Here is a 121,896-nt window from a genome sequence, read left to right on the forward strand (position 1 = left end):
TATTTTTTTGTTTTTTCCTTCCTTTTATCCTAAGAACTGTCGAATTATGACTTAGCTGGATTAAGTACATTGCATAAGAAATAATCCAGCTGGTCTTGCTACCTAATAGTATTGAATACTTAGTCTATCTTTCTCCTTCTACTGCTCCTGCCGCTGTTGTTGCTGCAGTAGCAACTGCTGCTGTCGTTTCTGGGCTTTCCTTTCCCAGTCAATGCGGTTGGGCCTCGTCACGACTGTAGCCGCGAACGTTTTTGCGGCGTCCCATTTAGTGATGGTCGAGCACATATCCTGGGCAAATCTTGCGTGGGATGGCGGGTGTTCGAATGCCTTCGCCAGCATTACTCGTTCTTCACTGAAACGTCTGCAGTGAAAGACCACATGTTCTGCGCTCTCGGCTGTATTCGAGCAACTCGAGCAAAAAGGGCTGTCGGCCAGCTGGAAATGGTGTAGATATTCAAGGAAGCAGCCGTGTCCGGTGAGTTAGGTAGTAGTCAAAGACTTACATACCTATACTTACCTTACCTTAAAAGGGATAAATGCAATAGAACTTTCATAAGAATGGGTATCTAGACCAACCAGATCCAGGAAGAAGTGGATCCTCAATGAACAATCATCGGAAAGCTAGACATTTGCGCAGCAAGTTCTTTTTACCTGTATATTTTTTGATGGAGAATTGATACGGAGCTGAAATCGGTTATTTCTGTCATATTTGAAAGTCTAGGCACATTTTTTGTATGAAAAACTTCTTCAATCTGTCAGTTCCATTATTTGTAGGCCTGAACAAAGTATTTTCGATGAATAACTGATAATGAAGGACTGAAATCATTTCTGCATTTTTGTTTGCCTACACAAAATATATTTTTTTAATGAAGAACTGATGATAAGAACCGAAATCAGTTATTTCAGTTTTTTCAGAAAGCCTGATAAAATATTTATTTTGAATGAACTTATTTCTGTCATTTTTGAAGGTCCGGGCAAAATATATATGTTTTTATGTTATGATTAACTTTATGAAAGATTTCAGAAGTGTATTAGGGTTGAATTTGGCGGCCGCACACCACAAACATTAGGAGGAGCTCAGCTCAACACCCAATAAAGGATGTACATAAGTGCCAATTATATATGTATTGGGAACAATCAGCCGAGGTAGCCGAACGGGTTTGTTCTGGTCTATCAGTAAGTAAGGTCTGAGTTCGAAAGCCGCCATGGACATGAAACACCAAATAAAAAAAAACGTTTACTAAAGCGGTCACTTCTCGTCAGGCCAAAGCGAACGTCTGAGTGTATTTCTGTCAAGGAAAAACTCATAATAAATAACTATCTGCCATTTGGAGCGGCATAAAGGTGTACGCCCCTCCAATTGTGGAACAACATTAGGGCGCACACCACAAATTGGAGGAGGGACTCGACAAAACTTCAAACATATATAAAGTGTGGTTAAATTTTAAGGCCCGATGTTGAATGGGAACCACACCTTAACGTCGAGTTTTTTCTGCATTTCATTTAACATTTTTCAATTCCAGACTAACTCAATTTAAACCATGGAAAGATACACAATCGAGCAACGCGTTAAAGTTATTCTGGCTTATTATGAAAACGGGCGTTCAAATCAAAATGCATCTTCAGTAATGAGGCCCATTTTCACCTCAGTGGATTCGTCAATAAGCAGAATTTCCGCATTTGGGCGAACGATAATCGAAGAGTGATTGCCGAAAAACCAATGCCGAAAAATTTGATGGCCGAATAATCACGTCGCGGCAATGTCATTTGGCCGCCAAGATCATGTGATTTGACACCGTTGGACTTCTTTCCTTGGGATTATTTGAAAGAAAAGGTGTACGTCGATAAGCCAGCAACAATTCAAAAGCTAAAGGGGGAGATTATTCGGCACCTTAACGGCATAGAACCTCAATTACGCCTCAGCGTCATCGAAAATTTGGACCATCGGATGGAGGTGTGCCGCCGAGGCCGCAATGGCCATTTGGCCGATATTTTATTCCATACGTAATTGATCCATACCAATATTATCATAATAAAGAGAAATGACAATAACACTGTGCGACAGTGATATTATACTTTTATGGAGACCTAGTGCAACTTGTAGGTATAGAAAAACTAAGAAACATGGTATAGGAGAAATTTCCAATGCCCCCCAAAATCTCATTTTATGGCCATAAAACCTTTTTTCAGGAGGTTGATGTGAAGAATCATTCCTTCGCCAATTTCCATCCGATTTCGAATTTGTTTTTTAGTTCGAATGAACAAAAACAAGACTTTTTAACAATGTGTTGACAATTTTTCTGAAATGACAACTGACGAGACTGCAGACCGAAGTATTTGGAATTTTTTTTATTTTTTCTCTATATTTTCAACTTTGACATAATTTTTACGATATTATCCGTTATTGAGGATTTTTTTAGTACACTACTGTTATAATAAATTCAATTTTGCGACGAATGAGCTATATTTGACTGTAATTTAATTAAAATTAATGGAGTTGTGTGAGTTTTAAGATTTTATTTTTTTTCGGGCGCGTTTCGAAGCATGAAAATGATAACAAGTGTCATTATAAACACATAATATTTATTGGAGTATTGTGCAGTGCAGCACTGTACGGTATGGCACGGTGCGGTACGGTGCAGTACACAACGGAACTGGTTCCAAACTTAAAAATGCATTGGAAACGGCCCTTTGGAGTTTAGTATGGTGCAGTACATTTGTCATTCTCTTCATCAGTTTTGAATACTTCTCTGTAAGAAATTCGATCATCATCATTCATCTGAAGCCGTCATCAACTAAATTCCATTGTCTAAATCGAGAAGCGAGCGTTTCAGATTGTCTTCCCGATAGAAGTAAATCACGAGAAAGATCCTGAAAATCGACACATTGTATCGTTCTGAAGACTTAGAACCAGACGGAAAGTACTCTTCATCATAAGGTTTATTGTTATCAGTTTGATCATTATCAGCAATGAGTTGAACTTCCTTCAGTTCATGACCTGTAGTTGAGTCAATCATATCGTCCAAGACTACGGGGTTCTTAACAGTTGCAACATCTTTATGTGCTTTCGAGTTTTATAATGATGACCGTTTCGTCCGTTTTACAAAAATAACATTCATCTATCTGGAGAATATAAAGAAATTCTACTTTTCTGGCAAAGTTTTGATTTATATCTCTTGAATTTCAATGAAAACTCAGTACAAGCAAATTCCGGTTCATACCAGCGATCCGAAGTATTATATGTAAGCTTAAAGAAATCGTTGTTGCCATCAACCAGAGCTTTATTACTCTGTAACTTCAAGCAATGCTCTTGATCCACAAACCACATATGAAACAAAACTTATTGCGATTATCGCATCTGAAAAATTGAAGCAAAACAATAGAACTTTGACGTTTTAATAAGGTTAAACTATAATAACAAACTTCTTTTGTTAATCAATGTACAGTGTGAACTTTGATACACTTGGGAGCTTTTCATATTTCTATTGAAAAAAAAAAATGTGTGATAATATGTCAGATATTTTCGTAAGTTCTAACCAGTTCTGTTGTATGCAGTACAGTTTACTCTTATGTATACATATATACTCCAATAAATATTACGTATCTATAATAACGCATCAAAACACAAACCTACATACCAAATTAGTAAAAAAAAAATAAAATCTTAAAATTCACACAACTCTATTAATTTTAATTCAATTACAGTCAAATATAGCTCATTCGACGCAAAATTAAATTTTCTATAACAGTAGTGTACTAAAAAAATTCTCAACGTCGGATAATATTGGAATAATTATGTCAAAGTTGAAAAAATAGAGAAAAAATAAAAAGGGTCCAAATACTTCCGTCTTATGTCTCGTCAGTTGTCATTTCAGAAAAATTGGCAACACACTGTTAAAAAGTCTTGTTTTTGTTCTTTCGAACTAAAAAAAAAAATTCGAAATCGGATGGAAATTGGCGAAGTTAGGAATGATTCTTCACATCAACCTACGGAAAAACGGTTTTATGGCCATAAAATGAGATTTTGGGGGTGTATTGGAAATTTCTCCTATACCATTGTTTTTAGTTTTTCTATACCCACAAGTTGTGCTAGGTCTCCATAAAAGTATATATAATTTTTTTTTTTTTTGTCACACAGTGTAATTTATTAAAAAAATTATATTTAATTCAAAATCAACACCGGCCTTTGAAACTTAACCACCCTTTATATATGTACATATGTTGAGAAACAAAGATCGCAGGCACAGTGTACCTCACCAACCCGCTGGTCGGCCAGTACTATGGAGTGGTCAGAGTACATTTAAAAAGTGGAATGTGCAGAGTTTAGTAGCCTGCCAGTATTCTGGTGAAGAGTTGTATGATCGAGTTTGAAAACTTCGGTAGGTTCCCTAATCATTTTTTTACCGAGCGCAATCATAGTCTTAGTTGCTTTGTAATTTTTGCTGGTAGCTTCTTCTTCTTGATTGGCGTGATAACTGCTTAAGAGATTTTGGCCGGATGTAACAAAGTGCGCCAGTCGTTTCTTTCTCGTGCTAACCGGCGGCAGTTGGACATCCCAAGTGAAGCCAAGTCGTTCTCCACTTCATCTTTCCAACACCCGAGGAGGCCTTCCTTTTCCTCTGCTACCACCAGCTGGTACCGCATCGAATCGAATTCTCTCAGAGACGGAGCGTTTGTTTACATTCGGACGACATGACCCAGCCAACGTAGCCGCTGGATGTTTATTCGCTGCACTCGTCGTAAAGCTCATACAGCTCATTGTTCCATCGTCTGCTATACTCGCCGTCGCCAACGTACAAAGGCCCAAAAGTCTTCCGCAGAATCTTTCTCTCAAACACTCCAAGCGACGCTTCATCGGATATTGTCATCATCCAAGCTTCTGCGCCATACGATAGGACGGGCCTGATCAGAAATTGCAAAAATCTCCGCCTGTAAACCATCATGAGATTTTGCTCCCTTCCTAAAACTTCAACTCTCTAGCAAATTTGGAAAATATTTGCTTGTATACACAGGGCGATCCAATCTAACTACAATGGGCGTACGATTTGCATGCACTTCGAAATCTTCATCCAGCCACAAAGATAGATTTTCCTAAGCGCTTTGATGATTCGGAATTGCTAAGTGTTGGCTTCGGACTGCAAATGTTCTGAAGGCAAACGGATTTGCATTTGTTGACTGTGGTTACGACTGTGCGACTGAAAGAAAATGTCTCTTTTTTGTGTAACGATGTATTAGGTGTGTTTTTAAGAGCTTGAGAACTTTAAATGATTATATATTTAATACAAAACAGAAATCTCGTTGGAATCAGTTTTTTTTTCCGCAAAGTCAATTTCCACATTTTGGAAGCGTTGTTCTGGCGTTGAACGATTCATGATAACTTGCAGGAAGTGGACCTGTACTTAGGTTAGGAAAAGTCCAGTTAACTCAAATCTGCTACCAAATTTATGCTGCTTCCACGGCTCAAATGATCGCCATACTGAAAATAGTCGACTTCAGAATGCAGGTACACACAGTAAGCCGTAATTGAATATGCAAAAAACAGCGATCCATGTCCGCATGCGCGAAACCAAAGTAGCCGATGAAATTTCAATTGAAGTATGTATACACTTCGACACTGAGGATCAACTTTGATCTCATTTCTTCTCTAAGAGGGCATTGGGTTGCAGCGAGATATACGTGCTTTTCTCTTGAGCTTGCCTTTTCGTGATGCTATTATATTCAAGGAGCAGGCGTTGTTGTTTTTGTTGTTGTTGTAGCAGTAATACAAGCCCTGTCAGGGTAGTGTATATCACCGGTCGTCTTCGTCTGACTCACCTCAAGGTAGGCCCAAGAAATACTATATGCTGTTTCGACAGGCTGGGTCCCGAAGATGTGTTAGATGAAGGGGTTTTGAGGGGCATGTGAAAAAGTGGTTAGTGTCGTGCGGGGTACCTTCACATGCAAGGCATATGTTTCGTATGTCGGGGTCAATTCTGGATAGGTAGGAGTTAACCTGCTACAATATCCAGAACGTAGTTGTTCCAAGATTACGCGGGACTATCGGGAAAGTTGGAGCTCTTCTTCTTCGATTTGTGGTGGCTGGACTAGGGCAGTGCCCTCGCAGGTGCGGTTTTGGTTGAGCCCTCGCTTTACCTGAGTGCTAATGACGGTGAGTGCAGTGGTGGTGCTGTGCACTCTTCGGGAGCCATGCTGGTGTGAGGCTGAGTCAGATGTTTCGTAAAGAGATTGGGATTAGAAGGGCTTCAAAGAGTCTTCCATACTGGGGAAAGGAGAGTTATCGGACGATAAGAATCCCCTTGGTTGGCAGGTTTTCCAGGTTTCAGTAGTGGGACCACTCTCCCCGATTTCCACTTGTCAGGAATAATGAGAGTGGACATAGGCATATTAAAGACCCTCGTGAGGTATTCTACTCCCATTGGACCCAGCCTTTTCAACATCTGCATGTTTAGTCCGTCAGGGCCAACAAACATGCTGATGTTGTCTGGCGTTGTCCCATTGTTTGCTTAAACTATAATTATTTTAACCATCTTTCCTTTTTCCTGAGTCAAGTTCGAGCAATACATTAGCTTCCTCTTTTCCGTCGATGCCCTGAACCCAATAGAGCGAATTGTATTTATGCCTTACTAGGAAATTTAATCGTACTGTGCACTGTAATACCAATGAAGAAGTTATAAAAATGACGATAGAGCTTTGAGTGCCTGGTTGCAGTCACTTAAGATGATTAAATGCTCATTGCAATAGTTCCAGTGTAAGCTTATCATACTGGGACTGGGACCTGCTGGAAATCTCCGAGATTAAAATAGAAATTCTAAGCTTTCTGAACTATTAGAATTGAAAAAGGTGGTAGAGGCCGCTGATATTATAACTTTACTCACCTACTTAAAAGCTTTTGTACCAGAATCACCACAAGTAAGAAAATACTTGCACTAACCTATTAAAATTACTAATTCGTTCGTACCTCTACCATTTTTTTTTTTTCATATACACCTCGTTGCAAAATTATAAACAAACCACCATTTTTTTATACAAAAAAAATAATTAATGCTTCTACAAGTATATAACGGAACAAAACCCAAGTTTTTTACTCAAAATCTTATCAAAACTTTCCACTTTTTAACTAAAATTTTTAAAATTTTTCTCGGTATGGAATTGCCAAAAATCAAGTGCACGATCGTCGTTTGAAAAGACCGTGCAAAAATAAAAACTACTTAGTTGTTTGGGGTAAACTTTTTTTATTTTTCGACATAGTCTCCTTTTAGACTTATACACCACTTCAACTAACGCTGTTCTACTTTGTTGACCCCCTCGGAATAATAGGATTTGTCCAAGTCTGGAAAATAGCCATTCGTTTCTGCAACCCCCTACTTTCAATAAAATATTTTCCCCCCATCCATTTCTTCTAGTCCGAGGGAGCCAAGTCTATTTCCATTCATTTTGTTGTTGTTGTTTTAACAGCATCGGTAGCCCTGTCAGTGTAGGCATATCATCGTTCGTCTTCGTCTAGCTCATCTAGGGGTAGGCCCAGGAAACATGCTGTTTCGACAGGTTGGGTCCAGAGGGAGAGGGGGGTTCCCATAGCAGCCGGTTCTACGTACCAGAATGACTCGGGTTTTTCCCGACCAAGGGCTGCCGCCCCAGTATACTAGCCCTGTCTAGTGAAACACATATCATCCATTCACTTTGTGACCACAACTGCTGAGCTGATGCTTTGGCGTTGATTTTTTAAAAATCACTCTACTTTCATTCACCCTACGAATGCCAAACACAAAGAAATAGACCGACCTGGCTGAAACCTGGTGTGCGTTTTCCAAGAGATGCTACTAACTAAACATATCTCTGAAATGATACTTTTTTTCAATTTCAAACGTTTATTAACAAAAACTGGTTACAAATTTAATCTTCAAAATAATAGCCATCGCTAGCGACACATTTTTCCCATCTCTCAGGCAATTTGTGGATGCGGCGCCGAAAAAAGTTGCCGTCTTTGGCCGCAAACTAATCATCGAGCCATTTTTTGGCTTCTTCGTGAGAATTGAAGCGCTGCTCGGAAAGTGCGTGTCCCATCGACGCAAACAAATGATAATCGGAAGGCGCCAAATGTGGTGAGTAAGCCGCATGCAACAGCGGTTCCCAATCGTACGTCTCCATCAATTCCCGGGTCGCTCTTGTTCGATGTGGCGGTGCATTGTCATCAAGAAAAATTACTTTGTGACACCGATCGGCATATTCTGGGCGTTTTCGGTGTATATATATGTTCAAATCGGCCAATTGTCGTTGGTAGCGCGCACCGTCAATTGTTACACCTGGTTTTAACAGCTCGTACCTAATCATACCACGCTGATCCCAGAAAACACACAGCATTGCCTTGCGGCCGAAGCGATTTGGTCGGGTGGACCATACGATCATTTACGCTTGGAATTGGAGAAATACACCCATTTTTCATCACCCGTAACGATTCGATGCAAAACAGACTTCCTTTTGAACCGGGAGAACAGCATTTCACAAGTGGTTTCACGATGTCCGCAAATCGTAGTGTGAAGGCACGAAATTCGACGTTTTTTTTTTTTTATTCCCCATTTACTTTATACATCTGTCCTTTGACATTAAGTATGTTGTTTAACAATTTGGTCAGGATTTATATACATCGGCCAATGTCAAAAGCGATAAAATTAAAATAAACGAAATAATAGCAATTAAATAATATACAATAATACAATACAAGTTTCACTCGTTCAAGTTTCGAAGTTTTTAAGAGCGACAAAAATGCATTGTTGTATGAAATGTAACAAACAATGAACTGAATATTGTTGATAGACGGCAGACGAAAAAAACAAGACAATTTGGGAAGAAAATACTTCTAGCGACATCTGTGGACTAAAAGCTGAAAGTTTCATTTCATAGGTATATACCTCTAGACATACCAGTAGTGCCATCTCCCTGCGTTTGCACGGACTTTTCAAAGGACCCACGTATTTGGTAGTCACTTGAAACTTGCACTTTGTTATACTAAAATTTATAATCTACAAAACTGTATAAAAACTTGAAAATTTCGATTAAATTTTAAAAATGTTTGAAAAATTGGTTAAGGGGGAGCCTGCTTTAGAAGCTTCAAAAAATCGAGTTTTGTTTTCGGGAAGGAAAGAAATATGCGATTAAAACGAAACTTTCAGGTTTTATTGTTATATATTTCAACAGTCTTCTCAAATTCTTTTCATTAAAATATATGTCATATTATGCCTGGTACAAGCATTTTGCCGAGGCGCCTCGAGTGTGCATGTGTCGTGCGGCGGGAAAGATGCAGGTCGCAATTTTCATCTGAAACCAGAAACCAAAAAAAGTTTTTATTTTAGTATAGTATAGCTTCTAGTTAAACTAAGAAAATTAAACAAAAAGTGAGAAATTCAACAATTTTTCGCTAATTAAAAAAAAAAATTCATTTTTTTGGAAAAACAAATTCACTTTAGATTGTTTAAAAAGTGGGCTAATCATAACTTTCTTAAGGTTTTTTGGGTTCAACTAGAAAATAATTTAATTCCGAATACAATCAATGTTATCTCGTTTCGATACGACGTTTAACTTTTTCCCTATCTTTCCCGCCAATTAGGAAAAGTCGTAAAAATAAAAAACCGAGAAATCGCACTTCGAGCGATCCGGCCGCTCGTATACCTGCTCGACACTTGCTCACAATTTCTTCAGTAACTCCGAAAATATTTTGAATTTGCTTCTGAAATTTTGAGGACACATTCTTGGATAGTTTGGGAAGACATTTATGCATAAAAAATCGATTTTTTGAAGCCTCTAAAGCAGGCTCCCCCCTTAACTTTGCACTATATGGGTTTTGTTGTAATATGAACCATATTTTTATAAAAAAAAATTGGTCATGTGTTTATATGATAATTATCGCAGCACCAAGCATCTGAGCCCAAGTCTAGAACTCAATTTTATGCAAAACAAAAAACCAATTAAAAATATTAGGCTCATCATTGAACCATTGATACTTGAATTGAAGAAAATTGTTTGATTGTTCGACTTTATTATAATTACTCATTATACGTAGTTTAAATTACAGTAAACTTAAAATACGAAAATTAAATTAAAATAACATCATGCAATTATTTAAAAAATACATATAATAGCAAAAAATACTTGAAACATAAAATGACAATAATAAACTTTGTCATTCTAGCATTACTAATAGTGTTGTTTGTTGCATTTGTATGATAGTATCGTAATAGTGGTAGCAGCAGCGGTACAGTGAACAAGAAGTCGTATGCGTTCATATTTATTAGTAAACATAAATAAATAAATGCTAATGTTACAGTATTTTCAAGTAACAATTCGTATAGAAGACTTTAGCGAAAAAAATTTACACACACAGACACAATCATCCAACGCTAAATGTAGCCATCATCTATTCTACATATATTTTTTGAACTTTTCTGGCAGTGCATACGAACAAAATGCGTTCATATTTGTGCAACTAGAGTTCAAAAGTGACCAATCGCAATTAACTGTTAAATTTGTTAAATTATTTTCTATTTAGTTTACAGAAGTGCTCGATTTGCATGTTGAAAATGTGTAGGGAAATTGAAAAATTAGTGCAGACACGGCCAGCCCAATAGACAATAAAGGCCACCAAAGCAACTGCTTAAGCATTCTAGCTTAATACTTAGGGATATCATAACATATCCGTTATTTTTATTATAGACATTGTCTAAAATTTTCCCCACACACACACACATTTCTTATGCTTTGCAGTTGTTCGTGCGCTATTGTCAACTGGAACTGTGTGCATATCTGCTCTTTGCGAGTTACAGATGTAAGCGTTGTTTCTATTCAATACTCAATTGGGTTGGGTTCACGAGGTTTCCGCGAGTATTTTAAGCCTAATGTATCACTTATCTCGTCGATGACGTCAAGTGCATAGTCTAATTGTTCTTTGGTATGTGCGGCCGACAGACAATAACGTATACGCCCCTCCATAATGGGTGTCGCTGGGAAGCCGACACCTACAACAGCTATGTGGCGTGTGGTCAATGTGCGTACAACGGCGCTGTAATGAGAGTTACAAAATTTCAAATTATATTAACAGTTAATGACGACACAAACAAATGTGCGCGGCTGCATACCCGATTTTCGAAAACAAGTACACCAACATGGGCACCACAGGCGAGTCCTCGTGCCCATAGGTGATTACACCCATTTGTGCTAAGCGACGACGGAAATAGCGTGTATTACGCGCCAATTGATTGATCTTCTGCCGACCAGTATCGGTGCCATCCAGTCCCATTATAATGCTCATCGAAGTGTAAACCTGCTGAGCAATAGGCGGCGACATGCTACTAGCATAGCAATGTGCGTGACTGTTTGTGCGCAAAAAGTTAATGAGTTGCTGCAAAAAATATCGCAAAAGCACGGATTCAGCAAACACGAAACTCTCTCAATGGCACGCAAAACTAAGCTGTGCTTACCTTCGAACCGGCTATATAGCCACCAGAACTGCCAAAACTCTTCGTGAAGGTGCCCATCAAGATATCAACATCCTTGGGATCCACGCCAAAGTAATCCACAGCACCACCACCATTCGGACCCATTGCGCCAATACTGTGTGCTTCATCTAAATACAAATAAGCTTTGTATTTTTTCTTCAAAGCAATAATCTCCGGCAAACGCACAATGGAGCCCTCCATACTAAAAACACCTTCCACCAAAATCATTATCTTCTTCCATGGTTTGCCACCCGCTTTCGTATTGCCATTGACTACATTGTAGCGCAGCAAACGCTCCAAATCGCGCATATTATTGTGCTTGAACACCTTCGTTATGGCTCCCGACAACCGTAGACCCAAAATAATCGATGCATGATTCTTTTCATCGCTCAACACAAGGCACCCGGGCGATATCAGTGATGGCAAATTGAGGGCGTTCGTGGCGAAACCCATACCAAACACAATTGCATCTTCTACACCCAAATAGCGTGCGGTTAAACGTTCCAAATCCAAGTGCAGCTGTGTTGTGCCCAACTCTACACGTGATGAAGTCATAGCTAGGCCCATTTCGCGCGCAGTCTTTTCGGAATTCTCAGCGCAAGCACCCTTCGCATCAGCGAAACCCAAATAATTATATGAACCCAAATTCAAACAACGGGTCTCTGTGCCGGTAAACTGAAAACTCCAGCCATAATCCTTGGTCACGCGATCCTTCAGAGTGACCTCTGCACCAGGTACACTGCAGATCGGGCGATTCCAGCAATCTCGCACGCGTCGGTAAACATAGCGCGAGTAGAAGCTCTCAAAGGCATCATAGAGTGTCACATAGCCATCACGATTCTCCTCCTTAGCGACCTTCGGCACAAAGAGCAATTGATTTATATAGCCAAGTATCATAAGCAAGTAGAATCCCAAATATGTAAGGCAGGCGGTGTGGAGTGGCACTTCCTCGAACGATGTCTTGCGTATGTGCTCCGCGGCAAACTCTGAAAGTTTCTGTGCTGGTGTGATCACAGGCTCATTGCCGCTGCTACATCCTTTGCCATTCGTCTTGGGACACTGCAGGGTGTTACACTTCTGAAAAGAAGAAGGAATGAATTAAAAAGTGTTGAAATTTGTGATGAATGTGTATGCACATTTAGCAAACCCTATTTAATCGAGTTCAGTTATAAATTAAAAAAAACAAAAAAACATTTTTAATCAAATTTTTAATAACATTGTTTTTAATTAAAAAAAATTCATAAAAATTAAAAAAAAATTTAAAAAAAAAATGTTATTTCACTTATAAAAACAAATGTTAATTTAGAAAAAAGTTAAATTTTTTATACATTTAAAAATTTAATAAAATAAAAAAATTAATAATAAAAATCGTAAATAAAAAAATTATAAAAATTTTAAATAGTATTATTTTATAAAAATTTAAAGAACTAATAAAAAAATCTTTTTTTAGTTTTTAAATAAAGATTAAAAAAAATGTAAAATAAGTGTAAAAATGTAAATATGTAGTTTTTTTTTTAGTTTTTGCATTAAAAATTAGCAAAAATCAACAAGAATTTAGAGGCACTACTCAAATTTAATGGGCTATAAGTTAAAAAAATAAAATATAAAACATTCTTAAATTTAAAAAAATATTAATTTTTTTAAACTTTGCTTTAAATTAAGAATTAAAAAAAGAATTATACTTTTTAAACTTTGTTGTAAGTAAACATTAAGAAAATGTAAACTTTGTTTTAAATTAAAAATTAAAAGAAAATGTAAACTTTGTTTTAAATAAAAACATTGTTTAATGTAAACATTAAAAAAAGAAAATTTATTTAAAACAAAGTTTACATTTTTTTTTATTTAAAACAAAGATAAAAAAATTATTATTTTTTGTTTTAATGTAAACTTTGTTATATATAAAAAATTTGTTTAATGTAAAAAAAATGTAAACTTGTTTTAATGTAAAAAAATGTAAACTTTGTTTTAGATAAAAAAAGTTTTATGTGAAAACAAAAAAAAAAAACAAATATTTAAAACAAAGTTTCGATTTTTTTTAATTAAAAAATTTATTTAATTTGTTTTTATTACACATTAAAAAAATGTATTTAATTTTTTTTTGTAATGTTAAATTAAAAACTAAGTTTAAAAAGAATACTTTTGTTTTAATTTTTCATTTAAAACAAAGTTAAAAAACATTTTTTTTTTTTATTTAAGAATATTTTAGTTTAATTTTTTTAACTTAAAAAAAAATTGGGTGCATAGTTTCATAGCCCATTCAATTTTAGTAGTGCCTCTAAATTCTTGTCGTTTTTTGATATTTTTTCCCTGACGGTGTTGCGCATTTTCTCCATACAAAAACAAAAATATATACCGTTCATTCATTATATGTTTAAAAATGTTGCACAAAGTTTGAAACTTATATTTACATGGTTTTTGTTATAGAAAAAATATATTTTTATAAAAGATAATAATCAAAATTAACGTAAAAAAGATGTATAATCAAAACTTATCAATATATGTCGACTTTATAATGAAATCACTGACTTTAATTTTCCCATTTCATAGGTTAACTAAACTATTTACAGAAAATTATGCCAAGTTAGGTGTAGTTGAATGCCGCTCTGATACACTTTTCTATGCACACCTAAAAACATGTGCGCCGTTTCGTACATACATACATGCATGCATGATATCAAAATAAAATTATGCAAACACTAGAAGCGATTGTCCATATCTACACAGTTGTACAACTCTCGAAGGACAGCCCAATCAATTGCCACGCCGATCTGTTTATTCATATACGAGTACACTGAGTACAGTAGTACAATGGAGCGGTAGAAATGGAAATAACTTTCAAAAAGAAAAAACATTTGCATTATTTATGCAATATGATAACTTGCAAATGGTGCCTGGGCTATCATTTCGTCAGTCCTATTTTCCAAAATTTCGTTAACCCTCCATATTCAACTTATGGGTCTGTATCATTTCTGAATTTCCCGCATAAACATCGATTTTTAACGACAAGCCTCAATAAGCCTCCGCGATGGCCAGCCGGCTCTTCCAAAATACAGATTACCGAACTTAGTGCGCAAGATATCGATTATTTAAAAGACTGTGTAGCATGGTGTGGCGTCCTGCTGAAATCAAATGTCATTCAAGTTCATTTCTTCAATCCATTTCGAACCATACCTTAAACCAATTTAAAACCATATCTTCCCACCATTCAGGTTCATTTTTTAAACCAATATGAAACCAGCTTGAAACCAAATGCTGTTCAAGTTCATATCTTCAACTCCAGCCCATTGTACCACTCACCGCTGAAAGAAATGGCGTTTCCAACAGCTTACCTATCTGAGAATAAAAAATGAGTCAATGATACCTGCACTTCAAAATCCACACTAAACAGTCACTCTCTATGGATGCGATATCTACTCGGCAATCATTACAGAGTTGCCCGCCAAGATGGAAATGCGGCGAGTTCAAAACCGTCGATGTTGATAAAATGGATTTAGAGGAGCAGGCATTCATTTAAAAGGAAGAGTGTTTCTATATTTTTTAATGCTCATATTTCTTTCTCTTATATCGCATAATATAATTTAGTATATTAGTTCTCCAGCAGTTATAAAAATTTTAAATTTTTTAATTTTATGCGCAGCAGCGGTATCGCTAAATGTTTAACATTTAATTTGTCAGAAAGGAGCTGTTTAGCTACGTCACAGAAGACCTTTTTACATAATTTAGAAGACTTAGGAACGATTACACATTTATTGCTCTGCGATTTGTTCTTTATATTCAACATTAGACAGTGTACTACTCTCTCTGAAACGGACACCTAAGGGTCTGAAAAATTTGTTCGCTCATGGGAGGTATTCGCTTATAAGTGTAAAAAAGAGAGAAAAAAAATGTAAAACAATTGTTAAGGATGTGTGATATGTACTGAAAAAAGTGTTTAACAAAAGCTGAAAATATGCTTGTTAGGGTTGTAGCCACAAATTTTGGAAAATGCTGTTAAGAGTGTCAGTCCTTAGGAAACAAATTTGTTTTCCAATAAGCTATTGTTTGGCCCTTAATTGGCACTTACCGCTTCGAGTGCGCAGAATCGTTTAAATATCTGGCATCACGATACAAAACGACAATAGGTCATACGACTCAATACAAAGCAGTATTGCGACAAGAAACATAACATAAATCGTTCATACCAAACTATAATATCTACTAAAATATATACTTCTTACGAGAGATTACAAACTGCGTCCATACCAGTTAATAATACGGCCAGTTGTACCCACGACAGTCGGTTCTATGGGTCCAGAACGACCCGCATTTATATCCGGCCAAGGACTGTCACTGCAGCAGTACTCCCAGTAAATGTATGGGGAATGTTTTTGCTGCTACAACAACAACAACAACAACATCTCTAATTCCTAATTATTTTATAAAATTATATTTTTAAACTTTATTTTTTATACAGGCAAGAATTAAGCTACCTCGAATACAAATAAAAACAATTTTCAAGGCATATAGAACAGTTAGTGACAGTAGAGCAGCAACAGAGGGCCATGTATTTTGCAATTATTAGAAAACGAAATAAAATCAGCTACTCGTCTGCTACTACGAGTACCTGTTCAATGTGCTTTCGCATATTCCATACCAATCATTTAATATTTTGTGTGATCTTTTATCGTCAAGAGACAGTCCGAATTACTACTAAAGGGGAAATACATGTGTGTATTAGTAAAGGTGCAGATAAGATTGTCGTAATTTTAATGCACTATTAATTGTAATAAAGATAAGATAAGAAAAATATTCCGATAATCTACGAATTGTACAAACTGTTGGACCTTACCCGGACGGTGTGGGGCTAAAACCAATACAACGTTTATATGTAAATCCAGCATGGAAGAAGATCCACTTTACTGTATGTATATGATATTAATATTTAGTTACAGTGTCTACATTCTTAAATATCATGAATGGCTTGTGGACTTTATGCATTCATAGATTGTTAAAAGCAAAGATGACCTTCCAATTGATTGAATTTGCTTCGGTCACGAATGGATTGAAAAAATTAAAATAAAAATGCAGAAGCAGTAGTAAAAACAAAAGAATTTTAACGTCAGAGCAGCACTGCTCCGACTGATGACAGTGAAGTCTACGCTACCAGAACGACCCGATACTATATCTAACCAATGACCATAACTCAGGTTGAAGAATTAAAACAATAAAAAGTCATGCTATGTAATCGCACACTCATCACACTGCCCTATCAGCCTTGGGGTGGTCTGTTGTGATTGCAGCTTTTCGACGTCAGACTTCTATATATTGCTGATTCATAATGAGATATACATGTATGTGTGCATGTATGTAGCTACATATGTGTAAGTATTTGAACCTGAACCTTTGCTTTCATGAAAAAAAACTTTTCGATTATAAATCTCAAGTTTAACAAAAGTGATATGATAAATGCCATAAATATGCGGGACTTCACATCTAATTATTTTCATTCATGTGTAGATATAAGTGTGTACACTTTTTGCAACAACTAACACTAGATCAGATACATATGTATATGGAGTAGATAAATATTGTACTATACCAAAAGTAAATATTTGTCAAGTACTTATGACTGTACTACGTAGGTATTACGATTACGTAGTGCACTCATAATCGTCAATATATGTAGGATATCATGCAACGGTCGGAGCAGAAAATTGTAGTCTCACCAAGGTGGGTACAAAGTTAAAGGAGGGATTTTAGATGAGTCGATTTAAGCGGACAGCCGGCATGTGAAGAGGTTGTTTTTGTTTTTGTTGTTGTTACAGCAGCATACACATTCCCATACATTTACGAGGAATGCTGCTAGTGCGACAGTCCTGAACTGGATATACATTTGGCTCGTTCCGGTAACGTAGAACCGACTGCCTTGTGGCATGTGATGTACCTTCAGATGTCAGCTATATATTGATTAAATAAGGGCCAATTCTGTATAGGTAGAATTTAACCTGCTACAATATCCATAACGTTAACAAAGCTTATCGTCTGTAATGGGTAGTAGTTGGACTCCTTAGTACTAGATTTAGTACGATTGCACGATAATGGCGTCGGGCAATGACATTGATGGCCTGTGCGCCAAAGTCAACGATTACCTCAACAATCTTTCTTACTTTTTCACTGCGAGGAATCTACAACTTTCCCCCTACAAAGTCCACGGCGACCTTCTTTACCAACTGGACAAAGGAGGTCAAACTGCAACTCAAGATCAAATTCGATGACACACCAATTCCGACTGTTAACATCCCCAAAAATTTAGGTGTAAGTTTAGATAGTTTCCTGGGCCTAGGTTTTTTAGTTTCCGTTAGATGAGCTAGACGAAGAAACGTTTCCACAACAGTCGGTTCTACGTTACCGAAACGACCCGGATTTATATCCGGCCAAGGACTGTCACTCCAGTAGCATTCCCCGTATGTAAGTATGGGGAATGTTTATGCTGTTACAACAACAACAACAACTACACTAGCAAGGTTTAGTATTGTTGCTACCTCCACAACAATGGGTTGGTGCGAGTCTACCATTTTAAGTACTACCATTCGTGCATGAAACACCAAAGTGAAGAAACAGTTTTTTTTTCTAATAGGGGTCGCCCCTCGGCAGGCAATGGCAAATCTCCGAGTATATTTCTACCATGAAAAAGCTCCTCATAAAAAAATATCTGCCGTTCGGAGTCGGTTTAACACTGTAGGCCTCCCCATTTGTGGAAATACAACAAGACGCGCGCCACAAATAGAAGCAGGAGCTCGTCCAAACACCCAAAAAGGGTGTAAGCGCCAATTATATACAACCATGGTCATATAAATAGCACATTTAGACTTTGAAAGCAAAGAGTTGAATATGTTTTTAAATATATTAATTATTTTTTATTGGGAAAAAGCAACATAAAAAATAAAAAACTTATTTACTTCCACTTTAAAACAAAAAAATTGTGAAAAAGAATTCTGTTCTGATTTAATTTACGAGAACGTTAATAACTCACGAAACCTCCGGGACAGATACATAAATAGCACAAAATAAAAGCAAAAATAGTAAACAAATCAGATGGTTAAGTAATAATATTTTTTTACCAGATTAGTATTTTGTACTATATCCACCGTTTTTGATTACTTCTTCAGGCCGTCGCTCCATGCTTTCTACAAGCTTGTGGCATATTTCCTTTGGAATCGAGTACCTCCTCAACTGCCGTCCACAAATCATCAACATTTTTAAAATTTTTCTTAGCGATTTTGACCTTAACGTCATTCCACAAATTTTCTACTGTATTGAGATCAGGGCTCTGCGGCAGTCAACCCAGTACATTGATTTTTTTGCTTCTGAGCCATTGCTTCACTGTCTTTGCAGTGTGCTTTGGATCATTGTACTGCACAAATTCCAATTTAATGGCATAAACTCAAACACAAACGGCTCCATTTTATTCTGTAGTACAGCTGTCCACAAAAAAATAGGAGTGCCGATATGAAAAATATAAGTGAGTGCACAATTTTCGCAAGTGACTCCGATTCATAACGGTACACCTAACGGGTCACTAGTATTGAAATGTGAATCGAAATTTATTATTGCTTTCCCTATTTTAAAACTGTAATACATTTTGTTGTAGAATGTTGTTATTGCGCTACACAAAATAATAGGAGTGCGAACTTTGTTTCTTAAAATATCGATAAACTAGCAAACATATTTACAAAAATCGAAAAGTAAGAAGGTTACTAGTAATTTCGAAGAATTATTTTTAATATTTGGGTTGATTTACTTTCTCTTAGTGGGTAGAGGAAAGCATTGTACGGAAGAGAAGCGAGCTTTAATCAAAAGTCTCAAGAAAAGCGGAAAAACGTACAAGGAAATCAAAATATACTTGGATGTTCTGCACAAATGATAGCAAACGCCTTGTATTATAAAACAAAAGCTGAAAAACGCAGGCGAAAACAAAAACTTTCCTCTAAGGACGATCGCAACATCATACGCACCTGGAAAGGTAACCCATTGGTTTCCGTAAAGAAAATTCGCGAAGATCTTGATTTACCAGTTAGTGCTGAAACTGTACGCAGACATTTGGTCAATCATAATTTATACGCAAGAAGTCCCCGGAAAGTGCCCCTTCTAAAAAAGAAGCATGTGCAAGCCCGTATAGAGTTTGCACAGGAGCATAAATCTTGGCCGGCTAGTAAATGGCGAAATATTTTGTAGATGTGATTTCAGATGAAAATAAAATCGAGTTGTTTGGCAGTTCAGGCTCCAGGAAGTATGTTCGACGCCCACCCAATATGGAATATAATCCTCGATTCACAACAAAAACAGTGAAGCATGGTGGCGCTAAGGTCATGGTATGGGGTAGCTTTTCGTATGGCGCCGTAGGTCCAATATATTTAATCGAAGGCATTATGGATCAAAAGGTTTATGTGAGGATATTAGAAGAAGTTATGCTACCATATGCCACATGGAATATGCCACTAAAATGGATAATTCAACAGGATAATGATCCTAAGCACACGAGTAAGTCAGCGAAAGAATGGTTCAGAGTCAATGGGATTGAGCTTATGCGCTGGCCTGCTCAGTCTCCCGACCTCAACCCAATAGAAAATCTATGGACCGATATTAAAAAATGTGTTGATCAACAAAAACCCACCAAAATTCGAAAGATTTTTGGAAGGTGGTAAAAGTGGCATGGGAAGGAATCCCAATTAAGCGTTGTCAGGATCTCATCGACTCAATGCCACGAAGGTGCAAAGCAGTGTTAAGAAATCGGGGATATACCACGAAGTATTAATGTCTTTAAATAGTTTTGAAGAGCTTTAAGACCATTTAGTGTTAAAAGTTTAGAGAAACTAAGTATTTAATAATACAAATCACTCCTATTTTTATGTGGAAGCAATTTTTTATATATCTTTACCTGAATTAAATTTTAAGTTTATGTATACGTTTAATTGAAATGTTTTAACTACGAATAGATGTATATAGCTCATATGATTAATGTTACGCTAAAAGTTTTGAAATAAAACCATTTTATTCTAAAAAAATGAACTTTGAACATTTTTCATGTCGGCACTCCTATTATTTTGTGGACAGCTGTATATCCAGATACTGAAATCTATCAATTTTTTGTGAACCTAGGATTTAGCGCTTGATTTTTTGGACGACGTACAATAGTTTTCTCATCTGGTCCCATCCTACTTAGTCGCATATAAGTCGCCTTCCTACAAGCTTTCTGGACACCTGTAGACCAGATTCTTGGTTTATTTCAAGCATAATTTGCCGTGCCGTTTTTAAAAGGCATTAACATCAGTTTTTCGCGGTTTTGGTTTTCTTTCCGTTTTTTTGCGTAGATAGAATAAATCTTTCTTAATTAAATTAAGAGCATTATAAACCATTTTTCGAGAGCACATCATCATTTCAGCTATTTGTGCATAGCATTTTCCGTTTTGACTCATACGGTATATAAGAGCTCTTTTCTCCGGCGTGCAATGTTTTTCACGGCCCATTTTTAGTAATTACTATACAATTTCATGTAAGAAACAAAATGTATACTAAAAATCGCTGAAACAATATTAAAGTTTTACTCTCCGCTGCACAAGTTAAAATGTGATATTTTTGTGTCCACTTCAAAACAGCAATAAGCATACATAAAAAGAACGCAAAAAATTCCATGGAAAAAAATGGTAAATTCCTCGCATAAATATAAGCTTAATAACGGTAATGAATGTAAACAAACAAATTTATTTGATCAAACCAGAGTTCGTACTAAAAACTTAACTTAACATTTAAGGTTCACATTTGCGCTATTTATCTGTCCATGGCTGTATATGTACATATATATTTAAAATGCAGTTTTGAAGATTTTTCTAGTTTTCATTAATTGATAAAAGTGCATTTCAAATGATTTTTGATAATTTAAACTTTTCAACTAAGAATTTTGAACATCATATCAATCGTTTAATTTTAAACTTCAAAAAATATTCACTAAGCGGGTTCGATGTCTTTTGAAGAATGAGGCAGTATTTACTGTATAACTGCCAAGTCCGCGTACAGAAACCGAATTCCTTTGCTAACTCGCACACTTCGTTTCATTGCGTTATGCTTTAAGCTATTGAACATTTTTAAGGGCGAAAATTTACAATTCGCTAAGTGATCATATTTCTACACAAACAATATTCATATTTCACTAACGTCGTTCAATTCAGTTAATTAAAATAAATAAAATGACAGGGTACTGCCCATAATATTGTAGAAATTCGTATGAGTCATGGTAGTGCAATTACATAAAAAAAAGTTACTTAAAAATTTCAGTTATCGGCACAAATGGCACATTACTGATAAGAACTTGTTTCAAAGAAAATTTATAGAAATGTGGGAATATAAAATTCCTTATCTTTAATTAACACGCTTTAAGAGATATGCGGAAATATCGTACGATTCGAAAAATTTCTAACAATTTTTTTCTTCGAGCTATTTTCAAAACATTTGCGGCAAATCCTTTTGAGGCATGGGAAGCAAGCCAAAAAATCAAAAACAAAAAAGGAAAAAACTAAGTAAACGTCAAAAGACACATATTCCAATGGAAGACGCTGGAATTCGGCACTAACAAAAATTCAGTCATCAAAATTCTACTAATATGTACTAAAAATCGCGCAAAGCACATATTCTAATATTTTTATACAAAACATGAAACATTTCGAAACTCTTTAATCAGACCTTAATAAACTCCCACTTTATTTAACTTGTTCTGCCGGTTGGTATTCACTGTTTTGTTCCAACACATTGAGGGTGTGACCTATAAACATATATGGGACGAGTTTCTTTACGTTATTATTCCAGCACATGCAAAAGCGCACATATCCCTACAAATTTCGGCACCAACAAATTTTCCAGTTCTCTCCACATTGTTTTATCACTTGACTCAAATAGGCAAATAAATAAAAAAAAAAGTCACGCTTTCACTTCACATAATAAAATTACTTTGCAAATGCTCACTTAGCTACATAGAATAATTAAACTCGACGTTTTAAATAATTTAGCACATGCGAAGACTTATTAGTGGTTGTAGAAGTGCATAAAACATTCGATATTAATATTCTATTCACATTAGTACTCTACCTTCAGGCAACCATTGGCAGGTGAGGCTTCTGTTGCATTGGCCTTGAAGCCATTTTTACGTATACGAAGTTCTGCCGTTGATGTTGCACCACAGCTGCTATTGCTGCAGTTGGATACATCGGCCGTTAAATTATCTCGCATTTTGCTGCAACAATTAACAAAATCACTACTTTGCTGGTGTTCTTGATCAACTCCACCGTTGTCACCGCTATCACCATATAAATTGCCCATTCTACCAGTCGCTTAACACTAATTCTAATTTATTCCAATATTTTATTACTTCTCTTCCATTATCTCGTCTCCGTTTTTCGCCATCAAATGAAAAAGATTACTCGTGTGTATGAATGAGACAGTCATATACACATTTCCCAATAAGTGCTGACAAACTTAAAGTAGCAAATTAATAGTGCAGTTACTCACTACAGTACTCAGTGGCAATGTTTTAGTACTAAAATAGGTTTTCCACATAAAATAAATTTAAACGCCCAAGACCCGATTTACACGAGGAGACATCTGGAAGGGAGACACTGGAAATTCTCTTTTCATGTCTCATTCGCGGCCACACGGGCAAAATTGTTTTCGGCAACATTTTGACATTTAATGCTTTAGCATCGTCTGGTTCGGATGTATTCTCGCATGCGCTTACATGTAAAGCGGAAAACGTTCGTCAACAATTTCTTAAATATATGAATGAAAAATGTAAACTGGCTAAATAATAAATAATTTGCTGTTTTTTATTTAAATATATTTATAAATTATTGTACTTGAATAAAAAAAATTAAATTTAAAATCTTTCATACATAAATAATTAACTTAAAATTAACTTGAGTATCTAGAAATACGGGAAAAATTAGAATTCAACATAAAAATGCCCCATAATATATTTTAAATTATACCTACTTTACTAGCAAAAATAATCGTGCATTTCCCAAGCAGTGTTCGGATGTTTGTCATCTTTGTTATCTTCCGTTTGCTTGAAAACCAACACATAACTCAGAACCTTCTCCCACAAAAGGAGAAAACAAATGAAGCAACTGTCAAAAATTGCTTTAAGATTGGAAATACGAATAAGAAGCACAAAGCGTGTCGCCAGTACAGGAGACAAATTCCCTTCTCTCTTCCGCGGCCGTCCTTCACCACCGAACAAAATGTTTCCCTTCCAGTTGTCTCCTCGTGTAAATGGGCACCAAGTTTGCAGGCTTAGACTTAGTTTAAAAAATTCTACACAGTTAAACAAACACTGAGAGACCGTTCGAAAGATAGACAATAAACTTAAATTACAAAATTTATGTAGGAAACTTCGTAACTGTTAGTAATTCGTTTAAATGCATGTCCGTCTAATAGGACTTTCTTTGACCCGATTTACACGAGGAGACATCTGGAAGGGAGACACTGGAAATTCTCTTTTGAAGTTTCATTCGCGTTCACACGGGCAAAAATGTTTTCGCGACATTTTGACATTTAACACTTTAGCATCGTCTGGTTCGGATGTATTCTAGCACGCGCTTACATGTAAAGCAGAGAGCGTTCGACAACAGTTTCTTAAATATATGAATGAAAAATGCAAACAGGTTAAATAATAAATAATTTGTTGTTTTTTTATTGAAATATATTTATAAATTCTTAAACTTCAATAAAAAAAATTAAATTACAAATACTTCATATGTAAATAATTAACTTAAAATTAACTTGAGTATCTAGAAATACGGGAAAAATTAGAATTCAACATAAACATGCCCCATAATATATTTTAAATTATACCTACTTTACTAGCAAAAATAATCGTGCATTTCCCAAGCAGTGTTCGGATGTTTGTCATCTTTGTTATCTTCCGTTTGCTTGAAAACCAACACATAACTCAGAACCTTCTCCCACAAAAGAAAAAAACGAATGAAGCAACTGTCAAAAATTGGAAAGATTGGAAATACGAATAAGAAGAGCAAAGCGTGTCGCCGAGTACGGGAGACAAAATCCCTTCTCTCTTCCCCGACCGTCCTTCGCCACCGAACAAAATGTTTCCCTTCCAGATGTCTCCTCGTGTAAATCGGGTCTTTGTTAAAGGCGAAAATTGCACTTTTATATGTTTCTCAAGTCACTTTAAATCAATCGGAATTGATGTCTCTTTCCCAGAATTAATGTTTTATCATATACTAATGTTCTCGGCAGGCAATGGCAAACCTCCGAGTGTATTTGTGCCATGAAAAAGCTCCTCATACAAATATCTGCCGTTCGGAGTCGGCTTGAAACTGTAAGTCCCTCCATTTGTGGAACAACATCAAGACGCACACCACAAATAGGAGGAGAAGCTCTGTTACTGAATTTGTTGATTAGCGTAGTTGTATATTCGATTGTATTGTATTGTGCTCCTAAAAGCCCAATTTGACTTCAAGTAGATATTCGAAAGATTTCGAGGAACCCTAGATCAGAAAAATATTATTTAGTTCGCTCAAAACCTAAATGTCATATTTATAGTTTTTACGCTACTAGAATGGAAAGAGTGCAAAGATACATACTCCATTGGTTTTTTTTCAGTTCTCTTATATTATTTCACTTTTCTCATTGTAAGCTTATAAACTTACAAGATCTCGGATCTAGAGGAACTGTTCAGTTACTTACTTGTTTATTTTGATCGCCTAGCACATTGTTCAGAAATTCTTGATAATCTTCTTTTTAATCTCAACCGTTTTACTTGAGTGCTAAAATGAATTATTACTATAGCACCCCATCTTCGAGCTCTTCCAGAATTTAACATGTTCTCAAAGTGATATCTTCGCTGTCAAAATTTTATAATAGTGAGTCTTGTCGGGTTAAACTTGCTTTGAAAACTCACCACAGATATGTATGCGCCATCTAATCAAAAATAAGACAAAAAATTTACAACACAAATATAGGCTTCTTCTATTCGCCACTTCCTCGCTCGTTATCTCTATGCTCGATTAACTTGACGAAAAATTTGCATGCGAAAGCAACATGTAAGATTCGCCTGCCTTACCAACACATATAATTTAAGGCAGCTCATTTCCCGCGTTACCGACATATGTTCATTTGCTTCATCTATTCGCCACTTGCTAAGTCTTAGCGAAAAAAGAGACCTTATATAACTTTGTTCAAAATTAGCTACTGGTCTAAAGTTGGTTAAACTCTCAACAATTATCAATACAATAATTATAATAGTGCCACCTCGAACACTAACAAATGGGAAAAAGCTTTATCAGTAAAATGACTTTAACAACACTGTTTTTCCAAACAGCTGAGAGCCACTCACTTTCCATGAATATCGGAAACAAAACCAAAATCAACAAAAAAAAAGCTTTCAATTGCAGAAAAGTTTTGGAAAGTTTTAAAATTTTGTCAAACCAAATGCTTTCGGTTTTGTTTAAATAAAGAAATGTTTATAATTGAAAATCCTATTCAAATCAGATTCTGAGTGCTTATAACGACATCTCTTGACAAGGTAAATATTGTTTATAGTTAATTTACAAATTCATTCCAATTGACCAACTGCGCCACTGGAGAGAAGGACGCAAGCTGTTGGGGATAATAGTTGGAGCGAGAAAGCAACAGAGAGTGACATCGGCAGTGGGCCGCAAAGAGCACCCGGTTGCAAGAAATCTTGTGTATTTCCTCCACATATACGTTTCATTTGCAGTTTGTTCTTGAAATTGCAACAACGTTGGGGCGAGCTGGAGAAAAACTTTAGTACGTGAGTTCACGAGCAAAGAATTGAATTTATTTGCAGCAAAAATTTACAAAACTGATTAAAGTGGCACGCACTGAATTGTCTCAAGTGTGTCAAAAAGAAGAAAAGGCAAAGATATTTAAATAAATTTGTGATAAATTCGAACAATTTTGGAACTTAAAAGTCTGACTAATACGAAAGAAAAAGCTATTTCGATAGAAAAATCGAGTGTAAACGTATCAGCATTGAAAAGGATTGAATTATTAAAAGAGAAAACATTAAAAATTTGTGGATTGTGAAAATCAATAAGTTAACGAGAGGCTGTCAGAGCATATAATTAAAATCGAAGCATATAATCTTATAAAAAAATGGATATCAATTTTGCCGACTTGAAAAAGGAAGCAGCTGCTACCGCTGAGGACGTTTTCACTCACACCGCCGATGCAGCAAAGCAAGCAACAAATGCCACATATGACTTACTAAGTGGTGGTGGCGGGCGCGGGTCGACGGGCGCACAAGATGATAACTCGCACACAGAGCACTACTTTGCCAATGAGCAGAAGGACATTGATTTTGAACACGTAGATCCTCAAGCTTTCGTACAACGCATGTCTGCTGGTGCGAAAGAGGCGCAGGAGCAGTTGGATGCCAAATTTGCACAACATTCAAATGATTTCGATGATTTTTTTTCCAATGCATCCAAGGATGTACATTCCTTTGGCCATCAACTGCAGCATGATACCAAACAGGGTATACACGACTTCATGAAAGCTGAGCGTGGCTTTTTTACCGGCGCTGGCGATGCAAACAAACCAGCTACTGAATTGCCAGCTCGTACAGCGGAACCAGCAACAGCAACAGCACCCATTGTGCCCAGCAAAATAGCTGAGCCCACTGTAAAAGAAGATGATTTATTAAATTTCAGTGCTAGTGATGCCGCACAACAGCATGCACCACTACAACCATTCACCGAAGATTTCGACGCCAACTTCGCACCTTCTGCACCTGCAGCGCCTGCAACAAAAACAAATACTTTCTATGACGATGACCTAGTTGTTGGAAAGTCATCGCATTCCGCTTCGGCTTCCAACAAGGACTCCGATACAGATTCCCCTTCGCTGTCGTGTAACCCATCGCCGGCAAAGAAGAATCCAGTAACTGCTGCCCTCAAAGAGCAGGATAATGATAAATTTATTTCTTCTGAGGATCTACTTGGCGATTTCAAAGAAGAACGCCCTGTATCATCCGAATTTCAAACAAAAACGAATATTGTTAAACCAGTAACAGATTTGGATGCAGAAGAGGACGTCGTCCCTATCGCCTCTGCACAGGCAAAGCATTCTGAAGTTGAACAAGTTAAAGATGAAGTAGTGCCGAAAAATACGGCGCCGTTAGTTCCGACACCGGCAGCTAATGCTCCTGCTGCAGCTGCATACAATACAGCCGCAGTTAGTGAGCCCATTGCTGTTAAGCCGCTCGCTCCAACCGTAACAAACACGATCTCCTCTAAGAAGGAGGCAGTTGAAGCTGTGAAACCCAAAGCAGCGCAGGCAATCCCTGCAAGGGAGCACAAACCATCGCAACAACATGCGGATCAACCCAAAATAGTTTCCGTCGAAGAGATATTCTACAAATATGGATTGGGTGAGTGAACAAAATGCATAAATAAATAGAATTTTATAGTTTTGCCCAACAGCAAGGTCATTTAGAAATGAAGTTCACAAATATACATACATATATGTATAGTTGCGAAGAGGTCGCTTTATACCTACCTCGAATTGTGACTCACAAGTCTATTTTTGAATTTAAAAATGTGATACATTTATTTTTATATATTTTCTGATTCAAATGTATGCACTACTTTAAACGCAACTATATTTATACAGCATTTGTAAGTCATTCAATTTTATTTAAATGACCTTTGTGCAAGAATCGCCCATATGAAATCATTTCTTTTTCTGTCAATATGCTCATAACTGTTTATACATACATACTTATACGTTAATTTCACAGCATTTTAGTTAGCGATTTTTTACTCTTTCTCTTGTTACCGATTAGACCGCATACTCTATTTCAGTCATGTCTTCCTCCATTCGTACACACACAACTCGGTTCATTCTGATTGTTAACTTAAAAAAATGATGTCATATGTTTTTAACCACCTGAACCTGCTTTTATCCCTCCGGACTTAACCATGGCAATAAGTGAAAATAAGAAATGCAAAAGAAAGAATGCAATCTATTTTGCCAGTACTTGTTGTATTCGCATACTTTCAATGTGATAATGCCAAAGTCATGTGCAAGGTCCACCGGCATACGCCAACACTTGGCGGCGTAAATTTCATTTAAATATTGTTTCTCTATTATCTACTTTCTTATGTGTTGTTTTTTTATATTTTATTTATTTATTTGTTGTTGCCTTGCCAGTTAACACAGCCTGAGTGTATGCCGTTGCCGCATTACCATCAACTCTACAATTATTGCTGTCATTTGCATAGCCATGTCAATTCGCCAAAACGGTCGCCGGCGTATGACTCATTTATTTTTTCTTTTCATTGCTTATAATTGTTGTTTTTTTTTATTATTCTTCTCTCAGTCTGTTGGTAGTACCTTTCACAAGCAGTCTTCAGTGTGCTTGAAAGTGCCCGGCCGAATGTGGGCTGTTGTCTGCACGGCAACTCGCACAAACATGCCATCCATTCGGTCCAGTTGGTTTGACTTTGAGATTTTTCATATTTTCAGTTATGTGTACCACAATGTTAGTAACTAATCAGTGCACATTCATTGATTTCATCATGCTATTTAATTTCAGGCGTGTATATTTTGCGCTTTAGCATGAAATTCCAAATACGTTCATCTATTCAATGCCAGCCATGCGGGCATGAGTAAGGCCTACCTACATATGTATGTGTAAATATATAGTAAAAATACATGCATATATGTATGTATATAAGCATTTAATGAATCAGTATACTCTACCACTTCATATATTAGTATTACATATACACACATACATATACATATGCACGCACGTCAAACTGCCTCTGCTTTTGTTAACTGCTGTTAGTCCGGTGATTCCAAATTCGATCCCAACTGCTTAGAAATAAAATATCAAAAATTATATTATACCATAGATGATTAAGTACAAAGTGTTTGCCTTTGTCGGCAGGTGGTGTCAGACTTTTTGCGCATTGCTGCCATGAAAAATGTTTCATAGGGTGTTCTTTTAGGAGCTTGAAAACTTAGAATGATTGTAAAGGGTGGATAAGTTTCAAGGACCGGTGTTGATTTCGAATAAAATACAATTTTTTTAGGAAATTATTGTCATTTCTCTCACTTATGATAATATTGGTACGGTTCAACTACGTTTGGAACAAAATATCGGCCAAATGGCCGCCGCGGCCTCGGCGGCACACATCCAAAGACCACCAAATGCAAATAGTTCCTTATATAAAGGGTGGTTAAGTTTCAAGGGCCGATTTTTTTATTATTATTATCTGGTAGATAATTTCATGGCATTTATTTTTTGAATATCCGGCATACGTCTGGCGCGACTACGAGTTTGAGTTCTTGCCTACTTTTTCCAATAACTCTGACTACATAGCGCCAATGATAGCTTGGGTATTGCAATAAATCGATTGTTCAGTCCGCTGTGTGGCAAGTTGCGTCGTCTTGTTGGAACCAAATGTCATCGGTGATTAGCTGATTAATTTTTGAAAAGAAAAATTCAGTCAGCATGGCTCGTTAGGCACCTTAGGCACAATGCCGAACTGGACGACATAGTTAAGAAAGAAACTATAATAAGATTTATGAAGTCTCAACAACTTAGATGGCTGGGGCATGTGGCTAGAATGCCAAGGGAGCGATCAACGAGAAATGCACCAGATGTTCGCCCAATTGGAGAAAGAAAAGGGCGACGCCCGAGGAAAAGGTGCCTAGAAGATGTGGAAGCTGATCTTAGGAGAATGCGCGTGCAATATTGGACGGTAGTGACAGGAAGCTGTGAAGGAAGCAATGGCTCACGAAGGACTGTGAAACAACAACAACGCCAAGAAGAAGAAGAAGATGGCTCGTTAGCGCTCGCCATTCATCGTTACGGCAGCTCCTTCCCCATTTCGAAAGAAATAAGGACCGATGATGCTGCTAGTAGTGCTCTATGAACTTCACGAAAAAGATTTTTCCTTTTGCGAAGTAAATATCCACAATTTGGAAGCGTTGCTCAGGCGTTAAACGCATAGATGAGGTTTTGGAAAATTGAAAAAACTAACTTAATTTAAATTATTACGTTTCAATTGAATTTATTTTAAAATAAGTATGCAATTATAAATATTTAAATTGCGACATTTTTCCATTAATGTAAAAACGAACTGTTTTCGTCAGCTATTTTTGGGGTTGCTTCTGGCTGTCCGCCATTTCGACTATCAGCTGTGCATCAGTCCAGGCAGTGGCAACACTGTCAAGTATTGAAACGAGCTCCTGGGCGCGTCCACACAAAATTAAAGAGTTTCGCATCTTATTCTCTATGGTTTAACGATTCATGATGACCTGCTAACACTCTTACTTACTTACTTAAGTGGCCATAACAACCCGTTACCGAGTTACTGCCGACCTCACTAGCTCTCTCCAGGTGGCTCTGCTCCGCGCGCGCCGTTTCCAATTCTGTACACCAAGCGAGCATAGGGTTTCCTCCACCTGGTCTTTCCACCGGAGCAATGGTCTTCCTCTGCGTCGGCTCCCTTGGACTTCGCTCTCGAACACCTTCTTTGCTGGAGCTTCTTCATTCATACGCACGACATGCCCTAGCCAACGCAGGCGTTGGATGGCGATGCGTTGAACTACGTCAATGTCGGCGTAGAGCTCATACAGCTCGTGGTTCATTCTTGAACGGTAGTCTTCGCCAACGCGCACAGGAGCGAAGATCTTACGAACACCCCAAGAGCGGCTGCATCGCTTTGTGACACTACCCATGCCGTTGCGTCATAAAGCAACACGGGTATGATGAGCGTCTTGTAAAGTGTCAGTTTGATCATGCGAGAGAGGGCTCGACTACTCAATTGCTTACTTAGCCCATAGTAACACCTATTAGCAAGAGTGATTCTCCGTTGGATCTCCAGGCTGATATCGTTGTTGCTGTTAACGGCGGTGCCAAGATAAATAAATTCTGGCACAACTTCGAAGGTATAGTTGTCCGCAATGGCGTTCGTTCCTACACGCCGTGTGTTCCGCGTTGTAGACAGCATATACTTCGTTTTACCCAAAACTTGCCAAAACTCACTGCACAGAAATGTCAACTCAGTTAGCCATTCTCTGCTGCCAAATCGTAGTTATCGATATCGATAGTCCTCATGTAGCAAAAAAAAACACCCGCTGCTATTGTAGGAAATATTTAAGATGCACACTGCAATGGGAAGCGCAAGTTCGGCCAAAATCTGTCACGATTGTATTCGCCACATTATCATCATTTTTATGGAAGGTTCTGTGTGCTCATGGAGACTAGTATTACGCAAATAATATGTATATATGTACATAGAGTCGACTCTGGTTAATTCAAATCTGCGATATTTCGAACCTCTCATTAATTCAAAGTTATCACGAGCGCCCTACAAAATCTCTTTATATTCCGAATTATGTCCATACATTTTTATGCACTCGGTAATTTGAACGAAAAAATAATTGCTACGACGTGGTAATTCGAACTCGTATAGTCAAACACTCTACAATTTAAATTTGCAAAGTTTCTTGGTGTGTTAGTAAGAACTTTGAATTTTGGGACTCACCTGAATATACCTTTACTGTGCGTGGTTGCGTGTTACGCATAAAACATAGGCGCATTTGAGCGCACGCTTCCGCAAGAATCGCTTCGTTGGAATACCGATTAGAAATTTGTATTGAATATGCGTCCTAAAAAGTATAAATGTTTGACGATTACTTAAAAGAAGAAATTAATTGAGAAAGTAGAAGGAGGAGAGAAAGAAATGAGAAGAAAAGCGATGCCAGTTTTTCAGACTATGTTCAAGTGAATGATATGTTGCGGTCTCAGGATCACTAACCGGTGACAGATGTGTCAGTTAAGGTAGCAAGAGCCCCATTCGATAACTTACAAAGCTTTTACCTACAAAACGAAACTGATGCAACAGCATATCAGGCACTTTTTCTCCTTAAACAAATTATTGAAAAGTCTGAGCAGCAGGACGGTAGGATTGGAGGAAGAGTATTCTGCAAAGAGCTCCCCATCAAACTCAAATTCAGGTTACCGGATCACTGCAGTGTGTTCCAAGCAATGGTGGCCGCAATTAAAGAAACAGCTGATTAGCTACTTACTTGCGTAACAACTGTTAAGAAGGTAAATATTTACTCCGATAGCCAAGCGGCAATTAGGGCCCTAGGCTCTATTATGGTGCATTCGAAACTGGTCAGGGAATACCTGGTCTCTCTCTCTCTCTCTCTCTCGATTGCATCAGAATTCTTCGATATAAAGATAATTTGGGTACCTGGTCACAGTGACAAGAGACCTGTGAGGCGGTGTGCCCGCGAAAGGAGAGGATCGGGATCCCCTTAACAACCTGCGCTCTACTACTGGAAGGATGGGCTTTGCACCAACTCAGGGGGCGCTGAGCAAGTACACGAACGTGTAAGGTCGCTAAGTCCTCCTGGCCACGTTTGGATAGGAGGCGTTCGAGGGATATTCTGAGGATGACAAAATCGCATCTCTCAAATTTCGTGGGCATCCTCACGGGCACTATCTGCAGGGTATATGTACATGCCGTGAGACTCGGAATTACTTCGAGTCCTTATTGGGTCAGCTGTATGGAGGATGAGGTGGAATAATCTTAGCACCTGCTCCTTAGCTGCCAAGCTCTCGCGGGACTAAGATTTAAGCATCTTGGTTCTCACTTCTTTTCTGCGCCTGCTGATATAGCAGGTCTTGATAACAAAAATCTCATGAACTTCATCAGCAGCATAAAGAGGCTAACACAACCGCAGACTAGTCACCGTTCATAGTCCACAAACACTCAACCCTCCTCACCCCTTTCCCTTTCGTCGTATCGTCCTTTTCCTCCACCTCTTTTCTCCCTCTTGCAATGGCATAACAAAGGAGGAATCAAACTTCTGTCGCCCAAGTGGGCCCACTCTCTGGGCAACCATCACTACCTAACCTAACCTAACCGGAACAGCAGCAATGTGCTTCGAAGCAAACCCGTATAAATGAGTTATTTTCAAAGATTAATTAATCCGCATTATGAATATGTAAAACATTAGCAGTTAAATAAAAACACTTCATAATTCGAAGTTTTATTTATTTTCTCTCAATAAATAAAATTCTCTCTCGAACCATTTAGTATTTCAAACACTCGACAATTCGTAATATTTTAAGAGTCCCTCGAATTTGGAACTAACGAGAGTCGACTGCATATAGGAAATTATATTTATTTGAGATGCAATTTTTGCTGCTCTTACTGGCCATTGTATGTATGTACGAGTACGTGCTTATGTACGTAGATTAGTAAAATGGTGCATATTGAAACGTCAACGTACGTACACCTATTATGCACCTCTGTATGTGTGTATGCATGTAATAAAGTGTCATGTAGATACATACATATGTACATCTCATAACTACATTTATACATAGATATATACACACACAGTTGTATACAAATGTACATATGTATGTATGCACATTTCATTCCTACCCGCAGCGTGATGACTTCGGAAACTTTTTAGTTATTATGTGCTATTTATTCTGTACACAATTTACTGATGTATTCACCGCTTCGACTTACCTTTTAGTTGTCTGACTAATGACTGAAATTGTAGTGTACACATACATACATACATATGTATATATAAGTAGAAAAATGGCAGCAACAAAAGTTAAAATTTGCAAATACTTAATAGCCACCAAAATAGGTTCAAAAGGTAGAAGAAAATTGCAAATCATTAAACAAATGTACTTGCTTTTTGTTGGCACAGAGTTTATTGGACTTTTACAATTCGCTGATGATCTAAGCTGAGAACAGTACCCACCGATCTACAATAGCACGTTCTAAAATCATTTTTGAACAGGCTGAGCATATAAACACATAAGTGGACAATTATTATGATGTTTACTATAAAAAAATTAAATCAAATCCGATTTTGCTTTTTATAAAATACTTAAATTCTTTTATTTGTGTTATATATGTACATAAGTTTTCTATGTAGTTTTGCACCAGTGTAAATACTATGCTGTCATTAGGTAATAAGATCTCTTTTGCTGAATATCTGTATTCTAAGATAGATTGCAAATAAAGTATTTCCATTAAAAAAAAAAAATATATATATATGTACATGCACAAGTATAAGTATCAATGGGTATGTGTGGACTTTTGCCTGGGCAAGTAAAGCCACAGTTAAGCATTAATTGGTTAGATTTCAGTGCAATATTCAAAGCATTGGTCAGTTACGGTGCAGCTTAGTAATCAATAGATCAGTGAAAGACCATATTTTTTAGCAAAATGCGGCCGCCGTAGCCGAATGGGTTGGTGCGTGACTACCATTCGGAATTCACAGAGAGAACGTCGGTTCGTATCTCGGTGAAGCACCAAAATTAAGAAAAAGATTTTTCTAATAGCGGTCGCCCCTTGGCAGGCAATGGCAAACCTCCGAGTGTATTTCTGCCATAAAAAAGCTCCTCATAAAAACAACCGCCATTCGGAGTCGGCTTGAAACTGTAGGTCCCTCCATTTGTGGAACAACATTAAGACGCACACCACAAATAGGAGGAGGAGCTCGGCCAAACACCCGAAAAGGGTGTACGCGCCAATTTTATATATATAGTATAATAGCAAAATGTGCTAAAGTCCTCAGGTATGTAGAGCATACAAATTGTGAAGGTTCGCAAATTCATAATTCCAATGATTCAGAATTTTCCTATGCCCACAGGAAAGCAACGATTTTGTTCTACTTAAATGTACTATGCACAGACTATTTAAATAAAATGAAAAGCATATCTTTTAACTTTCCATGGTGCTTGCATTTTTAGTATTCACTTTAAATCTTAAAATAAATCGCGCTGCGTCAGTCTGCTCGTTACCATCCCAAGAATTTATGTTGTCTCATTTTTTATTTATACTCGTATGTACGTGGTTTTATTTTTAAAAAGCGAGAATTTTCTTTGTTTACCAGAAAGTGCATTTAACTCGGCGTAACTTCGTATACAAAAGATCGCGTTGGGCTGGTAATCGATTGATTGATTACTGTGTATGGCTTCGCTTTGGTCAATCACTTTGGCGGAGCTTTCACCAAAAAAAAAAGTTGCTTCGTACAAAATTAACTTAAATACTTCAGACATTTGTAGATGCTGCATTAAAAGTAAATGGGACTGCTGAATGCAGTGAATGGTAAAATAAAAAATGATGAAATGCGTAGATAAAAACGAATGCATTAATAAGAAAATAAAAATAGATGCAAATTATGAAGACAAATTGGATTATATTCAAACAACAATAAAAAACAATTAAATAGAATGGAAATACACTAAAATAGAAACTAAATAATAAATAAAAATAAAAAGATAAAAAAAATTAAATAATTGAAAAAGGAAAAAATAAATAAATAAAATAAATAAAAGAAGAAGAAACATATGAAAAAATAAAGTAATAAAATAAAAAATCAAAATAATATCGACTAAAAAAGTAAAATTAGGTAAATATAAAAAAGTAAAATGGTAAAATAATAAAATTTTAAAAAATTACAAAAAGTAAAAAACAATGAAAGAAAAGAAAAAATAAAACAAATTTCAGAAAAAAAGAATAAAAAAAAATATGTAAACAAAAGAGTTAAACAGAAAAGTACATTAAAAAAATAATTAGATAAAAATAAATAAAAAAAAAAAAATTATTAAAAAAAAAATTAAATAAAAAAAATTAAATTAAAAATAATTAAATTAAACAAAAATTAAATTAAAAAAAATTGAAACAATACAATAAAAAATAAGAAAAAAAGAATAAGCAAAAGAATTAAATAAGAAAGTACATTAAAAAAATAATAATTAGATAAAAACAAATTAAATTAAAAATTGAATTAAAAAAATTAAATTAAAACAAAATTAAATAAAAAAAAAATATTAAAAAACAATTAAATAAAAAAAGTAAATAAAAAAATTTAAAAAAAATTATAAAATTAGAAAGCATTAAAAAAAGTAAAAACTAAAAAAAAAAATTAAGAACAAAAGAATAAAAAAAATAATAAGAAAAGAATAAACAAAAGAATTAATTAAAAAAGACATTAAAAAAATAATTAGATAAAAATAAAAAATAAAAAGGAATTAGATAAAAAAATCAAATAAAAAATAAAAACGAAATAAAATAAGATTAAATGAAATAAAATAAAAATAATAAAATCAAATTATATTAAAAGAATAAAACTTAATTAAATAAATTATATCTATAATTTTTTTTCTGCTGGTCAATTGCTTTATTTTAGAAAAATAAGAACATAGTATTAATACATTATGTTTCGACTTGACTATAGCAAAAAAAAATTAATGTTTGTAAAAGTTATCTCTGTTTGTGTGGAGCCCGTTTCTCCAGAAGTCTCCTGCGGTGATCATCAGAAGTCCTTACAGATTCATCTAAAATCAATGGGACAAGAGAAATTAGTTTAATTAATAGATAAATAATTTTGTGCCTGATCGAAGCTTTTTTTTTCAAAATTAACAATATGCCGGCCTCAGGAAATATAATATTTTTCAGATTTTCGAGAAAAAAACCGGCAATTAATTGTTAAAAAAAATCGAAATTTTTGAAAAAACCTTCGATCAGGCACGAGGTTTTTGGTTTTTCAAATGCAGTATAAATTTTATTGAAATCTATTAAGCGGTTTTTAAGTTACAGGGATCACCAGTTCAAAAAAATAAGTTTTGAGAAAAACGCATTTAAAGTTTTGTTATCGAACCGGATCGCCCGAGCAGCGCCCTTTGTTAATTGTTGAATTTTTTTTTTTGTCGGGACAACTAGCAAGTGCAGCACTCAGACATTAATTAAGTTCATTGTACTACACTTGGATTCCCTTTTAATTTTCTTTAGATCTACCCGATCTCCGAAGAAATCTTAGTAGATCTTGTGGTGCCAAGGATCCAAGATGGTCGCTTCTTAAGGTATCAGTGCCAAAGACCTCAAACCTGATTCGAGCGAAGGCGGGGCAGACGCACAGGAAGTGGTCCGGCGTCTCATCCTCCTCTTCACAAGCTGGGCAGAGTACACTGTCTGAGATGCCCAACCTTTCCATGTGTTTCGCCCACAGAAAGTGGCCCGTCATCAGTCGAACCAGCCGTTTGCTTACCGTGGCTTTGATGGCCGCAGAAGGGAGTGGCAAAACGGCTAAGCAGTCAGAGGTCTCGTTACCCGCGATACCCACGTGTCCCGAGACCCATGTTAGCATCAGGCTATTATGTCTACCGACATAGTTCAGCCTGGATTTACAGGACATGACAACCCCTGATGTTGGGGGGCTGTCTAAGGCCATAAGCACAGCTTGGCTGTCGCTGCAGACACATATAGATCTGCCTCTCCATCGGTTTTCCACAACAAAGTTCATCGCTTCTTGAAGTGCATACACCTCCGCTTGAAACACAGATGCATGCATTCCAAGAGCAAAGTGCAGTTTTATCCCGCTGGATTCCACGTAGACCCCAGGGCCGGAGCCATGCTCGGTCCTGGAGCCATCCGTAAAAATGCGAAAACAGTGTTTGCCGGGCTCATTTTCTGAGTCTCCCCACAACTGAGCCTCTGGTAACACTACACTGTATCTCTTTTCAAGTACGACTCTTGATGGCATGGAGTCAAGGGGCATGGAGAGAATCGTTGGATCGACGCCCATGCCTTCTCTGTTTTCCAATGCCGGACAGGGGCCGTACCAGTTCTCATTGTGTTTCAGCCTCCAGATGGCCTTCAAGGCCTTTCCTTGGATGAAATCATCAAGTGGTGGCAAACCAATCAGAGCATCTAATGCCGGGCCTGAAGTAGTCGGAAAAGCTCCGGTGCAACAGATGACCACAGTGCGTTGTAGTCTCGATAAGGTCCTCCTGACTCCCACGAGAGAGAGAGAGAGAGTCTACTCATCCAGACCACTGGTGCATATGCGATAATAGGTCGTATCACAGCCGTGTAGATCCATAGGACCTTACTAGGACCCCACGTTTTCCCAAATACACCTTTGCACTGCCAGAAATCTGTCAGTGCTTTGTTTCAACGTGTGATTTCCATAGAAGCTTACTATCGAGGATTACTCCGAGATATTTAATTTCCTTGGATAGCTGGATTGTGACTCCTTTTAGATTAGGCAGAACGAAGAGGACAATACCAGTCTTGGCGGGATTTGCCGATAGCCCATTCGCACAGCACCAAGTGTCAATCAGATCCAGAGTTTTCTGCACTTTCCTCCAGATGCTCACAAGCGAAGGGCCTGTTACCAAACAAGCAACATCGTCCGCATATGCTTGTGCGTAGACTCCCGAATCGTTTAAGGTGGTGAGTAGAGGATCGATTACCATGCACCAGAGCTATGGAGACAGCACACCGCCTCTAGTAACCCCGGATGAATAACTCACTTCAAATTTTCACACAATACTTTTAAATTATTATCCTTTAAGAAAATGCAAAAAATATACAATAGTATAAACATTTTTGAAAATTCTGACTACCCCTAACCTCTTAAGCTAAATAAAATAAAATAAATTATGAAGAATTAAAATGAGTAAATGAATAAAGTGAATAAAATAATATAAAATTAAATGAAATTTAAGTATAATAGCGTAAAATTAATTAAAACAAAATAGAAAAATCGAATGAAGTAGATTAAACATTTAAAAGGCCTGAAAAAAGTTGGAAAATTTAAAGTGAAATAAAATAAAATAAATTGAAATTAAATTTAATATAATATGTTTTAATAATCAAAATAAAAATAGAATAAAAAATAAATACAATACATTTTTTTTAATTTTATAAAACTTAAACAAAATACCGGGTAGTCCAATAGTTTCGAATTTATAGGACCAATTTTTTTAAACATGAGAGCCAAAAACAAAATCGCAATGGTGCAGAACCAAACTAGTAAACTCCAGTAAGGAGGAGATTAAATCTCTTGGGTGTGCAGGTAGCATTTTTCTAATCTAGGCTCCAGGACATAGGAACATAGAGGGAAATGAAGTTGCTGATGATCTTGCGAGGAAGGCGAATTGCACAAATTATTTCTCAGGAAAGCGCAGAAAAGATCCAGAGCTCCACTTCTTCATGTGCTATTTCGAAAACCCTTCGGCTCCAGTACAATATACGGAAGGCATAGAAAGTCTTGGGGATTTCACGCCATTCAATTTCCAAACTCGTAGTTGTGTTTACCGGTCACTGGACGTTCGGCACACACACGGAAAAGTTAGAGTTACGATTTAACCCCCATAGCAGAAGCTGTGGGGACCTTTCAGAGACGATGACTGTTGAGCACTTTCCGTGTAAATGTCCGGGTTTGGTAGCTCGACAGCCTAGGGCAGTGCGCCCCCCTAAATCCCATCTATCTTCTGCATTACATCAACAGCTCTGGTTGGCTGTATATATCTTCCTGTTGGGGGTCTTATAATGGTATCAAAACGGCGCTTTAGTGCTGCTTGGGGAGTGCCAGTGTGGTACTTCAACCATTTCATCTACCTTACCTACTAACTAGGCTGATTTAGAAATAAAAAAATGTCCTCTTTATTCTATATTTGCGCTTTTTTAACCAATAACTAATATAAGTACATTATTGGCAACCATAAAAAAGTAGGCTCTCGTCTGGCGCCATTTTCGCCTTGTCACTTGTGGGCTGTCGATATCAAAAGAGGGTGTGTCGCTAGCAATTTTCTGTATTAAGTTTTCATAAAATATGCATTTCATTACTTCATCAATTTAACCTCTAGCAATTCAACCACTTTTGCTACAAAAGAAGCTGACGTCCCAGCTCATTGAATGAGTGAATATAATTTCCACTAAACTCCGGGTTATGCTGGCTAAGCAAATTCTATAAGTAACTACTTACGAAACACTGAGCATGTGCAAAGAATCGTGTGAATTTTGTGCGCACAATCCACCATCCGTCAAGCGCCAACTATTCACCACACTGCAACATTCACAGTGCTTGATGGGCATAACTGACATTGTCATAATGCACTAGCACAACAAAAACAAAAAAAAAAAAGAGGGCGCAAATTCTCTACAAAAACCCCATCTGAAAATCGATAATGTATGAATTGCTTCCTATAGACTGCACGAGCACTCAATCAACCGAACTAAAACCCACCAAAGTGGTAGACGAACCGGAAGCTTTTTCACTTCCCTTCTACGAGTTTATGTATGGTAGCTGCCCTTTATGAGTTCAAATGCCTGTGTTATTTGTGGTTAGCCGAGGAATTAACTAAGCTTGATAGCAGCGGGTCTTGAACTACTTTTACATATAGCGGACAAGTTGTTGGTGGTAGCATTTCATAAAAACAATAATAAGGACAAGCCGATGACTACCGAAAGTCTCCAATACGAGACAAAAATTCGTTACTGTCTACAGGCAATGCGCAGGTTTTTCCTGGGCTGTTTTATTGTTTGTGTATAGCGGGTAGTTCAATTCTACATTCTGTTGGCAGGACAAACGTAACGAATTCAGTTACTTGGGTGTTTGTAGCTAAGCTCAGAGTGAGACAGTTTCCAATACGAACTGGTACAGCGAAAGCGAGCAGCGGAGGTATTTTTTGCGTATAGCCGATAAATGGTGACGTTCCGAAAATTGTTTTTCTAATTGCGTTGCTTTTTACAAGTTAAAAAGGAGACACAACAATCAAATAAAGTGAATATTTTACCAAATTCACGAAGAATTTTATTGGAGAATAAAATTTATGTAAATAAAAAAAAACAAAAAATAAAAAAAATAAAAAATTAAAAAAAAGAAACGCAAAACCAAAAATATAATAGTTTTGAAAGCGCAGACGTAATAAAATTTTGTTTTGCTCACATTGACAGCAATCGAAGAAAAAATTCTTTGTTATTACGTGCCTGTGCAAATGCGTTTTTGTACGCCGTTTTCTTTTTAGCGTGTTCTCGTTTTTTTAATCGTGCTACAAAATCAGTTTTATTGTAATACACAACTACAGCGGCTAAAACATATTTTGATAAATCAAATTAAAAGATAGAAACGGGCCTGCTTAAAACCACACCAACATCAAATACGTCGACGAAAAATGGAATCGAATGGAGAAATTGCACAGAATGGCGTTTACAAACAGCGACCATTGATTTGTTCGCTTTTAGATCCCCGTAAGTGAAAATATGAATTCATAACTACATACGTACGTACATATGTATATACTTACTTACATGGTGTGTCCATTCTCTCTTGCAAGTATCGCTCTGTACAAATTGGCTTACACATTTAGTTGTACTCACATGCATACATATGCATCCATATGTGTGTGTATATAAGTATATAATACATCACCCTACCCCGAACTAACCTACGCTAAATGGTTTGGTGTGTGCAGTAACAACAATTAGATTCTATGTAATGTATATAAGTAGATATGTGCATATGTCTCACGCATATGCTTACTCGTTTTTTTTATTTAAAAGTAGGAAAAACTTTCTTTCACTGGTGGTGTGGTGGCGCAAGCGTTGCGGCCCTACGGTCGTATTCATTTTATTGCTCGCTAATTTCTTTTTAGTTTCCAATTCTCTTCTCTCTTAGTTATGCTTAAATAAACTATTGTTGTGCACATACTATTTTTTGTTGTTTGTGTTTTTGTTTAATTGTAGCAGTTATGTGCTTTTCTTAATGCGGTCTGCCTCTGCACTGGCGTTTGTGCTTAATTAAATTCTTTTTCACAACTTTTTTTCTATTTAAGCAGCTTAAATTTCTTCTGATATTTTTAAACCTACTATTATCATAAAACAAAAATGCAAAAACAACTACAACAAAAAAAGTAAAGTAAAAACAGAAACAAAAATACTAAGTCTGAGCGCATCATTGTTTTTGCCAATATCTTTAGAAATCTCTCACACTTTTTATAATCTGTTAATAATAGAAATATTTTCGCATGCTAGGTTATCGTCATTGCCCAGCTTATCACTCCAGTTTGCTTTGGAACAAGTAAATTAATAACCCTAATCTAGGATTCTAAAAAAATCTTGGTTTACGACTATGAAATTCTCTGGGCAACTCTTTTATATTCGATAAATTTTGCGAAGTAGAGTGAAGTCGGAAGTATGCAAATAATCGCAAGAACAGGCAGAACTATAAATTAAACAAAAATTAAGGAAGGAAAGTTAGGAAAGGAAAGAGGTTGGTTAATATATTTTTATGAAAATTAAAAAAAAAAAAAATAGTTTTGATGAAAAAAAATCGACATTCAAATGCATAGAAATTAATTTGAAACCCACCTCAAACGTATTTACATACAAAAACTAGATTCATACGAGGTGCAGTTACTAGAGCAGCTGATTTATATTCGGCCCAACTTATACGAGCAGAATATCAAATTGATATATTTTATTTACAAAATTACCTCAACAACGCGTCCGACAATCACAATCTTGTACCAAGATTTGAATTTTGTATATTAGTAAGGAAAAATTCCGTTAATTTTCTCGTTATCTATAAATAATAAGAATTTTCCAATGAAAGCAAGGTGCATGGCTGCGTTACCAGATTTGTTAGATATGATTTTGTCGTTTTATTATCTTTTAAGAAGCCGCTTGAGCAATTCAATATGCGTACATAAATATAATTTATACATAACAGTACGCATTTTGCGGTTTTCCTTCATAGATTTGCATTCACCTTACGGGCAAATCATGCGAACTATTTTGTGGTATTTACTATTTTAGATATGCCGCAAAGTGTTGAGCGCTTTTTCACATTGCGTATGAACAACAGGTAGAAGACCATTGAAAATTATGAATTATTTTTGCTTAGCTCAAAAAACGAAGAAAATGAAAGTAACAACTCGTATAGCAGATCTGATTTTATGAGCTTCTTAGCCGACAAAAACGTTAAAATGTGTAATTTTAAGGGGTTGTGCATCAAAGCGCATTCAGATTTCTCGTATTCGAAAAACGCCAAAGAGACTTTTGTATGGTAAAACTGTTTGCACTTAACTTCATTCTTTTTTTTTAATATTTCTATACAACCAGAAATAACAAAAAACAAAAAAAAAACGCTAGTAATCGCTAAAATCGCTAGAACTGAGAAAATACTTTTCTATATACTAAAGGGTGGTTAAGTTTCAAGGGCCGGTGTTGATTTTGAATAAGATACATTTTTTTAGGAAATTATTGTCATTTCTCTTTATTATGATAATATTGGTATGCCTCAATTACGTATGGAACAAAATATCGACCAAATGACCGCCGCGGCCTCGGCGGCAAACCTCCATCCGATGGTCCAAATTTTCGAAGATGCTGAGGCATAATTGAGGTTCTATGCCGTTAATGTGCCGAATTATCTCATCCTTTAGCTCCTGAATTTTTGCTAGCTTATCGACGTACACAAAGAAAGAAGTCCAACGGTGTCAAATCACATGATCTTGGCGGCCAATTGACATAGCGTATATTCTAGAACATAATCAAGATGCATGTTAATTTATATGTTTTCGGGGTCGCTGATTACGAATTTGATCTTAAAATTTTGAAAATCCACCCCCTTCCACCCTTATTGGCCACCCCCTCACGTGAAATAGCGTATATTCAAGAGCATAATCAAGATGCATGTAAATTTATATGTTTTCGGGGTCGCAAGGTAGCAAGTGGTAGCAGCTGAATCTTGTTTTATTCAGTAACCATTACATTTTTGAGTAACCTTTAATAGGTTTCAAAGCAGCATATGACGGCGTTGTATTACTATACAGTTTGAAAACTCAAATTTTATAAAAAAATTGCAAAAAATGTATCTACGTATTGCTGCAGCTAAAAATTTTGTGTCGAGGTATTGATATGTACTAAAGATTTCTCGTATTCTACTAACCTTCCGAAGATGATTCCATTTGGTTTTGTTCAATTTACTCCATTACAAAATCTTTCAAATGTGTACAACTTTCACTATTCATCGACAGTAATACGATGCTCAAACGAAGGCCACGTTGCGACTGAAAATACAGAGGATACTTAGGGTACAGGACGTTGCTATGAACGGTTTTCACTACTCAAGGCATTACTGTAGCCAACCCAAAAACAAAAAACTCTATCTAGAAACTTTTTTTTCGACTTTTGGCCAGCTTTTTGGGAATCGGCCGCACTGTGCGTTTGTGTGTGGCCGTTTTTCTCGACGGCCTAAAAAGTGCAATTAAGAATTTAAGCAAAAGTAACACATTTTTTAAATAATTTTTAATGCACCTCTAAATCAATTATGCATGTGCCACTTTAGTCCATGATATATTATGGTATATTTCCATTTTTTGGGGAGAGTCATTATTCCATCAACATAGACCTTCCAAGGATGATAGATTACCTGGTTTGACCATTCGGAGCAAAATTGTGAGAGTAATTTGAGCTACTACGTCACCGCGTACTCGCAAGGATGTTAGAATACCAGGTTTAGCTATCCGAAGTAAAATGTTGATAGTAAATTCGGCTGCCACGTCACCAGCTACTCTGCAGCAGGATTCTGGCGGCTCTTCTCACACGAATTCACACACTTATCCAACCCATTCAAATTCGTCATTAGACGGCAACGAAATAATTTATATATATACAGTAGGTTCTGTTTTTATGCGGTTTTGAAATAGTGCGGTTTTTTTTTAAATTACAAAATGCATGTCGACCTATCGGGAATTGTACATATAAACAAGATTCTAAACCAGCTAAGCAAAAACTCATCACAGATTACATCAGAAATGCTAACCCTACAAGTATGGAACCACCTGCATAACTATCTAGATCAGACGTGTACATTTCTTCAAGTGACGAAAGTGATTTTACGCCAAATCCTAAACGAACGCGCAACATGTGGGTATTGTCTGATTCTATTTCTGATTTAACTTTATTTTCGATTCTGACGTTTCTTAAATAAAGATATAATTTTCAAAAATACAATATTTTGTTTATGCGATTTTATTACATTATTTCAGATTTATGCGGTTTTAGCATTTGAAACGTATCTATAGTTTTACTATAGAACTAGTAGCTTTTTTTATGCTGTTTCTTGCGGAACGTATCTACCGCATAAAAACAGAACCTACTGTATATATCATCAACACAATACCATTTTTTTCGTAAACAAACCGCTGTCAGCCAATCAGCTGATTTCTGCAAAATCGCTAAAAGCCGCTAAAGGTCAGATGTTTGACACACCTCTGCATTCTGTACTTCGTGTAGAACTACTTTGTTATTTTGACTCAAAAACTGGTTAAAGTGCATTTTGCCGCTTTTGTTTTAAGTCAAATGTACTCCAATAATAAAGCGTTTTCCAATAAGAGGTGTTATTCCCGTAAAAGATCAATGGTTTCGTTGCTTGTGTGACGTTATCCAGATCAATACCATCCAATTCCGGCCATAAAAAATCGTTAATCATCTCACGGTAGCGCAATCCATTCGCCGTAACTGTTGTTCCAGATTCATTTTCGAAAAAGTAAGGTCCAATGACTCCGCCGGACCATAAACCGCACCAAACAGTTACACATTGAGGATAGAAAGGCTTTTCAACAATAACTCTAGGATTTTCTGAGCCCCAGATCCGAAAATTTTTCTTGTTGACGAAGCCACTGAGGTGGAAATGGGCCTCATCACTCAAGATGATTTTTCGATGGAACTCCGGATCATTTTCATGCATTTCAACGATCCAATCAGCAAAGGCACGACGTTGTTGATGATCGGCCGGCTTGAGTTCTTGTGTTAACTGGATTTTATAAGCCTTAAGACCCAAATCTTTATCCCAAATGCGGTGTAATGACGTTTGTGGAATGCCTATGTAACGACGAGGAATGGGCAAACCTGGGTTTTCTTCAACACTTTCGGCTACAACAGTAATATTTTCGGTTGTTCTCGAGCGACGTTCACGGGTTTTATTCTTCACATTACTAACTCGTTCCAACAGCTCGAATTTGTTCACCAATTTCTGTATTGCGGTCCGACAGGGTGCTTCACGATGACCCAAAAATCATCCTGAAGCCCCCAAAAAGGTTCGAGTTTTACGAATCGTTTCTGCCAAATTTTCACCATTTTTATAGTGAATTTTAAATGTCAATGCGTTGTTTAAGCGTGTATCGTTCCATTTTTAGTAATGGCGTAGTTTCTACTTGTCAAGTATCAAAAAATGACAGTTTCAAAAGTGACATCTACCGAAATAGCGGGCTATTCAAAATAACACCTGTTATTGGAAAACCTTTAAGAATTCTACAGAGCTCGAAAGATATAATAATGAAGAGGAGTGCAAAGTCAGAACTATATTCTGGCGTATGCGGCAAAACGTCTCAGCGAAGCTCTCTCAGTTTCTGCTACGTCATCAAAGTTGTTTCTAGTCAGATGTCACACTTTCTTTGGCCGTTTCAATTGAATTATTTGTGTCTATCTTACAAATTGTTGACAATATCAGAGTCCATCGTTTTACTAGGTGGTAGCAGCTAATAATATAATATAATATTTCAATTCAATCATATCAAACACAACGTCATTATTTTCTTTGGCGACTCTGCTGAGTTTTTTATCATTTGAGTGGCTTCCGCTCGCATGCGGACGAATGTTCGCTTTCGTAAGTTTTTGTCATATTTTTTTTTTTGTTTTGCACTTTTTATCCAGCAGTAATATTGATATTAAAAATGGTTGTGTATCTTTAGATTTCAGAAAAATTTTGCAGAGCACATTTTTTTTATTTTTATTTAAAACAAAATTAAAAAAAAGATTTTAATAGTGTAAGGAGTAAACAAAAACAAAACATTTCAAAAATTGAAAGAAAAAAAATGTATTTTATAGTTTATTTTAAATAATAATTTTTTTATATAACATATAAATTGTTTTTGTTGAGCTGTCTTTTAGTATAGTCTACTAGAAATTGTATAAAGCTGCTTCCTGTTCTTCAAATATTTCAATTTCTTGATATTGCCAAAAACCTATAAAAATGCATTTCGAACTGCAAGATGAAACGATCCTACCCCTGCTACTACTACTACTAAAAAAGGAAAAATCCGAAAATGGAAATCCACCCTGAAAAGTAATCGGTTAACGCAAGTCTCATAGTAAAAGATCGAGTAAAAGTAAATAGTTTGCGTCTACTATATATACGACTATTTTGTTGCATCAGGTTGCCTAGGGCGCAATTTTATGTAACTAATCGAAATGATAAGCTTAACGCCGACAATGACGATAATCTAGTGTATGTAAATAAATTTAATGCCTACTAAGTACTATCACTTCATCTCATTTTCAGCCATTTTAATTCCTTTTTATTCATTGCTAATTTCTACTTTTTCTTTTTCTTTACCATTCTCTTTTCACCAACTTTACATTAATTGCTCATATCTAAAACTACTTTTTCCAACTACATACATATTTACTAACTTAATACCGACCAAGTAAAAAATGTATATCACCATTTCAGATGCCTGGTTCAAGCCGGAACGCTTACATCCACGAGGTAAGTAAATCGAAAGTTCAATGCATCTCCAGTTGCATCGGTAATAAACGGAAGAAGCAGAGAAATTTGTGAATTTGTGATAATTGTGAATAAGTAAGCACTTAAACGAGTTACAAGGTGAAGTCCAAAATAAACAACACTGAGCTAAATTAGAAACGACAGGAGCTTTGAGCGAGTTTATTTATTTAAAATAGTCCCCTCTGACCTCGATTCACTTTTTTGCGCGTTCTTAAAGCTTTTCGAAAGAGTGTTTCAGGTCATTGACCGGAATGTCCTTCAGGATGTCGACACAAGCCGTGTGGATGGTCTCTACGGACGCAAAACATTTTCCTTTCATGGTCAAATGTAATTTTCCGAATAGGTAGAAGTCACAGGGAGCCATATCAGGTGAATACGGTGAGTGATTGATGGTTAGAATGCGATTTCTAGTCAAAAAATCAGTCACAAGAGTGGATCAATGAGATGGTGAATTATCATGCAATAAGCGTCAGCTTCCTACTTCGCGGTATTTAGGGCGAATTAGGCGATTGCGATGCAACAAACGTTTCAAAACGCCAAGGTAGAAAATTTCATTGACGGGGTGGCCCGTTGGCACGAACTTCTTGTGGACAATTCCCTTGGAATCATAAAAACAAATGAGCATCGGCTTGATTTTTGACTTCTCCAAACGCGATTTTTTGGGTGGTTACTCGCCTGGGGTCTTCCATTCGGCACTTTGATGCTTCGTTTCAGGTGCATGTTGGAAACACCACGTTTCATCACCAGTTACAATGTTGTAAAGGAAGTTCTCGTATTTAGTCGCCCCCTTAATAAGGTCTTTCGAATGTTGAGTTCTGAGCCATTTTTGGTCCTCAGTTAACTTGTGCGGAGTGAAACGTGCACAGACCATTAGTAAGCCCAAATGATCAGCTAAAATGCGATAAATTGATGTTTTGGAGATATTCAACTCCGATTCCATGAATTTCAACGATAATTTCGGTTAATTTTTGATAAATGTACGAACAATTTCGATGGAGTTTTCGGTGATTACTGTCATTTATGTCCTCACAACCATCTCTGAAACGTGTAAACCACACTTGAACTCTCCCACGAGATAGACAATCATCGCCATGAACTTTTTTCATCAATTGAAATGTTTCGGTAAACGTTTTACCGATTTTAAAACAAAATTTAATATTAGCTCTTTATTCGAGACTCATTTTTGTACCGATGACCACAAACATACTGACACTTTAGACGCAATAACTTCGCTTCCACTGAACCGAATCTCACCAAGCTTTAATTGGAAGTCAGCTAGGGCTGTAACTTCCAACGCACTTACTCATTACAACGCCATCAAACACATTTTTATGACACCAGTCTTATTTATTTTGGACTTCACCTTCTAGTAAAGTAGTACTCGAAGAAGGTGCACTTTATATTGCTAAAAACTATTCAAGCGCATAGGTATTCAAGTTCTTTTAAATACATAATTTTTAAGACAACAGGGTCACTAGCTTTAATCTTTTTCTCAGGAGAAGATTGTCTTTCTCTACTTAGGAAAAATATTGGAATCTTAAGCGGTTGTCGCTATTTACTTTTTAACCTAATAATAACAAGAAATACCCACGGTTACCACAAATACCATGATTGCCTGTCATCTGGCGAAAATGTCAATCTTTCCAGTGGATTTATGTTGGGCTATTGGTGAACACCTGAACCCCATTTAAAATTATATTTAATACTACAAAAATTTAATATTTGGCTTTTTATTTTACGGCCAATAATGGAAATACAGTAAAATAATAATGAAAATGGCTTTATTCTGCATTCGATTGAACCAATTTTCAAAGCACCTTTGTCACTCCGAAGTGGACAGCGCCAAAGGCTTAAACAGCTTCTACAGGCATTGAAAAATGTTGATCTCGCATTGTATTTGTGATGTTCCCTTCCCGAAAATAAATAAAACATTGAGTGCCAAGTCAGAGCTGTAAAGCGGATGAGCCATTGAGTAATCAAAAACTCTCTTGTGTGAGCTCACATTAGCGTGGTGAAAGATGATACATCCTGGACGGTTGGGTTTCCTTAATGCTCTGAAAACTTTTGGCAAACAAATGGTTATGCACCTCCCAGAATTGACTGTTTTTTCCCTAGTGGTACAGTTGCGACATGACTAGACTTTCCGCAACTTTTATTGGATTAAATTCGTCTAGGAATACACCCCTATTGTCGCTTGTTGATATGCTTCCGGATTTGCAAGTGCCCAGAAGGGGTACTTTTGCGTGCTTACAACATTCGACTTCTGCCAAGTATGCGCTGGGTAGAAGCCAAGCACCTGTTTGGGCATGAGCTATTCGGTCTAAGGGCGGGCTAGTCAGGGTGTACAGCGCCTGTTCATCAGCAGGTACGGCTGCGAACTGGCATCTGTCTGCCATGCATTAAGGGAAGGAATCGCTTTAAGAGTTCTGAATATCCTCAAATTTGCGTCCAGCAAAAAAAAACAGCTTTCACTAAAGGGACAGGATATATTAGGTGTTAATCACTCACACCTCTTCGCCGCTAAACAATACCTAGATTTCCTTCTGAAGCTGGCTGAACATTGCTTAGGAATTTATTTATTAAGCCACTTAACAAAATTGACTTAATCGTCTTACCTGGAACCTCCTTTTTTCTTTGCATAGTTCGCATGTTCGAGGTTTCTCTTATAATTCTTCGTTGAAGTGGAATATTATCTTATCGTTGAATATATATACAATGGCGATCGAAATAAAAGCCACGCGACATATTTCAAAGTTTCGACTATTTATTTATTTTTATTTTTTTTGCATTAATATTTGTTTTTTTTGTATTCAATTTATTGTCAAGGAAATAAAAACAAATTTTATAAGTGAAAGTTTGAAGTGAATCAAAAATCGCGTTGGTTTTTAAGCAAATTTTTCCTGCTTAGCGGCTGGGCATTTTCGAATGTTGGAAAGTTTTGACTACTTTTGTTTTTATTTTGCTTTCTTATTTATTTGTTTTATACAAATATAGTTCATTGTTTAAAAAAAACATATAAAATGAAAGTTTCAAACTTCGCACAAAATTTTAAGCAATTCAAAAAAATGTTGAGTAAATTCAAAAGCTTTTTCAGAATTTGTTGAAAACATTTGGGTATACAGTTTTTGGTCCATTCAATATTGATATAATATTTCCCAAATATGAAGTGGATCAAAATTCAGGTTTATTTTTAATTTGTTTTTTTGTTAGCGTTTTTTTTTGTTTGTTTTAGAGTTTTTTTGTTACTTTTTGCTTTTGCTGTTCTTTTTTTGCCAATGTTGTGCATTTTCTTCTTATAACGAATGCTCAAATTTTTTTTCTGGCTGTGCTTTTATTTTGAACGCTACTCTAAGCGCAAATCAAAGCCCTGGAATCAATTTTTAATGACCTATATTTTATAAATTCAGTTGGCCGCCGTAGCCGAATGGGTTGGTGCGTGATTACCATTCGGAATTCAAAGAGGGAACGTTGGTTCGAATCTCGGTGAAACACCAAAATTAAGAAAAACATTTTTCTAATAGCGGTCGCCCCTCGGCAGGCAATGGGAAACCTTCGAGTGTATTTCTGCCATGAAAAAGCTCCTCACAAAAATATCTGCCGTTCGGAATCGGCTTGAAACTGTAGGTCCCTCCATTTGGGGAACAACATCAAGACGCACACCACAAATAGGAGGAGGAGCTCGGCCAAACACCCAAAAAGGGTGTACGCGCCAATTATATATATAATATATATATATATTATAAATTCACTTCGCTCACCTTTCGTTTGCTGTAAATGGGTTCAGAATAAAAAATATTTTGATGAGTTTCAGTTGTGCGTAATTACTAATTTTTCGTACGCTTCTATTTTTTACCAATTTATGTCCTCAAGAGTTTGAATGACTGAAAGTCTTTATACGAGACATTTCGAAAGAGAAATATATTCGCAGATTTCCAGTTGTCTGACGAAAATTGACTATAAAAAAAAACCTTTTCTATAATTTCAAGTCGAATCTATTAAAGGTGGTATCGGTAAACCAACTGGTTTTTTTTTTCTTTTGCTATGTCAATGTTGCTGTCAGCCCAAAATGAAACAGGGCGAATTCATTCTTTGTTTTCTACTTTGCCAATACTTCGCTTTGACAATCAAACGCACAAAGGATTGTCGTTGGTCTAGTGCCACCACCTTTAATGAATTCGCCTTCTAAAGGGCGGTTAAGTTTCAAGGGCCGGTGTTGATTTTGAATAAAATACAATTTTTTTTAGGAAATTATTGTCATTTCTCTTTATTATTGTATGATAATATTGGTATGGCTCAATTAAATGTGGGCAATGAAAACTTTCGATTGCTCAGCCTCACTTTATTTGTAATAAAAGATGTTGATTTACGTAAATAAAACAAATTTATTCAAATTCAACAGTTCATATCTTAAATTTAAAAATCAAATGTGTCCAACACCTGTATCTAATAAGACAAAACAATTGCAACTAAAGGAAATCAGTAAACTATTTTTATTAAACTTAGTATTTCGTGGCAAAACCATTGCTCTGAATAACAGCTCTGCATCGTCTCGGAATTGAAGCTATCAAATTGTCGACTATCGTTTGTGGTATATTTCTCCATGCCTCCAGGACTCTTTGGAAAAATTGGTCAGTATTTGCCACATTAGTCCGATCAATTCTCTTTTTTACTATTTCCCATAGGTTTTCTATGGGGTTAAGATCTGGGGATTGTGGGGGCCACTCCATTACGTCCACTTTATTCCTCTGGAACCATGATTTCAGGACCTTCGCCGTATGCTTCGGGTCATTATCCTGTTGGAAGACCCACTTCAAGGGCATTTCCCACTCAGCATGTGGCAGCATCACCGATTCCATAATGCCCGTGTAATCGTACTGGTCCATTATGCCCATAATACGATGGAGTGGTCCCAAACCAGCAGCAGAAAAGCATCCCCAGACCATAATGTAAGCACTATGCTTAACAGTCTTTACACTGTATGATTTTTGAAGACGCTTGTTACGTGGGCGTCGAACGTAGGATACGCCATCACTTCCGACCAAATTAAATTTGGATTCGTCTCTGAAAAGAACAGCTTTCCACTTGCGTAATGGCCAATCTATGTGATCCCTTGCGAACTGCAATCGTTTTTGTTTTTTATAAAGTTCGCAATAATTCGAGAAATTGATGACTTATGAATATATATTTTATGGATATATCTTTCTGGGTCATTCCTTTGTTATATTCATCTACAACACGCGCGCGTAATACTTCACCGAACTTATTTCGAGCCATTACTTCATTTAACTCAACTTTACAAAAAAATTGTGTTATTGCCACAAATTCTGCACAAAACTGATGTTCGCAAATTGACACGATTAAACTAAACTCAGAACAGTTAGAAAACAAAACCAAGTTCAAGCTAAGCTCACAAGGTTGCAATTGTTTTGTCGCCAGATAATTTAATTTTTTTTTAAATACAGCTACAAAAAGGAAAGGATCTTGAAAAGATTTGTTGGAAAATATTACTCAGATGCTTTAGTATCCATAGCGTGAAATTGAATTGCAATTGAGTGAAGAATGACATTATGATAAAAAATAAATTGAAGGCTGCATTGCAGTTGTAAATGTGTTGTCCGATACTGTATGTATAGAACAAAATATCGGCCAAATTTTCCATGACGCTGAGGCATAATTGAGGTTCTATGCCGTTAATGTGCCGAATAATTTCATCCTTTAGCTCTTGAATTGTTGCTGGCTTATCGACGTACACCTTTTCTTTCAAATAACCCCAAAGAAAGAAGTCAAACGGGGTCGTTGGTTAAGGTGTGGTTCACATTCAACATCGGCCCTTGAAATTTAACCACCTTTTATAATTTTTGAATAATAATCAGCCAAAAATACGTTGCAAAATACTATTTTTCATAAGTTCACTAATTTATTTGCCAAGTTCTCTGAGATAAAAAATATTAATTATTCAACAAAAAAATTGCCCTTGTGTCGTTTCCTACCTAAAGCAGGAGGCCTTTACTTTTGCATATGCGAAACAATTGCAAATAAAAAGTGCACTGCAATTCCTCAGCTGCGAATTTCATCTTTGTTTGGATCGAATTCTATGTACAATTGTGTGCAGTTATCCTTACTGCACCTCTGTAATGAGGTCGTCACTGCTCTCTATTTCATTGTTCATTTTTTCACCTTTTGATTTTCGACCTCCCCAGGCACGACGCACGTTGCGGCACTCACATAACTGCATATACATTTATATACTTTCGAATATCTATGAATGTGCGCAACACATTTCATAATGCCGCTTACTGCTGTACGCCTAAATGTAGATGTGTCTATAGCAATTTATGCCGCAATCCCATCAAATTTTGCAAAACTTTTTCTTTCTGCACGTTGGCTGCTTACTTGTGCAAAAAAATGCTGTAAGTGCATAAGTGAACCTATCCACAGTATACATTATTGCACATGGAAAATATTATATAGAGATTACACACGCACACACACATGTAAATCTATCTACTAGATGGCCTCTCTCAGGCTACAAGTGCTCATATGACTTTTATTTTTACCCTACACTTGGATTCGTTTTATTTTATTTTCATTTTTGTTTTTTTGTTATACTTTTGGAAATCAATTTGTAAAGTACTTGTTGGTGGTGCAAAGTGTTGGTGGTTGGCTGGTTGGGTGGGCGGATCATTGGATTTTGTTTGTTACTGTCATTGTGAATGTCAGTGCGAATTCGCTGCAACCCACTCCAACCAGTTCTCTTATGTATTTTCAATTGGCTATTGAGAAAGTAAAATCTCGCTTGAAAGGGGAATAGGTTAGGTCATTCGATGACTATCATTGTGGTGTACTACTTTTTAAATAGCCTGAGTGAAGGTATTATGCACTAAGCTAATTCAGCGAAATATTTTTTAAATGTTAGTTTATTTTTGACTTAAGGGGAGATCCTGCTTTAGAGGCTTAAAAAAATCGATATTTTCGTGGATTTTTTTGGGAAGGAAAGAAATATTCGATTGAAACGAAACTTTCAGGTTTTATTGTTATATATTTCAACAGTCTTCTCAAATTTTTTCATTAAAATATATGTCATATAATGTCTGGTACAAGCATTTTGCCGAGGCGCCTCGAGTGTGCATGTGTCGTGCGGCGGGAAAGATGCAGGTCGCAATTTTCATCTGAAACCAAAAACAAAAAACAAAAATTTATTTTACTATAGTATAGCTTCTAGTTAAACCACGAAAATTAAACAAAAAGTGAGAGATTCAACAATTTTTCGCTAATTAAAGAAAAACTCATTTTTTTGGAAAAAAAATCACTTTAGATTGTTTAAAAAGTGGGTTAATCATAACTTTCTTAAGGTTTTTTAGGTTCAACTAGAAGAGAATTTAATTCCGAATACAATCAATGTTATCTCGTTTCGATAGGACGTTTAACTTTTTCCCTATCTTTCCCGCCAATTAGGAAAAATCGTAAAAATAAAAAACCGAGAAATCGCGCGTCATAGTTTTTGTATATAAAAAATCCGCTCGTTTACCTGTTCGACTCACAATTTCGTCAGTAACTCCGAAAATATTTTGAATTTGCTTCTGAAATTTTGAGGACACATTCTTGGATAGTTTGGGAAGACATTTATGCAAAAAAAAAATCGATTTTTTGAACCCTCTAAAGCAGGCTTCCCCCTTAATTAACTTTGTAAATACATATAATTCGAATTAATTTCAAATATTTTGCTTTACTCTTTTCAAAAATTAAAAAAAAAATTCCAGTAGACTAAGGAAGGGAATATTTCCGTCATATTAAATATCTGTAGTCGTTTGTTACGTCTCGTATTAGCATTCCCGTCAGCTCTGTAGCTTATAATATACACATACATATAATTTATAATAAGTACTAAAAACTTGCAATCCGTGAGTTCAATGAACTGCAGTTTCGCTCAGCAAATACAAAACGGAAAACATATCTTCGTACTAATTTTATACAGCAAACGCCAAGTAAATCGCTCCCGTAGACGCTACCTCCCTAAAACGCTGCGGTATCCTGTCCGTTGTGTTGTATGAATATTTTATTAAGTTTGAAAAGTTTCCTAGCTAACATGAACAGTTATAAAAGTGTATACAACGCTAGCGATACTCGTATATATCCATGCATGCAAGTGTTTATCTACCACCTGGGCACTTAATCTTTACTAAACCCCAGTTCGTGCGCACTAGATAAAGTGGGTTGGGTTGACATAGTAGGCATTGAACTGTGTCTGTTTGCACCTCCACATGCATACTATGGTTAATATACTATGTATACAAGTTGTACTTGTTGGCTGAAAAACTGGTAAATATTTTAAAGTTGGGATATAAAAAAAAATTTTTTTTATTCTTTGTTTTGTTTTTAATATTTCTGTTTTTGTAATTATGAAAATAAAACTCACATTCTGGAAAAAATAATTTAACTAAAAAACCAAACTTTTATTTTTTAAATAATTTTACAATAATTTAATATTTTATATTGTTTTTTTTTTTTTTTGAAATATTTTTTTAAATTTATTTTTTTTTAATATTTTTTTTAAATATTTCTTTTAATATCTTTTTATTATTTTTTTTTTTGTAATACTTTTTTAATCTTTTTTATTTATTATGGAAATAACGCTCACATTCTGAAAAAAATAATGTAACTAAAAAATCAAACTTTTATTTTTTAAATAATTTTTTTAATATTTTTTTTATAATTTTTTTTTAATACTTTCTTTTATATTTTTTTTTAAATTTTTTTTTTTATAGTTTTTTTTTTAATTGTTTTATTATGAAAATATAGTTTATATTCTAGAAAATCTAATTTAACTAAAAAATCAAACTTTTATTTTTTAAATAATTTTTTTAATATTTTTTTTATAATTTTTTTTTAATACTTTCTTTTATATATTTTTTTTTTAATTTGTTTTTTTATAGTTTTTTTTTTAATTGTTTTATTATGAAAATATAGTTTATATTCTAGAAAATCTAATTTAACTAAAAAATCAAACTTTTTAAAAAATTTATCAAAAGTTTTAAAAACTTATTTTTGGTGAAAAACATCAATGTTGCATAGTTTAATAATTTAATATTCCGATATCACAAATCAATTTAAAAATTTATTAGGCAGTTAAAATTTAAAGCAGTACAATTTCAATACGAACCTTTGCTGTTTTAAATTTTAACAGTTTGATCAATTAAAAATTGAGCTGTAAAACTGCCAAGAATTTACTAACTTTGTATTATAATGTAAAAACAACAAACATAATCGATCCAGTGGCACCGTCTTTCTGTACCCAACTGACCTGCAGCATTGAGCAAAATACGCACTACCTACACTTGATGGTGGAGCAAATATTTATTTTAAAGCCAGCTGCTTAAAAGCGAATCTTGTTGACTTTAATGCCACTATTTAAAAATATTACAAGGACAATAAATTTATACAATTTTCCACACAAAAAAATTAACATAAATGTAAGGCCATTTTCGGGCAAAAGCCGAATAGAAACTTTTGTGGTCTAAGCCGAAGACCGATCGTTCGCTCATTTTACTACATGAAGACATGTACAGGTGCGAATTGTATGCAATTTAACGTCAAGGTGGTTTGCGTTCTTCTTCAAACTTATATATATCTCACACACATACATACATATTTACTCTACATTAGTATAATTGGTAAAGTGTATAAAGAACTATTTGATTACATTTTTATTTACCTTAATTGGTGTGCAGAGAACAAAAGTAAATGTTCGTAAGCTTAGGGGTCTGCTTTTAAAACGCACATACGTCGTGCGCGTGTATGTGTTTGTCCATGTATGCACGCAAACACCTTATAATTAAAGCCCCGCATTAAGCTGGATTTGCCCTCAAATGTAGCACATCCAGTGGCAGAATATACGTGCTATAGTAAATACGCATTCATGCAAGGTGGGCAAAATTAATCATCCATTTTTTTAAGTCACTTTTTTACGAAAAAAAAAAGTAATAATGAATTACGGAAATCTTTATTTTGACCTTTACGCGCTCCATTGCCTGTCTGTTGCCAAATATGATTGAGGTATGACTCGATTTGCAAAAATTATTAATAAATTTCCGATAGGGGGAATAATTCGGCCCCACCTTGTCTTCATATACATACATATACATATTATATTTACATTTTTTGTTCTTATGTATATTGCAAAAGTGTAATCCGAGTCTAGTAAATGTATATTTCATTATTTATTTTATATAGCAAAAAGCACTAAGTTTTCTTCTACAGATATGTATTAGGGCGTTTCACTAAAAAATATACGCCGCTATTTATTTATAAAAAAAAATTGGAATATAAGCTTAAGGAAAACTTGAATAACTCAGCCAAATCTTGACCGCTTTCTATGGTTCAAGTGGGTTCTTTATTGTAAAGGTATTTTCTGACCTTCCACTCCTTAACCAATTCGCGTCTCAATATTTTTTTCGCAAATATCATTTTTTAGATTCTGTTGGTAAAATTTTTAAACATTTTTAGGCAGGTTAGGTTAGGTAGTGATGGTTGCCCAGAAAGTGGGCCCACTTGGACGACAGAAGTTTGGTTCATCCTTTGTGATACCATTGCAAGAGGGGGAGAAGAGATGAAGGAAAAGGACGATAAGACGGAAGGGGAAGGGGTGAGGAGGGTTAAGTATTTGTGCACTATGAACGGTGACTAGTCTGCGGTTGTGTTAGCCTCTTTATGCTGCTGATGAAGTTCATGAGATTTTTGTTATCAAGACCTGCTATATCAGCAGGCGCAGAAAAGAAGTGAGAACCAAGATGCTTAAATCTTAGTCCCGCGAGAGCTTTTCAGCTAAGGAGCAGGTGGTGATATGATTCCACCTCTTCCTCCAGACAGCTGACGCAAAAAGGACTCGAAGTAATTCCGAGTCTCACGGCATGTGTACCCCGCGGGCAGTGCCCCGTGAATTTGCCCACGAAATTTGAGAGATGAGATTTTGTCATCCTCAGAATATCCCTCGAACGCCTGCTATCCAAACGTGGCCAGAAGGACTTCGCGACCTTGCACGTTCGTTTACTTACCCAGCACTCGCTGAGTTGTTGCAAAGCCCATCCTTCCAGGAGTAGAGCGCAGGCTGTCAAGGGGATCCTGATCCTCTCCTTTCGCGGGCACACCGCCTCACAGGCCCCTTGTCTGGCCACCTCGTCGGCTTCGCAGTTTCCAGTAATGTCACTATGACCAGGTACCTAAATTATTTTTATATCGAAGAATTCTGATGCAATTGAAAGAGAGACCAGGCATTCCCTGACCAGTTTCGAATGCATCATAATAGAGCCTAGGGCCCGATTGCCGCTTGGCTATAGGAGTAAATATTTACCTTCTTAAAATTTATAAGTAGCCAGTCCGCTGCTTCTTTAGTCCGCAGTGATCCGGTAACCTGAATTTGAGTTTGATGGGGAGCTCTTTGCCTTCTCCTCCGACCCTACCGTGCAACTTCGAGCCATCCGTGAACAGGTTAAGCGTAGGCAGACCTTTTAAGCTTAAATATTTCTATCATTTAAAAGGATTTTTCAAATATAAAATCTTTTTAAAAACCAATTTTATTTATAAAAAAACTTGATTTTCGGAGGTACTTTCAGAGCGGTTCGGTTCACATGGATCGTAGTATTTTTCCAAAATATTTTGGCGGAAGTCTTGAAAAATATATTAAATTTCATAACACCGGTGGAAAACAGTGTCGATTTGTTTTTTTTTTGTATGAAGAGTGACTCACTTTGTGATGCATACCTTTTAAGCTTAAATATCCCTATAAGTTGAGCTAATTTTTCGAATATGAAATCTTTTTAAAAACTAATTTTGTTTATAAAAAAAACTTAATTTTCGGTGGTACGTTCAGATCGGTCCAGTTCTAAGGGAGAGTGATGCACCCTAGTGTTAATACTACATACATACATACATATATGCTAATTTTATTCCACTGTCAGTAACTGGTAATGCTTTTGTTATTTAAGTATCCTCTTCTTTTTTTTTGTTTGTTCTATCTCCTTTGTGTACAATGACGTTGGTATTCTTAAATATCATACATACAGACATACATATGTACATTCATAGAGTTTATTCGGTTTACCAAAGCACTAAGTAGCTGCGCTAAGCGTGACACATTTGCTTTTTAAATTGAAACAATTAAATGACGCTAGTTGGAGGATTTTATTTTTGGTGCGTAAGCAGAAACTTGCAGAAACACATTTTAGCCACTCTTAAACCCGCAAACTAAACGTGTTTCATCCGCAGCCTAAAAACATTCTCTTCCATTGTACTTTCCACTAAACTTCAAAGCAACCAAACCTGTATTCTCTCTATCCATTTGTACAGCTGTATTTAGTCGCAAGAGAATTTGAATAATTATTATATGCAAACTGTTTGAGGAAAGATCGCACAACATTGGGTCTTCAACTCTTTCTGGATTTGTGTCGAGGCCTTCCTCTATTATCTATTTTTAAGTTGCGCCAAAATTTCAACAGCATATCGCTCTGTGGTGGTGCTTTTGGGCACCGTTACTTTAGCTGTTAACACATGAGTGTGGATTTCAAGAAATTGTGCGCTAAATTTATTGCTATATTTCGTTATAAATTTTAGAATTCCAATATTAGATACTATGCAGTTTACCATTCCGTCTTTTCGTTCACTTAATACTTGCAGGCACGTCCAAAATCTGTTTGTAAAATACAATAATTTTTGCGAATAATCGGAATATCTTTTAATCTTTTTGGTCAAATTCATGCAGGTCTCTATGGCCTACGAGGGTAAATCAATAGATACCTAAAATTAATGTATGGAACGCTATTCGACAAAAAAATTGTATTCTTCATGTAGTCATAGGAGACAACTCGCTACTATTAAGGGGACAAACCCTGTAAGCGGCCATATTTTCCCTGATTTTCATTAAAATTATTTAAAATGAAGAAGTCGATATATTTTTTTCAAAATTGGCAAACAGTTTATTTATACATTAGAATAATATAAATTTTTTTTTTTTATTTTAATCATTTAAAATGGCGGATGTACACTCAATTCTCCAGGAAGGTCGCAGCGGGGTTTCTCAATCGGCGGGCATTGTAGCACCGGCGTCAGTGACCTAAATACAAAAAACCAAAAATTTTTTTTTTATTAATGTCATAATTTCTATGTGAATTAAAAACAAATGGACAAAAAATTCGCGGAATATTTTTGTTTCGAAAAAATAATTTCGAATTTAATAATTTTGGAAATTGTTAATTCATATAGAAAGTTATATCATAAAAAAGATGTGTGCCAAATTTCAGGAAGATCGGTCAATAACTTTTCGAGTTATCGTGTACGCCAATTCGAAAAATAGTTTTGATGCGTCTAAAGTTTGAATACAACATAACTATACCTCTCCCAGCGCTCGAACGCAAAGAATAGAGTCGTCGCGGTTGACGATCTATAATATAAGAATTACTTAAATTTACGCTCTAAAATCTTTTTGACATATCCTTAAAGAATTATATTATAATTTTATGAAAAAACAAAACATTTTTTTTTTAATTTTACAGGTATCTGCCCCCTTAATCCAATTCGTCCAATTTCTTTATCCCATCCAAAAAATACAATTTTTGAAGGCGCTCAAAATACGCTTTTATTTCAATGACCTCCTCATTCGATCCGAAATAAGTGGAGCAAAATTTAAACTGAAGTATATGCCATTGTGGCTGCGGACTTGTGCTGGCACACATTCGTTTCTTCTTAGTAGAGAACTTTTCGTCACGCCAAATGTAGCCGTTTTTGCTTCGAGTCAGCGTCAAATTGATCTAGCAGCTCTGCGTAATATGGTGTGCGCCGGCGATTGTTTTACTCTTTTCACTGAATAATACCGCACATATCCCTAAAAACTACCGCAATAAACTTGTTGGTCAGCAGATTTACTTGATCTTCTTCGGATTCGATTCACAACGAGAAGTTTGCTACTCTCCATTGTGTTGATATATATCCAATATTTCATCCTCTGCACAACACAGCACAGACACTCATTCGACTCAACGCGACTGAGCATCGCCAAACCATCTATTGAAGTTGTTAATGATCCATGCGTCAGCTTCTCAAATTGCGCTTGCCTATTCGATCGTCGTAGCCTAATGGTATGGTGCGTGTCTACTGTTCGATAGTATCCGGGCTTGAAACTCGCCGTAGCAATGAAATACCAAAATAAAGGATTGTAGATTATCGCGTTTGACCAAACTGCTATGATGAAAAACAAATTTGTGCGTGAAACTTCGGTCAGCTGCCACTTCACCGAGTATTCTGCTACCGAATTTTGCCCACTCTTTTCACACGTATTCACACACTCGTCCAATAATCAGTCGGCAACGGATTAACATGAGCGGGGACAATGTTGATTTTTTTTCGTGTACCACCAACGCAATCTCATATTTTTCGTAGACAAACCACTGTCATGACCCCGGTGACGTCAGCCAATCTGCTGGTTCTTTCAAATGCGCTGAGAGCCTGTTAACGGCTGCTCTTGACCACTTTTTTTAATTCTTTTCTTTTTTCTAATAGAGGTCGCCACTTGGTAGGCAATGGCTTTGGGCTGGATCTCAGATGATACCGTCAACTAGTCTATTAAAGCTGGGGCTTGTTGAACCGCCTTTATATACGAAGGCGGACATAATGAGATACTTGTGAATTGTTGTTTGTATTCGTCAAGAGGAGTTTTCTTTTAGAATTGCCTACCAGTCTAAAATAGGGTCTGTTTGCTATTCTTCGCTTCCACTGCATGCTGGCCTTTCTGATGATCTTAAGTAGACAAAGTCCATATATGAAGAAAATTTATAAAATAATATTACTTAATACTTCTAAACATAAATTCTACAGAAACACTGACAACCTCTGGAAAACACACGTAAAATCCCTGCTTCCGTTGCATCATAGCTTCAATATTATTCTGCATTGCTGCGCAAACTAGTGAGAAAAAACTTGAATGTTATTTTTTGGCCTTGATTTCAAGCTTTATTATACATTTTTTGTCTTCAAAACCTCTTATACCTATATATTGGTTTAAGCCGAAGATATTTACATATTCTAATAAGACTATGAATAAGTTCGTGCGGGTTTTTTTCGAAATTTGAAACTTTATTGACGTAAAATGGTTACAAATTTAATATTCAAAATATTGTCCATCGCTTACTACTACTTTTTCCCATCTTTCTGGCAATTCACGGATTCCCTTTTTGAAAAATTCGGTCGGTTTTGCCGCAATCCACGAATCGATCCATTTTTTGACTTCATCGTAATTACGGAAGTGCTGGTCAGCCAGGCCATGTTGCATCGATCGGAAGAGATAGTAATCGGATGGCGCAAGGTCTGGACTATACGGCGGGTGGGGTAGGACATCCCATTTGAGCGTTTCTAAGTATGTTTTGACCACTTGTGCAACATGTGGCCGAGCATTGTCATGTTGCAAAATAACTTTGTCGTGTCTATCGGCGTATTGCGGCCGTTTTTCTCGCAGTGCTCGGCTCAAACGCATCAATTGTCGTCGGTAGACATCCCCCGTAATCGTTTCATTCGGTTTCAGTAGCTCATAATACACAACACCCAGCTGGTCCCACCAGATACACAGCATAACCTTCAGGCCATGAATATTCTGCGCCGACGTCGATGTTGAAGCATGGCCAGGGTATCCATACGTTGCCCGACGTTTTGGATTGTCGTAATGGACCCACTTTTCATCGCCAGTCACAATTCGATGCAAAAAACCCTTTCTTTTGTGCCGTTGAAGCAGTTGTTCGCATGCCATAAAACGGCGTTCAACGTCTCTTGGCTTCAATTCATACGGCACCCAATGGAAATGGTTGATTGATCAACTCCCAAAGTTTTTGCAACCTCTTCTTGCGTTTGAGCCGGATCTTGATCGAGCAATTCCTCCAATTCGGTATCCATGAACTTTGGCGGCGCACCCTCGCGTTCTTCGTCTTCCAAGCCAAAATCACCACTTTTAAAGCGTGCAAACCACTTCTGGCACGTTCGCTCAGATAGAGCATGCTCACCATAAACTTCCACCAAGATACGATGACTTTCGGCTGCTTTTTTCTTCATATTAAAATAATGAAGAAGAATTCCCCGCAAAAACACATTATTTGGCACGAAATTCGACATTTTCAAGTGTGGTAAAAATATTGTTGTTTACGCTTCAAATAAAAAACTTATACTGACGTTTGTGCCTTACGACAGTAGCTCTCCAATGAATGTTTGGAAATGTGGATCGATGGAATAATAATCAAGTTACGCCATCTGTTGTAAAACCGCACGAACTTATTCATATTCCTATTAGAAATTCTAGTCTGTGAATTAATTATAGTTTCGCCCAAACACATTTTTCTTTTTTTTATGCTATTTAAATTTCTTCTTTTCTTTCTCCTCTGAAAGTGTACGTTCATAGTACAGGGTGGTTCATCTAAAGCTTCGAATTTAATTCGGCTGTATGTATGTATGTAGAAGACGCATGAAAACTTTTTAGTGATGTTTTTTTTTTCTTAATTTCAACGAATAATCCCTTCTATGAAACTCGAACACGATTATCATACATTAACATGATTTTCACCGATGGCTTTAGCTCACTTTAGCGGGTTTCGGCACTCGTGTATCTCACCAACGGCAACTTCGAGTCCAGGTTTCATCTCTTGAATTGTCTCTGCCATTACGTTTTCGAAGATACTGCACAAAAATCGATTATAAGATGTTCTGTATGATAAAACACTCCGTCTTGTTGAAATAGCATCTGTGTTATACTCTTTAATTAGGAAAACAAAAACGCCAATAAAAGTAAAGAGTTTTTGGGTTTTGGCTCGTCTCAGAAAAAGCATTCCCATAATTATTGGTTTTTTTCAGGGTGATATTCATAGACCCATGGCTCGCCACTAGTAGTGATGCCTTCATTAACAATTTGTCCTAAAACAGCTTTTTTTAGCGTCACCGATTCTTTGCGATTATGTATGTATGTTTGCAAAATTCTCAGTTCTCGAAAAAAGTTGAGCTTCAACTCTTGAATGTTAGAATGAGGAAATACGCAGATTGGAGTCTGCGTTGTTCTCTTCAATTTGAGAAACAAAAAGATCGTTACCGCGCCATGTTAATTGCGGCTTCTTGATCTTCTTCCACAAAAAAAAAGATGGTCCAATGACGACGTCCAACCAAAATACAAATCAAACGGTTACATCACCACTTTGAAAACATGTTTTTAAGCCGAAGCTGCAGCCAATTGGGTTTGGGTGTGACTACCATTCGGTAGAGCACGGGTGCGAGAAAATTTTATTTTCTAACAGCGACCGCCTCTCGGAAACCAATGGCAAATCTTTGAGTGTATTTCTCAAGAATGATGAAAACAAGATTGCGCGCATCAGAGAGTGCGTGACGTGACGTTTGCCGAGTTGTGCAGTGTTGCCAACCATTTGCTCTTCGCAATAATTTTAGTGTCCAAAAGGCGAAAAGTTTTAAGTTTGGTGTTTGTTTCTTTTTTTAATTGAAAACTACCGAAACTGTAAGTTAGAAAAAGTATTATTAAACAAAAGAAGGTTAAAAAAGGTCACTCTAAGAAGATTTTAGTGCTAATGAAAATTTGTTGATTCTAATAAAGTGTGATATTTTGAAGGCGCAAATTTAATTTTTTGTTCTTTTTAAGGTTATGCAAGAATATTAAATATTTTCCTCTCAACTCTTCTTAAGATTGAAAACCTTTTACACATTTTAAAAAGCGTTTGAATTTATTTAATGCGAATTAAAACCTTAAAGGTGTAATCGTTTCTTCCGGTCCTCAATCCTTAGTGGGACATAGGGCATTAAGAGGTGTTATTCATAGTAAAAATAAGCAAAAAAAAATAGCAGAAAATAATAAAGAAACCGTAATGACATTTTTACAAAAAGAGTACCGTATTTTGTTACATAACCTGAAATATAGCAAAAAAATCGTTCTCTTAACAAAAAAGTTTCGCTTAACAAAATTCATAAATTAAATCGTACATAACCATAGCACATTTATTTAAAAAAGCGCACATTTTAAAGACAATTTGTCACGCATACAAAGTTCTTTAAGTAATAGGACTATGAATAAGTTCGTTTCGGTTTTACAACAGATGGCGTAACTTGATTATTATTCCATCGATCCACATTTCCAAACATTCATTGGAGAGCTACTGTCGTAAGGCACAAACGTCAGTATAAGTTTTTTATTTGAAGTGTAAACAACAATATTTTTACCACACTTGAAAATGTCGAATTTCGTGCCAAATAATGTGTTTTTGCGGGGAATTCTTCTTCATTATTTTAATATGAAGAAAAAAGCAGCCGAAAGTCATCGTATCTTGGTGGAAGTTTATGGTGAGCATGCTCTATCTGAGCGAACGTGCCAGAAGTGGTTTGCACGCTTTAAAAGTGGTGATTTTGGCTTGGAAGACGAAGAACGCGAGGGTGCGCCGCCAAAGTTCATGGATACCGAATTGGAGGAATTGCTCGATCAAGATCCGGCTCAAACGCAAGAAGAGGTTGCAAAAACTTTGGGAGTTGATCAATCAACCATTTCCAAACGTTTAAAAGCCATGGGAATGATCCGAAAGGTAGGCCATTGGGTGCCGTATGAATTGAAGCCAAGAGACGTTGAACGCCGTTTTATGGCATGCGAACAACTGCTTCAACGGCACAAAAGAAAGGGTTTTTTGCATCGAATTGTGACTGGCGATGAAAAGTGGGTCCATTACGACAATCCAAAACGTCGGGCAACGTATGGATACCCTGGCCATGCTTCAACATCGACGTCGGCGCAGAATATTCATGGCCTGAAGGTTATGCTGTGTATCTGGTGGGACCAGCTGGGTGTTGTGTATTATGAGCTACTGAAACCGAATGAAACGATTACGGGGGATGTCTACCGACGACAATTGATGCGTTTGAGCCGAGCACTGCGAGAAAAACGGCCGCAATACGCCGATAGACACGACAAAGTTATTTTGCAACATGACAATGCTCGGCCACATGTTGCACAAGTGGTCAAAACATACTTAGAAACGCTCAAATGGGATGTCCTACCCCACCCGCCGTATAGTCCAGACCTTGCGCCATCCGATTACTATCTCTTCCGATCGATGCAACATGGCCTGGCTGACCAGCACTTCCGTAATTACGTTGAAGTCAAAAAATGGATCGATTCGTGGATTGCGGCAAAACCGACCGAATTTTTCACAAAGGGAATCCGTGAATTGCCAGAAAGATGGGAAAAAGTAGTAGTAAGCGATGGACAATATTTTGAATATTAAATTTGTAACCATTTTACGTCAATAAAGTTTCAAATTTCGAAAAAAACCGCACGAACTTATTCATAGTCCTATTAATTCAATAAAAGTTTGGTGTTTTATTTTCTTTAAATTGGCATTTTAGTGCGTTTTTATATCCAAAGCTAGGCAACACTGTAGTAGCAAGAGAGAGATTTGACAGATGTTAAAAAAAAGTAAAGCTAAATAAAACTGAGTGAATTATGGAACTAATTTAAAAAAATGTATATTTTACAAAATTATAAACATTACTTTTAATTAGAACAGGCTAGAAAAATTTCACGAAGAAAGAACTAAAACTCCGAGACTAAATAACAAAAAAAGGCTAAATCCAGTTACGAAAATGGTAATCTGGCCATACTGGTGCTAATATGACGTGAGCAAAGTAACGGTACCACGATAGGCGCCAGCTCATTATTCTTTCCATCATGTGTATTTCTTCTATCTTAAAAAGCTCTTAAAACACCATCTGCCGCTCTTTACTTTAGGTCTCTCCATTTTTAGAAAAACTCGGTTAAATACCCACAGCTAAAAGCGTCGCATTTCGTCTAACGATGAATTCAATTTCGTATATATCATGGATGTTATTTTAGCTGTAAAAACAAAAAAAAAAAGTGTAATTAAAATTCCAAATGCTAGATAGACCACCCTGTATGTAGTCAAAGACAGTAATTTACCTCGAAAACCATTTATGGGCATCGCATAATTTCATTGCACACTTGAACAACGAAGTGCTTTTATTATGCACGAGTAATTTTTTCCACCATTGTCCTATATTTTCTGACAGGTTCTCATTCACAGCCCACACAAAATGTTACTTAAGTTGTTGATGCAAAAACTGGGTCATGAATATTCATGAAATCATGTTCGAGTAGATTTTTCTTTCTTTTGTGTTTCGACGTTTTCAGAAAGCAATACAAACTTCAACTTCTTGAGCGTAAATCATTTGATTTTACATTTATAAAATGGACAAAATGCATTCGATAACATTTTCTTTCTCGTTAGTAATATTTGAAATAAAATTTAACTTAATTCATGAATTTCTTATGTCGATTTCCTACACACAAATAAATGTCAATTCACACCCTTCCAATCCCAAATGCAATTTATTTACTTGCGAAATTATTCCAATTAACGTCTAATTCAATTCTCAAACGAATTGAAAAACTAAAACGCAAAAAGTTCTCATTTCCATTGTTCACCAAAAGCAAATAAAAATCTCACTGCATATGAGATCATAGCGCAGGAGAACGCTTTCGCCTTGCCCCTCGCATTGGTTTGTGTCAATTTGCATTTACTTATGAAATCGACGGCGGCGGGCACACTAACGAATTCGTTTGCAATACAAGCAAAGCGACAAAAAGTGAAAACTGGCAAATAAAATCGCAAAAATGAGGGATTAAGATAAGATACGTTAAATATTCTGCTTCACTTTAATTCTCACGTATTGTTCTTATCGACTTATGTCGTATTTCTGAGCAGTCACTAGTCACTAATGTATCTGAGCATGACTTTGCCGGTTTTCAGACCAGTGACTAGTAACTATTGCTGACTACAGTTCTGTTCACGTACGTGATATTTTGTAACAATCGTTATAATTATTTGTAAGTTTCGATATTTTCGTACCCAATAAATGTGATAGAGCGCGGTGATATACATTTTGAGAAGAATAGTAGCTTTTTTTTCTCTGAGAGTGAAAGCTCTCAAAATCTCACAAGTTTGGTTACTGTCAAAAGCTTACTGGATTACAAGTTTTTGGTATCCATGAGAGTGATTATGGCTGTGAGATAACAGTTGAACAAACAACAAAGAGAACGGTGTAGTACGATAAATTTGCTCGCAGGTAGGAAGGTACCAGAGGTTAGATGACAAGAGTACCCCAGGTACACTACAAGTAGCACTTACGTGCCGTTTTGATACCATAATGGGATCACTACCTGTGAAAAGAAAAATTTAGGGAAGAGAAAACCGTCTACAGCCATCCAGTGCTGTTTATGTAGTGGAGGAGAGAAAAAGGGATTTAGGCGGGAGAATTTCTTCAAGTCATCCCCAAAGGGCATGCTAAGGAATCTCAAGCGCGTAGCCGCCAGAGCCGGACATTTGCAGAGGAAGTGCTCGTTAATAACAATCAAAATTAAAACAATGCAACAATAAAATGAAAGCAAATCTTCAATTATTACGTCAGCAAATCAGCTGATTCTGTCAAAGTTACAGAGAGCGGGATAGCGGTTCACGGATGTCGGCTGTATTCTGTATTCTCTCCACCGTGCATGAATAGAACTATCTAAAAATCACAAGTGTTGACGGCTGTCTTCAATTTTATTAAAACGAATATATTTGTGGGCCGCACTAATATTTTTTGCTTTTGTAAAAAAGTATATCAAATAAAAGAAATAGTCCAAAGGTACAAAAAAACTCTTTAATTGAAGTATAACATCATAACTCAAAAAATCACAAAATCAAAAATTCGAAAAAATTTCAATTTACCATGTTACCATATTTAAAAGTAAAAACTATTAAGAGATATTGACAGTAATTTAAACATCTAATTTTATTTTGAATAACTTTATTACTAAATAAAAAAAAAATGGTTTTGTGTGATGGAAATCTTTAATTTACCTTTACGCGCTCCATTGCTTATCTGTTTTTATACAGCAACTGTCTAATAAGTGACAAATAAAATTGCGGTATGCCATTTGTAAAAATTATATTTCTTCCCATAGGGTGATTAATTTTGTGCCACCTTGTAGAAAGCTATTACTTGTTTTTGTTTATGACATAATACGCAAATTTTCGGAATACCTAAAGCTCCTTCTGCGAACTCTCCTCAAACATCTCAAAACGCCTCCGGTGAAGTGGTCGGGTGACAGGAAACAGGAAAAAGTCACATGGAACCATATCAGTGCAATTCGAGGCTTTCGGGGTGGTATTAACATTGTTTTCGGTCAAGTAGAAAGAATAGAGACAGAGATAAAGATAGTTAGTCCCGTGAGAATTTTCCAGATTCGTTGGCAAATCTGTAAATATTCTCCAGTTAAAGATAACGAATATTACTCATTCTCACAAATCCCACGAACCGCTGATTCACGGTTGGCCAATTCAACGGCAATTTCGTTTCCTTGAACACCGGAGTGTCCTGGAACCCATATAAGTACAAGCGTGTTCTGTATTGTGACAGAATTAAGCTTCTTCTTACATTCTTGAACAATCTTTGAGGTTTGCTTCGCGTTCTTCAGTCTGACTGTTACTGAAAACTCCAATCTGTTTCGCGCTTCATCTTCTCTCGATTATCCATTCGGCTACTTTCAGGATGGCAAAAATTTCCGTTTGGAAAACAGTTGCCATTTCCCTCATAGTATAGTTATACTTATTGCTATCGTTTAAGTACCATCCGACCCCAGACCCTATTTTATTCCTCAAGTAAAGAAGTTAGGTTTAATGTAAACAAAAGAAGGACAAAAACATGTAAATCAAAATACATTCTCGTCAGCTCAAAAACTGATTCAGCTACCTATCTGATGTTCACATAACGATCTTCAAGTACAATTTTCCTAACCTTTTCGATGTTTTCGTTAGTCTACATATGGGTTAGTGGCCCGCTTTGTACTACTCGTGTGTGTCGAATTTATCGGCTCTTCGTAGGCGCCTCTAACACTTTCTTAACGCTTTAAATGACTAACTCTGACACTCTGGATTTTCTTTAAGCACAAGCTAATTGTTAAGAAATTAATTGGTGATGAATAGTGGTTAGCAACTTTTGTCAAAATGCCATTACGTGCAGCAAGCCCATCACCGTCATGTAACTTGTAACATGATTGAAACATTGTATAGATTAACAGTAAAAGTTGTAGTTCAACAACACAGTCTGGCATCTCAGCCGTCGAACATTCTCATACAAGCGCTTCGAACTTGTTCGTTGCTGCATTAAGGCGTCGCAACCAAATCTTCTTTCTCTTTATTCAACTCTTAATTCATTTCTAAATTCATTCATTAAATGTTGCTTGTGCAACACATTTGCATCTATTCTCCTATATTTTGCTTTTAATTTTACCCACATAAATTCAATTAGTGAGCTTTTGTTTAATTTGCTACTATGCATTGTGCTTATCTCTGATTGTATGTATGCAGTGGCTTTGTGTTAGATTTAGCCATTTCGCTTCTACGTACTTTCGTCTAATTTTAGCTTTTCAGGCATTTTCGTTTATCGCACACGGTCCAATCGGTCCACCAGACATGACATTTAGTTTTGGCAAAATGGCAAAATACAAAAGATTTTTGTTCATGTGTATTTGTTGGAAATGGGGAAAGAGCAATGGCACGGCACGGATTGTCGCTAAAATCAAACATATAGTAGGCAATCGATTTGCGCTTTAGTAAAATTTTAAATTAATATACTATGTCGATCACTGAGTAATGCTGAGGGAAACGGGGTGCAAAATTACTTTTCATTTAGTTTTCTCTACTCACTGCTACCTTTCACTACTTTCACTATTGGCTGTCGAATACTAATTGCCTGCATGCAGGTAGGGCGTGACCTTCTAATGTATTGTTTGAGTAAGAGACTCATTTTATAAACTGGCTCTCCTTGGAAGTGGCTTGTACTCAAATTTGCTTCTCATTTGTCATATAAATGATTATAAACATAAAATAATGTCTAAATTTTTTAGTTTTTGTAAAACTGAAAAAAAAAAAATATAAAAAAAAATCTAAATAACTGGCTATTTGCCAGTCTTAAATTTAAGGATTTTTTTTAAGTTAGAACTTGAAATGGCTATAACTCGTTAAATGCCTATAGTGCAGTCTTCGTACTTATTATGTATGGCCAGCTAATTTGATATCGTTTCTCAATATGTACATCTGTATGTAGATTATTTGAGCCGAAATGACAATACTATTGCTGGTGGCCGATGTTTGTAAGAATTTTGTTAACGATTCAAGTTTATATACGACGATACTTGATTGGAATCGGCACTATGAATGAATCGGCTGTTGTAGTTGCTCCTGTTACTACACCCACCTACCGCACGTAGCTGATAAGATATTTTCCGACTATGACTGTCGGCGGTAGTAAAGGCAAAAGTATAACTGCTAGCTGCTATAATTCACGTAAAAATCGACAAAACCGAATTGAATTCAAGGATAATAATATTGTTGCACTAGCAAGTACTTGGATGCATATCCTTGACATCGGCAACGTAGAAGTGACGACACCTGCGGCTGAGTATGAAGAGAAGACTGATAATAAAGAAGTTGACGAAGCTGCGTTCGAAGTGACTGTACACCAAATGCGAGGGCTGCTAATTGAACGCTGACTGACGCCGAAAATAACCAAAGCGGCTACTAGTCAGTGGCCCAAAACCACCGATAGAACGCTGCTGATCGCTGCTACTGTTGCTGCTGCTAGTAATTACGCCAAAAAGGATGCTGGCACTTCTAAGTTGGGAAGGTTGAAATAATGTCCATAAGAGAAGCAGAATAAATAAATAATTGGCGCGAACACTTCTGTTAGTGCCGATTTGCACACGGAGACATCTGGAAGGGAGACACTGGAAATTCCCTTTTCACGTTTCATTCGCGGTCACACGGTTCTGGTCACGGTTCTTCTGGTTCGGATATATTCCAGAACCCGCTAACATGTAAAGCGGAGAACGTTTGTCAGGTAGATACCTATGAAATGAGACTTTCAGCTAATAGTCCATAGATGTCGCTATGAGTATTTTTAAACCTTCCCAAATGTCTTGTTTTTTTCGTCTGTCATCTATCAACAATGTTCAGTTCACTGTTTGTTACGTTTCATACAACAATGCACTTTTGTCGCTCTTAAAAATGTTGAATTTCGTGCCTTTAAATTACGTTTTGCGGAGATCGTTGAATTTTTGTTATCAATTGAAGAAAAACGCTTCTCAAGCTCATCAAATATTTATAGAAGCTTATGGTGGGGATGCTCTAAGTAGAGCACAGTGCTTCAGGCGGTTTGAAAATTCCCAAGTGGCGATTTTAGCGTGGAGAACGAGGGCCGTGGCCTACCGGCGAAAAAGTTTGAGGACGCCGAATTGCAAGCATTATTGGATGAAGATGATGGTCAAACGCAAGAAATGATGACAGAGCCAAAAAACCATTTCCAAACGTTTGAAAGACATGGGCAAGATTTTAAAGGTCGGAAGATGGGTGCCGCATGAACTGACTGAAAGGCAGCAAGAGAACCGAAAACCCTTTTGTGGAATGCTGCTCTCCCGGTTCAAAAGGAAGTCTTTTTTGCATCGAATCATTACGGGTTATGAAAAATGGGTGTATTTCTCCAATCCCAAGCGTAAACGATCGTATGGTCCGCGCGGCCACAAGCCAAAAAAAACGGCCAAACCAAATCGCTTCGGCCGCAAGGCAATGCTGTGTGTTTTCTGGGATCAGTATGGTATGATTTGGTACGAGCTATTAAAACCACGTGAAACAGTTGACGTTGCAGGCGACCAACGACAATTGGCCGATTTGAACATATATATACACCGAAAACGCCCAGAATATGCCGATCGGTGTCACAAAGTAATTTTTCTTGATGATAATGCACCGCCACATCGAACAAGAGCGACCCGGGAATTGGTGGATAGGTACGATGGGGAAACGCCGGTTCATGCGGCTTACTCACCAGACATGGCGCCTTCCGATTATCACTTGTTTGCATCGATGGGCCACGCACTTTCCGAGCAGCGCTTTAATTCTCACGAAGAAGCCAAAAAATGGTTCGATGATTAGTTTGCGGCCAATTTTTTTGGCGCGGCATCCACAAATTGCCTGAAAGATGGGAAAAATGTGTCGCTAGCGACGGCTATTATTTTAAAGATTAAATTTGTAACCATTTTTTGTTAATAAACGTTTGAAATTAAAAAAAGTCTCATTTCGTAGGTATCTACATCTAGGTCTATATACATTTTTGCACTTCAATAAAAAAAAGTTAAATTAAAAATACTTCATATATAAATAATATAATTAACTTAAAATTAGCTTGAGTATCTAGAAATGGGGGGAAAAAATCGAATTCAACATAAACATGTCCCATAACTTTTTTAAATTATTTGCTAGTAAACTACCAAATTATAATGATGCATTTCCCAAGCAGCGTTCGGAAGTTTGTCATCGTTGATATCTTCCGTTTGATTGAAAACCAGCACATAACTCAGCACTTTCTATCATAAAAGAAGAAAACAAATAAAGCAACTGTCAAAAATTGCTTTAAGATTGGAAAGACGAATAAGAAGCACTAAGCGTGTCGCCAATACGGGAGACAAATTCCCTTTTCTTTGTTCTCGCTGTCCTTCTCCTCCAAACAAAATGTTTCCCTTCCAAATGCATCCCTTTGTAAATGGGCACTTAGATGTTTGGCTGAGTTCCTGCTCTCATTTGTGATGAGCGTCTTTGATGTTGCAGTTTTAAACCGACTCCGAACGGCACATATACTTTTTATGAGGAGCTTTTTCATTGAGGAGGTTTGCCATTGACTGCCAAGGGGCGACCGCTATTAGAAACACTTTTTTTCATTTTGGTGTTTCATGTACGGACATCCGAACCTGCGTACTCCGATTGGTAGTCACACGCCAACCTATTCGGCTACGGCTGCCGCCAAAAAAAAATACAATAATATTATTATTGTTTGTTTAACCTCCGGTTTATGAGACACATAGTGCCAAAATCAATGATTTCCACTTTCGGGCGGCAGTCGGTTCTACTTTACCCGAACGACCCGGATTTATATCCAGCCAAGGACTGTCACTCCAGCAACATTCTCCGTACATGTAAGGCAAATGTTTATATTGCTACAACAACAAGGTGCGCTCGTTTGCTGCATAATTCCTGCGTCGCCAGGATCCTTTGGATCGTCCTCTGCTCCGGTAAACTTCTGGGTTCCACTCCACCATTGCTGGCATTTCTTGCGCTGGTTGTCTAATAGTATTTTCGATCCAGGTCCGCTTTCTCTTACGGATTTCAAAAATGATTGCGATCTAATCTCATCGTCTGTGCAATTCAATGGAGAAGAAATGCATAACATAGAATATATCAAAATGCATTTCAAACTCGAACGGAGCACATTAATTTGTAGTTCCTGTCCGCAGGTAACTTGGCAGAATCGTCAAATGCAAAGAATTAATTTTTGTTTTTAGAAAATTGGATTTTACTCAACAAGAGAAATTCTTATAAACATTTCATTACAAAATTTTCTGTTCATCATCAATAATTCTTTTCAACTTTAAACACTTCAATGCATAGTGGAATTTAAAACACTAATGCATAAACAATGTGTAACCTACAGTATGTGTTGAGCATAAAGTCCAATCCTGTCAGAAAATATTTACATAGATTTATTTTATTATTCCTCCATATCTGTCTTCAAATATAAAATACGGCAAACAATTGCATTCTTTCTTGCAACTCGTGATAAGAAACAAATAACCTCTGTAGTTTTAGATAGTGACTTTTTTTAGCTATTTATTTGCCACACTTCCTTGTTTTGTTGAGTAATTTACAGGCATATATATGTACATTTGACGGTAACGAATTTAGCACTCTCTGCCAAAACAGCATTCCCTCTATAGTTATTCTTCTTAATACAAGGGTTGTCTTTTATATTTTGCGCCCCGTAATGAAAACGCACTAGAATAATAATAATGAAAATGGCTGTATTGTTTTTCAAAATATTCTCCTTGTAAGCCGCTACACTTCTGCATTCGCTTGAACCTTTTTCCACAGCATTTTTCCTACTCAGAAATGGGTACCTCCAAAACGAGCTTTTCAAAGGCTTCAACAGCTTCTCCAGGCGTTGAAAAACGTTGACCTCGCATTTTATTTTTGATATTCGGAAATAAAAAGAAATCATTAGGTGTCAAATTAGGACTGCAAGGCGGATGATCCATTCATAGTGCTCAAATACTCTCTTCTGTGAGCCGATACGTCAGCGTTCGCATTGGCTTGGTGAAGGATGATTTGTCTTCGATGGTTGGTTTTCGTTAAAGCTCCGAAAACTTTTGGCAAACAAATGGTTGTGTACCATTCAGAAGTGATTGTTCAGTTGACTAGGTTTTTCGACAAAACACGCGTCCATTGGCTTTCAGGTGCCTCTTTCGCGAACAACTTTCGTTGGAATACGCTTTGTTTGGAACACCCATACTGTCGATTGCTGTTTTGTTTTCCGCTCATACGAGTATGCATAGATCCAAGATTCGTCACCTGTTACGATGTCACAGACGCGCTCTGTATCATCGAGGTTGAATTTCTTCAACATTTCTTTACACTAATCGACAGGAGTTTTGTTGCCTTTTTGGGGTAATTGTCAAATTATGCGGTATACAAGCAGAACAAATCTTCCAGACGACCAAATAAGCATGCGATATTAAATGTATGCTGCTATCACTAATGCCCAAGGATGCCTCTATCTCACGATATGCCACATGACATTCTTTCGTTATCAATTGACGCACCACATCGATTCTTTCTGACACAACAACGATTTTTGGACGAACTTCCACGAAATTCAACTTGCAGGGATTGACGTTCACGTTGGAATTCATTGTTTCACAGTGGCGAAAATATCGAATAACAGCTCATCACACGTAGTTTTTGAAGGTCCAAAATATACAGGGCAATGAAAAAATTTACTTAGATGCATAGCACAAGGCAAGAAACTTATTACAATAACGAATCAAACATTCTGGCTTCTGCTCGCCAAAGAGCACATACAAAAAAGTGATTAGTTTTTGGAAAAACATTTTGCGGGGTGCTGAATCGAAGTTCTGTCTTGTCCACCGAACAAATAGCCAGACTCACTTTACACACCAAACTTTTTTTCTGGCCTGATATAGCTTCAATTCATAAAACAAACAACCATATGTGCCAATATCTTTATAAATTCATCTCTAATAGACGAAATAATACCATATGTAGAAGAAAATTTGATCTTGCGATGACGTTTCGTGCATGAAAATGATGAAAAACACACTTGAAGCTTTTTAAAGTTTTGCTTAGAAGGGATACTATTGATGTCTCAACGGGACTTCTCTAAACCGGATTCCAATTTCTGCGATATTGAGCAACACTTTAAGGCAGTAAAATCCAGCAATTTGAATGGCTTGTGGACATAAATAGGTGATGCCTGGAATGCAATACTCAATGAGAGGCTTTTAAGAACGGCTTGTCACTGCTATGTGATACTGCCATTGAAAACAAAAGATTTCCAAATAAACATTAAGTTGTTTCGTGGGGAATTCGCTCTTATTTTCATTCGAATATATACAGGATACTCTTAAAAGTGCTAAATGTGTGTCCAGCTCCCACTGCTATTACTTTCATGCAAATGAGTTTTCTGAGAAAAGAAGGAATATATCAGGCCCCAAGGGTACTTGCTCCATACTTAGTAGTAGATAATAAATATTCAGTAAATAATTTTTCAAGAAAAATGTTATTAATCATTTAGTATACCAAGAAGAAAAACCATAGAGGGAATATTATCTCGGCACAGAGATCTAAATTCATGACCACCACTGTATTTGATATGCGCTTAACCTTGTTGGAAAAAAAGAAACGAATAGATTGCTTCTTAAAACATATTCTATATCTCAACTGCTAGACTCAGAACCAATAGTAAACACACCCACACATATTTATTTCTAACGATATATAAGTATGTATTTAGCTATTAGATGCATTTAAATGAAATCTACGTTCTCTACAGTTCGACCTCTCATTTTCTTCATATGTTATGTTCGTAACTCAGTTATTGCTGCTGCTGTGGTTGTCGTTGTTTCTCTTCTCATATTGCATCTCTACCTGGCCAGCTAACTGAAGCTGACTTATTGCTGTGATCAGGGCTGCCAGCCAGTAGTACCAAAATTAAAAAAAAAAATTAGAAAAAAATTTTTCAAATTTTTAAAATCCAAAGAAAAAATTATTATTTTTTCATTTCATAAAAAAAAATTGAAAAAAAGAAAAAAATATATTTTTTTTTTATTTTATAAAAATATTTAAAAATTTTATTTTCTTCTTTTATAAAAAAGTATATATATTTCGTTTTCATTGTTTTATAAAGAGAAAAAAATTATATTGTTTCCTTTTTGATTTTATAAAAATGTTAAAAATTATATATTATATTTTCATTTTTCATCGGTTTATAAAGAATGTGTTTGAAACCGGACCGGTTACCCAAGTAAACCAATAATTTTAGCACTGTGAAAAATAGCAATGCAAAGAATTCTACTCAAGCAAAATTAGCAAATCGTGGAATTCTATTTCCGAAATAGGCGTTCAGGGAAAAAGCATCCAATGGTTGAATATTATTCAGTGATATCACTCACTTCTAACTTAGCAAATATGTATTTAAATTAAAATTGTTGCATTTGGAGCCAGACTAATCCACGTCTTAGATCACGTGCATATACTTCCTCACATGAGTATTACTTTTTTGTGGGGATATGTGGCCTATGCTGAAAACCAACTACGATTAATTTAAACTCAAAACTCAACGCCTTATTAGCCAAATTAAGTTAGGCTGGAAACCTTAGCAGAAAGTTGGGCCAAACAGATGGTTTTCATAAGTCACAATCGAGGTCACCGTGTACCTGGAATTACTTGTATTTGAAGTTGTGTGCGTAATGCCTACAGACATATGAAAATATATACAGTATAGGTACAATAAGACATACAAAATCAGAAAAAAAACTTTCAACGCAAAAAACCGGAAACTATTTATTAAAAATTTTTAGAATATTTATTTATTTATTTAATTAATTACAATAATATTCTAAAAAATACAGTATTTCTTACAGACTCTGAAAACAGATTAACACTAAATAAATTAATCAAAGTAAAATTGAACTTATAATTAACTAGTTTCAATTGTAATGAGTGAAAGAAAAAGATAACATTTCTTATAATTTACAGAGGAAGATTATTAGATAATACTAAGAATTAGTTCAACAATACATAGGGCCAGGCCAGTATGATTTGAAAGCGAATTAAAATCACCCAGAGTTCTAGAAATCGGAGCACTAGAAGCATAATTAGTTCTTACCATCCCCAACCAGAAGAAATCAAGATTCCGTAAACTTCGCTGAGGAATATTGAAATTGATTTTCTCCAGTAGCGATGGGGAGTTAATAACCCCATTTATCAAATCGAATATATGTATGTATACTAGTAAGAGGGCATCTTTTTTCATAAAAAAAAAGAAAAGTTATTATTTTCCATCGGCATTATAAAGTTTATTATATTTTAAGACTTCCGCCAAAATACATAGTTCGGAAAAAAGTGAAGATTTAATTGAGCTGAACCGATTCGAGAGTACCTCCAAAGTCTCATTACCTATTTTAAAATTTTAAAACATGTTTATGCACACCTTTCAAGCTTAAGACTTCGGCCAAAATAGTTCAGAAAAAGGTGAAGATTCACGTGAGCTGAATCGATTTGAAAGTACTCGTACCTGAAAAAATTTCAGTATTTTGCTTCCGTTAATGAAATTTTTAACCACTGCAGACCTTTCAAGCTTAAAATTTTCTATCATCTGAGGCGATTTTTTGGGGAAAATATTTTTATATTGAGTGGTTATATTTATAAAATACTTTATTTTCGAAGATAATTTACAATCCGTCCAGCTTACGTAAATGTTCATTTGTTTCCAAAATATAACAAATTTTATAATTCTGAAGGAAAACCACTACACATAAGATTACAAAGTTTTTTGTGTTTCCAATATAAAATTTTAATTTTGCAAAAACAATGAAGAGCGAAAGTAGTTTCGTTGTTAAAAAGATTAAAAAATCTTCATCACATATATATATATATAATTATCCCGAACACCCTTTTTGGGTGTTTGGCCGAGCTCCTCCTTCTATTTGTGGTGTGCGTCTTAATGTTGTTCCACAAATGGAGGGACCTACAGTTTCAAGCCGACTCCGAACGGCAGATATTTTTATGAGGAGCTTTTTCATGGCAGAAATACACTCGGAGGTTTGCCATTGCCTGCCAAGGGGCGACCGCTATTAGAAAAATATTTTGTTAATTTTGGTGTTTCACCGATATTCGAACCAACGTTCTCTCTGTGAACTCCGAAACGGCGGCCGCGTCACATCATCACATATCCTTACTAAAATGTTGAAAGCCAATTTGGGAAAGCAAAATATTGCGAATTTCGGTAGAAACTACGAAAACGGCAGCTCTGGATTGCGGTGATTTCATTATGGACAATACCTCATTATTGGCGCTCAGGGCTGCCTGCAATTTACTGCTGCACATGGCTTGCCTCTCATCTGCTCTCTGTACAAGCGATGGACACATGTATACATGTGCGTGTATATTAAGAACCGGCCAGCATGGTTGGCTTCCCTGGTTAGACACGATAATGGCTGGCTGCCTACTTGATGTTCTCAGACCTGCATATGTATGTATGGATGTGCATATGTGTGGTATTTGTAAGTAAATGCAGGTATATACTGTTTACATTTGCAATTACAACTAACCTCTTTGTTTATATTACAAATGTGGAAAAAATTGATGGAAAAAAATCAGCAATGCCATGTTGTATTTTACTATTTTTCACTGTTTTTCTTTGGCTTATTAAGTGCTGATCTATTATAGTGATCATGCATTGTACGTATGTACATATTATTATTATTTTTTTATATATGTATGTATACGATTTTTACGCTACATCTCTATGCCTATGCCCTTACTTGCTGCTTGCTTTTGTTCATTTTCATTGCTGATCTTTGTGGTGGACACGCACACATGTACGAAAAATTATTTTAAATCAATTGTAATGGCGAACAGAATTAAGGTACAGTCAGACTTGGCAAGAAAGGTGTTTTTCCTTTGCTCCCGAAAATGTGTAATTTCCCCGCTTGAGGAACAGAAATATAATTTCGGAAAATTCTTCAGCAAGAAAACTTGCATAGTCTAATTGCAATTAACAAAAAGTGGATCAGTTTGTTAAAATTTCTCTGTTTTCCTTTCTACAGAAAGTAACAACACTGACATTGTGACACAATGACATTATTACCAAATTAATATGGAATATTTAAAAAATATTGCATAAAATCCTTCAGATATGCTTAAAAAAATTGGCCTTGGCGTTCATGATTTAAGTTGCCTAATAAAGGGTGGTTAAGTTTTAAGGGCCGGTGTTGATTTTAAATAAAATAAATTTTGTTTAGGAAATTATTGTCATTTCTCTTTATTATAATTATATTGGTATGGCTCAATTACGTATGGAACAAAATATCGGCCAAATGACCGCCGCGGCCTCGGCGGCACACCTCCATCCGATGGTTCAAATTTTCGATGACGCTGAGGAATTATCTCATCCTTTAGCTTTTGAATTGTTGCTGGCTTATACACCTTTTCTTTCAAATAACCCCAAAGAAACAAGTCCAACGGTGTCGTTGACGTTTAGGTGTGGTTCACATTCAACATCGTCCCTTGAAATTTTGTGTATAAAAAAATGTATATTAGGTAAAAAAAAATTAATAAAATAAAATAAATATTAAGTTAAATATTAATAAAATAATAATAAATAAATTTTCTTTAACCGAATATCTAATTAAGTTTAAATTATTAAAAGAAAAAATTACGAATATGCTCAGTGGCATTCAAAATAATAGCAGCGCGACCGATTTTTTTCTTTTTTTTATAAAATTATGGTTCATATTGCAATAAAAACATTTTAAGTTGAAAAAATTCAACAAATTTGTATCAATAATTCTAGCTTTTAGAAAAATTCTAGGTATGCAATTTTCTATCCCATTCAATTTTGGTGCAGTACTGTGTCAAAATTCGCGTTGATTTTTTATATTATTTTTATTTTTTTTTTTTTTTTTTTTTTTTGTTGACGGTGTTATGCAGTTTCTTTCTTAAAACGAATGCTCAAAACTTTTTCACTTTCTCAAAATTCTAACTGAAGAGGTACAAATCTTTGAGTTTTTTTAAGTTCTAAAATTTTGTACAAAATCGATGAGTCAAATTTTTGACTACTTTCCTGATAAATCTGAATAATAAATCTAAATGAACCCAATCAGCAAAAATGCGACGCAAACGATGGTCATTTGGTTACAATTCTTGCACGAGCTGAGTTTTGTAGGCACGTAAGTCAAGATGCTTACTTGAAATTTTTCACATAGTCGAAGGGCAAATTGAGAATGACAACGGTCCGACATTTCGGCGCCTTTTTCAATACTTCGCTCAATGAACTTCGTAAATTTCCACAATTTCGAAGCTTTGTTCTGACGTTAAACGATTCATGATGACTTGCCAAACCTTCTTCTTCTTAATTGGCGCTATAACCGCTTACGCGATTTTGGCCGAGATTAACAAAGCGCGCCAGTCGTTTCTTTCTCGTGCTAACCGGCGCCAATTGGACACACCAAGTGAAGCCAAGTCCTTCTCCACCTGATCTTTCCAAACCTTACTAAACAAAAATGTCAACACACTTTGCTATTGTCGGCTGTCAAACCATAGTTATCTATATCGATAGTTCTCATGCAGCCAAAAAAAAAACACCCGATATAACGTTGATTGTCACACGCTTACAGCTCTTGCCCTACTGCACCTTTTCACATAAAAAAGCAAGGTGCGCCCAGATATCTCATCAACGAAGGCCAATATAGATAGACCCGGCCGAATAATTATGATCTCTATTTTTATCATGCGATACAACTATTTTGACCCGAATCACCTACTTTGTGATTAAGAAATCATGTCTATTCATAGCACTTGCTCTGAAGAATCCTCCGTTTACACAGCCGATATTTACTATGAAAAAGTGCTAGCTGTCATTCTATGAATAGCCAGAAAATTGTTTCAGTAAGCTAATCTGCTAAAAATAAACCTTTTTCTGCTTACGAAAAGTGCTTCATATATGACAACTTGCTTTGCAAAATTTTTCTGTATGACATGCTTGCTGAAAGCCTTTTTGTTTGTCACGTGTGACGGCACCTTTAAAATTTAACTAGCTGCACTGCGAACGCCAAAAAGTTATCATCACGTTGTGGCCGCCACCGTTCGTCGGGGCGACGCTAGTGTACCTACCTACCTCCCTGTCGCTGTCACTGTCACTGAATGATTGTCGCCCCTATTTTGTTGTTGTTTTTCAAACAGCTTCTCAATTCTGTAACCAACCCCTGAGAGTCGGCCTGTCTCGTTTTGTTGTTGCATACAAGTTGCTAGTGTGTGTCGATCTTTGTCTGGTTAAAGTTTGCATTCTAGTCGTCAGCTGTGCGCGATACATGTAAGATTCATTTTTCGAGTGCCTTATATTTAATGCGACTGTGTTTTTAGTGATTTCAATTGATTTGTTGTAATTTGATAAAATTAAAAAAAAAAACCAAAAATTCAGTAATGATAAACGCTTTTTTTTGTCTAAAATAGCGGGTTGGTCGATGGGAGACGTGTGTAAATCGCGTAAAGAGTGCACCCAATAATTTCATAAAAAAAAATAATAAAATGTTACTTAAAAATCATGTATTTTTATAATATCATACAAATAAGAGTCTAATTGGATGGGAGTATCCGAAAACTGATCATTTCCAACGTGTTTCTATGCGGTTTTCGCATAGCTAAAAATTATTTGTCAAATTCGCTTGTGTCTATTTTAGAAAAACGTCTCCTCTTTGTTGTTGGAATAATTTATGCGATTTCCGTGCGAATTGTATATTTCATATTGTGCTCGCATTGTTTTCTTCTTCAATGCAAAATAGTGTAGTGTGTACGGGCCGTTTTTAATATAGATCGAGCCAAGCGAATCCGTTCACCATTGCCCTTTAGTCTGCCACAATTCGAAACGAAGGTGTACGCACGCACGCACGCATGGTCACATATTTTGTAAGGTTAACCATCCATGTATGATTTTCGAATATTTAAGTAATAGGTAAAGTATTTAAGAAAGAAATCAAAATATGTACGTAATCGAGTACAGTTCGGATGCGTTATTTGCAAGTCATTTCTGTTTCGAAAATATACTTCAAATGAAATTTTACGTTTCTCTTCATTCTGTGGTCGCACCCTATGTGACTTATTCCACATTAGCGCTCCCTGTAAATATGCTTCTTTACTTTTTATTATACAACCCACGCCCACGTCTCATCGTCCAACCCCGTTTGTTGGTAGGACCTATTTAGTTATCCGCAAGCCTCTGACGTCACGTAACGTAATTTAGGTAGCACGATAACGTTTCCATGCAGCAAAGTGACAATGTCGTTTGCACTTTGCTTTATCATCAGCCCGTAGATCGGTCTTTATCTTACCGTCGCTGCCTGGCGAGTTGATAAAGAAATGCGTTCGTCGGTGCCGCGCTGTCGTCGCGTTTACTAATTCTTGCGTTGGAAAAATCATTCTTACTTTCAGTTTTTAAAATCTATTCAACGCCCGCAGTTGCAATTCGCATATTTATACAAAATTAATTTTTAAACGAATTTGTGTTTTTCAGTTTTTCAAATTTTATCGGTGCCAAACTAATTTAGAATTAAAATTAAAAAAGTGAGAGTGGAATAACAAAAATTTTCAAAAATACATTAACTGCCATGGAACACGTACAGAGTTTGTTGCAAACGCTCTCCGAATTGAAGGATTTGCCGCTTAATCGCGAATCTTGTAAGTATTTCTGCCTCGTGTGCAAGAAGCAAAATACCGAATTTTTCCTATCATTGAACTATTTCAAGGCTCTACTTGTACTACGTTTTGCGTGCAACCCTGTCGCAATGAGCTACGCATGCATGCTCGATTGATGTGCACCAGAGGCAGGTGCATCATTTTTACTGGGTTTCATCAGCTGTTGCCCTTTTACTGCTTCAATGTGAGGTGGTGACATTTTCCTTTTTCTCTTACATTTTTTGGTGCAATTGGCGTTGAGCGCATCTTCGCTCTCTCGATGGCGTGCGCTTCAAATAGTGGCATTTCACTCTCACAACAAGTTTGATCGCAACACGTTGCATTTGAAAGGTTGCAGTTACGTGCAAAATTAGAAAGAATTAGCGCGATTGAAATTTTTAGAAATCGCGGGGGTTTCTTTATGCAATAAGGTCGATTTATCAAGTAAAAAGTTCCAGCCGTTTTAATAGGCTCCAATTATCTATTTTTGGTATTTTTGTTTTTGGTTATTGCAACTATTTATCTGACGATATTTCACCTTCAATTAGAAGTCATCTTCAAGCTGCACCTGGTCGAACAGCCATGAGTTCACAAAAGAAAATACAAACACACTTCTTAAAAATATGTTTATAAATACTGTACAAACTTCGAACATTCAAATTTTCATGTTTTTAAAAGATTTAAAATCACTGAGCTTTAATTGTAGTCAACGTCTAAATGCAGCAAAAAATCGCATATTCCTTTAAATGCCGAATCCCCAAGCAATTGTTATTGTATAAATCATCTCTTTCAGAGCAGAGTTTATCTCAGTTGCACTAGCTTAACTGAAAATGTTATCTTAACAGTGATAGCCGAACTGTTAAATGTAAACATTCGCATGTAAGGATTTAAGGGGCAGCCAGAGCTCTAACACGATGTACAGAGGTGTGTCAAACAGTAGACCTTTAATAAACTTTAAGTGGTTTTGAAGCAATCAGCTGATTTGCCGACATTTCCGGTTCTATGGTAGCAGTTTGTGTGTACGAAAAAAGTCAAGTTGTGTTGGTAATATGCGAAATAAAAGGAACGCAGCCACCGTTCATGTTACTTCGTTACCGTCTGATTCATACTTGGAGCTCAACTAAATAACTAAAAGAGGGAACTTTAGTGTAACTTTTATTTCAAAAATTACCATTCCCTTTCTCTTTAACGAATTCATGAACGAAATAAAAACTCTATATAGAAATAACGAATGCCAAAAAGCAATCCAAATGCATCAAACTGCCAGATAACTCTTTTAAAAAAAAAAAAAACAAACTTCTCTGTTACCCAACTCTGCTCAGAAAATCTCGAAAACAAAATAATATTAATAATAATAATAAAAAATACATAATTTTATCTGTTTAAGTGGACTTTAATGCGCTAGAATTACTTCATATTTTTGAAACTTAACAGAACTCCTAACTTCATGGTGGAAATAGGCCATAACTCTCCCTCTCACTCTCTCTCTCTCTCTCTCTCTGCCATTCAATGCATGTGCCCTCCTTATTGCTCTTCACTGTAATTTGAAAATAAATTACAAATAATTCGTCAGATGAAAAATTAAATACAAATTATTTGTATTAAAAATATGTAAATTTGGCATAAAGTCAAATTATGTCATCAAACAGTAAAAGGCCAAATACGGCACGACAAACTACGGTGTGGCAACAATTAGAAATGAAATAAATAAATAATAAAATATGGCAGAGCACACATAATTGAAGTGAACTTGTCAAATAAAAGGTGAATATAATTTACAGTTTTTACTAATTGCTGGCACTGATTCATGTGCAAATTGACGATATTAAAATGTTTTAAGAGGTGGGGAAACCGCGCTCTCGCAGCCGAAAATTTCGACCATTTATTTTGAGACCGGAAAAGAGAGATGAAGATATTATTAAATAGATATTTTAATTTTATCCAAAATGGCGATGAAAGAGCCAATCTTGGAAGTAGCTTTTTTTTAACTTTTTCAGGAGTGAGAAAATTTTGTCGTAAAGTGTAAGATCTGAAATAATAAACAAATAATTTTATATTTCATTACTATTGCCTTTCGAAATGTAATAAATGGGAATTTTTAAATCAGTTTTTATAAAAATGTTGCACTTTTGAAAAAAACGTTTCTATATTTGGCCAAAAAGCCAGATGTAATTAGAGAGTAGCTTAAGAGGCGCAGTACAAAAGGCTTGACGCTGCTTTAGACGAAGTGCGTTCCTCTTGTATTTTTTGTGGAGAACGGGGTAGAATTTCAAAGAAATGTTTCCTTTTTTTTTGCGTACGAGAGGGAAAGTGATATTAATTTTATGTAGAATTATTTAAACAATTTATTTTAAAAATATCACCGCTGTGTAATAAAAGTTAAATAAATTACTAATAATTAATATCTTTATTTTATTATATCTTTTATTTATAATTAAATCAATTACTACTAATAACAAATAACACTGTGTTACAGGGTTTTTGTATTTTTACTGCCTTTCTGCATACAATATTGTGAGACATTTGTGGTGTATTAGACACACGAGGTGTGTTCAAAAAGTATCTCGAATTTTGTGTTTTTTCAAAAATTATTTATTTATTCATTAATATCTATTTTGTCCCCTCCAAAGTAATCCCCATGCGATATTATGCACTTGTGCCAACGTTTTTTCCAATCTTCGAAGCACTTCAAAAAATCATTTTTTTTATCCTGTTCAGCTCCTCCTTCGATGCCGTCTTTATCTCCTCAATCGTAGCGTAGCGTCGTCCTTTCATGGGTCTCTTCAGTTTCGGGAACAAGAAAAAGTCACAGGGGGGCCAGGTCTGGGGAATACGGTGGCTGTGGCATCATTAATGTGTTGTTTTTGGCCAAAAAGATATCGTGATGCAAGAGCCAATTTTTGTTCTTCCACAAATCCGCTTGCAGGTAATATTCCTTATTGACCGTTTTACCCTGTGGCAAGAACTCATGATGCACAACGCCCCTGCAATCGAAGAAAACGGTAAGCAAAACTTTTACATTCGACCGAACTTGGCGCGCTTTTTACGGTCTTGGTTCGTGCGGCAGCTTCCATTGATATGATTGAGCTTTGGTTTCCACGCCACCGTAAGCCCACGATTCGTCACCCGTTATGACCCTCTGGACCAAATTTGGGTCGTCACGGACAGAGTCCAACATCTCATTAGCAATGTTCATGCGATGCAATGTTCATACGATGCTCGAAATTGAGCAGTTTTGGTACGAATTTTGCGACGACCCGTCTCATGCCCAAATCATTAAAAAAATCGAATAGCACGAGCCAATCGATATATCTAGGTCCTCAGCAACTTCTCGTCGGTCTTCTGAGAACATTTTGTTAAACCGATAAACGTTGCTTTGGTCCAAAGTAGCTTCTCCGTATGACACAGTCAATATTCGGAATGCATCCGCGCACTTAATTTCGTTTTTCGCACAAAATTTGATACAGGTTCTTTGATCCCATCTTTTTGAGTAGGTAAAAATCGAAGACGAGCCGAAACAAGTACAAGCAAAGCAGCTGTCAACAATTTACTGAACATTCAAAATGGCCGAACTCGTCGGCATGAGTGAGAGACATGAGTACCAACATATCGCCAAAAAAAATCGAAATTCGAATATACGTTTTTGAACACACCTCGTGTAACTATTTAATGGGAATCGAAATCTGGAATAAGAAATTATTTCCTAAGTCTAGCGAATAAAATACAAAAATCAAACGTCACTCTTAGCATCGATAAAAGTTGTATGGGGCTATTAATTATTTAAAAGGAATGTCGATCGATAAGAATTTAATTTGTTTTACTGAAATAAATAGTTTATTATTTTTGGTTTTTTGTTTTTTATTAAAACAGCTGCATCTACTATTTGTATTCAAGTGTTTTGAAAATGAAAGAATATTTTCTCATTCTTCGTGAAAAGTGAGAATAAAGAAAATTCTTTATTTCTTTATTTATTTATTTAAGAAATGAGACTGCATCTCTAAAACTGACTGGAACCCAACTTTATAAGGCGTTTTTCAATAGGTGCGATTCAACTTTTTTCCGATAGGGAGGGCGAACGACGCAAAATTTTTTATTTTTCGCTTGTCTTTTGTAAACTTCATTAGTATACATTTCATCATGGAACGCTACACACTTGAGCAACGATTGCAAATCGTGCAATTTTTTTATGAAAATAATCGTTCTGTTGCTGCTACTTTAAGAGCATTACGGCCATTTTACGGTCCATTTAACAAGCCGTCCCGTTTTGGGGTTATGTGAAGTCATTGGTCTACAGTAACAAGCCGGCGACGACTTGTGAGCTCAAAGCCAATATTGAACGCGAAATCGCTGGAATTTCGGCCGATTTATGCAAAAGAGTGGTCGAAAATTGGGTTCAACGATTGGACTTCGTAAAACGTGCACGCGGTGGTCATGCGAAAGAAATCGAATTCCATACTTAAATGTATATGTTCAAACTCGATAATAAAAAAAAGAATTAGTTAAAAAAGTCAAACCGTTTGTGTTTTATTCAAAAAAGTTCAAAAGTTGAAGCGCTCTTACTGAAAAACGCTTTACAAACAGCACAGAAATTGAATTAGGTCTTTGGATTTATTTTGATATCGAAATAATTTTGCATATCAATTTTTGTTGTGCGTCGTTATTATTGACCGGCTATGCTCATTTTAAGCACTAACCTTAATTGTAACTAGCGTAACGCAAATACAGCTGCGGCCACTGAAATGTAGATACCCAAAAAATCATGCCTTTTACTATTGCTTCAACGAACTGTTTGGCGTTAGAGTTTCTATGTATATACAGTCAACGTCAAAAGAAAGTGTACACCACATATTGTTAAATTTTCATTATTTATTTATTTTATAATTTGAATTATTTTTTTTATAATAATATAGTTCATACTACAATAAAAGCCATGTAAACCAAAATTTCGAACTTTTTATAAAATTTCTAAAAATTCAAAAAAATTCCATCAAAATTTCAACTTTTACTTAGAATTTTTGGAAACATTTCTGGTATGCAGTTTTATAGATCGTTGAATTTTGGTGCAAGTTTCAAGTGGCTCAAAAATTGCGCTCATGTTTGAAAATTGTTTCTGCTGAAAATGTTGGTTGTTTTCTATCATATAAATAAATGTGGAGTAGGCGTTAAAGGGGGAAAATACACAAGGCCGTGACGGAAAAAATTCACAAAAATCAGTGTAATTTTGTCCCTATAGTACTTGACTCTTACACTTTACTGTACCAAAAGTTAATAAACTATAAAATGGCATACTTGAAATTTTTTCAAAAATTCTGAGTAAAAAGTTTGTTATTTAAAATGTTTATGAAAATTTGGCACAGAGTTCGAAACTTTGCTTTATACGAATGCGAATTTTGGGAAACTTTTTATGTGGAAAAAGTTGTCCAGCTTCATTTGAAAAAAGGAATTAAAAAAAAAAAAAATACCAGTCTAACGGTTAGACGCGATAGAAGTGAAACCTTCCGTAAAACAAACTGAGAGAGAATGAGACGAAAGCAGCATTAGGAGCGGGATAATTATATGTATATAAAAATACGGACGCAATACAGCACACGCGGTTGCTATTATGAGCGTCGAAACGCGTATAATACACAGACGTACTAACATACACGCAAACATTCGTAGGACGCTTGGTTTGAATTTTTTATAATATACATATGTATGTATGCTATACTATGGCCTAGCCTATGTACGTACATACATATTTGTGTTCTGAACTTCCAGCAAAACAATCCCTACAAGACAGAGCTGAGCACTTTTGACAAAAATTCCAACACATTTACAAGTATTTTATTAGTCTCCAATACATGCTCATTATCAGAGTAGCATATACAACATTTTTTAATGGGGAAATCAAATATTTCATTTGATATTCTTTTCCCCTGTTCGGTGTGACTTCTATCTCTCTTTTACCAATAGCAATTTTATATAAGTGAAAACTTATCTACTGTACTTTAAACGCCAAGGCATCAGAGTTGATTAATTTTAACGAAATAATGTGGCTGCTCTGAAAACAGTTCTAGTGTGAGATTTAGCTGCTTTTTTTCATACTTGTTATAGCCGAGCGAGTAGATGCTTGGTTAAGACTTGAAAATTTGTAAGTTCGAATCTCAGTGGATGGAACACCGGATTGGAGTGGAAAATTTTTTTTTAATGATAACAAAAAAATATTGAAAATTCGTGAGTTCGAATCTCAATGAAAACACAATAATATAAATTTTATAATTTCTAAATAAAACATTTTATGTAAACTCCGCAGTCTAATTACTTTTTAACGAATATGAGGAGCTTTTGTCATCAGTGTTGATTAATTTTAAGGAAATAATGTGGTGCTCTGAAAAAAGTTCTAGTGTGAAATTTAACTGTAATTGTTGTATAGTTGTTATAGCCGAGCGAGTAGATTCTTGGTTAAGACTTCAAAATTTGTGAGTTCGAATCTCAGTGGACGAAACACCGAATTGGTGTGTACAAGTTTTTTAATGTAAACAAAAAAATATTCAAAATTCGTGAGTTCGAATCTCAATGAAAAATATAAATTTTATAATTTCTAAATAAAACAATTTAACGAAACTCATCAGCCTGATTACTTTTTAATGAGGAGTTATTGAGGAGTTTGTGCTGATTACTTTTTGATGACGAAAATGAGTAGTTTTAGAGCAGAGTAGATATATTTTTCAGTTATAAGAAATTGCTATTGGTAAAAGAGAGATAGAATATCACACCGACAAGGGGAAACTATCAGAACTTTCCCATGGCTAGAACAAAATTGTGTAGTTGGATGATGATAGCGATGATGATAATATGAGTGCTAATATGATTGTCATCTGTCTTGTAGGGTATGCTTATTAATATACACATATGCATCTACATACAACCGCACACACAGGCCACTCACTTTATTCCTGTAAATGCGTATGTCGTCCAAAGCTAAAATTCTATGCCTAGCGACTACAAGAACAAAATGCATTAATAGGCGCAGGCGTAGCGGCCATCATCCTAGTTGCCATAGCGCTGAACAGTCGCGGCGGCGCCGAACAGTTTCAACTATTGTACTGTGCAACAAAAACTTATCATCAAAAAATTGATTTATAAATTCGAGCTCATAGTTCTAAGAGCAAGTACTTTCATTCATAAAACGAGCCGCCCATATGCTAATTTTCTCGACAATTCGAAAATAGTCAATATTGGAATATTTCGCGTAGAATTATTTGCCAATATTCAATTTTTGTCAAGACGAGTGCCCGCGGCTCCGTAAATATGTTTGCACCCATATATGTATGTAAATATATGTTTCTAAATGCTCGACAACCGCAGCTGCCTGTTCAAGGTTACTGTACATTAGGCCGGGTCGATTTGTGGGAAGGCAAAAAAATCGCCCATTGCTCTGTGAAAATCATATTCTAGGGATCAGAATAAGACATTTTGCCGAAGGAACCATACCTCTAAAACGATTTCTGATGTCCCCCAATATGGGTCGAACTTTTTAGTTTCTTTTCTATAACTCACATTCATTCATTTACATATGTTCTGACTAAATAAATTTCTTAAGAGAAAAAATAGATAATATTATAAATAAATAAAAATAAAGAAAAAGCATAGCCATTTAGCTGATTTTTTCATGTAAAGGACAAAAATGGTGATATTTTGAAATTGGGGGACATCAGAATTCGTTGTAGAGGTATGGTTCCTTCGGCAAAGTTTCTTATTTTGATCCCTAGAATACGATTTTCATAGAGCAATGAGCGATTTTTAAATCGACCCGCCCTACTGTACATGCAATGCTGTGCCTATGAATGCGCGCTGGATTTCTTGAGAAATTTTACCGTATGTTTTGCTGTGGCGAGGCACATATGTACATACACACAACATATATACATATATCCGCATATATACATACATATATAAATTCACAAATTTAAATTTGCTTATGCCATCCTTCTGTGTGCCTGGTAATGAAGCATTTTCTATACATACATATATATACGTATATCTTTTTTCTTCTTCTTTTTGGTGTCGCTTTTTCGTTTCATCGAGTCTCAAATCACTCCCCTAAAGAAGTTTTCACTTCAAAAACAACAAAATAAATAGTTGGCGCGAACTCTTCTGTTATGTGTTTATCCAAGCTGCTCCTCCTATTTGTGGTGTGCGAGAAATACACTCGGAGGTTTGCCATTGCCTGGTGAGTGGCGACCGAACGAAACACTTTTTCTACATGTTATTTGGTGTTCATGCATGCAGCGAGTCTGCTCACTCTCACTCATACCCGAATGGTAGTTACGCATCAACCTATTCCGGCTACGGCGGCCGCCGAATCATCAATCAATGAACATTTTTAGCCACTACTTTCTTATGCTCGTACTAGAATTGAACTGGCTGTAAAAATGCATGCTAACATTTTTTTCTGAATATTTCTAAAAAAAAAATGGAAATTTTATGAAAATTCACACAAAATTTAAATCATTGCTTAATAAGGTTTTGTTTCTCGAGTGAATTAAACTTTTATAACAAATTTTAGTTTTCGTATTTTTATATTGTCAGCTCAAGGTCTGTTTAACAGTGAATCAAGATTTGAAATTATTTTGATGCATTTCAACCGGTTTCGGTTGAAACCATTTCTCCTATTTTACTATATCAACAATTGTCACCTTACAGTTGTACTGTTAGAAACTTCGTAATAGCAGTAGTAGTGCATGCATCAAATATATAACGACAGAAATCGCATTCCTCTCTTGCAGCACATTTTTTTAACATTGCCTATTTATCGAAATAAAAGCCAAGCAAAGCCATTTTGCAAGCACTGTGCCTGTTCAGGAGAAACGCGCTGTTCATTAACTTACATGATTTATTCATATGTATTGTCAATATGTACGCGCTACGTAGCAGCAATCATCGTAGTGTGAAACCACCCCAACACTGTATCCAAACCTTACAAATAGACACTCACACACTTGATTATGATGTCATTTTTAGAAAATGTTGAACAAACTTTTTAGGCGTTATACCCAAAATAATAACTGAAACGCAATAACTTTTATTTAACGTAATTTCTATGGATGGCTGTGTGAAGGTTTAATGCTGTGAAGTTAATGAGCAGTGAATACAAATTCTTAATTGCTTATTTATTTGAGGATGTTCAATAGGGGTATTCAGATCGAATGCGGTAACACTACAATTCGGTATTCGGTAAGCTTTCTTTTCTGTACGCACTTATTTTTCTCACTTTTTCGGTAATGAGCGATTCGATGTCAAGTGTTCCAAGTTACTCTAAGAATTATTTTATTTTTAGGTTTAAGTTGAATAGGAAGTAAAGTGGAACAATTTTGAAAGTATTTATTAATTATGTGAATTTATGCAATGCTGAAAATGTGGGTAAAAAGTTTTTAAAGAGAAATACATAACTTCTTTTCAGTGTTGCAAGTTTTTAATTTTGTTTTTTTTTTTTTTAATTTTTGCAAATGGCATTAAATCTTCCGATAGAGTGTTTACTTTTGTGTCACCTTGTACTTAAACAAAAATTGTTTTTGGGGAAAAAGTTTTATTTGATCATTTTTAATAAGAAGAAAACTGAAAGAATTTTGAAAAACATTTAATAACTTTGAGAGTTTATTCGATCTTCTTCTTCTTAATTGGCGCTATAGCCGAGTTTGGCCGAGTTTAACAAAGCGCGCCACTCGTTTCTTTCTCGTGCTAACCGGCGCCAATTGGACACACCAAGTGAAGCCAAGTCCTTCTCCACCTGATCTTTCTAACGCAGAGGATGCTTTCCTCTTCTCTACTACCACCAGCTGGTACCGCATCGAATACTTTCAGAGCCGGAGCGTTTGGAGTTTATTCAATCAATGTTAAAAAAAGTCCTGGTAAAGATACCTTAGCATCTTTTCAAGATTACAAAATATTTTTTTTTTAATTTTTACAAATGACAATATAAAACTCGGCAAGCAACATTGGAATGTATTTCTGCTATGAAAAAGTGACTCATCAGAAATCATCTGCTGTACAGAGGTGGTATAAAACTGTAGGTCCTCCAACAACATCAAGACGCACACCACAAATAGGAGAAGGAGCTCGGCCAAACACCCAAAAAGGGTGTACGCGCCAATTATATAGCATATATTTATAATATAAAACTTTCGATAGGGTGACTAATTTTGTTTAGCAAAAAAAAAAAACATTTTTTTTTAATTTCTAGAGAAAAAGTTTTATTTTATCATTTTTTAAAAAACGCCTCTCAGATTTTTTTCTTATTTTTTTATTAACATCGACGATTCCATCGATTTGCAAATAGCGTATATATATCCGGCCAAAGACTGTCACTCCAGCAGCATTTTCCCGTACAAGCATGCGAAATCTTTATACTAGTACAACACCAACAACAGTATTTTTCACTGATTTCCTGTATTTAATTGAATATAAATCGAAAAGTTTAAGAAATCCATTACCACGGGGCATAGTCACAGCGATTAACAGAAAAATATTAGAAAAAAAATCCGCGGAATTTTTTTTAAATGAGGAAATTTTTTGTTGTTTTTTTTTACAAAAAAATATTTTTATTTTCAAAAATGAAAAAAAAAAAAAAATAGAAAAACTTGGAACAAAAAAGTTAAATTTTTGCCTCAATGATTAATAAAAAAAATTAATATTTTGTTCGAAAAAATATTTAAAAAAATTCGAACAATGTTTTACTGCTATCACCTTGCATGAAATCGCTTTGGTACTCCCGAATACTGTTTTTATTATATAATTATAACTCGATCTGAAACCGCCAATGTAAAAAACTCTCCGTGATTTCAATGCCGAATTACTTATTTTACTATATTAAAAGTGTTGTTGTTCAGCATCGACTTTCAGATTGAAATGCTCTTGAACTTCGTGTTCTATACTAGTGTGTGTGAGTGTGTGTGTGCATATATTAATGTAATGTGCACATAAGTACTAAAAATACTAATTATTTGTATGTACGATGTAAACAAGAACAAACTTCCACTAGATAACCGCTGCCATTAACCTCTGCGGCAATTGAATGCTTGCAGCTACTCTTTGTTGTATAGACAGCAGTAATCATTACATCGATCCAAGAGTCCACATCAGTGCTGGGCGTTCATTGACCGTTCAGTTGTGGTCAGCCTGAAGCAGAAAGGCCTATTTTTATACCCACTTACAGATGTGTGCATGAATGTATGTATATAGTATATTTGTGTGCAGATACCCATACCTTGCACTGCACACACAAACCACATCAAATGGCGTTAACAGTACTTTTACGTGACGATGTCATTTTGTGTGGTAATTGTCACATTCTACTTAAATTCTTCACAATTTTTAAGCCAGTCCAGCAGCATGCGACGCTGCTGTTACTTTAGGCGATGAGAAAATTATCGACGTATTATTTGAAATTTGTTTCTTTCTTCTGAAATACGTTTTTGCCTTCCGATTTTAGGATTATAAATTGAAATTAAAACACGCAAATGTGGGTAAGATTTTGAAGAAAATGTAAGTATTAGATTTTTGCAGTGTTAGAAAGTTTCCTTGCATTATTGATCTCGAAGATAAGACCACCATGAGATGCTTATCTCCAAAGCTGGTTGTTGTGGCTGGTTTATTTGTTTATACCAATAATTTAAGTCGTGTCACAGAAAAGAGATATCTATTACATGATTCAGGATACCGAGGGGCAGTTCCATTTTCGGAGAAAAGTTTTCATCTCCCACATCGTTGAAAAAATGCACAGGTTCGCGGGCAATATGATATTTAGCACCTTTCTGCTTAAAAAAAGCTCATAAAGCGCATATCCACGATTTTTTTTTCTAAAAGAAAAGGGGGAAACGATTCTGTTGAAAAAAAATTAACTTAATTTTTAATTTAATGCGTATTTTTTCTAGTTATGTATGGTGCATTTTTTTATGATTAAATAGAAGAAGTAAATTTCTTCGGCCTCAGTGGATTTTCTTTTCTGAATTTATAACTAATTACAAATAGTATTGAAAGTAGCTTATTCCTGCCCGTGAGGAGTTGCCTGATTTCCCATCGGGCGTGTCCCAGGTGGTGAATAGCGAAACCCTGGCATCACATGAATGGCCTTCACAGATGTGTCAGGTTCGAACATTCGTGTGATGACTCAAAGTTGGCATAGAATCAGGTCATGACCGACCGACTGTCGCTTTCCGATTCTCCTGTCTTAAACAAAAGGAACTGTAGGCAGCTGATTGGACTGATGATGGGCGAAACATATGGAAAAGGTAGGCATCTCACACAGTGCACTCTGCCGCCGTCATATGGAGAGGAGGATGAGATGGCGTCTGCCCGGCCTTCGCTCGAATCAGGTTTGAGATCTTTGGCACTGATGCCTTAAGAAGCGACCACCTTGGCTCCTTGGCACCACAAGATCTACGCAGGTTTCTGCTTCTTAAAAAATAATTTCGTTTCTTTCGTGTAAGAAAATATGCGCAGCTATATATAAGGCGGCACAGAATTAATCACTCTATCGGAAGATATCTAATTTGTGCGCATGGCGACGCACGTCAATCATATTTGACACTTGCGAACTAGAAAGCTGGAGTACAGAAACAGTCAAGCAATAGAGCGGGTAAAGGTCAAAATAAAGGTTTCCATCAGTAGATAAACTTTTTTAGTAAAATAGTTATTCGGAAACCAAATTGTTTCATGATTAATTTTGGGCCACCTTGTACGCCTTTTGCGTATAACACTACGTCTAATTATTATTTTATTTTCTCGTTGGCAGCAGTGTTGTGTTTTTTTTTTTTTTTTTTTCGTTGGAGAAGCTGCTGCTGCTCCTGTAGGTGCTTAAGCTTTTCAAAAGTACGTATACTTGCGTTTCCTATATGCTTTTATAAGTCCTTTTGTAATCTCTTGAAAATTAAACACTAGAAAATGGCACTATTTCATGGTGAAAAAGAATTCGGAGGTGTGACTAATGTCACCGTTAGCCGGCTCTCAGCGAAGTTAAAGAATCAGCTGATTGGCTGACGTGACCGGGTCATGTCAACGGTTTGTTTATGAAAAAACTGAGGTTGTGTTAGTGATATACGAAGCCAACGCAGTCTTTGCTCATGTTACTTAGTTTCTGCCTGGGGCTATTCAGCTTGAACTTAGCGGAGTAATAATAACAGAATTGGGGAATACCAAAGCGATTTCAAATAAGGAGGGAAAACAGTAAGACATTTTTTGGGATAAATTATTTATTTATTTTTTCAATTTTTTGGCCAAAAAATTAACTTTTTGTTCTCTCTGTTTTTCCTCATTTTTGAAAAACAAGTTCATTTTTTTGTAATCAGTTTTTGTTACAAATTTTTTCTTTGTAAATTTTTATTTATCAGAACATCTCAGTTTTTTTTATATTTCATATTCCAGCAGCTAAAATATCTTATTCTAAATGACAGTGACAAAACTTTTTCATCTAATAAATGAATGTAAAAGTACGGGTAAGTATTTGCTTAAACCTATACCATTTTTTTCCGACCTAAAGTCCAGATTTCAATGTCAACACAAAATTCACAAGACACAGTTTTTTTCTTCAAACGTTCAAACCTGCGAAAAAGTATATTCAAACAAAGAGTTTTCGTCACACGGCCCAACCAAAAAAATATTTTTTTACAAATTTGTGGGTGCAATTCTGGCTGTAATTAATTTTTGTAATTGTTGTTTTTTTAATGACCTGTCGTTTTATTGTTGACCAGATTTTGCTCCTCTCTTTGAGCAGACTTGCAGGGTTGCAATGTGAGTATGACGCGATTTATGTGTTATTAGGTAAGCTTTCTGCGGCTCATATTCCGGTTAAGAAGAAGAAGATGTATACATTACAGAAGCGAACAGATTTTGTAAGAAGCTTAAATCTTCTACAAATGATACCAAAATATTTCGTTAAGTAGTTTCGAAAGGAAATTCAATGTAAATGGTGGTTAAGTTTCAAGGGCCGGTGTTGATTTTGAATAAAATAAATTTTTTTTAGGAAATTATTCTCATTTCTCTTTATTATGATAATATTGGTATGGCTCAATTACGTATGGAACAAAATATTGGCCAAATGGCCGCAGCGGCCTCGGCTACACACCGTTGACGTTTAGGTGTGGTTCACATTCAACATCGGCCCTTGAAATTTAACCACCCTTTGTTACAATATCCAGTAATAAATGTATGCAATAGGCCGGGTTGATTTGTGGGGAGGCAAAAAAATCGCCCATTGCTCTGTGAAAATCTTATTCTAGGGATCAAAATAAGAAACTTTGCCGAATTAACCATACCTCTAAAACGTATTCTGATGTCCCCCAATTTGGGTCGAACTTTTAGTGTCTTTTGTGGGGAGGCAAAAAATCACCCATTCCTCTGTGAAAATCATATTCTAGGGATCAAAATAAGAAACTTTGCCGAAGGAACCATACCTCTAAAACGAATTCTGATGTCCCCCAATTTGGGTCGAACTTTTAGTGTCTTTTGTGGGGAGGCAATAAAATCGCCCATTGCTCTGTGAAAATCATATTCTAGGGATTAAAATAAGAAACTTTGCCGAAGGAACCATACATCTAAAACGAATTCTGATGCCCCCCAATTTGGGTCGAAATTTTTAGTTTCTTTTCTCATGTAAAGGCCAAAAATGGTGATATTTTGAAATGATTGTATGGGGAACCCCCCAGGGTGGAACTCCCCTGGGGTGTGCCACTGGCATGGGTGAATCGGCCGTCCAAAGTTAGTGGGGGTCGGTCATACATTTGGACTCGAACGGAGCACTCTAAATGGGTCAAAGCGGGATTTTTCGTTCGACCCGAATTGGGGGACATCAGAATTCGTTTTAGAGGTATGGTTCCTTCGGCAAAGTTTCCTATTTTGATCCCTAGAATACGATTTTCACAGAACAATGAGTGATTTTTAAATCGACCCGCCCTAGTATGCAAGCTCTTCGTTTGTATGAGTATTCCTGTTGCTGTTGTTTTGTTGTAGCTACGTAAACATTCCCTATACAAGCCCATACGTACGTACAATAGCGTTTGGCTTCCGGTTACGGCTTTTATGGGACAAAAAGTATATGAAGTACACTTAATTGTTTATCGAAGAATGTTGCCGGCTGTCTTTTGGATCCCGCGGCAGGCGTACGTATATCTGAACCTCATCTTTAAACTCAAATCGGTAGGTTCTGACTTTCTTAGGATGAGTTTTAGCTGCCACAAAGTGTAGGGAATTTCCCACTTAAGGGGACATGAAAAGACGCTCCATGGCTGTTCTAAGTACAGTATTTTGCAAGATCTCTCTTAAGTCCTATATTTAAGTCTATATCAGTTTAAAACCGGAAACCAATCTATTGTCGTGTATGTCGCCAAATTTAAATTTATGAAGAGGTATGAGCGGATTGTGTATTCGGTCAACAAATTAAAAAAAAAATTATTTTTCATAATGCTTCGTTACTTGATGAGTCACTTGTGAATTAGCACACCTTGGCGGCAAAACAGGAGATCTAACGTAAATTTTTTACTGCAGACTAATATAAATGTGGAAACAAGTTTTCGCCATTTTTAAGCGCTATTAGGCTGCTTTGATTTTTTGCGTTAAGAAATGTCGAACTGTACTGAATTTGAAAGCCGTGTAACTTGTTATAATATCAAGCGTTGTTCCCTGTTAAAAAAAGTCTGAAAACACACTATTGAAGCCGGCGATGCTGCAGACAAATCTATCACTAACTGCCCCACTCTGCTTTATGTTTGAAACCAGTTTGAAGTCATTCGTGAAATGAGTAATATAAGACTAGTCGGTTTTTGCGTATGTGCTAATTTTTACTGGAGGTGAATATGCAGGGAAAGGAGAACATTTGTCATATACCATACTATTCTAGAACATAGAGAAACTCCTTTATAGTTAAGTTATTTTACTGGTTTTTTTCATGATGACCTTACATTTTTAATTTTATTGTGAAATAACTTGCTGAAATAATATACAGTTGCTTTTTTATTGCTTCGTTTGCATTGTTGTTGTTTTTTTAACGCGCTAAATATTCTAAAAACAATAATGACTTCACAATATTGTTCACAACAACTGAGTTTACCCCCTCCAAAGAGAGGTACTCACTCCTATTATATGAGCTCATTATTCTCAGCGACCCCAGTGCGCTTAAATGCTGTCATTTATCAAGCCCCGTTTACTCACTCACACATCATCCTCATGCCGGTCTCAATATGACGCATATTATTTAGGCGTGAGATTTCCATATAAACCTCTTACACATTTAAATGTGTCTTGTTTTTTTTTAATCCCCCTTTTTTTGTTTTACGAATTTCGCAAGTGTGCTCTCATTCCCTATTCTACTCTAAATGAATCACATTTTCACACCCTCAACCCCACTCAACTTTTTGTAGACATTTCATTTCACCAATTACACATTTGTATGTGTGTATTTATTCTCTTGTTACTCTCCACAAATGGGCAACAGCGCAAATACTCGTAGTGGCTACCGTTTGTAGACCAATACTGCAACTATCATACAACGGGCTGTTGAAGTGGCATCGCAATGACACGTCGCAATGCGGTGGAGGAGCGTACCGTCGTACCCCTTGGCATCTTAACATTTTTACTATACTCGTATGTATGTATGTATGTAGGTGCTGCTTATTATGAGCTCATGTTCATGCTTCATGGTTTCTTCCACCTGCTTCTCATCCGATAAGTGTGCGGATGAATGGTGGTTTTTGAAACAAGTTATAATATTTGTTTAGAGTTTTTCACTCAATTCCAGAGATTTTTTTGAGCGAAAAAGGTATTAATTCCCTAAACAATGCACTTATGTGTATATTCATAGCATTTGTATATTGCTTATTATCAAGACAGTCGGTGGGAGTGTTTATTTTGAACAATTTGAGTTCTTGAAGATTGCTCATTACCAGCGCAATAGGAGAAGTGTTTGTTCTCTCACATGCCTTTGATTAATCAACTTGAGCTTATACTGATATTACTACACAGTAGGCTAATCTTCGCATCATCATTTTTTAGACATTCTACTTTCAAATTTCTGAGGAGAGAAAGAAAGTAGCCCAATTTCAAATTTCTTGCAGCTGTTTCGATATCTTATGTACAGGGTGGTTAAGTTTCAAGGGCCGGTGTTGATTTTGAATAAAATACTTTTTTTAGGAAATTATTGTCATTTCTCTTTATTATGATAATATTGGTATGGCTCAATTACGTTTGGAACAAAATATTGGCCAAATGGCCGCAGCGGCCTCGGCGGCACACCTCCATCCGATAGTCCAATTTTTCGATGACGCTGAGGCATAATTGAGGTTCTATGCCGTTAGCTCTTGAATTGTTGCTGGCTTATCGACGTACACCTCTTCTTTCAAATAACCCCAAAGAAAGAAGTCCAACGGTGTCGTTGACGTTTAGGTGTGGTTCACATTCAACATCGGCCCGGAACGATATTACATTTTCAGTGTGTATTCTTAAATAAATATATGAACATTAAGAAAATGAAATAAATAAAAAATGGGTTTTTTTGAAAATTCTAATAGTATGATATAATATAACCCCTTAAGTACCTCTACTATTATTTAATTTAGTTTTATCTACTATTTTATTTTAAAATTTGTGTACTACAATTTTGTTTGCCCTATTTTTTCTTAATTATTTAATATACAATTTTTTTTTTGCAATTTTATTTAAACATTTTTTTGTTGTGAATTTTACTTTTATTCTTTTTTTTCACTCGTCTTTGGGTCGCTCCAAGCAGTTGCAGGCTAAGGCCGTTATTCTCAGTTAAAGCTTCAATACATTTTTAAAAAATACTGGAACATTAGTCCATTTCGCAATATCTTAATCTTTCTTTAACTGAACTCTGCAGCAGTTATTTTTTTCATATATCCATAATTATTCATCGTATTCAGCCAACTGAAGCCCACTGTAAATATACCAACCATACCATTAATCAGCTTATTGCCGTCATACTCAATTAAAAGTATTTACACTCGCTCATTCATTCTCCCGCTGGGAATCGGCGTGCAGAGTAAAGTACCTACTTGGAAATCCATGTTATGGAGAAGCAAGCCGATACAAAAAGTGAATGTGTGCAGAGTAGAGTGTTAAGCAACACTGAGCGAGACCATTTTAAACTCAAAACTTGTTTCAACTTTTGTTGGGACATCAACAACATGTTGCAGTTTTGACGACGAAAGGAAGATAAAAACGGAAAGAATCCAGAAAAGGGCAAAGGAAGGTAAAAGAGGGTAAATACTAAAACGACTAAAGAAACAGAATAGCGCGCTTACGAATTCCAAACAAGCAAACAAGCAGCTTGCTGCTGCGCGCCAGCATAAGCAGCAAATTTTTTCTTTCGGCTTTCAATTGAGTTTAGTTTCGAATTTCTTCAGCGTTCAGCGTTTTGCTGTTGTGCGACGTTGCTGCCGTCGTTCATCGTTTGCCACTCACTTACTGTTTAGTTCAGTCTCCAAGTGCACGTCGGTGTAAAAAAATCGTCTGGCGGTCTGCAGAATCGCTACGATAGCTCGCGTATTAATTACTAATAGGTGGAAAAAAATAAAATATATACGTACATACGAGTATATATAAAAAAATATTAAGACTGACGCATTTGGTGGAAGAAAAGTTATTGGAGGTGTTTATTATTATATTTTAACACGCAATTTCCTGTTTCTGGCGCCGCTTAGGCCAAGTTGTATCGAACGCAGAGACTACCATAATATAAAAGCTTACAAGTGTAACTGTAATCTAACCACCCTACATACATCCTTGCGATACCCTCATAAATAAACAACAATAAAACAACAAACAATGGCTGGTGGTAATAAGCGCTATTCACGCACCAACTCAAATGGCAATATCACAAAACTGCCCGAACGTGGACCAGGTAATAAAGTGCTTGCCTGTGCAAGTTTAACATAAATGGAACAATATATTCCATAACTTAAAATAAAACTTGTGTTTTAATGCATGCGTTACATTTTATTCGAACAGAAAGAGGGCCGTCTAAAAAAACGAAATGTCATCGTATTGCATTGTTGTTGTGGTGCTACGAGTAGTATTCAAATTGTCAACGTGGCCCCCACTCATCACCGCTGTTCGATTCATATCTACTTACGTACGACATGCATACATATGCACCTCTACACAGATACGTTTGCCAAAAACACGTTCACTCATTTCACGTTCAAGTGTTGCGGTTGTTGTTGGTTCTTCACTGTTCCGCCGTCAAGTTTGTTATCTTTCCGTTCACATTTTTGTTTTTTTTATTGTTTTTTACATTTCTTGTGCCACTTCGTTTTTTTTCGTAACAAACTTTCAAATTGGTTTAATTTGATTTGCTTTTCGGATTTTGATTGCCACGCATGCACACGCGTACGTATTCGCGTTGTCGTCGACGTCATCGTGTCACTCCGCCTGCTTGCCACTTGGTAACAGATAATGAAACAGTGAACAGACAGACGGCGATTTAGTTAGTTAACAGCAGTTATCTACTTGGGTTTTGATAACTTTGGTTTTTTTTTTGGTAATACAGGTAAAGAAGAAAAGAAAATTACAACCCTATGCTAATTTTATTTATCAATCTAAGTGCACTTAAAAGAGTTTTTTTTTGCTTATAAGCAAATATTTTTTATGAATTATAATGCAAAATTTTTGAAAATCGCATCAGTTGCCTTGTTGGCGAGTACTTGTGCGTGGCACCCCAGTAGTAAGGCTCGGGTTTGTTTCATGAAATAGGAAATTAAATTGAACACACGAAAAGTTTCACATTAAAACCCACATAAATTTGTAGAATACGGCTCAAATTGCTTGAAAAGCGCGTTGTAAACAGCTGTCAAGAGCAAATACGCAATGCCATTATTTGTAGTGGATCATATTTCCCTTTTATTTATTTTAATTATTTCTTGCGTAAATATTTACACAAATTGTCTCGTGGTCTTAGCTGAACCTGAAACTTTTCAACTCAACACCTCTAAAGTTTGCCTTTGACGTACTCAGAGCAAGCAAAACAAGTTCAAGTTTAACAGGAAGTTTGCAGCTAATTTACAGTCTGTTTAATAGAAGCGTGACCGCCATAACTTAGAAATTATTTGACCAATCCGATTCTAACAAACTGCATTGTATAGACTTTAATACTTCTTATACGCCTTATATTCAATGAAATTTATAGTCACAACATAAGTCATAATAGCGTCACATCTTCGAGTCATAGGTAGGTAGGCAGGTAGGGTGGCTGTCGCAATGACACACTTAGACCTTTCGTAGGTCCATTGTGATACCACTGGAGCTTATCCTTACAATGGGTTTCCTTTCAAACCATCCGGTTGCTTTAATAAACGAGTAAAGCTTCGTTAATTTTAGATGCGCTATGTCCGCTATATCAGTTAAAAAATGCTAAATCAAGGGTGCGGAACCCCCTTGTAGCTAAGCTTTCACACTCACATAAAAGGTGTCTGACTGTTTGCTCTCCTTCTATATTAAGACAGCTTCTACAGAAATCGAAGTACGAGCGTCCTAATCTTCTAGCGTGGCTGTCTATTAAACAATGACCAGTTAATACCCCTATCATTTTTCTTATAGCTTCTCTGTTAAATCTTAACAAGCTTTGTGTCTTCGAACCATACTTTGTGTTAATTTCTGCGCAAATTGTAGAGGTAATCGGCTCCAAATCAGCTGAATTTGCCTTGATTATTCTGTGATCGTTCTTATCTGTTTTCCTTTGAGTTGTTTCTTTAGTATTGCCCAAACATTTTCAAGAGGATTGGCAGCAGGCGACTGTGAAGGCGGCCATTACAACACCTCAATCCTATTTTGCTGTTTTCACTCTACACAACTTCTACTTCAATCTTTGACTTCTTTAAAAATCCAAGGTTGGCTGATTCTTCAAAAAATCTTTGCAGCTGTCGGTAATAATGCTTTTTGGCAAATTTTAGTCATCAAAACTGCATCCAAATTTAAATACAAATAAACGGAAAAGCAGCCCCAAACATACACCCTACGAGGATGCTTAACAGTTTCTTGAAGTTGTCGATTATCAGCAGTGTATCAGAACCGACGTATGCAACTATTCGTCTAAAAGGAAGATTCGCCAGTAAATATTGCGTTTGTCCAATGCCGTCCTGAATTTGTATTAGCCCACGCAAGTCTTTTTTCAATGTGTGTTAATGAGAGCAGCGGTTTTTTTCAAAGAAGTTGCAATGCTACATAACCTCAAATATTTTTCTTTTTGCAATTTTAGGTTGAAAAATGATCCAGAATTTGAGGTCTTCTGCAGGTAAACGTCTCTAATCGTGTCTTTGGATACATTAACACCACTTTTTCTTCAAACTGCTTGAGCTTCACGCAACGATAAGTCACAAACAAATATATAACCTACTGAGAGGTACTTTTTTTTGCTTGCTTTCGAGAGGTATTTTTTTCTCATAAATCAAAGCTCTAAACTTTGTACAATCATAAATTTACCAAATTTGAAAAAATTTCTTATCAAAAGTGCCCACTTCTTAATTAGAATCTTTAGAAAACTTCGGATTATGCAGTTTTATAGCCCATTCAATCTTATAAGAAAAGTCAATTAAAATTGCCTTGATTTATAATTTTTTTTTATACGATGCTGACTGTTTTCATCCATGTAAATTTCTGTCGAATATGCGCTTGATATGGAAAAAATTCTAAAGTCCAGCGTCATTTCATGTAAGAGTGAATGGTTTTACACTGTAAAAGAAGTGTCAAACTTTTTTGGTGATTTTGCGATCCACAAAGTCATATTGAATTAGAGGAACTGATGATAAAAAATTATAAAACAAGTGCTAAATATTGGAGTCTCTTGGCTGAAACGCAACAAAGAATAAGAAGATTCATTTAAAATTACAACTATTGCCACAACACAATACAATTCAACTATAATGGCATTGCTGAAGCCGTCTAAAGTTCTTTGAGTAACTCGTCAATGGCAAGTTTTGAGCTTGCCACAGAGCTTGCAAGTATTACTAAACAAATAGAAAGTCCCCTCAGAATAATTTTGATCTCTCAATTTTTAAATTTTTCGTTGCAATTGGAAGCTAAAAAGCCAAATTTCGCGAAAAAAAAAATTCAAAACGTTTGGTGCAGCAGATTTTGAGTTATGGTCGCTCCAGGACGAGTTCCTATACATGTTCCACTTTAAAGTGAATTTCCCTGAAATTTTGAGGGAACTGCATTGAGATTCACTCGGAAAAGAATTTCATAACCTGCCCGAACAAGTTTCAGTTAAAGCATGTTGCTCAACACAACCTAGAAACCTGTTGTGGCGCAATGGACGCTCAAATTTTTAAATACTCATAATTTCGTTAATTTTGCGAAGTGCTTGAAATTTCGACACAATATCCTGGAGATATGTGGTAAGAAACCTCAAATTTGCACTCTTCATATCAAAGTGCATATTTACTTAAGGGATCCCGGTGAGCTCGAAAATTTAAGGTATTTTGAAGAATTTTTTACAATAAAAAGAAAATGAAAAACGATATTTACATTTTTTAGGCTTTTTATTTAACCTCTTTTACAAACAAAAATGGAAATTTTTTTTTTTTTTAATTTTATGTTGTGAACAAACATAATTAAATTCGATTGAATAGTTTTTTTTTTTATTTTATTTTTTTTTTGACAACACCAGGCCGAAAAAGTCGTTTCGAGATAAATGAGTTTAAAGTTTGAGTTACAGGAGCGCGCGGACCGCTCTCTACCTAGTTAATGGGCTGTAGAAGATATAGTATTGGGAATTTCCGCATGAACATTTCGCAATATATTCTTAAGATACTGTAATTTCGAAATATCGGTTTATCGAAAAATTGGTTTTTTTAAATTTCTAGACTACCGGGTCCCCTTAAAAAATGTGCGAATACACACAAGTATTGTGACTGCCTCTTGAGTTTAGCGCGATTTTTTATTAACGTTTAGCCATATAAAATTGCACGGTAACTTTTTACTCCGTGGTGAAATGAGGTGGCAAATTTACCTCTGGTGTAAGGATAAATTGAATTTTGCTTGCGAAATTCAAAGTCAAATGTTGACGAATAAAAACAACAGCAACATTCATACAAAAGTTATATTTTTTGTGTATTACTACAGTGTAAAAATTCACTTCCAGAATTGTGCCGCTTTCTAACAGACACTGTGCCAAAATGTCACCGAAAGGTGGACTAACGGCGCAATCAGTACCGGGGCGACCATTTGTTATGTTTCATGCCTGCAGTCTCTACAATAAAACTATTTCTTCGTCCGAGGGTGACCTCTCTGGACACCATCTCAAACTTACCATTTCTAACTCTACAAAAAGTATGGAACTTTAAAAAATACAGGCCTTTTTTCAAATTTGAAGTTAGGCATTTAATCCGTGTAATTAATGTAATCTACGTATACTAACAGACATACGCTGCTGATATTTATAAGATAATTTAGAAAGTTTGCATTTCGTAAATCCAAAATTTCGTTTGGCAGGTCGGTGTTCATGCAATGCCTACTAAAATGTGAAACTCTTAGAAAGTCTACCAAAGGCCAGCATTTGATTAATGCAAGAAATTTTGATTGGTTGAATTGATGATTCATTTGAATTAGTATCAGTTTACGACTCTTTTATGCTCGTTTACAAGAGAATGCCCAAAATACTGCTTTAAATACAAGTTGTATGCTTACAAAATTCAATTCACATTATCATACAGGTGTGTGCAAAATATTGAGACCACTTGTAGAAGTACTTGAATTGTTCTTAAATCCGGTGCTCATTAGGGAAATAAAATGCTAAAACAAGAACAAAGTAAATGGAATGTTTGCTTTCCACTGGTATAGGGTGTCCAGATCGGCACATTAGGAAAATAAATTAAGACATTGAGAAAATGAATGAGACATCAACTTGACTGTGGCTTTATTGTGAAACTGCATTCATGCAATTATGTACGAAGTAGCACATCAGCTTCGCAGACAGTACTTCAAGCGGTCGGTCGAATTTTTGATTACACGGTTCTATTCCGGCAATACTCCGTCTCGAGTGTTGGCCTCGAACTCGTTGTTACGTCGCTTGCATTCTGGTAAAAAGAATGCAGAAGGCTTGACCAACATCAGACCATTAAGCAGAATCAGAATCAAAGCGTCATTCTTGAATGATGCATTGGTTTCACCACGGATTTTCTGATCGCCAATTAATAGCCGACGAAATGAAAATGCGCTTCGCCAGAAAATATGATTTTAACTGTTTGTGCGTGCACGACATTGACTTTGGAAATAAGTTTCCATAGTTCCCAACGTTATTCAAACTCTTAAGCGATTAATTTCGTTTCGATCCGAACAATGTTTATGGATGCATTGACGCGTTGTCAAAAACTCGAAAATTATGTTCGCTTTAGAAACTACAATTTTGCTTGTTGACATAGCCGCAGAGAGCCAAAAATGGACCTGTTGTTGTTGTTGTAGCAGCATAAACATTCCCCTTACATATACGGGGAATGCTGTTGAAGTGGCAGCCCTTGGCCGGGTCGTTCCAGTTACGTAGAGCCGCCTGTCGTGGGAACGAAAAGATAGACCTTGTCCGAGACGATGATTTTTTGTCGAAAAATTCGGATTTGCGTATTTACAGCTGAGCCAGAATTTCGTTGATATTTTTTAATAATTTAAAATAATGAAATGCCAAACGAGATGGCTGAGTCATTTCACCTAATGGATAGCATGGGTTCCTGGCCATTGCGACATTGAGGGGAACTGCAGAGCCGATGAACTAGCGAAAATCGGTACCAAATTGACTGATGAGTACACAGACAATGATATAGGTATACCCTTGCAAACATGTATAGTAGAGTGCGTATCCGCAAGGAAAATGTAAGAGTAGCGAATGAAAGATGGCGTAACGAAGACACTTGCAAAATCGCCCGACAGATGTGACCGACCCTCAATGCTAAACCGCCAGAACTTCTATTAAGAAGAGATAAGCACAGTTTTAACACACTGATTTCAGTTATTACGGGCCACTGCCTAATCGGTAGGCACGTCCAGAGAATGGTTGAGCAAACACATGACTTCTGCAGAAGTTGTCTAGACGAGGAAGAATAAGAGACGATCCCGCACCTTCTGTGTCATTGTCCTGCTCTATCCAGACGTAGACTCGCCGTTTTGGGCGGACATTTCTTTAATGAATTAGAAGACCTCGGCTCTGTCGAAATGAAAGATCTTGCTAAATTTTTGAATAGTACACATTGGTTTCAGGAGGCATAAGTGCTAGTCCCCCACGCGGCATCACAATGGGCCGTGAGCCTGAGTGTGTCCTACAATGGACAACTGCTTCAATCTAACCAACTTAACCCAATGCCAAACTGTACTGCTTATTTTGACAGCTGCATTACATTGACAACTTTGACAGCTGCTGAAACATAGCAATTGGAAAAACTAGCATTGCTATATAGTCACCCTGTACAAATGTATGATGAATGGTTATAACTTTAAGATCAATGTTAGTTTACTATTTGGTGGATTTTACTGTATGCGCATGTATTTACAGATGATTGCTTTTATTACTTAAGCTTTAACCTGCATACATCTTCGCCCTCCTATAATATAAATATTTTAATATAAGTATATAGGCAATTAACATGAGAATAGATAAGAAGTAAATCTATAATATAAAAATGAGTCGCAAAATGTGTTGGTAAGCGCATAACTCAACAACGCATGGGCCAATCTTAACAATTCTTTTTTTAAAATGTTCCTTGTAGTCCAAGAATGGTTTGTACGGCGTTTAAATTCGAATAATTTCCGGGAAACCCCTAAAACAGCCCCTTTCTTTTTCCCATACAAATAACAACAGATAAACATATTTTAAGAATACCAAAAGACAAACATTATTAATTAATCTAGAAAACCCATGTTTCTCACATGGTCAATTGTATGTTGCCTGTTCCCGTGTTGGAAAACCATCAGATTTGTTTGTATATTCATCAGGTAATCAAACAAAAAACATTGTATATCATAAAGCACTACAATAAAAATAAAACAGATGTTTGTTAATAATTATGATTCACTTGATTTACAAAAAAGCGCTTAGTGAAAATACTTATACACGTTTTATTTCATTATTCTTTATTATATCGGTTATTAACCCTTTGTTAATAATAATAATAATAATAAATAATTAATTATCTCTATGTTTTGTCATTGAAGCACCCACTTTAAAAATATTTGTCACCTTTAGCTTCCCACTATCCCTTTAGATTATTTTTCAATCAGGTTTGAACCTTAAGTTCCCCTCTTAGTTTGAAGCCCTCTGCCAAACATCCCAAAGTTCTTGGAAGCGAAGATTCTTAGGTGACCCGAGCTGACCCTTTTCTTTGATTCTCCTGAGCAGAACCGTCACCATGATGATAGGGCGATGCATGAGGGTCAGCAGAGTAAAAACGGCTTAAGGTCGAAATATAAACTGCCACATTCAAAATCTATTTGACTGAACGAAGACTTTCGGGTCCGCTAGTAAATAATAAAAACCCTAAATAAACAAAAGTTTTTAAAAATTGAAATTTTTTTAGAAATTCACAGCACTATGCACAACGAACGCACCTTATCGCGGTATTGAAGCAAAATATTACGAAATGCGTTAATACATTAATATTCAATATGTGATCTGACTGCTCGAAAGTGACGCAAGCCTTTCGATATAGTGAAAGAAAAATTTAAAAATATTTCACATTCAAATATCCACAAAATAATTAAAAGCTATAAAAAAAGGAAAACATGTTATAAAAATTAACATTCCAAAAACTTTTAAAGTTGGAAACTATATAATGCATAATTTATTATTTGATTTTTTTTTAGTTTTTTTTTTTTTCATTTCTTTTTTCTTAATTTTTTTTCATTTCACTTTTTCTTAATTTTTTTTTTTTTTTTCTTATATAAACTGCTCGGTCTTACTTACGGTCTCTAAATGTATTCATTCACTTTCTACTGGAATTTCTAATTTCCACTTGTAACTAATACTAAAAGCTAACCAAATTCCTTAAAACTATGTAGCAGACAGTTGCAGCTTTGTTTTACTGGTTGTAGCAGCCAGGCTTTAGGCTTGAATCGTTTTTCATTTTGTCTATTGTATACAATATATGAACATTATTACGGTATATTTATATATTATATTTGTGAGCATAAAACCAGTCTACGTACCTGCATATGTGTATACTCGTAGCCATGGCGGCAAAACTACTGGGTTCTAATATTACATGGGTGGAGAATTTTGATATGGCGGATTACGAACAAATTCTTTTTAAGTAATGTTCCTTAGGCAAACTGTTCTTTAATCATACACACATGCACATGTATGTGTAAGCTTTGGTGGTAGAGGTAGGTATTTTGGAGGGAAGAGTGTCATCTAGTCAGACTTTTAAGGGGGAACACCACTGTGAACGCGTGAAAATTAAGTGATTTTTTTTTATAAGTAGGGATGATTATTTGAGGATCGGACAAATTATAATTTATTTAACATACAGTGGACGACAGAAGTCTAGTTTAGAAACTACAAACTACTATTACAGTATACAGTTAACATAACAATTTCTGTAGGACTAGTAGAATTAAGTTAACGTGTGTTGAATTGTTTTATGTTTCTACTTTTTTAATCTGAACTTTTAGAAGAAATTTGAGTGGTATGATAATTTTTTGAATTTTATATTTTAGATTTGCACAAAGTTTGAAACGTGGATGTAATGGTTTTTGTAGTAGAATGAACTATATTTGCATAAAAACTAAATTAATTAATCGTCAAAAACTGCCCAATAATTTCCTGTGTAGATATTTAACGGGATGTAGGCTATAATTTCCAAAAAAGTTCTAAAAATAAACACTAACAGCTTGAAAAATCTTATTAAATTTTAGACAATTATTTTTATAAAATTTCTTTATTTGCTCAAATGTGAATTTTATTGCGTCATAATTTATAAATTTTCTATCGCCCAACCACGAAAAAAAGAATATTGGGCGGAAGTGAGTCTTATATGCGTAAAATTTTTTAGCTCACTAGTTCTTGCTCATGATATCATACCGCTTACGTCATAATCATAAATGCGAAAATTTTCCTATTTTGTGCTAAATAGTTGACTTTGTAAACCTTTGGATGTTCTGGGCTATACCAAAGCCCAGATTATTATCAGAATCCAAACTCTCTAATTTTATAAGAGAAAAACTTTCCCAACATTTTCATTTTTACACATTCATATTTATGGAATAAGTGGGACGGTATAGTGTAAACTCAAACTTATAAATTGCCTATGAAATGTTTCATCGTCAAATTGCTTACCACCTATTAGGTATACAAGTGCTTTTAATTAGTTGTAGGGAGCTGTATGTATATAAATATTTGTCTATTACTTCTCTCCTCAAAAAATTAATGCATTCTTTTGGTACTAAAATTGATGCGTTCCTATTCAATTTGAATTTTATAAAAATAAGAAATATTTCCCAACCTTTGTGCTACCGGTGGAGCCCTTCTAAACATTGTTAACACACTTTCCGACAATAAATATTGCATAAAAAATAGGCAAAACACCAGCTATAGCCCGCTTTTCTCTTCCACCATTTCTTTTTTGTTGTATTAATTGCTTTTGACCAAAATAAATTTATTGTTACTCACAGCTTGCCGGCCAATGGGGGATTAGTATTGGTTGGTTGTTGTGGACTAGCGGAACACAAATACTCAATTGTGCTGCCTCTCGCAGACCCCCGCCCACACTCTGGTTTGTTCTCACTTGCCACTCTACCTTGCCTATCTATCTGTATGTGCACTGCCGAAATAATTATTTTATTAATAAAGTATTTCCTCAGCCCAAAAATACACTGCACTGCTCACTTCACTTCCTCTCTTTTTCGTTTTTTTCGTTCTCTCACTCACTCAGCTGCCGATGTGCCTCATCCACCCACTGTTTTACTTACTACTAAACTAAAATGGAAAATGTGAGTTCTCTAGAAATTCTCTTTTGAACTAAAAAAGATTTCAATCAAGTGGCCAGTAAAACGTTTTGCTTCCTTACCGCCACATTTATAGCCGCACGAAATTTTTTCGAATATTACATTTATTTGCTTAGTTCATTACTTACTGTATCGGCGCGTTTGCAGTTCGTACAAACAAATATAGTAGAAGTTAGAAATTCCTCTTTTGACTTTAAGCTTTTTGACAAACCAAACCTGTAGTTAGTTGTGCCATCCGGTCGGTACTCTCATTGCAGAAAAATTTCAATTCGTCAAAATGTCCAAATGTAATTAGAATTCAAATAATTCATTCTTATTTCTGTTGTAACAGTCATTTATTGTATATTTTCGCTGTACTACATATGTCTGTTTTTCGTTATCGAACTTGTTGTTGTTGTGTTTGGGATGCTAGTGCTCACCACTGCACGTCTGCCGATTCAATAAAGTGCAATTAGAAGAAAGAAGTGAAATGAAAATTTGTACGTTGTTTGAGGAAAATTATGCGAAAATTGTATTGCATAATTACTCGCATTCTGCTTAAGATATTTTTGTTCAACGATTTCATCTATTGCTGTGCCTTTTAGTGTGCGTGTGCGTATGCATGTGTGCGTTTTTCGTTTTTAGTTTTTGTTTTTGCTGCTGCGACTGTGTCTTCTTTCAAACATATCCATACACATGTGTACGTACATACGTCAATATTCTCATATCCAAAGCCTTGATGTTTATTTTGGCAACGATTTTTTCATCAAATCTCTTTAATTATAAATTCTTTATTGTTTATACACACTGCCATACATACAAGTGCACATAAAATGTGTGACTTTTCCTTACTTATTATTAATTAGTGGAAATTTGTTTTCATTTGAATCATGCTGTGTTTGTGTTTATTTATCGAATCGATTTAAATAATTTCAGTACAAAATATTTCAGGCAAACTTTGGAGCGAAACTTAGAATTCTAATATAATACATATACATACATACATATGTACATATACAGGGTGGATCACACTGTATGCAAAAGAATATCGGTGCTGTTTTTTCGAATTTTTAAGTTTAGCGAATTTCAAGACTTCCGCCAAAATATTTAGAAAAATATTAGGATTTACGTGACCTGGACTGGACCTGAACCTGCTAGAAAATAACTCCAAAACTAGTGAGATTTTGATTCGGTTGATAAAATTTGTTTAAATTTCTATGCAGATATTTTATATTTCCATCATCTGAGGTGATTTTTTGGGGAGAAATATTTGTAAAAGCTAATTTAGTTATAAAATCTGGATTGTATAAATAAAGATTTTTGGAGTTATTTTCAAAACAGTATACGCCTCGTAAATCTTTATATTATTCCGAAATATTTTGGCGGCAACATAATTTATAATTTTTGCTATCATATTTGACACTTGTGAACTAGACAGCTGCAGTATGCAAACATACAAGCAGTGGAATGCGTAAAGGTCAAAATAAGAATTGCCAATTTATTCAGTAAAAAGTTATATAAAAATGAAATTGGTTGATTAGTTGTGCGCTACTTTTTTATATTATAAATATATATAATTGGCGCGTACACCCTTTTTGGGTGTGCGGCCTGATGTTGTTCCACAAATGAAGGGACCTACAGTTTCAAGCCGACTTCGAGCGGCAGATATTTTTTATGAGGAGCTTTTTCATGGCAGAAATACACTCGGAGGTTTGGCATTGCCTGCCGAGGGGGCGACCGCTATTAGAAAAATGATTTTCTTAATTTTGGTATTTCACCGAGATTCGAATCTACGTGCTTTCTCTGAATTCCGAATGATACTTACGCACAAACCCATTCGGCTACGGCGGCTGCCATCCATATACATATACATAAATATATTTCACTTGAATATAAATATATTTAATTGAAAAAAAGACAAAAAAATTCACTTCCAAAAACTCATTGCGCCTACAATAAAATACGGTCAAAATATTTGAAGAAAGAAAATATAATTCCAGGAATATTTTTGAATCTCTTACTGCAATTTACGTACAATTTTATAAAAACAATTTTCATAAATTACCTTACTTTAATTTTTTCTAATTACAGTGGAGTCTCTGATCTATTGGCGAGATGTTAAGAAGTCTGGTATTTTCTTTGGTGCTGGTCTCGTCATCCTCCTCGCCATCTCATGTTTCTCCGTCATTAGTGTTTTCGCCTACCTGTCATTACTGACATTAGCCGGCACAGTATGCTTCAGGATCTACAAATCAGTGATGCAGGCCATACAGAAGACCCCTGAGGGTCATCCCTTCAAGTAAGTAGAAGATAAAAATAGTTTATTGTAAATATTTTAAGTGGAGGACGCCATTAATTTTTAGTCTAGCAATAGTGCAAAAAAAATTAAATAAAATGCACCGGCTCTTTGCCCATTAACTGTTAAAAGGTTTCTAGCCAAGTACGGCAACCTAGTGTTCTTGTGTCATACATCTGTTTCCCACGGTGAAATGAGATTTGAGTCTGAGACAACTCCAGAGCGTCATGTGTCACGAAGGAGCTGACAGAGGAACGCTTGCAGCACTGTTTCGATTAATGAAATATTCGCATGGAGCATTGTAGGGAAAGAGGGAGATGTATATTGAAAGTTATAATAAGTAAATACTTATGATTTGCAATTAAAAGACATTAAAGCGTCAGTCTTGTTAGCTAAACCTAGATATATAGCTCGTTTGCTGAAAGGGTGTGACAATCGAAGACTAAAGGGTGGTTATATTTCAAGGACCGATGTGGAATGTGAACCACACAACGTCAACGACACCGTTGGACACCGTCTTTCTTTGGGGTTATTTGAAAGAAAAGGTGTACGTCGATAAGCCAGCAACAATTCAAGAGCTAAAGGATGAGATAATTCGGCACATTAACGGCATAGAACCTCAATTATGCCTCAGCGTCATCGAAAACTTGGACCATCGGATGGAGGTGTGCCGCCGAAGCCGCGGCGGCCATTTGTACCATACGTAATTGAGCCATACCAATATTATTATAATAAAAAGAAATAACAATAATTTCCTAAAAAATTGTATTTTATTCAAAATCAACACCGGCTCACTTTTATCACCCAACATTTTTTGTTACCGGAACTAGTCGAATTTTTATCCACAGCTGTTGTAACAGACCAGTGCGTATTAATTAAATTATATTTCATGCCGAAAACGTTTCTCCTATACTGACTACAAGACATGCGCCTAGCTTTCCTTTTATTTTTATCCATTTTAATATGTAAAAAAATATATAAAAAATATTATTCATCGGTAATTCCTCCAGCGGAAAAACAATTCTTCTAATTTTGAGAAGTTGCTATTTTTTATGAAATGCTTATTTGGCTTCCTGCAATCCTGTAATAACCAAAATTGTAATGATTGCTTTCTCAGCGCTAGTTGAGCTTTGTTTCTCGTTTTAGCTATAACTTAGCTAAACTATAGCTAAAACGGTCAGCCAGTCTTCGTCGTCTTTGGTTGCGAAAATTCAATTGGACGCATTGAGTATTCGGTGGGTTTTTTGACGCTCAAGTATAAATTTATTTTATTTTTTGGGTCACCAAAATTTCGCCTCCGCCGAATGCGTTGCTGCGTGACTATCATTTGGGTGTGCATGGGTTTGAAACTCCGAACAGGAATCAGAAACAGTTTTTTCTCATAAAAAATCAAGTTTCAGACTTTGTAAGAATTCAGCAAATTTTCACCAAATTTCAAATTGTTTACTCAGAATTTTTTGAGAATGCAGTTTTATAGCTCCTGGAATGGATATAATAATGTGCAAATTTCAAGTGATTAAAAAATCGCGTTGATTTTTGACAATTTTTTCTGCTGACCTGGCGGTGTTGGATGTTTTCTGCCAGATTGCAAAAAAAATGCTTAACCTTCTGTTGGACACCTTTGGTTGAGTACCCGGGTCTGGTCTTTGCTTTCGTCCTGCTCGAGGATCCTTTTTAAATCGATAGAAAGTTAAATTTTAGGAAGCTACCTGACAGCTCAAGTCGTGTGCTAAAGGGTTGTTAAGCTTCAAGGGCTGGTGTTGATTTTGAATAAAATACAATTTTTTAGGAACTTATTGTCATTTCTCTTTATTATGATAATATTGGTATGGATCAATTATGTATAGAACAAAATATCGGACCTCGGCGGCACACCTCCATCCGATGGTCCAAATTTTCGATGGCGCTGAGGCATAATTGAGGTTCTATGCCGTTAATGTGCCGAATTATCTCATCCTTTAGCTCTTGAGTTGTTGCTGGCTTATCGATGTACACATTTTCTTTCAAATAACCCCAAAGAAAGAAGTCCAAAGGTGTCAAATCACATGATCTTGGCGGCCAATTGACATCGCCGCGACGTGAGATTATTCGGCCATCAAATTTTTCGCGCAAAAGAGCCATTGTTTCGTTAGCTGTGTGACAAGTGGAACCGTCCTGTTGAAACCACATATCTTCCAATTCGGGCCATAAAAAGTTCGTTATCATCTCACGATAGCGAACACAATTCACAGTAACTGCTTGACCGGCCTCATTTTGGAAAAAATACGGCCCAATGATGCCGCCGGCCCATAAACCGCACCAAACAGTCACTCTTTGTGGGTGCATTGGTTTTTCGGCAATCACTCTTGGATTATCATTCGCCCAAATGCGGCAATTCTGCTTATTGACGAATCCACTGAGGTGTAAAATGTGCCTCATCATGATGATTTTCTTCGAAAATTGGTCATTCACTGTTGCCATTTCCTGCCACCATTCTGTACGAGCATAAAGTTCGAAACTTTGCTTTACATGGTTGTTGTAGTATGAATTATATTTGTATAAAAAACAAAAATCGAAATTACAAAATAAATAAATAAATTTATGTACTTTAACTACAGGGTGGGCCAAATAAGACCTACTAATGTTAAACACAAATAGCTTTTGCAATAATCATTTATTTCGGTTAATTGTTTTTATACATTGAATATATTTTATGGAAATTATGTATGAAATATTACATCAGAGAAATGTCCACCATTTTTCTCGATACAAAGATTGGCTCTTTTTAACGCGTTTTCCATTACACCATATAATGTTTCTGGTTGAAGGCTCAGTATTTCGTCTCGAATATTTTGCTTCAGCTGTCTAATAGTCTCTGGTTTATTGAGATACACTTTGTCCTATAAATATCCCCATAAAAAGAAGTCGGGCGCAGTCAAATCTGGCGAACGAGGAAGGTGCCAAGGGAAATCTGAATTTTTGAAAATCAGACCTTCGCCAAAAATTTGACGCAGCGGGTCCAGTTGCTCCATCTTGTTGAAACCACAAATTAGGATACTGCTCTGCTATTGGCCGCAAAAAGTTTTCAATCAATGTTCTGTAAGAAGCTCTTGAAATCGATTCCGGCGTTTCATCCTCATTTTCGAAGAAATATGGACCGATAACTCTAGTGGCCATAACACCGCACCAAACAGTACCTTTAGATGGGTGCAACTGATGTTGGTGTGTTGCCCTTGGATTTGCAGAGCCCCAAAATCTACCGTTTTGTTTGTTGACATAACCATTTAAATGGAAATTAAAAAAATCAATTTGTGTGGCTAATTGTGTAAGCATAGAAAAACACGATAGTTTGAACGCGTTGTGTTGTACTGTAGGGTTCCATAATATATTTCCAACAATTCAATTATAATCCATAAAATGAGAAAAATAAATATGTCAAAAAAAAAAAAAGAAGTTATTTGTGCTTAACATTAGTAGGTCTTATTTGGCCTTCCCTGTAGAAGTAGGTATTAATTTAAAATACTATCCGCTAGAACGGCCAGTCTTCAACTAATAATTTAAATTACCATTCAAATTCCAATACTTCAAATATTAATTATGTCTATGTTATTTTAGAGAATATCTCGACATCGATTTGACTCTGTCGCAAGAGAAGGTCCAAAATATCGCTGGCGTTGCTGTGGCACATGTGAATGGATTTGTTGCAGAGCTGCGACGATTGTTCTTGGTGGAAGATCTGGTTGACTCAATCAAGTTTGGTGTTATTCTGTGGGTTTTAACTTACATTGGTGGCTGGTTCAATGGCATGACTCTGGTTATTTTAGGTAAGCAAACAATCGCAAATTTCTATGTGGCACGGAAATTACTAAACTCGGTTTTCTTTTTCACCCACACACACACACAGCCTTCGTCTCGTTATTCACTTTGCCAAAGGTGTACGAAAACAACAAACAATCAATTGACACATACTTGGATTTGGTACGAAGCAAATTGACAGAAATCACTGAGAAGTAAGTTTTGACAAAACAACAAAAACCAAAACAAATAACGTCGTAACTTTGATTTCCTTAACTCTACTCTTTTTTGTTTTTTTTTAACAGAATAAAGGCCGCCATTCCAATTGGCAAGAAACCAATCGCCGCCGAATCTGACAAGGATAAGTAAAGCACTTGCAAATGCAAGATATTAACAGCAACAATTTATATATTGTCATTGCAATTACTAAACCTTAAGAGAAAAAAACATACTTAAGAACTTAAATAAAAAGGCGCATACACACTCTCTCTCTCTCTCCCACACACATACACATAAACTCATGCATATGTATATGGAAATTCTGTAAGCAACCAAGAAAAAATGTGAACGCCGAGGAAGCAGAGAATGAAATAAATAAAAATAAAGCATTCGACAGTCTATAGCAACAATAACTATATAATTAAATTAAACCAAACACAACAACCAAAATAATATTGCAAAACGAAAATCTTAAAAGAGAAAACCATAAAAAATTTCACATTTCAGATGATAATAAACACAAGAAAAGAAGAAAATTTAAATGAAATAATTATAAATTAGATGCATGCGAAACGAGCGGCAGAGTGTGAAGCACTCATTCCCTTCTCTGTTCTATACTTTTAAAATGGAAATTTTTAAATTTATTTGTACTGAATTACATTAATTGCAATGCGTAAAATTTCGTTTTTATTTGCTAATGATTTATTATTATACAGATATTATGCAACAACTACAAACCAATTGTAACTAAATGCATACAATATATTTGAACAAAAAAAAAAAAAACAAAAAACAACAACTTGTTATACCCTCAATAGTTTTTTATGATAATGCTTATTCTAATTTGATTGTATGTAAATGTATTTTAAAATGCTCTATTTTATATATAAACTGTTAAATGCAAGTGAAAAAAATACAAGAAATACATATTGATCGACAATGCCTATTAATTTAACTATTATGCTTATGGACTGTTTTCGATTAAATGTAGCTATTAAACGAGAATATATTTGTATTTCTCAAATCCTTGATTACGAGTTAAGATTTAGCCGAACAATTCAAAAAACAAAACCACAAAACAAAATATAAACAAAAATAAAAAAAATATATAAAAAAAGGAATGTGAACGAAAATCTGCTAGTATGAGAATTAAAAAGAAATATGAACAGCGGACTAAAAGCGATTGTTTTCTATTTTAAAACTATGAGTAAAATTCAATAAAGAAGAAAACACATACATATTGATGATGTTGTTATAATGCGATTCAATAACAAAAGTAACAACTTAGAATTTAATGAATTCAAATGAGTATAAAATAAAAACAATATTTCGAATGTCCAATAATATTCTTTTTGTTTTTATTTCTGCAGTTCTGAGAAATGCTAAATGGTAAATATCTTAAATGCATTTTATACATGGCAAAGTATTAAACACTTACACATGCACATACTACAGGGTGAACGATATAAAGTGTTTGCTATTCAAAACACCATAACTTTTTTGTGTGAAATTAGTTTTTATTGATTTCAAAGGCAAAATTGTTCAAAAATGATTATAATTTTAACATATATTCACTTTAGCTCGATATGACCACCTTTTGCCTTGACTATAGCCTTCAAACGGTCAAAAAATGAGTTGCATGCTACACGAATGTGATCTTGAGGTATTTTGGCCCTTTCTTGTATAATCGCTTTTTTCAGCGCACCCATACTGGCATATTTTTTAGTCCCCACCTTGCTCTCCAAAATGGACCAGATGGAATAGTTCATCGGATTTGCGTCTGGCGAATTCGAAAGCCATTGTGTGGACG

At 35.8% G+C, this 121,896-nt stretch overlaps 2 protein-coding genes across 7 annotated transcripts; one reads left to right on the plus strand and one right to left on the minus strand.

The window, feature by feature from the left end:
• Positions 1 to 9,998: 9,998 nt before the first annotated feature.
• LOC128863425 (serine palmitoyltransferase 2) lies at positions 9,999 to 22,907 on the minus strand. The gene is made up of 4 exons (XM_054102577.1): positions 22,608 to 22,907; positions 11,472 to 12,566; positions 11,130 to 11,392; positions 9,999 to 11,053 (listed from the first exon to the last, which is right to left on the minus strand). Exons 1-4 carry the CDS (start codon positions 22,836 to 22,838, stop codon positions 10,837 to 10,839), a joined length of 1,806 nt encoding a protein of 601 aa, XP_053958552.1. The 5' UTR covers positions 22,839 to 22,907; the 3' UTR covers positions 9,999 to 10,836.
• Positions 22,908 to 26,086: 3,179 nt separating this feature from the next.
• On the plus strand, positions 26,087 to 121,432 carry LOC128863763 (reticulon-1-A). Of its 6 annotated transcripts, none has more exons than XM_054103092.1 (6): positions 26,087 to 27,930; positions 47,868 to 47,903; positions 115,889 to 116,096; positions 119,688 to 119,896; positions 119,977 to 120,082; positions 120,173 to 121,432. In XM_054103092.1, the coding sequence occupies exons 1-6, from the start codon at positions 26,655 to 26,657 to the stop codon at positions 120,234 to 120,236; spliced, it is 1,899 nt and encodes a 632-aa protein (XP_053959067.1). In that variant the 5' UTR covers positions 26,087 to 26,654; the 3' UTR covers positions 120,237 to 121,432. The 6 variants fall into 6 exon arrangements, with proteins under 6 accessions (XP_053959067.1, XP_053959068.1, XP_053959069.1 ...); XM_054103094.1 differs by lacking the exon at positions 26,087 to 27,930 and adding an exon at positions 40,952 to 41,599; XM_054103096.1 differs by lacking the exons at positions 26,087 to 27,930; positions 47,868 to 47,903 and adding exons at positions 83,409 to 83,489; positions 84,687 to 84,850.
• The last annotated feature ends 464 nt before the right edge of the window (positions 121,433 to 121,896 follow it).

The sequence above is a fragment of the Anastrepha ludens genome, chromosome 5, assembly GCF_028408465.1.
Source record: "Anastrepha ludens isolate Willacy chromosome 5, idAnaLude1.1, whole genome shotgun sequence".
Lineage (NCBI taxonomy): Eukaryota > Metazoa > Arthropoda > Insecta > Diptera > Tephritidae > Anastrepha > Anastrepha ludens.

What these genes read in the sequence shown, in the direction of transcription:
- LOC128863425 (XM_054102577.1), bottom strand. Translation starts at nt 22,838, where the DNA reads ATGGGCAATTTATATGGTGATAGCGGTGACAACGGTGGAGTTGATCAA. An exon ending in CTGCCAATGGTTGCCTGAAG is followed by an intron (nt 12,567 to 22,607) that starts GTAGAGTACTAA and finishes TCTTCTTTTCAG; the next exon opens with AAGTGTAACACCCTGCAGTG. An exon ending in TACTTGTTTTCGAAAATCGG is followed by an intron (nt 11,054 to 11,129) that starts GTATGCAGCCGC and finishes CTCTCATTACAG; the next exon opens with CGCCGTTGTACGCACATTGA.
- LOC128863763 (XM_054103092.1), top strand. Translation starts at nt 26,655, where the DNA reads ATGGATATCAATTTTGCCGACTTGAAAAAGGAAGCAGCTGCTACCGCT. An exon ending in GGAACGCTTACATCCACGAG is followed by an intron (nt 47,904 to 115,888) that starts GTAAGTAAATCG and finishes TTCTAATTACAG; the next exon opens with TGGAGTCTCTGATCTATTGG. An exon ending in TTGACAGAAATCACTGAGAA is followed by an intron (nt 120,083 to 120,172) that starts GTAAGTTTTGAC and finishes TTTTTTTAACAG; the next exon opens with AATAAAGGCCGCCATTCCAA.